The 125,318-nt window shown below is 40.6% G+C and overlaps 1 protein-coding gene across 1 annotated transcript; it reads right to left on the bottom strand.

Annotated features, from left to right (window-relative positions):
* Positions 1-21,565: 21,565 nt before the first annotated feature.
* Positions 21,566-111,688, bottom strand: ADAMTS18 (ADAM metallopeptidase with thrombospondin type 1 motif 18; the record flags this gene model as incomplete). The annotated part of the gene is made up of 23 exons (XM_081963101.1): positions 21,566-23,977; positions 26,994-27,141; positions 29,749-29,961; positions 31,672-31,863; positions 34,078-34,282; positions 40,482-40,608; positions 43,134-43,275; positions 54,823-55,067; positions 55,958-56,081; positions 56,935-57,065; positions 58,030-58,202; positions 64,959-65,107; positions 66,171-66,266; positions 67,776-67,929; positions 68,035-68,172; positions 75,766-75,871; positions 77,454-77,613; positions 79,920-80,003; positions 83,875-84,074; positions 86,341-86,623; positions 104,534-104,850; positions 111,056-111,140; positions 111,647-111,688. The coding sequence occupies 23 exons, from the start codon at positions 111,686-111,688 to the stop codon at positions 23,862-23,864; spliced, it is 3,630 nt and encodes a 1,209-aa protein (XP_081819227.1). The 3' UTR covers positions 21,566-23,861.
* Positions 111,689-125,318: the final 13,630 nt, after the last annotated feature.

Raw genomic sequence — 125,318 nt, 5'->3', positions numbered from 1 at the left:
TATTTGATATCCCAAATTTTTTAAAAAGCAAAAAAAAAAGCTAGTGTTATCCTTTCTCTCCCCCTCTCTTTTCCTGACTTTATTTTCTGGTACTAAAGAGTTTTCAATCTTCAGATAAGATCATTTATTAATAGTAATCCAAACAAGCAAAGTTGTTCACCATAACATATAGCCCAGGAAGGGTTATATGAAAGGGCAATAAATTAGTCTTTGATGAAAAAGTACCAAAAGAGCAACAAGAAAATCTTCACATTTAATAATCCAGCAGTTTTAGCACTTGAAATTTATATACCGACTTTGGGCAATAAAGCAAAGATAAAAGATTCGGTCTCCTCATTGACAATCCCTTTTGTAAAGATGCAAACAGGGAGAGTAGAGAAGAATGTACAGAAGAATAAAATGTATTGTTCGTTTTTCATATTTTCTTTTCTTCCTCCTTGAGACTAGGAAAACAGAGGACAGGAAGGCAGGCACAGAATGCCTTCTCAAAAACATACCCTTGATTTTAGGACTCATTATCCTTGCATTTGAATGTCCAAAACAGAACACACGCAAGATGTTTTTCTTGACAAGATGCACATGCTTGTAAAGAAAGAACAGTTGAACTTTTCTAATTTTTTTTCCTGTTGTTTCTAATTCCTCCAAAGCATTACAAATGTGGTCGTTATAATTGCCTTCATTCCTGAAGCTGAGAATGAGGCAGAGAGGGTGTCATGAACTAATTAGGAATTGTTTGAGAGAACTCTCTTGTTCTCTCTTTTCACTTGATGTGCTCAATCTCTGCTTTGGATTCTGGGAATGAGGAGATGGGTGCAACAACAGTTCATCTTCTTCCATGCACTTGGGTACAACTGTGTAAAGAGTTCAAAGATCATCAGCACCTTCAACAGGTAAAGGTAAAAATTCCCCTCGCCCATATGTGCTAGTCGTCCCTGACTCTAGCAGGTGGTGCTCATCTCCATTTCTAAACCGACGACGTAAAATAGATGTGGAGACTCTAGAAAGAGTGCAGAGAAGAGCAACAAAGAGCAACAAAGATGATTAAGAGACTGGAGGATAAAACATATGAAGAACGGTTGCCTATACAATACAATACAATACAATAGTAGAGTTGGAAGGGACCTTGGAGGTATTCTAGTCCAACCCCCTGCCTAGGCAGGAAACCCTATACCATTCCAGACAAATGGCTATCCAACATCTTCTTAAAGACTTCCAGTGTTGGGGCGTTCACAACTTCTCGAGGATGTCTAGTTTAGTGAAAAGAAGGACTAGGGGAGACATGATAACAGTGGTCCAATATCTCAGGGGTTTCCATAAAAAGAGGGAGTCAAGCTATTCCCCAAAGCACCTGAGGGCAGGACAAGAAGCAATGGGTGGAAACTAATCAAGGAGAGAAGCAGCTTAGAACTAAGTAGAAATTTCCTGACAGTGAGAACAATTAATCAGTGGAACAACTTGCCTCCAGAAGTTGTGAGTGCTCCAACACTGGAAGTTGTTAAGAAGATGTTAGATAACCATTTGTCTGAAATGGTATACGGCCGTGATGGCAAACCTATGGCACGAGTGCCACCATTGTCAGGGCATGCGAGGCGTTGCTCTGTCAGCTCCAGCACGCATGCGCATGCTGTCCAGCTAACTTCGGCCTTCTTTGGGGCCATTTTTTGCCCTCCAGAGGCTTCCTTGAAGCCCCCTTGTGGAGTACTGTGAAGCCGTTACCATGGCAACTCCACTGCACTGTACAGTAGAAGTCATTTTAGGGCAGTACAGTAGAAGCCATTTTGAAGCACAACAGATTGTATCTTAACAGAACACACACCCCGAGGGGTGTTAGGGGTGTCTTAACCCCCACACACACACACACACACAATATTTGTTTCCAGGAAGTAAGTCATCTGTGTACCAAGTTTGATTGAAATTTCTTGAGACATTCCAGAGTTATGCTAGAACACACACACACACACACAAAGAGCCGTTTTCATATATATATAAATAGATTTTACAATTTCATTGATTTTGGACTAGCATGCTGAGAAACCATCTATGACACAGATAGAAAGTTTTCATATCACTCATAGTACAGAAAAAGGAATCCGATTCATTATGCTTCACTTTTAGTGTTTCATTTCTGACATTTCATCTTTCTCTCTCTTTTTTTTAATTTTTATCCCCCTCCCTTCTTTTCTTTTCCACTTAGTTTTAGGCAGGCAAAGCCAAAAGTTGTCATTCTTTCGGCTAAGCTTCTCCCTCTCCCCTCCTCTCTCTCTCTCTGTCTCCCCCAGACAGACTCCTTTCAGCCTGGAGGGCAATGACACGTAGAGGAAGAAAGGACTCAATGAACTTAAGGACTCTGATGTAGAACTGCTTTGCTATTTCACTACAAGTCTTACAAGACAGAACCAAAAATAGTCTCCGGGAAAAGGAGCATTGTTTTGCACTGCCCTTGTTCCTTTATCTCCTCTAGCTGTTGTTCAGAGTCTTCTTCCAGGTGCAATTTTAAAAGAAAAAGAAGAAGAAAGATCCACAGTGTTATGACATTTAAGCTGGGAGAAAAAAATAACAATTACACCTTTGTTCCATCTCTCCCAAACATGATCTTGAGCAGAGTGTAGAAAAGGGTGCAGGCTGAAGATAAAAGATCAGAGTAGAGTTTCTCTTTTGTCTACCCATCCATTCATTTTATTGCTCCAGTCCATCTGTCTTTTAGTGGCTTCCTGATTGTATCAGATGTCACTTTAAGTGCTATTGCTAAATGCCAAAGGATCTTTCTGCATAGGACTCTGCTTGCCTTACATTGTTTTGCACTGACTTGTTAAAGGAGCTGGTGGATTTCAGTGTATTAAGACACAGCTCTAACGATATGAACAAAATAGTTCTGGGGGGAACCTAAGAAGTCTATTGTGTGGACATGTATAGATTGCCTTGCATGGCATATTTATTATATTTCTAAATACTTTAGAAAGGCACAAATCAATTTAGAAAGGCATGAAAGTGTGTGAATCAATTCAGTGATTACAGCTCAGGGTGCTGTGCAAACACACACAAAAAAAAACCCTGGATTAAATAAATCATAATTAAGTTAACCAGGAGCGCAAACATTACCCAATGAGAATCTCTTCTCTGAACCCATCCTTGCTCTTGAAGCAGAGCTGAAATCTTTCAAGAGAAGAGATTGCTCAAAACTGGTCAGATTCCAGTTTGCCAGAGGGTTGTAGTAGATCAATCTTCAGGAGATTGTCTGAGAAGACCCGTTGAATGTAGGAACACTGATCAGATATAGAAGAAGAATCTGAACTATCTCTATTCCATTCCATTCTATTCTGTTCTATTCTATTCTATTCTAATTGGATCTAATGCTCTAGCAGTTCTCATCTAATTTCATGGAAGAGAACCTGCTTTTGACATTTTCCCTTAGAGGTGATTTTTTTAGACATTCTCAAGTTATAAAAACTGAAAGTCACCACCCGTTTACCCTTCCTTTTGATTTATCTACCATCATCTCACTGCTCCCTGCAATCTGTTTTATGCTAAAAGAATCTTAATTTGCCTTTCTTATGTAAACAAATTAATCTCAGGAGTAGTCAATACATGCAGCTCAAGACTGCTGGATTATTGGTATCCTTGAGAGCTTGGCTATTTTTCTGAAGATGTTTTGTTACCAAGTTAAGTAACATGGCAAAGGTATTGTTGATGATGGTTCCCAACCTGGTAACTAAACATAGGCAGGAAAATAACCAAGGCCAGAGAATAATACCAAGAATATAATAGTGAATCAATTTCCTTAGCCTGGGCTTACAAACAATAAAATGTATTTAAGGCAAAGGTTCCCCTCACACGTATGTGCTAGTTGTTCCTGACTCTAGGAAGTGGTGCTAATTTCCATTTCAAAGCCAAAGAGCCAGCGCTGTCCAAAGACATCTCTGTGATCCTATAGCCGGCATGACTAAATGTTGAAGGCATACGAAACACTGTTACCTTCCCACCAAAGGTGGTTCCTATTTTTCTACTTGCATTTTTACATGCTTTTGAACTGCTAGGTTGGCAGAAGCTGGGACAAATAACGGGAGCTTACTCCATTACGTGGCGCTAGGGACTCGAACCACCGAACTGCCAACCTTTCTGATCAACAAGTTCAGCGTCTTAGCCACTGAGCCACCAAATTTTAGTCCCTCTAAAATTTATTTAGGACCGTACAAATGTCAGGAAAGATGTGGGTTAAGTGATCTATTAAATGAGATCTAAATATAAATAGGACCTCAGGGAAATGTATGAAAGATGTGTTATCCTATTGTTTGCACTGAAGCGCAATTCAAGTACTCATCCAAGTTCTATATAAGGATCGAAAAAGCATCATTTCCTCTTGGATTACTGAAGTATTACATTTCTAGCCTCCTCTTCCTCATGTCTCAACCTTACTTCCTTTGTAAGCAAGCGAAAGGAGTGGGGGAAATGCCTCTACTCTTCCATCAAGTGAATGTATGGCTCTTGCCAATGGTTTTGTGATTGCCATGCAGAATTGGTTATCCTTGCCTTGTGCTCCTCTAACAAAACCTTAAGAACAAGTTACTGATTAAGTTACAGTTTGGCACAAAAGCATTGAACAGATGGACACAGGTAGCTGGGGGCTGCATAGAGGGGTTGAATCAGGAATATGCATGAAGTTTGCATTGGGTTTGGAGGACTCGTTTCCCATATGAAAATGCCAGTGCATCTGTCTGGCTGTTGTGGGCTCGAGAAAGAAATGTCACCTGTAATCTAACTCTGATTTGCTTTCAGGAAAACAAAGTAAAATGGCATCTGCTATAACATAGGACAGGCTATTCATCCTCCTCCCCAAGCCAAGGACAGTGAATGGAATGAATAGAGAGAACGAAAGTTCCTAGCAAGATTAGGAGCTCGGAGCTTGATTGATTATGTGTAGAACAGAAACTGGGGAGTATTTTGAAGCTTTGGGGAAAGAGGCAAACACACTAAAAAGGAAGGCCAAGGCCAAGGCTGAGTATTTGCAATTATTACAATCCAGGAGTTACTTCAATATTTGGTCTTCATCACACCTTTATCTTTACCTTCATCATTCTTTGATCTAGAGCCATGATGATGAACCTATGGCACATGTGCTGGAAGTGGCACGCAGAGCCATCTCTCCGGGCACGCCAGCCATCGCCAGTTGCTCTTCCAGGTTCTGGCGCACCTGCCAGCTAGTCTTCATATGCATGGGAGCACCGGAAATTGGAAGAGCAGCCACCCGGTGTGCTGAGATGATGATATTCTGGTTTCTGGTGCATGCATGCATACAGGCCAGCTGGTATGTAAATGCACGCCAGAAACTGGAAAACAAGGTAGCCAGAGCACATGCACACGCCGGAAACTGGAGCATCATCTTCCCAACACACACATGTGCGCCAGATGGCTGCTCTTCTGGTTTCCGACCAATACTCCTGTGTTGGCATGCAGTGCCAAAAAGGTATGCCAACACTGATCTATGGTATCAAACACACAAAAGCAAACAAACAAACCAAAAAAATCAATTTTTGATGCAGAAAAACACTCTTTTCTGATGTTTGGCAGTAATGGTATTCTACTCTCTTCACTACCAGTTCGGTAGTGGGATCCCTGCCACGGCCATACACGAGGCCGACTAGACCACGACCGCCATGACCACACTCAGTCAGCAACCGGGCAGAGAACCCTTGATAAAATGTTTGAAGCCCACCCCTGCCAGAAATCCTTGACCTTCAAGCTAAAACATGCTCTTAAAGTTTATTCAAAACTTAACCTTTGATCCCCAAGGACATTTGATCTACGCACTTGAGCTGGACATCATGCATAGTTCTTGTCCCCTCTTAAAATTGTGCAACCTATTATAGACTTATTCCCTCAGGACTTATTTATTGGCTCTAAAAGTTGCAGAAGCTGCGTCTTTGGTTCTATAAATATCATGAAAGTCATACACGTACTTGGTAATCTCGAAGGGACGGCAGGCATTCTAAAAATACAAACATAAGGTTATGTCTCAAAGTACTCTAATCAGTGTGGAGAAAGTATGTGTTCTGTATATGAATTTAATGCTCAGTCATATGCCAGTGGTGGTTGGGTTAGAACCATCCTGCATGCAATTGGCCTACGAGCTTCTTACTTGATCTGCTTAGTTTGTTAATATATTAATTACTATATCTAAGGCAAAAAGGAGTTGCCTTTTTAAGTCTGGTGGTCAAGTTTGCAAGTATTATGGTATTATGCATTTGTACCCTAGGCAACCTGAAAAAATTGTCAGTAATTTTGAAACTTACGAAAGGAACGTGCGCAAATGTTTTTACTTCCGGTAAGCTGACTTGCAAATCAATAAGTATAACTAAATGGTTCTCTGGAACCTGTAGTCATTACTAAAGGGGTATTCTGTCATTAAGAAATTGTCAAAGAACTTTTTTTTCTGAGGAAAATGTCAATTTCTCTGCCCACAAATGTGAGAACCAATATGAGATATATTTTTCTGTCCTCTTCTAATTTGTTAGTAATCATAATTGTCCCAGGGGAGAGATAGGTGTGTCCTATGATTTTAAATTACATTTTCATCAATGAAGTCAAAAGTTCTAATCAAGGATGATACCTTGGCACTATTGAATTCTCCATATTCTTTTCAAATACAGCTACAGATGAAAATTCCTTGCTGTTATTCCTTAACGTGACCACACGATAGCAGCCTAGGAAAACCAATGACTTTTATCTTAAGGTGGAATGACAGTGAATGTTTTAACTTTTGTTTTTTCCAGTTATACGGTAGAGGGCAGCAAATGAATGGACTGGAAATAGGTACTATGCTCTCACGCAGGTAGTCTTGGACTTATGACCACAATTGAACGCAACTTTTCTGTTGCTAAGTGAGGCATGTGTTAAGTGAACTTGGTCCCCATTTTACGACCTTTCTTGCCCCAGTTCTTAAGTGAATACTGCAGTTATTAACTTAGCAACATGGTTGTTAAGTGGATCTGGCATTCCCATTGACTTGGCTTGTCAGAAGGTTGCAAAAAGTGGTCACATGACCATGGGACATTTATGCAACCGTCATAAATACATGCCAGTTGCCAAGCCTCTGACCATGGGGATGCTGCAACAGTCATTAAGTGTGAAAACGGTCATAAGTCACTTTTTTTAGTGCCATTGTGTAACTTTGAACTTTGAACATATGCTTATATATTGCTCTTTTACCTTAGCCAGCAAAGCAAAATATACAAAACTTTAGTATATAAGGATACAGATTTTATGACAGGGACATATGCAAGTTTATTTAAAAATCCGGAAGGAACAAATGCTGTTTCCTTGGATCCTTATTTTGGATGATTGTTCCACTCAATATACCTATTAATTCATTTATGAATCTCTTACGATGAGTTGCAAAAAATTCACTCCTGTTTCAAAATCTAAGCAAGGTCTTCTTACACTATCAGCAATTTAGATGGAATTCCCTAAGAATATTAATAATTGACTCAAATTATTCCTCCAGAGAATACAACTTTACAGTTGAAGTTAGGAACACTAAGCTGGCAGTCATGTATGGTCCCTCAGTGAATAGTGGACAGGGTTATAAGTAAGAAGACATGACCATTATATTAATTTAATTTAATTACTCCCTGAAGTCTCCTATAGAATTTTCAAAAGCTTTCTTCCTCTCTAAAGGTAAAGGTTCTCCTTCCACATACTCTATGTGCTAGTCATTCCCAACTCCAGAAAGCGATGCTCATCTCCAGTTCAAAGCCAAAGAGCCAGTGCTGTCTGAAGACGTCTCCGTGGTCATGTGGCCGGCATGACGAAACACCGAAGGCGCACAGAATGCTGTTACCTTCCCACCAAAGTTGGTCCTTATTTTGCTACTTGCATTGTTACATGCTTTCGAACTGCTAGTTTGGCAGAAGCTGGGACAAATAATGGGAGCTCACTCCATTATTTATTCAGCCATTATACCAATGATATGAAAATGTCATGATTGAGGAACAGATCATTCCTGGAAACTCCAGAATGTTCCTCTTCATTCTTTGGCCTGTGCCATTTTAAGACGATCTGCAGATTCTGGAAGTAAATCAATCTGAACATGTCAAACTACTTTCAGAACAGGATATTTTCTCACACAAACAAATCACCCCTGGTGTGGCATGGGCCAGAGTTGGGACACAATGTTCTATTCCTGAATTGCCAGATATTGCAAATAATATTAAACCACCGAACGGCTGACCTTTCTGATCAACAAGCTCAGCATCTTAGCCACTGAGCCACCGTGTCCTCTTTTCCTCTACCTTTTTCTCAGAGTATTTGAAAAGTTCCTTAGGAGCCCTTATTTGGCTGTTAAAGGTGATAAACAGCATTATTGGCAACTATGTTTTGTTAAATATTTTTACATCAGTCCAAAACTGTCTAGCTGCCCTCACCGAAAAATGCCGAAAGAAACTCTTTCCTTAAGTCTTTCTGTGGGATTTTAAACTTGGAAAACCAAGGAGGATGCAGTCAGCTGGAAAACAGGAATATAGTGAAATGTACTTCTGCATAACCCTGTTGAAAGTCACTACGTGAAAGAAAGAAAGAAAGAAAGAAAGAAAGAAAGAAAGAAAGAAAGAAAGAAAGAAAGAAAGAAAGAAAGAAAGAAAGAAAGAAAGAAAGAGAAAAAAAGAAAGAAAGAGGGAGGGAAGGATGGATTTAGGGAGGAAAGAAAGAGAGAGAGAGAAAGAGAGAAGAAAGAAAAAGAAAGAAAGAAAGAGAGAAGGAAGGAAGGAAGGAAGGAAGGAAGGAAAGAAAGAAAGAAAGAAAGAAAGAAAGAAAGAAAGAAAGAAAGAAAGAAAATAAAGTTCTCATATAAAATAATTTTCAAAATTAAATTCTCTTTTGTTAAATCAAATGAAAACCTATAAAAAAACATGTAGGATCATTTTTCTGCGGAGCATTGATATTGGCCATTGGCTTTAAAAAAAAATAAAAAGTTGCACCACTCAAAAAATACTGCTATTCTTGGCCCTAAAGCTGGTGAATTAATGTGAAAAATTAAGCCATGATACTGCAGTTGATTAAGCCTTCTGAGACATCACTTGAGGGAAATGTTTTCTCAGAGGAGTCCTAAGACTCAATCTTCCTCCTCCTTCATTAAAGATGACTGAAGAGCAGAGAGCAAAGCAAGCCTTACACAGAGCTTGAAGTTCAGAAGGTAGCGGCTAAATTGTTGTTTTTAAAGCTATGTATTTGGAAGCAGGAGACTTTGCCTGTCAAAGTGGATTAATGCAGGCTTGGGCGTAAAATCTTAAGAAAGAAAGAAAGAAAGAAAGAAAGAAAGAAAGAAAGAAAGAAAGAAAGAAAGAAAGAAAGAAAGAAAGAAAGAAAGAAAGAAAGAAAGAAAGAAAGGGGAATAAGAAAGAGAAGAGAGAGAGAGAGAGAGAGAGAGAGAGAGAGAGAGAGAGAGAGAGAGAGAGAGAAAGAAAGAAAGAAAGGGGAATAAGAAAGAGAAAGAAAGAGAGAGAAACAGGGAAAGAGAGAGAGAGAAAGAAAGAAAGAAAGAAAGAAAGAAAGAAAGAAAGAAAGAAAGAAAGAAAGAAAGAAAGAAAGAAAGAAAGAAAGAAAGAAAGAAAGAAAGAAGTCTCCGGAACAAGGCAAAGGGAATAAAGAGAGGAACCAAAAAAGAGAGCTCCACTATCTATTTAAAACATTTTCAGTGGAAAAATCTGGTTCTTAGGCTCAAGTGCATGGGATCATGAAAAATACTCTGCTCAAGGGAAGTTGATGCCTTTGCAAGTGTATCTTGTGGGGTAAAACAGTTTGAAAAGCCTGGCATGGTTCCAATCAAAATTTGGTTCAGGAAATTTCAAGACAAAAAAAAATCAAGAAAAGACATGTATGAAAACCAGTCTCAAGAATAACAAACTTCTTCAGCTACTCTCCAACCAAGTCAAGAAATGAGAAACGGTTACCATCTCAAAAGCAGGGAAAGCAGGGTAATTAAATAATTCCCGAAGAAGGAAAATATGGGATGTTATCAAAGAGATAAGAGCCTGGAATCTTAATTCTATCTTTTAAAAGAAAAACAATAGACTCATTTTAATGAGCCAAGAGTTTTGTACACCGCATTCCTGTGGAGGGTTGGATGTTGAGAGTTCGCAATCTTCCTTTCCTTTCCTTCTTTCCTTTCCTTTCCCCTCCTCTCACTCATCTTTTGGTTTTCCTTTTAACTTCCTTTCAGCATCAGGACCATAGTCTCTTTCTTGGGCAGGTGGATGCCCAGAGAAAGAGGCAACTTGGAATAGTGATTTCAAGAACAAGTTTAATTCCTGGGGATACCCTGTCTTTCTCTCTAACGTTCATCCAAGCTCCATTTGTATTCTGGTAGTCCAAATCCTCCACTGGAGACTGGAACAAAGAGGCTTTTAAGGGCAGATCGTCTCAGTCAATGGCAGACTCTGGGCTTGCAAGCTGCCGAAGAGAAAAACAGGAAAGACGGTGGCCAAGGAATCACCATAGGAATTGAATTCTAAACTGATTAGGACAGAGAAAAGGAAGTATTTTTACACAACACATAATTAAATCTTGGAATTCATAACCACAAGATATGGAGCTGGCTACCAGTCTAGCGGGCTTTGGGGGAAGGGTTGGGCCAATTCATGAAAGCCATGGGAGCCTGTGATATTGACATTGTGGTGGCCTCTGCAATGGTCATCTGTTCAGAGATTAGTAGGCTTCTTGTAAAGGTGGATGGCAACTGTGAAAAAGAAATGATAAGACTAGATGAACCTGTGGTGGGAACAGGGTCAGACAGTGAGGAGGTTAGGGAGGAACAGTCCTGGAGGCTGGGGAAGGCTCAGATGAAGGCTCTGTGTCAGAGGCAGAGATGGGACCAAGGCTGCCTGGCAATTCTCAGCCGCCTTCGGAACTGGACAGAAGTGAGGCAGAGGAACAGCTGGAGCCTGTTCCCATTGCGCGCATGCACAGAGCCGCCAGGAGAAAAGAATGGCTAAGAAATCAGGGTTGACTTGGGAGTAAAGCCACATGTGGATGGTGAATGGCCCCTCCCGTAGGAAATAAAAGAGGAGCGAAAGGGGAGTGGGCATTTGCAGGAAACAATTCGTTCGTTCGTTCGTTCGTTTCAGGAGCGTGAAGATCTGTCCATGAATCTCAGAGACTCTGTGCCAAGTCTTTCCTTGCACAGCACCTCATTTGGACAATATTTACATGGCAGCTTTCCAAGCTAGATAAGGTCTGAGGTCATGCATTTACCTTTGAAAGACTGTTTACCAGGCCTTTGTTGGATGTGAATAAGAGGAATTCACATTTGTTTAATAAAAAGGGTTTTGTCAGCACCAGGAATCTGCTTCGTGCTTTTGGGGCAAACCTAGGGCAGAACAGAACCAGGAGTCCAATCCAACAGATGTTCTTATGTTCTTATGACTGAGGTCCCACCCCTTCTGTTTGTCTGCCAATGCTAGAAAATACTTTAGAGTACAATGCTGTGACCACTACCTTGCTTGTTTTCTCATACACACAAAGAAACCTGCTGCTGCTTTTAAGGGGACTTAAGGTTTGTCTTACAAATTCCTGCCACCAGAAATGAAATGTATATTAGGCTTACATTAATATTCTACCCTCTGAATCATTTCAGGCTGGTTTATAGGATTTATTCAAAGAAGTAGATGAATAGATTGATTGGATTCACTGAACTGAATCAATTCAATCACCTTCTATATATCTGTGCATACATTTAATTACTGGAATGGATGGAACTGGAATAGAGGTGGAGAGATGGTCCAAATCAATTCAGACCTCTGGAGTCAGTTAATTGTATGAATCACCCTGAGCAGTCAAACTGGATAGAGCTTTCGTATTGATTTGAATCTTCAAACTGAATTATACCTCTGGAGATTTTCATACCTCTCATTTCTAAAATTATATTCTTTCTCCTTCATGAAGGGCAATTTAAAAAATTTTGTTGTTGTTAGTTGCGAAGCCATGTCCAACCCATCGTGAGTCCATGGACAATGTTCTTCCAGGTCTTCCTGTCCTCTACCATCTTCTGGAGTCCATTTAAGCTCACACCGACTGCTTCAATGACTCTCACAGCCATACATTGCAACTGGAAAAACCAGTTAAAAGTCTGTCAAATTATTATCAATATTCTGGAGGTGCAGGTAGATATCAAGAGGAGTTTTTGATAATCAAGGAGAGATCCAACCTAGAACGAAGGAGAAATTTCCTGACAATGAGAACAATTACCTGGTGGAACAGCTTGCCTCCAGAAGTTATGGGTACTCCATCATCATTAGTCTTGAAGAAGAGTCTGGACAGTCATTTGTCTGGAACAGCATAGGGTCTCCTGCTTGAGCAGGGAGTTGGACTAGAAGACCTTCAAGGTCTCTTCCAAGTCTGCTATTTTGCATCTAGAAAAAAATGACTGAAGAGAAATACAGATGACAAATTAAGAGAGTGACTTGGATAGTTTTATCCTACTGCATTTGTCAAAGAGGCTTGTTAAAACCTTAAAGAACTCTATGAGATGAGAGAAAGAAGAAATGAAGATAAATAAATCCTACAACAAATTTGAATGAAAGATGAAACAGTTGAAGAAAAAGTGATCTAGTCAAAAACATAAGACCTCTGCAAATGTTAAATATAACATACCACATTGATAGATGTGTAATTTTAGATTTTTTTTTCCCAGGGAAAAAAAAACCTCTAGTATTTTAGGAATTGACAGGGGGGAAGCCAGTTATAATAAAATGGGAAGAAGAACACTTTATGCACAACTATACTTAAGAAATCTGAGCTTCTAGGTGTGGTTTTGTGTACACCAGTTACACTTCCACTAAACATTGTTGGTTTTGATAATAAGGGCTGTGCTTTATTTTTAAGAATAAACTTGCATGGTTATTTGCTCCTTAAAGGACTGGTGACACTCCCTTCCATGTCTACACAGCATCAGCTGCAGAAAACAGAGCCACAAAGTAAGGTTTCACAATTTAAGGCAAGGCACGGTCCCTGCTTGTGGGATATATAATTACAGTGGTGTTCTTTGAATGGTCGCCTTGAAAGTTAAATGCCAATTAATGAATGCCAAATTGGAAGGGTGTGGCAGAGATGATAGAGGGGATTGAGGTTTTGCTGTTCAAGAAGCCAGAGACACAAATGAATACATCTTGATTTAGATTTAGATAGAATTAAGAAGACAATTTAGGCTCCCCTTCAGTACAGATTTTTATGAAAAACAAATGGAAAACAACCTGTATGTAGGAGCAGAAGAGAGGGTGACGTTAAGAGAGTTATCAGTTTGGAGTCAATATGCTCTCACAAACAATCCAAGCTCAGCTCCCCTTGAGTTCCATTGACTCTTATCTAGCATCGATTTAGTATAGGCTGTTATCTATCATCTATCTATCTATCTATCTATCATCTATCTATCTATCTATCTATCTATCTATCTATCTATCTATCATCTATCTATCTATCATCTATCTACCTACCTACCTACCTACCTACCTACCTACCTATCTATCTATCTATCTATCTATCTATCTATCTATCTATCATCTATCTAGCTACCTACATACCTATCTATCTATCTATCTATCTATCTATCTATCTATCTATCTATCTATCAATCATCTATCTATCTATCATCTATCTACCTACCTACATACCTATCTATCTATCATCTATCTATCTATCTATCTATCTATCTATCTATCTATCTATCTATCATCTATCTATCTATCATCTACCTACCTATCTATCTATCTATCTATCTATCTATCTATCTATCTATCTATCATCTACCTACCTACCTACATACCTACCTACCTACCTACCTACCTACCTACCTGCCTACCTACCTACCTACTTATCTATCTATCTATCTATCTATCTATCTATCTATCTATCATCTATCTATCTATCATCTACCTATCTATCTATCTATCTATCTATCTATCTATCTATCATCTATCTATCTATCATCTATCTATCTATCTATCTTCACAGCCACACAAAATCATTTTATCAATACTGAACAATTAACATTTTTAGTGGAAGAGACAGCTATTGTCTGTCTTTAATTTCAATCTCATTTGTTTGTTTGTTTTAAGTTGCATCTCAGCAGCTTGGCCCTGGAGGTTTGAGATTCCTTTGTTCCCAGAGGTTTCTTCTACCATGGTAGAAAAGGTAGGGCACTTTGGTGATGACACCATGTCTACATAGAAGATTCAGTGGGTTTTCAGCTGTGTATCAGAAAAATCAGGCAGATACAGAGAAGGTTCAGATACTTCACAAAGCTATTATGTGGTTTATTTGGTTTGGCTTTCTAAAAGGAAGCAAAATGTATAAGGCAGGGCCACATGCTGTCGTCCATTTGTAGCCCTATTATTGATTGCCATGTTCTTTTCACTCTATGAGATCTTGTGGCTAGACTGCTCGTTTCTCTGCCTAAGTTTGTGTCTTTAGGTCCATGTTGTCCCTTCATAGGATGTGGTTCTCCCCAAAAATGTTGCATTGCTTATCTTTGGATTTAAGGTGAAACCCCATGTTTTTCATGGGAAAAATTTAATGTCTGCATAGAGTAGAATAGAATAGGATTGTGTGATTGGGCACACAAGGAATTTGTCTTTGGTGCATATGCTCTCAGTGTACATAAAGAAAAATAAAATAGAATACATTCATCAAGAATCATAAGATACAACACTTAGTGATAGTCATAGGTTACTAATAAGCAATCAAATTATACTAGGAAACAAATAAAACAATATACATTTTAAAGATACAAGCAACATGGTTATAGTCATAAGTGGAAAGAGATAGGTACTAGGAAGGAAGAGAAGAATAATAGTAATACATTCTTAGTAAATTATTGACAGTGTTGTGATAATTAGTTGTTTAGCAGACTAATGGCATTCAGGGAAAAAGGGTTCTGGCGTCTAGTTGTTCTGGTGTGCAGTGCCCTATGGTGCTGTTTTGAGGGTAGAAGTTGAAACAATTTATGTCCAGGATGTGAGGGGTCTGTGGATATTTTCACAGTCCTCTTTTTGACTCATGGAGTATACAGGTCTTTGATGGAAGGCAGATTGGTAGCAATTGTTTTTCTCTGCAGATCTAATTATCCACTAAAGTCTGTGTTTGTCTTGTTTGGTTGCAGAGCCAAACCAGACAGTTATGGAGGTACAGTCGACAGACTCAATAATTCCTCTGTAGAACAGAACCAGCAGCTCTTTGGCCATATATTTGCCTTGAAAGAACAAAATTATTATCCTCCAAAAGAAGACATGGTAAGCAAAATAATATGATTTATTTGAGAGAAACCTCTGTCATTATTTCCCTCGTGTTAATACAATTTATTTAGTCGAAGTTATGGATTACAGCTTCTTCATAAACTTCAGAAGTTTCATTTATTAAGCCCGGAGCCAATGTTCTTGCTTCATCTATTATTTAAAAAGTTTGTTTAGAGTTTTGAAAATACATGTAGATTCATTGCTTCAAAGCAGTGTGCCAGTTTCCAATCTTATCTTCCTCCCCAAATATGCTATGGGCAGTTATCATTTAGTTCTTCCTTCAGAAGTACCATCAACTTTCCCACCCACCCAAAAGAGATAATGAGAGATAATCTGATAATGCTGGGGAGCAGTCTCAACAGTCTCATAGTAAATTTGAATGGTTACACCCAGCTTTCCAGCTCTTGGGTGAGAACACCTTTGTGTCCTCTGCAGCAAATAACAATCGCACTTAGACTTACGTATATACCACTTCACAGTCCTTTGCAGCCCTCTCTAAGCGGTTTACAGAGTCAGCATATTTTCCCCAACAATCTGGGTCCTCATTTTACTGACCTTGGAAGGATGGAAGGCTGAGTCAACTTTGAGCCACTCAGAATCGAACTCCTGGAGTGAGCAGTGAGTTAGCCTGCAGTATTGCATTTAAACCACTGCGCCACCACAACTCATACAAAACAGACCATTGGCTAATGCAAGTTTAATGCAATAGAATATGTTTCCGTAAAAAAAAATTGTGACCTAGAGTACTTTTTTTTGTACAATTTCATTATCTACTTTCATGAGCCATCTACTCATCCACATTTAGCTTCTGTTAATGGAACAGACGTGCTCTTTGTGGGTCATTTAAACAAGATAAAGGTAATGTTTCTCAGTTTTGTAGTTAACACTCTCCTTTTCCACTAATTGGTAGCCTGAAGTAGGTAATTCAGAGATCAAACAGGGATACTCTCTAAACAGGATGTTTAAACCATCCCTTTTTAATGAGTTTCTTACACTGAACGTATTTATTAAAGGCATAGGTTCCCAACTAAAAAAAATATGGCAAAGACACTCCAGAAGAACTAACTCACTGGCAGTTTGATTTATCACTAGCTTTCAAAATGATGGAGTAAGGGGGCATAATCTTGAATATGCTTTCCACACCTCCTGAGAGGTTTGATGAAGTTCATGAGTTGTTTTTTTTTTTTTTTTAATGAGCTGGCTTTACTAATTGGGTAGAAAATATAGGAACACTGATGAAACTTAAAAATGAATCGAAGAGAACATAAAAGGGTGGTTTGCGATGCTTATTGGAAGATGATTAGATGATTTTTGAGTCCTGCAGTCGTCTGAAAGGAAGGTAACCCTGAATTTTCCCTCCAAAATAAGAATAGGGAAAAAAAAGGAAAGTAAGAAACACCATTTTTTAAAAGAAATCCAAAGACATATCTATTACCTATGATTTATATTCCTTGCAGAATATCCTTGCAGTAATTGGAATGCTTGGAGGATTATCTGTGTCCTCAGGGTCACCTGTGTTAGATTGGGTAATGGATAGGCACACACAGGCTTAACGGTAACAACTGCTCTTTATTATAACACAACAAGTGAGAACAATCCAGCGAAGGTTGAGTCTGACAGCAGCTCTTTTATAGGGAGCTGTCAGACCCTTCGACCAATAGGATTAAACCTCTGTCCCCGCCGGAACAGAGGACCTTGGTGGAAACCACTGTAGTTGGTATGAGTATCTAACAACCTGAGTACTGCAGGAACTAGGAGCATCACTCAGATGACTCCAGGACACAGATAAACTTACAAGTGGCCTCAACGGCCCTCTAAAAGGATGCAAAAGACTAGCTGTCTGCAAGGAATATAAATCCTTCCATTCCCCACCATCCTGTCAGAGCTGAAGAAGCTTCTTGGATGAGAAGCGAAACGTCTTCAAGAAATAACAAGAAAGTCGAGTTGCCTCCTGAAAACACGCCTTTGGGTTATCAGTATGTAGATACCGACAATGCATTTACTCTTAGCTTCCTTCCAGGCAAAGCAGCTAAAAATAAGAGAGACGAATCAGGGGACAAATGGGGTAAGGTAAAGGGTACCTGCCTAGAGAAGAAAGTGGGGAGATTTTAAAAGGGGGGATAGAAATAAGACAAGAAAAGCAAAGAGTTAAATTCATAAGATGCATCTTATTCTAGGAAAAGGCTAATCTTGAGACTTATTAAAAGAAAGTCAGGTTTTTCAGCAGCCGTGGTGTTCGCAGTCAGTTGCATTTCTAGCCAATTACTTTGTTTTTAATTATTCATTTATTTATTCATTTTATTTTATTTATTGAGCTTGTCAAACATGTACAGGATAACAGGTATAAGTATAAACATGGACATGAACAAAGGAAATGAATACAAATAAATGGGGACAGCAGGACAAGGATGGTAGGCACGCTGCTGTTTGTTTGTTTGTTTGTTTGTTTGTTTGTTGGATTTATATGCCGCCCTTCTCCCAAAGGACTCAGGGCAGCATTTTAATGTACAACATTAAAAAAACAAATATTACAAAAATGGTGCACTTATGCATGCCCCCTTATGGAGTTCTTAGGAATGGGGTGAGGTCCACGGTAGACAGTTTAAGGTTGAAGCTGTGAGGGTTTGGAAAAGAAACCACAGAGTCAGGAAGAGAATTCCAGGTGTTGACCACTCTGTTGCTAAAGTCATATTTTCTGCAATAGAGTTTGGAGTGATTTACATTGAGTTTGTATCTATTATTTGCCATGTATTATTGAGGTTGAAGCTGAAGTAGTCGTTGACAGATAGGACATTGTAGCAGACAATTTTGAGTGCTAAGCTTAGGCCAGACCGTAGGTGGCGTAGTTCCAGGTTGTCCAAGCCCAAAGGTTCGAGCCTGGTAGCATAGGGAATTCTATTGAGGAGAGGAGTGGAAGACTCTTCTCATGAAATACTTCTGGACACGCTCAATTGTATTAATGTCTGATAAACAGTGTGGATTCCAGGCAGAAGAGCTGTATTCAAGAACTGGTCTGGCAAAGGTTTTGTATGCCCTAGTTTGTAGTGCAATGTTACCAGAGAAGAAGCTTCATAAAATTAGGTTAACAACTCTTAATGCCTTTTTTGGCAATGCTATTACAGTGAGCTCTGGGGCTTAAATCATTTGAGATGAGTACTCCTAGGTCCTTGACAGAGTGAGGGTCCTCTACGAGTTCGTATTTCTAAGGTAAAGGTTCTCCTCGAACATATGTGCTAATTGTTCCTGACTCTAGGGGGCAGTGCTCATTTCCGTTTCAAAGCCAAGAAGCCAGCGCTGTCCGAAGATGTCTCCGTGGTCATGTGGCCGGCATGACTAAATGCCGAAGGCACAGGGAATGCTGTTACCTTCCCACCAAAGGTGGTCCCTATTTTTCTACTTGCATTTTTATATGCTTTCGAACTGCTAGGTTGGCAGAAGCTGGGACAAGTAACAGGAGCTCAGTCCGTTACATGGCACTAGGGATTTGAACTGCCGACCTTTCTGATCTACAAGCTCAGTGTCTTAGCCACTGAGCCACCGCTCAGTATTTCTAGGAAGATCTAAAATTGACCCTCTCCCTCCCTCTCCCCAACTCCCCAATTTAAAGATAATTATTTGGGGAAACAACTCATTTATGCCCAATGGTGTCTTTTTAAAGAGCTGTTTACTTGAATCTACATTGGCTAAAGATTAAACTAAACAAGGCATTAACTGTGTGTATGTAATTATAACGTACCTTTTATATACATGAATCAATACAGCCACATACTATACATACTCCCGGCCAGAGAAATAAGTTAAGGGGAATTTAATGTTTCTTTTCTTTTCCTTCATTTTAACAGTCAACAAAAAGTTTCTGAAATTGCTATTCGTATTTTAAACAAAGCTTCCTTGACGCCTCTGGGAGTTTTCTGTGAAATGCAAACAGCAGTTTCAAATGAAAATTTTAATCAGGACAGTGAATGAGAAAAAAAGGGTGAACTTTCCATCTCCAGAGGTCTGCTGAGGTTCCACTCACAGAATAGCAGTTAACCTCCCACTGTGTTTGGCTTCAAAATTGTAATGTCAACCCAATGTGGAATTTCATCATTACCCCTTTAAACTTTAGATAGGATCTAAGAAATCAAGAGAGTTTTGATTTGCTCTGTGTGGTGATAATTGATTAACTGCACATGGTAAGGTTGATGGCTAAAAGTAGCAGTAAGTAACCCTGATTAGTAAAACTGGTTAAGTTTGTTTAGCACACTTTTTTTTTTCCCTTAAGCTAAATTATAACCTTTTTGGTGGCAAGTAATACATAGCTTTGTCGATAAACCAATATGGTTGGAGGCTAAATAAAGAAGGAAGGAAGGGCATGGCTTCCCCAGGATTGTGGTTTCCTGACCATGTTCTGAGGCCAAAACAAAAATGCAACTCATCATGAATAGTGGAACAACTATATCAGCAATGAACTAAAAAAAAAAATCAATGTGTGGAAATGAACTACTCTTTGGCTAGAGATCGATGGGGAAACTATTAAAGATCTCATCAAACTTTAAAAATGTGCTCACAACAGAGCAGGCTTTAATAGAAATAGTCCTCGTCTTATATCCAGAATTGAGACCAAAATTTGTTCAGTAAGCTTTACCCCATTTTACAAACTTTCTTGCCACGCTTAAGTGAATCACTGGAGTGGTTCAGTTAGTAACATGGTTGTTAAGTGAAGCTGGCTTCCCCATTGACTTTGCTTGTCAGAAGGTCGCAAAAGGTGATCACATGACCCTGGGACGCTGCAACCGTCGTAAATATGAGTCAGATGCCAGGCGTTCTGAATTCTGATCATGTGACCATGGGGATGCTACGATGGTCATAAGTGTGAAAACCGGTCATAAGTTCCTTTTTTGGGTGCCGTTGTAAATTCGAATGGTCACTAAACAAATTGTTGTAAATCAAGGACTAGCTGCACCGAAGTAGTGCCCCCAAAATTGGTCGAAACCTGACACAGAATAGGCTGGGCAGAGTTCCGATTAGTAAACTTGTTATTTTTTCACTGACTCACATTTTTCAATTCGGGTTGAATTATTAAACCGGGGGCCTTCATATCCTTTGATGATTTGGTAAGGCTTTTGACCTGAGAAAAATTGAAGCAAGTTGGAATGATCAAAGCCTTGGTGAAATTCAAAACTTTTCCCTATCGGTTCTGTGGGCATGGCTTAGTGGGCGTAGCGGTCATGTGACTGGGTGGGTGTGGCTTCGTGCAACAAGCAGGAACCTCACAGAGCCACAGAGAGCTCAAAAACAAACTATCCCACTTTGCACAAAAATAACACAAAAAGCTACACAACTGACCCGCACACAATCTCACACACATCAGCTGTAACAATCAGTGTGCTGCGCGATCGGGGGAACCTTTTTCAAATTTATTTTAAAGTAATTTTTACTACCAGTCCAGGCGAACCGGTAGCACTTTTAGTACCACTTTGGCTGAACCAACCCGAACCGTGTAACATTTCACTCCTGGATCAAACCAAGTGATGATCTGAATCAAACCGTTGGTCTCATCTGAATAGGTCTGAAACCAGCTTGCAAACCTTAGGAACGACTTTAAGAGGAGCGGGTGGGAAAGAAGACACGTACCTTAATTGATGGAATCGTGAAGGAATAAGATGTACTACAAGGAGTTAAATCAGGGTCTCTTTAACAGAAATTTGGTTGTCATTACAATAGTGAAGATGCTTGAACAAGCCACGCATTCTTCACTCACATTCATAATAAATGTGTTCTTGTTAACAGACTGAAATACAAAAAAAAAGTAGAAAAAAAGCACAATTACGGTAAAAAAAGACTACATTTAGATTTAGAAAAATACTAAAAAAAAAGTGCTTTCTAATGATACTTCCAATTGCTCCCTTCCATTTATATCACCAACCTCTCTAACCATTGTTTAAATATTTAAGCATTGCATTAAACATTAAGTTAACGATTGCTAGTTTCTATTCATGTCTTAGAAACCATTTTGCAGATATCTAAATCTGCCTTGCTCTGTGATATATTTTACCCAAGAGAGTCAATCCTGCTTCAATTTGGTTTTAAAAAAATAATCCGTTGTGGACATATACTATCAATTTTGCCATTGTAGCTTAGTCTCCAGTCTGATATAGTAGGTAAAGTATCTCTTTTACAACTGGTTTAAAATATGGGCCATTAATGGTGTGACGGGAGACTGAAAGATGAAAAAGTGCCATAATTTGATACTCCATGAAACAACCAGTAAGTCTGAAAAAGCACAAGATCACAGATATGCAAATACAATGAGTACAGCTTCCATAGTTTATTCAAAACTTAGGTACCAAAAACATAATGGAATAGAGTATTTTTATTACAACTTATAAAACAATTAAATAGTACATTTTATGCTTTAAGTTTGTTCATTTTTTTTCCTTTTACATTACAATCTATACTTCTATGCAACATTTCTTTGCATTGCCATCACTTACTTGGGAAGCCTTTGATAAAATTAAAAAGAAGGGAGAGCTATGCATTAATAAATTAATATTTTTACATCAAATAATAAAATATGACAGTTGTAGAACAAAAAAAATGGTCAACATCTTGTTGTAGAGAAAGATCTATCTCATTTTAAAATGTTCAAGGAGAGTCTACTTAGAACTCAAGATTTTTGGAATAACCATTTCTTAATGCACCATATTTCATGTTTTCCTTGCAAAAAAAGGAACTGCTAATTTTGACTGACCACTTTCTGGCATTAATGTTGACGTGTCTAATTTTAGATCAGAAATGATAGTTTAGAGAGCCATAAATCTGAACTACATTCATTCAGGGATGATGTGGGATTGGCTGGAGAGAAGACAAAAATGTCCACTATATCCTTGCCCCAGAAAATTACATGAAAATATAAGCTTCTTTAGCTGTATTGGTTTTAGCAAAGAGATCTCTTTGTACTCTGGTTTACCGTTTGAGCATTCAAAATCTATTCTTTCCATCTTGGATACGAGTTGTTTCTACTTATTCCACAAATGATGAATCCACTAATATCAGTTGTACTGCCAACCATGGGCTGTGACTGCATTGATGTGCCAATTGTCCTAGATCAAAGGGGGAAAATATTTTCCAGCAGAGAAACACAAGTGTACAGGACCATCAGTTTGACTAACCAACACAGAGCTCTTTTTCTGACTTACCATGGTACACTTAATAGCTGTATTTGCACAACGCTTAACCAGATGACTGTATGGTATGGTTAAGTTTTTGGTTTAACTTATTCCATGAAGTGGTTGGGTTTGTATTATATGGCAAATCATAAAAATAACACAAGACAAGGATAAAAGTAATCAGACGTAGCATGTTACTGTATCTAAATGCAGTTGGTAGATCTTTAAGTAACCTGTTCAAAATGTTATACAAAAATAGCCAGTGCATTTAATCCTTGAGCCTATAAATCTGTAACCGTATTTAGGGCACAACTGATTATATCTGGAACATAGAAAAATGGAGGTTTGTTTTCTGGCCCTGCTCATATAAATGTATCCATAAAGAAAGACATTTCTTTCAAATGGTTTGCAGATGGAAGGGATAAAAGAAAGAGAAAAATAACTATTTGTCTGCATAAAAGTTCAAGTAATCGCATTTTACATTTGTGTTTGAATTCAGCAAGAAGATCAGTCTGAAATGGTTAATGAATTTCATGCAATTCCTACTATTTTGGCCATAGTTGCAATTTCCTCCTCATTTCTTTTAATGTTTTAATAGAAAAAAAAATGTCTGGTTTTTACAAGGGACACCCAAGTCCTGGAACAGTCAGCAAAAATCAACTTCAATGTTTAATGTAAACAAGATGATGGTGGAATTTTCAACATGAGTGATAATAAGGCAAAGCCCGGATGTAAGAAGTGAAATTCGCACAGAATGAAATTCTACTTTGCTCATGCAACACAGAAATGCTATGTTTAAAAAATTTCAATGGGGTTTTGTTGGATGAGTATCCCAAGGCATGCCAGCCCATTCAAGTGGCTAGTAAACGATGACTGATTTAACACAACAAAGCAAGGCGTTCCATTTTGATATAACCCTTAGTTTCCCAGAAGCACCTGAAATAGAAAAGCACCTTTAGTCTTGACTGTGCAGCATAGCGTTTGTCTAGATACCACACCTCTGTTGTGTATAGCTATTCACAGTCTCAGCAGCCACTGTTGCAATAAGCCTAAGGGACAGTCTCCTTCTTATGAAGGACTCTGCTGACAAACACCACATTAGCTAACATGTCTCCATAAAATGTTTTATGCTCTATTTATGTTCTATTTTAGGCTCTCTGTATTGACTCTGTAGTGGATCACCATGCCAAATATGCCAATCCAGTGGGTTCGGGATCAGGTTTGGCCATGAAGTGGGAAGATTTCTTAGTCTTGTTCCATCCTATGTTCAAAATCCAGTCCATGAAGATTCACCATAAGGTTTACCACTGTGATTACTGCTCCATGTTACAAAGTTGCCGTTTTCCTTGACAATTCGGGTGACATTTGGTTCTGGAAAACCCAGTCTTGGCAAAACAGAATCAACCTGATGAAGCCTCAGCCCGACATGTTCAAGTCAGTTCTTCCAGGTGCATGATTTGCAGCACTGTTTGCCATAAAATTTGTGATTGCAGACACCGTGTTGAGGAACCAGGTGGCACCAAGCGAAGAAGTCCACGCAAGAAGGATCGTCTGTTTTGACGAAATCACAGACAGCATATTTAGTTTACAATTCAAATGAAACACAATTAACATTTCACTCCGTGTGTTGCATAGCCTTCACGTCCAATCAGATTTTTTTTTTAAAAAAACGATGAGAAGTGTTTGAGAATGTTTCAGGGACTTTGGATATACAACAAAGCCGCTTTCTGTGGATTTACCTGCTAGAAAGAAGGTGTCAGCTAACAGTTTGCGAAATTAGTATTTTGCATTATATAGTATTTAGCAGAATAGTGCTAAGCTAGTTGAGCAATGGAAAGAAAAGGACTTCCATATACAGTACACAAAAAGAATGCCCATAGATGGTATTTATTTTATGAACTATCCTTTCAGCTCAAATCAGTTGTTTTAAGATACTTCCCGGGCAAACAATTGATCTGTGGTTCCTGTTCTCTTCTTAAAGCTTGTAATCTTGTACTGTAGGTCCTATACAATAAAAAGCAAACTACATGAGCATTAATGTACTGAAATGGGTTAGGAAAAACTGCAGCAAACGTCAGCTATTTCTGAAATGAAAACCCACTTTACTCTTCATCGCCCAAAGCAAAAAGGCAGAGGAAAGTGCCAATATAATATCAGAACCTCTAGTTTAGTATTTTCTTCTGACTGAGAGACACCCTACAGCAGGGGTGCCCAAACTTGGCAACTTTAAGACTTGTGGACTTCAACTCCCAGAATTCTCCAGGGTTAAAGTTGCCAAGTTTGGACACCCCTACCCTACAGTTATGGGAATAAAAGAGCCCCAGGATGATGATGGATGATGACTATGATGATGATAATACCCTGTTTCCCCAAAAATAAGTTCCCCCTGGATAATAAGCCCAATCGGGCTTTTGAGCGCATGCGCTAAAGTAAGCACTCCCCCGAAAATAAGCCCTGCCCCAAAATATTGCCACAGAGCAGCAGCCATGAGGTGACCACGCTCGCTGCCACCTGCACCTCAAAAATAATAAGACTTCCCCGAAAATAATACCATTTGCTTATTTCGGGGGGTCAAAAGAAAATAAGATCCTGTCTTATTTTGGGGAAAATATGGTAGCAGTAGTAGTTAGTTTACTTCTCTCCTATCCTACACAGCCTTTTTTCCTGGGCATTTAGAATAGGTTTGACCATTTTCCTTCATAACTCTGATTTCATTAACTTCCAATTCTTCAAACGGTATTGATTTTTAGCCAAATGTACCCAAAAGTGTGGTATGGCTCCAAAAGAAGGACTGGTGGTGTGCTTTCCTGGGACCGCACGATGTCAATTTCTGCTCTCCAGTAACCAATCGCAACTTCCCAGAGTTGTAGATTTTTTTTAAAAAATCAACCTTCTCAAGACTGCCATTGGCCCTGGGGATTTTCGCAGGCAAAGCAGAGGTAACATAGTTGTATAACTTTCCACAGTCGGTCGTTTGGAGAAAGAGAAGAAAAACCCCTTGGCTGATACAGCTTCTCCAGGGGGAAAAATAAGCCTGATGTTCTGAATTCATTGCAACTCGTCTTCCACAAAGGAGCATCCTGTAGGACTGGAGAATTGAACCATTTTCTCACCCAAAACTATTTACTAATTTGTTCAATTTTGGAGGAGCAGCGATGAAACGTGAAGCTCGGTCACCTTCGTAAATAGCTCAGCCAGCCAACAGCATGCATGGTTTTCTTCCAAGAAAACTAAATTGACTTATAGTTTTGCAGTTTACAGGACATAACAAGATACTCAAGACAACCAATGGAGCAGATCAGCTTGTCTAGGGAAGCATGTTCATTCTCCCTTAAAAACCTCTTTTTCCCCCTTCCTCTTTTTTGCCCCCATCCTCTCTCGATGTTTCCCTGAGCAATGTGTTGGGTGAATGAAAGTGTTTGGCTTCGATGCCGTTCAAGCACAGCTGGCCGTGTTCGCTGGTGGAGACGGATTAAAACCACAGTGAGGAAATAATTGATCTCTAGAGTCCAGAGATCTAGTTGTGAGAAAGCAAAAAAAAAAAAAGAGGTTTCTGCAGCTGGGAAAGGAGAAAGCTAAACCAAAAATGAGTATCAGGATTCATTTAGAGGAGTTTCGTTTTCCTACTTTGCTTCCTTGTATGAGATAGAAATTGTTTCTGTGTGCATAGAGCAATGCTAAAATTGGGTAAAAGGAACCTCGTGAATTTACTGAAATAATACTTTTTCAAAGGTCCAGGCTTCCGTGCATATTCCAGAAAAGCTATGGTCTGGAAGAAATCAGGCAGAAGCTCTAGAAAGAAATATGTTCTGGAAGGAATAAGAAAGCCATGATCTTAGATAGAGAATCCTTCCTTCTTTCCTGCCTACGATGCAGAAAATATTGATAGCTTAGGGCTGTGATGGCGAACCTATGGAATGCGAACCGGAGGTGGCACACAGAACCCTCTCTGTGGGCATGCGTGCCATTGCCAGCTGCTCTTCTGGTTTCCGGTGCACACATACGTGCCGGACAGCTGGTCTTTGCAGGCACCAGAGCACCAGAAAACAGCCAAAAAAACATCTTATATACCGAATACAGTCGCTTTTGGCCTCTTGAAGCCCCACCCCTGCATCTCATTTTGGCAAAAATGGGTGAAAATGGGCCATTTTTCCCCAAAAAAGGAGGTGTTTTTCCCTTCCTCCAGCCGCCAGGAGCACTCGGCAGGCTTCCGCAGGGCATGGGGAAAGGAAAAATGCCCCCCATTTTTTCAAAAAACGGGTGAAAAATGGGCTTTTTCCCCAAAATGGAGGCATTTTCCCCTTCCTACAGCCCCCAGGAGCACTCTGTAAGCTTCAGTAAGGCTGGGGGAAGGGGAAAATTCCCCCATTTTTGCGAAAAAACGTCCCATTTTTTGCCCACTTTTTGCAAAATCGGGGGGATTTTCCCCTTCCCCCAGCCCTGCTGAAGCCTGCAGAGTGCTCCTGGGGGCCAGGGAGGACAAAAACCTTTTGTTTTTCTTACTTACCTCTTCGAAATCTGTTGAAAATCTCTGCCAGTGTTTTAGATTTTGTAAAACCGTTTTTACCTTTCTTCTCCGGAGCAAGGCAGAAATTAGTATTGCAGGCTCGTGACATTGCAGGCTTCTGATGAAGCAGACACCCAGTGGCTGGCTGGCCTTGAAGGAGACACTGCACAATCCGCGTTTGCACTCCCCCACCGCATGTCACTGTGCACTGTAGGTGGGATGCAGGAGTAAGAAATTAAATCTTCACACATTCCCCATTTTTTATACCCAGGCAGGTCCTCACTTAGGAGGACAAGGGAGTCCAACATTTCCATTGATAAGCCAGGAAGTTGTTAAGTGAGTTGTGCCCCCTTTTTACGACATTTTTTTTTGTCGCAGTTGTTGAACGAATCTCTGCAATTGTTAAATTAATCATGCAGTTGTTAAAGCAAATCTGGCCTTTCCCCCTGCCCCTTCCCCCGTTGACTCTGCTGGTCAAAAACCATCTGGGAAGATTATAAATGGCAATCACACGAACCCTGTGATAGTGTGATTGTCATTAATGCACACCAGTCGCCTGAATGTTGATCATGTGGCCATGAGGATGCTGCAACTGTCGTAACTGTGAAAAATGGTCCTAAATCACTTTTTTTTTAATAGTGCTATTGAAACTTTGAATGATCACGAAACAAATGCTTGCAAATTGAAGGCTGCCTGTAATCGTTATGCCTGAAGTTGCAAGTTTTAGCTGGATCTAATCAAATGCAATTTAAAGTTCCCTATACAGTAGTTGAAGTCCTAGGATGAATTTGTGTCATTTAGTTTCTCCGTGCTCCTAAACTCCATAGATTGGCTGTTATGAAAATAAAGCGAGAGGAAGACACGCTTACGTCATTTTGACCTTCTCCATGGAAAGGTACAATTGATACATAATTAATACTTTCATGAACTCTTCTCTTTTTAATGATCTCTTTATAAAGATTATGACCATCTCCAATGGTCTTAAAACAAATAATTGCCATAAAAGTTACTCTCCATTCCTATATCTATATGTGGTCGGTGATTTCAGTTTACATTAAAGTTAATTCCAGTTCATTAATAGTTTGTTTTAGGTTGTAGATGTTGTGCTCTATAATTGATATTTTTCAATGAACGTATGAAGTTATTTAGTAAGATATGCCTACTTTGGTATTAGTACCCAATTTTCTCCCCTTTAAGGGTTTAATCATTATAACTGAGATTAACTCATTTTTTCCCTAGTTAGCCTAGTTTCTAGTTAAGTAGACACTTCAATCTAGATTTTAGTAATCCAAGTCCAACACTATACTACACTTGCTCCCATTGGAACATGACTCCATCTAGAACATTCAACATAGAATAGGGTTAATAATAGGATTGCAAGAGACCTTGGAGGTCATCTATTCCAACCACCTGCTGAAGCAAGAAACCATATCATTCCAGACAAATAGCTGCCCAGTCTCTTCTTTAAAACTTCCAGAGATGGAGCAGCACAACTTCCAGAGTTAAGCCGTTTCATTGATTAATTGTTCTCGTTGATTTCTCCTTAGTTTTAGGTTAAAGTTCTTTTTCATGATCTTCCACCCTGTTACTTCTTGCCTGCCCTTCAGGTGCTTTGTAGAATAGGTCTGTGTTAGAGCCCCTCAAGCACTAGAGTTGCGTTCAGTCTGGTTCAATATTATCTTCTCTCTGGACATCAGAACTCCAAATACACAGAAGTACTCTAAGTGGCCTTTTAAAATATTTTTTACCTCGTTCATCTAGAGTCACTTGATAGCAGAGAAGAACCTTTTGTGGGCAAACTGTCTGGGGTCCCAAAACTTCTCATCTGCTTTTGCTCACTGCCAAATCTGAAAACCCATCAACTAGGCTGAACTTGCAGAGAAGTGCTGAGAGATAAGCACACTTTAAATTATTTCTTCTTTGCTTCTTTGTTGGAATTTATATTGCCATGGGCAGTTAGGAAATTTGAGGAACTTGCTCTGCTATTCTATGCGGGAACAAATAATGAGTTACTACAAGTCTACCTAGAAGAAATTCCCTGAAGCGCTGGTGATGTATGTGAATGTGTCTACCAACGTTGTGTCCACAAGACAAATACAATCACTTCCATCAGATTATTAAACCTGAGCATCCTCTTTTGGCCTGTCAAATGAATCTTAAGAGCCAGGTGACCCATGCAATGGAATATGTTCCAAAACACAGAAATGTGTTTGCAAGACAACACGCTAGTCCAGATATCACAGTAGTTAGGGAAATCCAGACCGCCTTTTGTTGGTCCTTGAAAACATGGATTGTGCCTGAAAACTTAAACGGTTCAAGTACAGTGCAAGTCTTTGAAGAAATGAGTTGGGGGAAAAAGCACAACATGCACAGGGTCACAACTGCAGGGATTTGTTGAACTAAGGGACACACTTCAACTGCAACAACTGACTTAGCTCCACTAGTTTAATTACAGCTAATCCACAAATTACAATTGTAATGGAGCGTGCCCACCATGGTCGTAAGTTGCGATGGTCGTAAAGCAGGACATCGTGAGACTGGCCTGGTTTTATTACCATTAGATGGAAGGTAAAAATGGTGGGAAAAAGTCTTGTCTCCAGATCTTATATGTTTTAAATCATTACTCCCTTCCTGGATAGGGAAGCACCCACAGGTCCTTTTCCGAAAGATTTACACACAACCCAAAATTTGCAATGAAGAAGTTGGCATAATTATAGGCATCTATATATGTTGGCCTTTGCACAATGGTGATACATTTAGCTCTTTATTCCTCAGTGAATTCGAGGCCCCTTAGTCTGCACCTGAACATCCTTACCTGCTGCCAAGGTGAAGAATACCACCCTGATATTCTATTGTACAGAGGATGCATAGGACATGGTCCTTGGTGGCATACTTCTTCCAAATCAATGCTTGGCTTTTTAAGGTTTCGACAGCGGCGCAATGGGAAAGTGATCAATTTGCCACCAATACTTTTCTCAATGCACTGCATTTCTCGCCTCCTAATACCCGGCCCACAGGTAGAAGAACACTGGGGACAATAAGAGACATACAGAGGTTCGTTTAAAGCTGGTTTGCAAAACATACAGCCCACCACCAGACACATTGCAGGCTATAGATCCTTTCAAAATTGGGATTTTTGTGGAGCTAAGTAGTAACATGAATTCTTTCAGAAGCTGGGAGAACCAATTTTATCCTTACAATCCCTACCCAGCCCTAATGAGGCGGGATTCAGCAAGTTCTGACCGGTTCTGGTGAACTGATAGCAGAAATTTTGAGTAGTTCAGAGAACCAGCAAATACCACCTCTGGCTGGCTCTGCCCCCATCTATTCGCTGCCTCCTGAGTCCCAGCTGATTGTGGGTGCGCTTCTTCTGGGGAAGCACAGGAAAATGGAGCTAGAAAGCAGGTTAGTGTGGTGGGGAGGGAATGGAGCTTTTGCAGTATCCTTCTTCTGCCATGCCCATCAAGCCACACCCACCAAGCCATGCCACGCCCACAGAACCAGTAATAAAAAAAATGAATCCCACCACTGGTTCTGGCCTCATTATTTTTTGGAATGTGGCTCTTGACATGTTAAATAAAGCCCACAATGGCTGTTCAGCTGCCCAATGCTGCATGTGTCTGATTACAAAGGTATGTCCACCTCTGGTGATTAAGACCACTGGATATTTTCAAATATCCAATGGTCTTAATCACATCAGGTCATACCAGAGGTGAAATCCAGCAGGTTCTAACAGGTTCTGGAGAACTAGTAGAGGAAATTTTGAGTAGTTCAGAGAACCGGCAAATACTACCTCTGGCTGGTCCCAGAATGGGGTGGGAAGGGAGATTTTGCAATATCTTTCCCCTGCCACGCCCACCAAGCCACAGAACCGGTAGGGAAATTTTTTGAATTTCACCACTGGGTCATACTATTGATCCAATCAGACCCATTTTGTCTACACAAACTCCATTCAAATGGCAATTTATTAAGTCAACCAGTATCACACCTCTAACAGTTCTGAAGATACATGCAGTAATCATGGCTTCTTTGGCCAATACTTGGGGTTTTTTTTCTCTCTCTTTCTCTAAAAAACAATGCTATGTTTGGATACTTCTGTAGATTAGCCTTGAAAGCTTGGACAAGATGCTCATGTATGTCAGTCTTGTCTTCTGGCAATTGACTGGGCAAGTCCCTGCAAGGCACTTTGCTGACATTTTCAGAAGTGGTTTGTCATTGCCTTCCTTGTAGGACTGAGACAGTATCACTGGTCCAAAGCTATCCAGGTGACTTCGGTACCCATGGCAGGACGAGGACTCACCAACGCAGTATTTTTAATCACTATCCCAAATGACTCTCTAACACATCCTACTTGATGTCTTTATGGATGATGATAGCAAGTTGCATTTTCCATGTTTTGCATTCATTCGCTTCAGCTCTTTATTCCCCTAAATTTAATGTCCCAAGTCTTTGTTAAATAGAGTGCTGCTTCCCTCTGCCCTTTATCTATTAGGTTGTGGGAAGCTTCTTGGTGAAAGAACAATGAGAAAGAGGAAAATAAACCCTGAGGCGTTTCTCAATAACTCCTAATATTGACAACGGACCAAGTCTTAATCCAGCATAGTTCCAAGATTCTTAAATCTATAGAAGGGTGGGTGGGACATTTTAAACAACAGATTATGTATCCTTGTAGATTTTTCATGTTGTGTTTTATAGACAGGCCTCATTACATGACTCAAAAGAAGCGTCGTTGCTTTACCTCACTCCATGCGGAGATCACCCATTGAAGACGCTCATTTTTAGGGCATCGTCCCAACACGCAGGTCTGTTGCATTTCTGGCTTGGTTTGGCTGTTGCACAAACTCTCTGGCACGATTTTTAAGATGGATGTTCCTACACTTTTGCAGGAAACCTCACGTTTCATTATGCCTCGTCCACAAGTTTTGGAACACTTTATGGGAGAAAGTCTGATGTTAGTGACCTTAAAACTGAGCCTGTTCTCCTGTCTTAGGACAATAAACCAATTTCATCCCATTCTGAGTCATAGGCTACATATATAATCTCCCATCTTCCCTCCAGGAGAAAATCCAAACATATTACATTCCTAGAAATATTTCCAGTGCAGCTATTTATTTATTTATTTAATTTCCACTCTACTTTTCTGCTTCTTCAATAGCTATAGTAGTTTAAAGTAAAGGTAAAGGTTCCCCTCCGACATATGTGTAAGTCGACTCTAGGGGATGGTGCTCATCTCCATTTCAAAGCCGAACAGCCAGAGCTGTCCGAAGACGTCTGTTTGGCATGACTCAATGCCAAAGGTGCACAGAGTACTGTTACCTTCCCACCAAAGATGGTCCCTATTTTTCTACTTGCATTTTTACATGCTTACAAACTGCTAGGTTGGCAGAAGCTGGGACAAGTAACGGGAGATCACTCCGTTATGTGGCACTAAGGATTCGAACCGCTGAACTGCTGACCTTCTGATTGACAAGCTCAGTGTCTTAGCCATTGAGACCCTTGTAGTAGTAATTTACAATGCCTTAAACCAGGAATCCCTTAACTTCATTGTGGATCTTAAAGCTATGCTCAGATTATATATTGAGTTATCTATCAGGCCAGAACAAATTATATATTCTTAGTCATCATTTTCTGGGCTTTTATTAACCAAGGAGAGTGTCCCCCATTCCCACCCCTCTCAATATACTCCAGCACTTAGACAGCTTTTGCGAGTATTTGTCGGGAATTAGCTACCAGTTAGATTCACCAACAGCCCTCCGATTCATCCACAAGCCCTCCGAAAGCTGATTGCATTTTGCAAAAAAAACCCACTCCATCTTCGTCCTGCAAATTCTACTGTATCCCAAACACCAAACATTTTTTTTTTGCTAGTCACTTCTAGCCTGTAACTCGGGCTAATGATAGATGAAGCGATGTGTTTCAGAAAAGTAAGATAATACTCTGCTGTCTTAAAGAATGTTCATTAAGAGGAAGAATTTGACAGGGGGTGCTTTCATAGCTGGGGCTCCCCCCACCTCTCTTTTTTTTTTCCAGAAGAGGCTGAAAGATTTTTGTGCAACAGCATATTCACTTAAATGAAATCTGGGATACGTCTGTCTTGGCAAAGGTACAAAACAGCAAGGCTTTGTTTCACTCCAGTGAAAAGGCTGCTAGACATTTCATATCTTTCAGAAAAGGGGTGTGTGTGTGTGTGTGTGTACATATTGGAATTTGCCTGAGGCCCTATGCTCCCAACTCTGCTTTTAAGAGCAGGTCTTTACTATATTATGATATTAGGTTGCTTGAAATGATATATTATCTAAAGGGGAGGGAAAAGAAACATCCTTCATTTTGCTGTGTGCTGCTGATCATCACTGAACGTTGAATGCCTACTTTGGAAAAAAGAATTTACATATCCTTAGTGAAGTAATCAATAATAGCTATCTCTACCTTACTTGTTTTTTTATTCCTTCTTAGTACTCCGCTACGGAAAGTTTAATTTTGCCCAGCTACGTGTCATTTTTCGCCTTTTCTGATCTGGGCTTCCCAAGAGCATGAAGCAAACTCCTTGTCCCGTTGGTTGAGCTCAGCATCTTAGCCACTGAGCCACTGCGTCCCGTAAATAAATGTAAATATATGTAAATAGCCCGATGGTATGTTTATAATTAAAATATTTTTTTTCTGCCCAAACCAAGCAAAAGACGTCTATGGAGATTCTTAGTCGTGCAGGTCATGGTTGTCCCAAAGATGTTTTTTTTTTCCAAGAGGCAACTGGACTTTCTGGTTTTTCTCTGAAGACATTTCACTCTTCGTCTTCTTGGATTAAAATCCATTTGCCACTTGGAAAAGCACCTTTGGGACAAATGGAGGACATACATATAGAATGATGTTCGCAATCAAAAATGGGCAGTCCAATTCTTCCTTGATTGCATGCTGATTGGCTCCCAACCGTTTTTCTTTAGGCTCCCATCTCAATAGGAGATTGTGGCAAAAAAAAAAATTAAAAGTATCTAACCACTTAACTATTTATGTACTTAAATATTTAAATATCGATTTATTTATGTATCTTTTATGTATTGACTGTACACCGCCCCGAGTCCCTTTTGGGAGAGGGGGCGGTCTATAAATATGAATAAAGTAAGTAAGTAAAGTAAGTAAAAAAAATTACCTGTGACCAAGGCCCAGGATTCCATTCCGGTGGGCAGTCCTGGTTATTACATGCCTGTATTTGTGCTGGAGTGGTTACTGGGCAGAGAGCATGAGCCACAACTTCTTCCTTATGAAAAGCCTTTTTCTGGACACATTGGATATGACGGCTTTGCTGTCCCCCACCACAGGACTGGCTGCAAATGCTCCATTCACCTGCTGACCAACTGAAAGATATATAGACATATATGACATATCCCCTTGTGATCCTTATCTCTCTCTATATATAAATGGCTGTTTGTGTGTGTGTGTGTATATATATATTCCAGCATAATTCTGGAATGCCTTGAGCAATTTCAACCAAGTACGGCACACAGATGAGCTACTCTCTGGAAAAAAAAATATTGTGGGGGGTAAGACGCCCCTAAAACACCTTGGGGTGTGTGTTCTGTTAAGTTACAGCCTGTTGTGCCTTAAAATGGCTTCTACTGTACTGCCATAAAATGGCTTCTACTGTACAGCACAGTGGAGTTGCCATGGTGACAGATTCACATTACTCCACAAGGGGACTCCCTCTGGTAAGGGGGAAAATCAAACATTAGAAATTATGTTTGGTACGGACATTTTCCGGGTATAAATAAATACCTGGGCAACGCTGGATTATCAGTTAGTTAGTAATATAAATCTTCCTCAATTGCAGGTCCCCCACCAGAGGCCTTGGAATTTGAGGGTTCTCAAATAGCTAGGGTTAGCTATTTCTAACACTGCACTCTTCTGGATAGAGTGTCCTGAGGTTCTTGGGTCTGTACTTCTCCAGATTCTCATATACCTTCTTCTGAAATAGCTGTCACTTGGTACCGTTACTTCTAGCACCACTGTTGTTGTTTTTTTTTTTTTGCTCCTTGTCTAGTACCACAATGTCTGGTTGAGATACATGCACACTGATTCTGAAGCAGAGGTTGAAGCTATAGATATCCTCTCCATATGGGCAATTTGTGGCCCTTGGTCTATTTTCTTGCAATTTTCTAAAGACCTGTGGAAGATGTGAAGGCAAAACTCTAGAAATAATTCTTTGTCCTTTTCTTTCAGATGACGGGGAGAACTAGAAAGGTGCTTAGCACAGATTGCTTAAGACTCATTTAAAATTATTCCTGGGCTATGTTTTTAATTAACAAATCATCCAATCAAAGAGACAAATAAAAGTACCTACATACAGTTTTGTCTAGTTTATATTCTATTTTATGTGCTCTATTCAAAAAGGAGGAGAAATCTATTGGGACAGGAAATGACAGGGGGGGAAAATACGCTATACCTTTAATTTAACAAGCCATTGGGGGGGGATGTCCATTAAGGCCAAATGTCTCTTCAATCTGAATGCATGTAATTAAAGCAGTGCATGACATTTGCATAATGACATGCTTGATGTTTTTACAGATTTGATGCCACTTGCATCAAATGAAATAATCTGATGAAAATTAGATAAAACCTCAATTATGTCATTACACAGATAAGATAATTGGTGCAAATGATGAAAACATCAATTAGCTCATTACAGGAATGATGTAAATAACATTAATTGTTTGGATAGACTTCAGCAACAAAGGACTTCATTATTTTGTGGGGGTAAATTTTAAATGCAAATGTGGCCTGTTGCATTCAAAGTCCATTAAAAGGAGGTCACTGAATGGAGGTTTTACTTGAAATGCATTTTCCCCCCACTTTAAATGCGACCATTGTGATCTTCAACTTTACTGCTTTAGAATTTTGCTCCCAGGAAAACATTTACTTGAATCGTATTAGATATACAAAGTAAAAATTGCCTATTTTAAAGATATGCAAACTGTTTCAAATTCAAACTACTTCCAATTGTAAATGGTTTGTATCTTTTTTTATAATTGTTGTAAAACACTCAATCGTTTGAGAAGAGGGCGGAGAACAAAGCAAATTAGGAGAACAAGCAATAAAGAATAAAGCAATTGCATAAAATGGGCTGTACAGATCCCACTCAAATTCATATTTGTGTTGTTTTACTTCACTGTCTCCCTTCTCATTTCATCCGGTTTGCATTAATTTTGATTCTTGCTAGAGATTCCATCTAGGACTGCTAATTTGGACAGTGACATTGATTGTTGCACATTAGTCTAAGGATTCTGATATGAATATTTTATGTCTGAATGCTGAAAATGTTACTTTTTTTTAATGTCAGTGCAAAACAAGAAAGTTAAGCCAATGAAAATTGAATCCTTACATTATTAACGCTGCTTATGCAGACCAAACCTGTATTCTTTGGAATTAAGGGACATTACTAAAAACCCTCTTGCCTTGGCAAAATACTTCCCAGACTTCAATTGATAGGTTCACTCTTGAAGGACTTCTTCAGTCCTATTACCAGCCATGACCCACAACCTTTCTCCTATCTACAGATGTATTATATCCTTGGAGGTTCTTTCTGCACCAACTCAGAAAGCTCAAACTGCCCAAAGAGCTGCTGATTCCTTATTCTACAGAGGAATTATTGAGTCTTTCATCTGCACCTCTATAACTCTCTGGTTTGGCTTTGCAATCCAACAAGACAGACACACTTAAGAGGAGAATCAGAACTGCAGAAAAAAAATGGCTACCAATCTGCCTTCCATTGAGGACTTGTACACTGCATGAGTCAAAAAGAAGGCTGTGAAAATATCTACAGATCCCTCACATCCTAGATATAAATTGTTTCAACTTCTACCCTCAAAACGACGCTATAGGGCACTGCACACCAGAACAACTAGGCACAAAGACAGTTTTTTCCCCAAATGCCATCACTCTGCTTAACAACTAATTTCCACAACACTGTCAAACTATTTACTAAGACTGTATTACTCTTATTCTTCTCTTCCTTCCTAATATCTATCACTTCCCACGTATGATTATAACCATGTTGCTTGTATCTTTCCATTTACATTGTTCGATTTGTCTACTAGTACAGTTTGATAGCTTATTATTAACCTTGACTATCACTGAGTGTTGTATGTTTTTATTCTTGATGAATGTATTTTATTCTCCTTATGTACACTGAGAGCATATACACCAAAGACAAATTCCTTGTGTGTCCAATCACACTTGGCCAATAAAGAATTCTAGTTTATTGAAACTGGGAAGAGAGCCTGCCTCCATGATGTGTTAACTACATGGAAGAAAATCAAATCATGGCCTGTACATGGCAGAGATGCAGAACATATAGTTGATGGATTTCAAAGGATGTAAAATAATTTAGTTCTAACTAAAGCCTTCTGTTGACCTGCTTCCCTTTCTGTGGCCAACTGAGCTGGACAAGCCAGCCTCGTTACCAAAACATCACAGTTATAAAATTGTATCTTCTAACGATACACATAAGATTCATCCACAAGCTGCAAAGTACAGCTTGTATTTGGCACCATAGCCAAGACATGCCACGATAGCTACTTGTGTGGTTCTTTCGCCAATTAAAATAAATGCTATGTTTTAGAAGCTTCCAGCCACAATTAAAAGGCAAAACACAAACATCTATAGGGAAGGCTGAAGGAAACTTAATGGAAGGCTTTTCTCTTTCGAGAGAGAGAAAGCAGAGCCCAGAGTAGAGGAATAAGCCTTTGGCAGAAGATTAGTCACACCCAAACAGAATCCTTGGCTAGGAAGATTATCTCAAATTAGTTGTCAGACAATGGCATGGCTCAAAGCAAGGCAATAAAATTGCTAAAACCATCACATGGTATATTACCCTAATTAAACCTTATCTCTGCCTTTTTGTGATTCTCCTACGGTTTCCTCTGCATCACCTGCAGTTTGTGGGTGTGGGTGTGGGTGTGTACGCATGCACATGTGTCAGCTCCAGACTCCTTATTACAGAGGAGCAGAAAGTAAGAATACCAATGAGCCCTGGGTTGGTGCCCCAGATATGGAAGTCATCAGGCTAACTTGTTTTAACATTGATGTTAAGCATTAACAATAATCTCCACCGCTCTTTGCACCTACTCTTACTTTCTTCTGATTGTTTTCGGAGGACACGCCCGCTCTGGAAAGACACTCAAAGGCCCAATATGAGTCAGAAAATGTGGATCAGGATGACGGGAAGCAGCATTGGGACCAGGAATTTGTGTGCAGTGTAGAAATGTCATCGGTGGAGACTCCCAAGTGACAATCATTGAAGGTGCACCACGGGGGCAAAACAATGACCACATAAAGGGCAAATCTCCACCTAGTGCGTCACTCTGTTTAGTGCTTGAGCAAAAGCATTCCTTCATACCAAAACTGTACAGTGACGCCGAATTTACAAATAGTAAAACAGAGCAGCTCCCCTGTTTCTCTTTGCTGGGTATCTTGAAGCATGGATCTTTCTGGTGGTTTCTCCAAAATCACCTTTAACTCTAGAACGGGGGTCCTCAAACTTTTTAAACAGGGGGCCCAATTCACAGTCCCTCAGACAGTTGGGGGGGAGGGCTGGACTGGCTGGGTGAGCGTGCCTAGATCTGTGTGTGACTGGGTGGACGTGGCCAATTTAGCAATCCAAACAATACACACAAATTAAACTTTAATTTGTTACGCTCCTGGGGGTGGAAAGCAGGTTAGTGAAGAGATGTGGTTACCTTGGGGGGGGTGTATGTGTGTGTGCGTGAGAGGGATTGTGTGTGTGTGTGTGTGTGTGTGTGTCTCCCTCCCTCCATGTCTCTCTTTCTCTCTCTCTCTGGAGACTGGGGAGGCCTCCATGCATCCCATTTTTGGCCTCTTCAGCCTCCAGTAGCACTCTGCCACCCAAAAACATAGCCACTTTTGGCCTCCTGGGGCCTCTGCGCATCCTGTTTTTGGCCTCCTCTGCCTCCAGAAGGTGGGGGGGCTGGCAGATAGGTGGAGCGATGTGGGTGGGGCAGCCTCGTGGTCCCATGTGGTCTTTGGCAGGCCAGATTAATGGCTTTGGCGGGCCATATCCAGCTTGCAGGCCGTAGTTTGAGGATCCCTGCTATAGGAGGACCTCTTTAAGAATTCAGAGAATTGTCAGTCTGGTCTGCAATTGTCCAAATTCACTGAAATCGATGTGCACAAGACGCTCATTATCTGGAGATGTAATCCTCAAAAAGATTTGTTCTCTCGATACAGTGGTTAACCGTATCAAGTTTCAACTGTGAATAAGACATGGCTTGATTTCTGCTGATTAGAACCTGTTTATTGTACAAGCTGAACATCTTATCAATCTCTTGCTCTTATCTAGACCAAAGATCCCCTTTCTAAATTACTATGGATTTAGGAATACTGAATTTCAAGAAAAGCACTACAGCTCTACTCAGTTTGCCTCTTGTTGCTTCCTCTGGCAGCAATTCTCTTAAAGCATTTTAAAGAAGAGGTTTTCTGCCAATATTGTTCCTGTGTCCCTATTTTGGATTGTACTTCCCCAAATTGGTAACTTTTCAAGGAGGGAGGGAGGAAAGAAAGACAGAAAGAAAGACAGAAAGAAAGAAAGAAAGAAAGAAAGAAAGAAAGAAAGAAAGAAAGAAAGAAAGAAAGAAGGAGAAAGAAGGAAAATGAAGGTATGTTGAGCAATTAGATCTCAGAGCAGATAACAATAGCCCTGTTTGCTTAGACATAATCATGATATCACTTGTGATGCTTTCACCCAACTCATAAAATTAAAAGAGTAAGTTCCCTCTCCAGCTAAAAAAAAGATTTTCTGCCCTGTCTTTAAAGTATACTAAGTTACAACCCTTTACAGAACACAGAATGCAGAGTAACAGAGTTGGAAAGGACCTTGGAGGTCTTCTAACCCAATTCCCTACTCTATCCCATTCTGAACAAATGGCAGCCCAATCTCTTCTTGAAAGCCCCCATGGATGGAGTGCCTACAACTTCTGAAGGCAAACTACTTCACTGGTTCATTGTTCTCACTGTCAAGAAATTTCTCTTTAGTTCTAGATGGGATCTCTCCTTGATAAATTTGCATCTGTTACTTCTTGTCCTGCCCTTAGAGAATAAGTCAACCTCCTCTTCTTTGCGAGAGTATCTCAGATATTGGAAGACTGCTATCATGTCACCCATAATCATTCTCTTCATTAGACTGGACAAACCCAGTTACTGCAACCCTTCATCAAAGTTTTACCCTCCAGATAAATGATCATCTTTGTTGCTCTTCTCTTCACTCTTTCTAGAGTCTCAACATCTTACTTGTATTGTGCTGTACATTGTATTGTACCTTCAGTATCTTCAATGTGGAGATACTGAGAATCTAGGAAAGGAAGGTTCCTCACACTACACCTACTGGGATTCAGCTGTTACAATCTGAATCAGAAATCAAACTTTTTTTGCTCCACTTCTCGTCTGTGCAAGGGGCACAGTGAAAATTTCAGAGTTATTCCACAATCAACCTTAACCTCTATCCAATTTGGGGGATTGTCCGCTAAAGCAAAAGTCTATACTTACTAGGCTGGGCAAGGATTTGCATTGCACATCATTGTTTCTGTTAAAGGTTTTGTCCTTGGGCCACAAAATGAAGAATTTACACGGGTTTGATGATCCTGTAAACACACAGCTTTGGCTATCAAATGCCCTGCAAGGAATTTTGTAAAAAAAAAAAAAAAAAGACAATTTAAAGGAAATACAGAAGATAGTAAATAATTCTCGCAAAAATATAAAGAGCGTTGATATTTGAGTTGATACCATTGGTCTAGTTCTTCATGTCTATTTTTTTCCCCACTCTCATTATTTAGATAGTGGTAGATAACATTGTCCTAATGCAGGAGTCGGCATCCTTAAACATTCAAACAGCCACAAAGGTCCTAACCGGAAGCCCCCCGCTCAATTCTGCAGCCAACAGGAAGTCCGGTTCCCCCACCATAGAGTCTCCTCCTAGCATGGCGTCCTTTTTCCTCTGCCTGTCCTAACCAAAAGCTCTATCAATTGTGGAGCCGGCTAGTGACAAAGAGCCACAGCAGTGGGATGAAATATATATGGTGGTTTACTGATTACCTGTTTAGAAACGTTATAAAGGTATGCTAGAGAGGCCACAAAAATTCTAACAGGGCTAGAGGAAACCCTGAGGAGCAATCTCATTAACTTGTCTTCTGGTAAATGTTGTAATTGGCCATATCCATCATGGATCAATTTTATGAAGAGGCAAACCCCCACATGATAACCATTTTTCTGAGAAGCACAACCTGACCTCACAATTGTATCCAATATCTAGCCATAAAAATGTTTCTCCCCATCACGTAGGAGGAAGAGTTGACGCATGCCTGCCTTTTCATTAAAATAATCTTTTAATAAAAGAAAAAAAGCAATAGAAAAGTTACATGGGGAACCAAGAGTGACAGAGCCAAAGATACAAAATGCCAATCTCCAGGTTAAAGACAATACTAGCAATCCCAGAAAGTTTTTTTTTAATGTGGTCTTTGGCTGTAAACCCAATGCCAACAGCTACGGGCTTTCTCACAGGGAACTGTTTTTAATATTACTAACAATGGACATTCTTGAAACTCCTGATTTTATGAGCTAACAGGAGGGGAGTTAACTGACGGAGGAAATCAGCTTTGTCAGAAGGAATTCAAAAACAGAAGACCAAGAGGCAGAAAGGGGAAAAAAAGAAGCAGTCTGCAAATTCCAACAACTAGAAATATAATTCCTCTGCTTTGATTAGATAGATGATAGATAGATAGATAGATAGATAGATAGATAGATAGATAGATAGATAGATAGATAGATAGATAGATAGATAGATAGATAGATCTAGCTTGGTCTCTAAAAAATACTTTCTCTAACACATTCAAATCTGCAGGGGTTTCTGAAGCAGCCAACACATCTGCTCCTTACAAAAAAAAGTAACAAATGCTTAATATACTTCCATTCAGATCTTTTTGGCAAATCATATTCTCTGGAAAAAAAATGTGAAATTTTCTGCCTCAATTTTAACAGATTAACCGAGTTGGATGAAACCTTATAGGTCATCTAGTCCAACTCACTGTTCAAGCAGGAGATCCTGAACCTTTTCTGACAAATGGCAGTCCAATCTCTTCTTGAAAGTCTCAAGTGATGAAGCTCCCACAACTTCTGAGGGCAACTTCTGTTCCATTGGTTAATTGTTCTCACTATCAGAAAGTTCCTCCTTATTTCTAGGTTGCATCTCTCTTTGGTCAGTTTCCATCCATTATTCCTTGTCTGGCCTTCAGGTGCTTTGGAAAATAGCTTAACCCCCTCCTCTCTGTGGCAGCCCCTCAAATATTGGAAGCACTGCAATCCTGTCTCCCCTGGTCCTTCTCTTCACTAGACTAGCCATGCCCAGTTCCTGTAACCGTTCTTCATCTGATTAGCCTCCAGTCCCCTGATCCTCCTGGTTGCTCTTCTCTGCACTTTTTCTCCACCTCGTTTTTATAGTATGGTAACCAAATCCGGATACAGTACTCTAGGTATGGTCTTACTAGGGCTTTATAGAGTGGTATTAGTACCTCACGTAATCTTGATTGTATCCCTCTGTTGATGCAATTTAGAATTGCATTAGCTTTTTTGGCTGCCGCTGCACATTGCTTTTTCAATCTATGAAAATTCTGAAGGCATCCTAGTGAAAGACCTTCTAGAGAATTTTGTCTCTTGGTCCATACTCAATGTCCTCTCATTCAGTGACCGTTATGACGGTGATGAACAAGCAGGACTTAGAAACAGTTCTCATTTTTTGCAGCCATTGCAATGTCCCCCATGGTTATGTGATCATGTTCAGTGTACAGTTCAGAATTAGGATGGTTGCACCATCTCACAATTGCAGAGTTACAATTTGCAACCTTCACTGCTGGCTTCCAACAAGCTAAGTCAAAGAGGAAACCTGTAGGAGGTTGGAAATGGTGATGTGACATTGCCCATAACAAGAGAGGAAACTGAAATAATTTTCCACAGGAAGAAAAAATATCAAAGTAATCCATTATTAGAAAACGTAGGATTTAACTGGAAAGAAATGAACTGAGGACCAGTAATTGAGTAAGTTAAAATTAATACACAGTGGATTTCAGTGTTAGATTCTGTGGTTTGGACAGTCCTAAATAAATAGAAAACAGGAAGACGTATTTTTGGCAAATTTGACATACTCACCCCCACCACAGGTCGCTGAGCAATCTGACTGCACCATCACCCATGAGTAGCTATGCCTTTTTGTGAATATCTTGTTCTCATTATTCGCCTTAGATAAGGTATACCTCCACAAAATGCCAGGGTTTTTCCCTTGTAACAGCACCTAATCATCATAAGAGGGGGGAAAAAATGATGGAGCACCCATAACTTCAGAAGGCAATTCATTCCACTGATTAGTTGTTCCCACTGATAGAACATTTCTTCTTAATTCTGTTTGGATCTCTCTTTAATCAGCTTTCACCTATTGTCTCTTCTCCTTCAGTTGGGTTCCTACTGCAGGAACTTTCATCCTAGGAATTTGGTACAAATGAAAAAGGAAACACAGCCTATTGGCAGGTTTTGGGCACTCAATCCCTGCTCATAAAGGCAGTATAACCTGCTCATTTTGTGGACTACCCACATCTATTTTTTTTCATAATGACCATGTAATTAGACAGGTGTCAATTATGAACATATTAGACAATTAATAGGAGGCAGGGTCTACCCATTTTCAGTTGTGGCTTTTCCTGGAGAGAGGCTCTGGCATCTGTAAAACTGCTTTGATTGCCTTCTGATTAGATTATAGCAGTCAACTATGGCATTTTCCTGTCAATGAAAATTGTGATCCCAGTCTTGATGTGTTACTGTAATTTCATTAAGAATATGGACTGTTATGCATCCCTGTTTTGGAGTGAGATCCCTTTTTATTCATCTCAGAAGAACTGGAGTAACAAGTTAAGATTTTGGTGATAATAAGTTTGAAATGTATGCATTAAGAATATTTAATGATGCAACAGGTTTTTTTAAAAAGCCACATAAAACATCAACATCAAAGGTTCTGCAAAATACATTTCTGACCATTTAGAACACAAATACAAACAATGGAAGAGTTTGTAAACACAATCACTTTAAATTAGGGACAAATTTCTCTTTCTCATCTTTCGCATATGTTCATTCATAATTCTTGCTTCCATTATTCATTCCATTAATTGACAAAAAAAATCCATTAAATCTTAGGTAAAGGTTCACATGTAAGTATAATTTATTTGCATTGTATTTTTCTTTTTAATTGTTTTTATAAAACCATAGGTTTTAGCTACTTCCTCAAGAAAAACAAAAGCTATAATATCAGTATTTTAATATTCAAGCCTCCCCATTTGATTAATCTATGCAAGGTTAAAGTGTGAATTCCAATTGTGTCTTTGTTTTGAAAATGGATATAATGGACAGAAACGTGGTAGACTGCCAATATCAACTGGACTAAATCTATGGAGGGATGTAGAATGTAAAAGAGAACTATTAAGGAAACGCTTTGTGGGAGAAAAAATAAAAATCAAGATTAATTAACATTTTTAAAGTCAAGACATGTGGAGATCACATGTGGGGAAAATGATCTAAAACAAAGTCAATTGTTACTCCCCAAAAGTGGGGGTGTCCACTGAACATATAACATCTGAGTAGTTTGCTATTGACTACTTGTACAGCAAATTGTGTGGTTTGGGATGGGAAAAGGAAAAAAGGAAAATTGGAAGAATGATATGTTTTCCAGTTCTATTAGCCAGTTTCTATTTCAGTCTATGAATTCTGGGAGAACTCCAACATGGATATTCATGACCTGCTCCAGCAGTATACTGCATATCCATTCAGAAAAAACTAATAGCTTGCTTTCTGATTTATTGCAAAGGCTCACAATTGAGAAATCAGGCAGATGTAATGTAACATACGTGTTTTTTTTTTAAATCATTATCATTAAAAAAAGGAATGCTTCTCATCCACATCCACCTTCTCGAGGGGCTAGCCTGTACGGCAATGCAGATTACAAAACATTCAAAATTGGTTGATTATTAATTACATTTCAAGATTGTGAAATATAGATAGATGATATAAAGATAGACGTCGATGTTGATTAAATATAAATATAAATATGAAGAGGAAGTTTGGTGCAGTGGTTAAGATACAATGCTAGAAACCTGGAGACTATGAGTTCTAGTCCCATTTTAGGTACAAAGTCAACTGGGAAACCTTAAGCCAGTGAAGGAGACAATGGCAAACCACTTCTGAAATCTTGCCAAAAAAACTGCTGGACTTGTTCAAGCAGGAGTCCACATTGTGATCAGAAAAAGATTGATAAATATAGCTAATTAGCATAGCATAGCATGAATAGAATAGAATAGAATTCTTTATTGGCCAAGTGTGATTGGACACACAAGGAATTTGTCTTTGGTGCAGATGCTCTCAGTGTACATAAAAAGACAAGATACATTCATCAAAAATCATAAGGTACAACACTTATATGATAGTCATAGGGTACAAATAAGCAATCAGGAAACAATCAATATCAATATAAATTGTAAGGATATAAGCAACAAAGTTATAGCCATGCAGTCGTAAGTGGGAGGAGATGGAGGATAAAAACGATGAGAAGACTAATAGTAATAGTAATGCAGCCTTAGTGAGTAGTTTTACAATAATTTAGCAGAGTGATGGCGTTCTAGAAAGAAACTGTTCTTGTGTCTAGTTGTCTTGGTGTGCAGTGCTCTATAGCGTCATTTTGAGGGTAGGAGCTGAAACAATTTATGTCCAGGATGCGAGGGGTCTGTAAATATTTTCACGGCCCTTTTTTTGACTCATGCAGTGTACAGGTCCTCAATAGAAGGCAGGTTGGTAACAATGGTTTTTTTCCCTGCAGTTCTAATTGTTCTCTGAAGTCTCTATCTGTCTTGTTGGGTTGCAGAGCCAAACCAGACAGTTATAGTGCAGACGACAGCACCTCTATAATGATTCAATAAGATAGTACTTGCTCAAGGCCATGCGCAAGGATGACACACAAATTCTTGAAGCATTCCATATTTTTTATAAAATAAAATAAAATAAGATAGTACTTAGTTTTTTTTTTATCAGAAGCACCCTGGATATCTCAGCGGCTTTTAATATAATCCATTTTTAAAGTGAAGGCTGGGGGGGGGGGGTTGATTCTGTCATGGATTTACTCCTATTACTCAAATAGTAGCATGCCTAAGGGCAGTAATCCTGGAGGACCACTTCAGTATCAAAGTTTGAATTGGACTAGAAGACCTCCAACTTTATTAGTCTATTATTCTATTATTTAATGTCTTGGTGTGACTGCTGGGAGCAACAGGAATTGTACAGGGCTGGGTGAAAACTTTATGTGGATGACGTTCAACTAGATTTCTCTTTCCATCTTCATCCAGAGTGTCTGTTTCCCCGATTGGCACCGCCCGATACTAGATTTCAATCTCAATGAAATCTAACCAATTAAAATTTAATCCAGACATCTAAGTATTTGGTGAAGGGAGTTCAGGATGTGAGATCCTGGACTGTTCCTGAACACTCAGAATAGGAGTGATGGCCAGGAACATTTATGAACATCTGTATTCCCAACTACACCCTGTCTCTAAAGGCTAACTCTTTTCCTTATATTGTTTACTCCCTGTTTAGATTTGTAGGAAACTCCACGTTGAGGTACCTTTAATTTGCAGTGGGTTCAAAAGGTGTCAGGAAAACCTCTGGCGGGGGTCTCCTTGTAGGAGTAGCTAACATTTAATTTGGCTAGCAAATGCATCAGGAAATCTATAGAATTTTCTTTGGGTTCTGATGTATTTGCTGATTCTATTGTGTAAGGGATTTCCTTCAAGTTCAGAGTGCGGGAATATAATTGAGCAAAATGAAGTCACAGCAGTTTAAAAAAATAGAAAATTAACTTGAAGATTGCCACAGAAGCACATTACCAGGCCCTTCTAAACCCACTCCCCACTTTTTTTAGTCTTCAAGGTTCTGCAAGAAGACATAGGAAAGGCCAGTTGCAGCTATGAAAAGTTTGCATGGCTATGAAACAAATACCCTGGCTTTATCCTAAATGACCATGAAATTGCAAAACACATCATATTCATGTTCCTTTATTAAGACAAAACTACCATCTAGCTTGAGGGACGCAGTGGCTCAGTGGCTAAGATGCTGAGCTTGTTGATCAGAAAGGTCAGCAGTTCAGCGGTTCGAATTCCTAGCGCTGCGTAACGGAATGAGCTCCCGTTACTTGTCCCAGCTTCTGCCCACCTAGCAGTTCGAAAGCACGTAAAAATGCAAGTAGAAAAATAAGAACCACCTTTGGTGGGAAGGTAACAGTGTTCTGTGCACCTTCAGCATTTAGTCATGCCAGCCACATGACCACGTAAATGTCTCCGTACAGCACTGGCTCTTCGGCTTTGAAACAGAGATGAGCACCGCCCCCCAGAGTCTGGAACGAGTAGCACATATGTGCAAGGAGAACCTTTACCTTTACATCAAGCTGCCTTCTATACAGGAGCAAGTTCCTACAGAATATTTCAAACTAACGCTGGGCATACATCTTGCATGTTGCCATCCGTGGCGACACAAGCACGTTTTCTTTTAAAATATTTACTGAAGGAGAAGTGAATTTCAGTGAAATTTTCGGGGTTGGAACATAGTGTTCTTGTATTTATGTACTGACCAAGTGCCCAAAGGCGAGAAAGGAAAATAGCCTGCCTTTCATTATGCAAGCATCTCTCCAGGGTTCTGAATCCTCTCCATGGCTTCCCAGGAATCCATTAAACCCCAAAAGGGAAGCCATTCACAGAAATCTACTTTTTTTTTCAGATTCCGAATTGTGGGTGATCTGAGATATTTCAGAGGGAAGACGCGTCCCAGAAAAAAAACAAAAAACATTCCAACAGCAACCCTTCACGGCAAAGCAGCTTCCAGAGAGAGAGAGAAAAAAGGGCCAAAAGAAATGCAAAAGAGAATTATTCCAAATTAGTAGAAGAAAGTTTAGAAACAGAAGCCTCTTTCTCAGCAGCAGCAGCAGCAGCAGGAGGAGGAGGAGGAGGAGGAGGAGGAGGAGGAGGAGGAGGAGGAGGAGGAGAAGAAGAAGAAGAAGAAGAAGAAGAAGAAGAAGAAGAAGAAGAAGAAGAAGAAGAAGAAGAAGAAGAAGAAGAAGAAGAAGAAGAAGAAGAAGAAGAAGAAAGCTTCTGTTGATTTGCAAGGTTGATTTCATCACAGCATTAGATAAAACAGCTCCGGCTACAAAGTGTGAAGTGTTCAAGTTGCAAAACAATCCCTTTTCTGGTAATACAATACCCAAGGTTAGCAAGTACCGCTGTGTGACGAAATACGACAATTTTGGAAAGGCTTCCAAACACTTCCATCTACTTACCTGGAGAGATTCCAGGTAGAAGCATCCCAGCCAACTGGCATTAGTTCTTAAATTTACAGCTGGCAAACAACCTCCTTAAACATTTCCAGGTTTTCTCCATAACTGTTTAAGGTCTACCTTTAATACACCAGCCACCTGACTTCAGGCACAATGCTCAACAGCTCTGACCACAGGGCTTTCTACGTTCAAAACCACAGGCTTAGCAGAATAAGAATTTCCCAAACATGTTCCTAAGAATACATCTTTTGCTCAGGGCTTCCGGAAGCTTAGACAACGGGCAAACTAAAATCTCTTACCAATAGAATATTTGTAGCTCAGAGCTGAACTGTGGGGTCCTTGATGATCTCTAAGCTCTCCAAAATCTCTTAATTAAATACTTCCCTCCCTTTTTTCCTCCAATTTTGATTCGATTTAAGACTTCACGCCATAAATATCCTTGACCAAATAGGTATCTATTTCTTTCCTCTTCCTCAGTATTTTGTTGTTAGTAGCAAAGTCGTGCCCCACCCATTGCGACTCCATGGACAATGTTCTTCCAAGCCTTCCTGTCCTCTACCATCCTGGAGTCCATTTAAGCTCACGGCGACTGCTTCGGTGACTCCATCAAGCCACCTCATTCTCTGTCGTCCCCTTCTTCTTTGGCCCTCAGTCTTTCCCAGCATTAGGCTCTTCTCCAGTGAGTCCTTCCTTCTCATTAGGTGGCCAAAGGATTTGAGTTTCATCTTCAGGATCTGGCCTTCTGAAGAGCAGTCAGGGTTGATCTCCTCTAGGACTGACCGGTTTGATCACCTTGCAGTCCAAGGGACTCGCAGGAGTATTTACCAAGTATTTACTCAGTAAATACTCAGGCGTATTTACTCAGTATTTACGAAGGTACAAATAGTCATGTACATTGGCAACTCAGTTGAGCAATTCTTTTAATACGTATGTCAACACTTCCTTTAGTATGTCAACCTCTTATAGAGATTTTACTGAGAATTGTGCAGCTGGATCTCAGCTGCCAGTCATTTCATTGAAGATACATTCTGAATCTATGTTCTGAGATTTGCTGCACCAGCAAATACAGAATTAAACTACAGAGCAATTATGGGCATGAAGAATGGTTTTTCACATCCCACAAACAAAGCCACTGAATGAGAGAATAGGAGAACTATTAGACAGGTCGGGACACAGTTAAGGAAGGAAGAAAAGAAGGAAGGAAGCTGAAACCACTGAACATGTTAGGAGTTTTGCCCAAACTGATTTGGGTGCCGTTTCTGAACAATTCAAAGTAGGAGAATCGGTTAGCAAAGTGAGTAGAGAAAGGTCTAATATGCATCCATAAGGAACTCAGGCCTCATCAAAGAGAGTGAAACATAGATTCTCGGAGTTGTATTATGAGGCTGAACCCCTACATGTTCATTTAAAAAAAAACAGTTTTCCTCTAATGCAGTGTTGGCAAACTTTTTTGGCACCAAGTGCCAAAACGGGAGCGCTTACATGGGTGGAGGAGTGCCAGAAACTGGAAGAGCAGTTATCCAGTGTGCATGTGTGCGCCGGGAAGCTAACCTTCCAGTTTCCAGCACTCGCATGCGCTCTGGTCACCTGCTCTTCCAGTTTCAGGTGCTCCCACAGACTTGAAGACCAGCTGACCAGCGTGCATGTGCACACCGGAACCTGGGAGAGCAATGGGTGATGTCTGGCATTCCCAGAGAGATGCCTCTGTGTGCCACTTCCGGCACACATGCCATAGATTCGCCATCGCTGTTCTAAGGCATACCTAGGTTAGTCAAGGGTAAGGGAGCTACATAAAAAATATACATGGGCGTGCAAAGTTGAAATTAGACATATGCACTCTTCCTTACTGGTGGCTGGTGGGACAGAAGGTTTTGTATCTCATCTGGAACATGCAAGAAGCATCACATAGCAAGTATACCATAGTATTTAATGCTTTGGATGGGGGTCACCTGCTCCCTTTCCTGGGTGGTCTAGTGCTGTTTATATTTCACAGCTGGGATGGCCGTCAAATGCTGCATTTAAAATAGCTTCTAATGTCCTAGGTAATACTACAACAGATCCAGGTCAAACAGTCAAAATGACAGGTCCTTCACCCCATCCCTCTGTGACAGAAAAAAAAAGAAAAGAAAACATTTTGGAGGAGGATGGTTTCCAGAAGTCAAGACAGCACTATTGTCAGCTTCCTGGGGTTCCTGGGGAAGAGGTGGTTAATTTTGTTATGTTAACTTTTATGTTATTCTCTTTTCAGGAAACATTTTTCTTCTGAGGAGAGGCCGCCTGTCAGGCCTGCAGTTATATTCCTTTTTAGGATCTTTGGCCTGCCACACTCTCTATTATTTCATTATGCTGTTTCATTAGTGTAGTAATTAGGAGGGGGAATAGGAGTAGAATTGTGGAATGTGTTGTTGTCATTCCTTTCTAGAAGCCCAAGGTCATCTTTTGTCTCCGCACCTCTGCACCTGACCGGAACCGGCTGGGTGGAGATGCCAGCGTGGCCGAAGAAGATTGGACCATGTGATGGATTTATGGGTGTGGGGATAAGATCATGAACTTTCACCTGGGTGGAATCCCAGGAAGCTTTTAGATTTGGGATTCCACAGATGTACCAACATGTCTGTCTTATTAAATTGGAACTTTAAGGATAGCTCTGCCTTGGACTCTGATTTAATTCTGCATGATACTTGGAACTCTGACAACTATAATGAAATTTGCCAAGAACCTTTCTGAACCTGCATATTAGGTAGCAAACAGGATGTCGGGATCAGCTTTTATCTTGCTTTTATTCATTGAATTTGAATCAAAGATAAAACTTGCCAAGAAAGTTGAATTGTTTCCAGGGCAGAATGGGAGATCAGGGAACCAGAAGCAAAAAGAAAAAAGAAAGAAAGAAAGAAAGAAAGAAAGAAAGAAAGAAAGAAAGAAAGAAAGAAAGAAAGAAAGAAAGAAAGAAAGAAAGAAAGAAAGAAAGAAAGAAAGAAAAAGAGGTACAATATTTCCCTACAATCTTTACGGAATATCTTCTATGAAACCAGTTTCAGGCACCTTAAAGGATTTTCACACAAAAAATGATTTCTGGAAATCTTTTAAAGTAAAAAGGGGTTACACGCTCCTTATTTTGTTGGGAAGACTTTTCATTGCAAACTTTAAAAATAATATGAACAACTCAGAATTCACCCAACCCTGCATTAACAGATTAAGAGAGTTGGAAGGGATCTTATAGGTCATCCAGTCCAACCCCCCGCTCAAGCAGGAGACCCTACTGCATTTCTGACAAATGGCAGTCCAATCTCTTCTTGAAAGTCTCAAGTGATGAAGCTCCCACAACTTCTGAAGGCAACTTCTGTTCCATTGGTGGATTGTTCTCACTGTCAGTTCCTCCTTATTTCTAGGTTGAATCTCTCCTTGATCAGTTTCCATCCATTATTCCTTGTCTGGCCTTCAGGTGCCTTGAAAAATAGCTTGACCCCCTCCTCTCGGTGGCAGCCCCTCAAAAATTGGAAGACTGCTATCATGTCTCCCCTGGTCCTTCTCTTCACTAGACTAGCCATGCCCAGTTCCTTCTTCATATGTTTTAGTCTCCGGTCCCCTATAATGTATTATCCCTGTACAATGCATTAGGAAAAAAAGTAACTTTTTACAAATTTCTTCCTTTTTTAAAGATTTCTCATTTTTATTTCTCATGAAATATATTTCTCACCCTGCCTTCCTTTATAAGCACCATGTGGTAAATAGACTTGCTTAAAGTATGGAGCACTGAATCAGAACATTTTTATCCTTTACAATGAATTTATATCCGTGTCTCATAAATTGGCTTCTACTCTGACCAAAACACATCCTCTTTAGGGGAAATCAAAACTAATTTGTCAACCAGTAGCTAACAATAAAAGTAGAGTTTAGAAAGCCCCCATTGCAGTTTACTCAGTAATTGCTAAACTATCAAAAACGTCCTTTTACCAGGTTTCCTTCTTCCCTGTTGACAAGATGAGTAGCCATCGGAAAGATTTATTGATTTTAATTACCCAAACCTTTCCCAGTTTGAAAGTAAATTCTTCTTCTGTTGAATGATTGCCACTTTAAGCATTCCATCCATCTCTTACGGTTTACAGTAGAGAACACACTTATTTTACAGTGGGTTTTGTAATTTACTTGTTCAATGGTGGAAAGGCTTTTGAAGCTGTGATGCACATATTAATTCTGTGAGATGTCATAATCTTTTTTTAAAAAAAAAACTTGGTAGCAACATCCGAAAAGATAGAAACAGATGGTTTGATTAAATCAGCCTTATTCTTACCTCTACAGTGGCTGCAGAAACTGAGTAGTCAGTATAAAGATATATGATATAGGACAGTAATACCATATGGCTCAAAAGAGACTCTGACATAAATTTCATTTCCATAATTTTTTTTCTCTGATTGTATTTCTCATCTAAAGCAGGGTGCGACAGTCTGCTCCATTGAGTTGCCTTATTATCTTTTCTTCTTTTTAAGATGTTAATTTTGAAGGCTGGATTGTAATAAAAACAGTAATAACTTCCTGTCCAGCCAGCCTCTAGCCCACAATTTTTAGAACAAGTACTAAAAATTAAAACCAAATGACCTTAAATTACCTTCACCAGAATCCTCCCCCCAACCCAGAAAAACCACTTAACTGGATTGCAATAATAATAAAAATATTTCGCATGTCTTCACTTAAGAAGACACAACTATATTACCAAAACCATATGCCAAAGACTGGTATTACTTACACGGCCAGATTATAGCTACTCTAATTTAGCACATATCCATAACACGACTTCCATTTTCTCCTCCAGTCATAATCATGGATTTTGGAGTTTTAGAAAGAAGCTATATATCAGTTTCCCATCTTTAGTAAACTCATATTGTCTGCAGGCTTGCATCTTTAGGAATGATGGCCAAGGAAATTGTTTCCTTGATTGTATTTACATCCAAATTTTCCTCTGTGAGATTAAGGTGGCTATGGAAGTCTCTCCTATTTTTTCTCCTTGCACAACAACCCTGGGAGGGTTTTTGCAGTCTTGGATGCTTCCCAGGTCTCCTAAACTTTGATTAATCCCACAGCAAAATATCACAGGAGAAGCTCTTCCATTAGCCTTTTTCTATTAGCAAACTACAGCAGCCAAGGAGGTCTTAGGATGTGAAAGACAGAAAGCTACACCCAAATGGCTCTCGGTGACATGCAACTAGGGGGTGAAATTCAGCAGGTTGCGACAGGTTCTGGAGAACCGGTAGAGGAAATTTTGAGTAGTTCGGAGAACCGGCAAATGCCAGAGTGGGGCGAGAAGGGAGATTTTGCAGTATCCTTCCCCTGGAGTGGGAAGGGAATGGGGATTTTGCAGTATCCTTCCCATGGTGTGGGGAGGGAATGGGGATTTTGCAGTATCCTTCCCCTGGAGTGGGGAGGGAATGGGGATTTTGCAGTATCCTTCCCCTGGAGTGGGGAGGGAATGGGGATTTTGCAGTATCCTTCCCCTGGAGTGGGGAGGGAATGGGGATTTTGCAGTATCCTTCCCCTGCCACACCCACTAAGTCACGGCCACCAAGCCACGCCCACAGAACTAGTAGTAAAAAAAAATGAATTTCACTACCGCATGCAGCGTATGAAAATTCTCAGACAAGTAAAAAGGAATTAATAGATCGCAACAGCAATAGCAATTCATGTTTATTATTTCAATAGAAGGAGCAAGAAACAAAATCTCAGGGTCAGATCGGGTTCAGAAAGCTCCTTGACCCAAATTGTAGGAGTTTTTTTTCATCTGGTAACCAAAAGATATCAACCCCCTTTTTGAAGATTAATTGATATCTCTGAAATGTCTGCAAGCCCAGAGATTTCAGATACATCAGTTAAGAAAACAGAGTTTGCCCATTGGCATGGGTGTGGTGGGTGTGGCCTAGTTGGCCTCCTGCACCACAGTGGGGGCAACATATTTTTGCCCTCCCTGGACTCTGGAGGCTTTTCATGAGCCTCCGGGAGGGCAAAAACGGCCTTCCCAGGCTCCAGAGGCCCTCTGGAGGCCAGAAACTGGTCCATTTTAAGCCTTCCCGAACTTCTGATAGGTCCGGTTTTTGCCCTCTCCAAGCCTCCATGCACCTCCTGCACTTACCTGCATCCAAAACAGGCCACGTAGGAACTCTTGGGAGGGGAGGGACAGGGCCAGCCAGAACTGGGATTTGGGGGGGGGGGTCTCTGAACTGCACGGAATCTTAGCTAGAGGTTCTTATGAACCCCTGCAAACCCTCAGCAGCCCACCCCTGGCTCTAGCATAAATCCAAAGGTTTTGAAAACTAAACTTCTGCTCCTGGTGACTGACCAGGATTCAATCCTGCAACATTATTCTGGGACAGGCATATATTCGTTTTCATTCATGACAATTGACTCTGGTGGACAATTGCTACACCAAACGAGATTTTGCCAGGATATTTCTAAAACAAACTTCAGGAAGAAAAGAAAGAGTAGCACACTTACTTCAAAGGTGAGTGTCTCATTCGTTGGGCCAGATGCGGACAGCTTCTCTGGATGGCTAAAAGGCCGCTGATAATCAAACATCGTTCCGGCAAAGTAAAATCTTCCAGGCCAGTCAACTGTCCAGTCCTTGGTTAGGTAATATTTCTTATTCAAATTGTGGACTGCAAGATAGCTGTTAGAGATGAGCAATTCTTGGATTTCAATACTACGAGCTCCTGCAGGAATTGTTACAATGGGATAATAATCTAGAAACAGAAAAAAGATCAGTTGGTTATAGCCAGTAGTGGGATTCAAATAATTTAACAACCGGTTGTCTGCCCTAATGATTTCTTCCAACAACCAGTTCACTAAACTATTCAGAAAGTTAACAACTGATTCTCTCAAAGTGGTGCGAACTGGCTGGATCCCATCACTGGTTACAGCTGTGTCTGAAACATTACCAGACTGTTGGGGGCAATATGCTGACTCTGTAAACCGCTTAAAGAGGGCTGTAAAGCCCTATGAAGTGGTATAGAAGTCTAAGTTATATTACTAGTTCAACAGTGGAATGTCTGTAGAGATTCTCAGTCATCCAGGTCATGGTTGTCCCAAAGGTGCTTTTTTCAGGAGGCAACTGGACTTTCTTGTTTTATTTCTTTGGAAGACGTTTAGCTTCTTATCCAGAGAAATAGAGCTGAAGAAGCTTCTTGGATGAGAAATGAAATGTCTTTCGAAGAAAAAAAAAAACAAGAAAGTCAACAGTGGAATCCATTTCCCAAGAACTGGTGAGTTACCCTTTGCTGGATATTGTCTAGAAGAAGAATGGCCAAACAGCATTAGTCAGAGATGTGTTAAACTGATGTCTTCAGGGACTGCATGGTTAAACAGTTCTTCCAGCTTTAGGATTCTATCATTGTAAGACCTCCAACTGCACGTGCAAAGGGTTTTTTTTTTCCAGCAAGCATCTACAATACTCATTGGGGCAACAATGACTTGTTCTGCAGGATATCTGGGATGGTAGCTACTATATCAGTCTGCCCCCCAGCTTGGGTTTTCCAAATAAATATTTAGTGGAAAGCATATAAAGATAGTAATGCAAGGGGAAAACAATTATGAAAAGCATTGACTTAACGACACAGGGATATTATTTTCTTACTGTTAGTTTTATGCTGGGTTAAATAATGGCCTGAATAGAATGTACATGAAGAATTGTCTCCTTTGCAAACTCCACAAGCATCCAAAGCAGCTTTGGATCCAAGGCGATGATCACACCCCACTTGCTACAACAACAACAACAGAGAATGAGTGAAAGAACAACAGGTAGAAGAAAGCTGTTGCCTGTCTTTCTATGCATCTGTCTGTCCATCCATTTATGAAAAGTCTGCTGCTCCTTTATTTGAAAAAGAAACTAGTGGATTCATTCAACATCTAAGCAGCCTAAACAGTGGCTGTTTAAAGCTTACCTAATATATACTGCCTCCAAAACACATATGATATTATGACTTGGTTCACACAACTTGTTAAGATGTTGGCTGAGGTTTATATGCTGATTCTTAAACTACCTAACCTTGTTTTAGGTGAGTCTACTGTGCAGGGCATGCCTGTTCTGCTAATCCATCAGAAGCAGCTCTACAAGATGTTCAACAGAGAATTGTTTAACTTAGAGGTCAGCAACAATTGCAACAGACACAAGGTGATGTTGCAAGCAAAGTATATATGCTTTACAGCTGAGCTAAAAGGTTTATACTGAACTAGCCGATAACCGGGTGTTGCCCGGGTATTTATTTATAGGGGAAAAATGTCTGGACCAAATGTAATTTCTAATGTTGGATTTTCCCCCTTACCAGAGGGAGGCCCCTTGTGGAGTACTGTGAAGCCATTACCATGGAAATTCCACTGTGTTGTACAGTAGAAGCCATTTTAAGGCACAACGGGCTGTATCTTAACAGAACACACACCCCAAGGGGTTTTAGGGGTGTCTTACCCCCACAGTATTTGTTTCCAGAGAGTAAGTCATCTGTGTACCAAATTGAAATTGCTCAAGGCGTTCCAGAGTTATGCTGGAACATACACACACATACACCCACACAGTTGTTTTTATATAGATAGCTAGAATGCTAAGTTTCATCTTACTTCACAAACTCCATCAATGCACACATCTTCTTTATACAGTGAGCAGGGGGTGCCATCCTTTACTCGGTTCGACATGGCGAAGAAAAAGTCAAAATCTTCTGCTGTACAGTAGAGTTTGCAGCGATCTTCCTCTGAAAAGAGACCAAAATGTCCAATACAATATTCTGACCTGAAGACTTGCTGACCAGACAGCAATACAATGGCAGAAGCAAAACGCCTATGCTGTATTCATACACCTTTGAACTACTTGGTAGTCTGCAATATCTTTTAACATGGGTTGAAGCAGCTTTTCTGATTTCCACTTCCACCAAATCTGCACATTTGATTTATTAATCCCTTCCTAGATTGTAACTGAATAGCTGGGGTCATCTTTTTCAGGGTAAGTTCTTAGATGAAGATCACTTGTGCAAGGCTGCCATCTTACAAAGTTGGGCGGTAAGCATGCAATTATCAAGGACAGATTGTTTTCTATCAAGCTATTCATTGTACAAAATCATCAATGAGTGTCAGCCCTAATTTTTAAACACCTTTTTGAAGCGGTGCATATTTTCAAGGAGGTGCATTGGTTTGAAGGGCTCGTGTTCCATCACCTGAAAAGCTGCTTCATAAAGAAATACAAAGAAAATGTCAAGCTGGACTAGAAAACCTCCAAGCTCCCATTATGGCGAATCTATGACACACGTGCCAGAGGTGGCACGCAGAGCCCTCTCTGCTGGCATGCATGCCATTGCCCTAGGTCAGATCTCTGTGGCATTTCTTTCGTGAGCTTCTGTTTCTCTGCAAACAATGAGACAGAAGCTCACGAAAGAAAAAGATCTTACTTCTTGTTGTGCTGCCAGTGTTGGGATGCCCCACCTCCCGCCAGCCAGCTGGTCTTTGGGTCTCTGGTGGGCATGTCTGCATGTTTATGCACGTGTACATTCGCGCACAGACACACCTTTCTGTTTGGACATGCGCATGTGCGCAGTTTGGGCACTCAGTGTCTAAAATTACTGGTCTATTCTATTCTATTCTATTCTATTCTATTCCATTCCATTCCATTCCACTCCACTCCACTCCATTCTCCAAAATAGATCCTTATTTTAACTGGTTCACCTTCTACTTTGGTGTAGGGTTTCCATTTATAGTACCATCCACGGAAAGGTTTGCTATTATACTCAGCACATTGCTGGGCTCGGAAGTCCGGACTGTTTGATGCACAGAGCTGACTGTTGCAAAGCTGATAAATGCGACTTGAGCCTTGGCAAAACTTGCCACCATGCTGAGGCCTGCAAAAAGAAAAAGAAAACCCGTTTGCAATAACAAATATGGAATAAATAATTAACTGCTGGATGCATTAGCATCATACCAGTTTCTATTATTTAATATAAATTTAAAAAGTAAAAAAAAAAACCAAATAATTTAAATCTACGGTGACCTGCATGAAATTGCGGGTTTTGTTTCGTTTGTCTAAACAATGAATCTAGTATAGTTTAAGTTCAGGGGGGAAAAAAATACCCAAGAACAATCTGCTATTCAATACCTGATTGCTTGCTAAATAAAATTGCTGATCAACCAGAAAAATTCTCATGTATTAGGCATGTATACATAGGGCTAATTTATCTTATCTTCTGTGTCTGCGATACAAAGGGACCATTGAATGCATGCAAGCATATGAATCAAATCAAAATTTGCTAAACCAGTCTCAGATCTCTCAATCAATCTCTTCTTTCCTTTCCTTCCCTTCCCTTTTAACTTAAAAGTATTACTGGGTGGGAGGTCTCCATTTGACCTGGGCTTACAATGAGGTCCTGGTCTATCATGTCTTCCATCAAAAATTCACCGAAGCTGCCTTGCTAGGCAGGACATCCTATCTTTGACCTGTTGTGGAAAAACTATGTTTTTTTAAACTGGGATATAGTTTAGTTCAGATGGAGAAACTGTTCACAATTCCAGAGTCATCCTGTAGCAACATCTGGAATATGGCTGTTGTGGCCCGCCAGCGGCCGGCAGAGCTAGCAGCAGATTCAGACAGTGAGGAAGTTGGGGAGGAACATGGGCCAGTCCTGGAGTCTGGGGAAGGCTCTGACGAGTGCTCTGTGTCAGAAGCAGAGATGGGGCCAGGGCCATCCAACAGTTATCAGCTGCCTTCAGAATCAGACATCAGTGAGGCAGACAAACAGCTGGAGCCTGTTCCCAGTGTGTGCATGTGCAGAGTTGCCAGATGAAGGGAACAGCTGAGGAACAAGGGTCGACTTGGGAGTAAGGCCACAGGTGGAAGGTGAATGGCCCCTCCCATAGGGAATAAAAGAGGAGTGAAAGGGGAGGAGTGTTTGCAGGAGACAATTACTTCATTTCTGCATTCTTGCCAAGTATTGCGGCGTCTGAAAGATATCGGCCTGGCCACTCTCCAAGCCTGATAAAGGTCGGTAATTGTGAACTATCTTGAAAGGCTGTGGGAGAGGAAAGACTTTGCTGGGGAGGAATTCACTGTAAATTAAATAAAAGGGGTTGATCGGGACGAGAACTCAGCTTCGTGCTGCCTAGGTCAGAACAATGATTGTGCCAGAACTGTTTTAGATTCCTTCCCCCCAACACAAACATATTTTTCTCCCCTGGGATGTTTTTCTACTTGTTGTCACAGTAGTCGATGACTGCTTCTGAATTTATCTTGTTGCTACTTTTCTTAATGGAGATGATGGGAGCTGCTACTACAGGCATAGTCTTGCCATGCTGAAACCTTCTCGGGTGCTTAGATTTCCAAATCAGAAAAGGCCCCATGGGGGAAATCTCCTTCCTGATATCATCTCTTGAGTAGTTGTTGTTGTTGAATCAAGGAGAATGTAGACTAATAGCAATATGACTAATATAATGCTGCACAGGATGGTCCCCCATGCCTCTTGGCTACCTACTGGTGAAAATACATGGAAAAAACAGCACACTCCACCCGTAAGCATTTCAGTGGATTCCTTTTCGTCTTTGAAAGAAATTTCAGAAGTGGTTTCTCTTCCAACACAATAAACCTTTATAATGGGGGAGCATTTTTTGATGCAAAAATTTTTGACAGTAGCCTGGAAAATGTCCAGGGTCGGCAGCTCTTTTAGGAAAGGGGGCTATAAAAGCCTGTTGAGCCACGGTGGCGCAGTGGTTAGAGTGCAGGACTGCAGGCTACTCCTGCTGACTGCCGGCTGACTGCAGTTTGGCAGTTCAAATCTCGCCAGGCTGCAGGTTGACTCAGCCTTCCATCCTCCCAAGGTGGGTAAAATGAGGAGCCAGGTTGTTGGAGGCAAGAGGCTGACTCTGTAAACCACTTAGAGAGGGATGTAAAGCACTGTGAAGCTGTATATAAGTCTAAGTGCTAATGCTGTTGCCCTTCCTTCCATCCTTCCATCCTTCCATCCATCCATCCATCCATGATGAGCAGTGGTTAGAATGCAGTATTGCAGGCTAACTCTGCTGACTGCCAGCAGTTCGATTCTCACGGCTCAAGGTTGACTCAGCCTACCATCCTTCCGAGGTTGGTAAAATGAGATTGTTGGGGGCAAGAGGCTGACTCTGTAAACCCCTTAGAGTGGGATGTAAAGCACTATAATGCGGTATATAAGCGAGAGTGCTTTCTTGTATCAGTTTTTGTTTTTTACAAAGCATTGTAAAATCTGATGTTTTGCTGCAATTTTGAGATATATATTGGCTTAACTAGTTACACTAGTTACCTCAACTTGCAACTGTAACGGGACCAGAATTTTGATGGTTAAGTAAGGTAAGTTTGCAATTTTATGACCTTTTTTTTGTTATGGCTGTTAAACAGATCGCTACACTTGTTAAGTGAGTCGCACAGGTTGTTAAAGGAATCCAGTTCCCCCCTCATTGACTTTGCTTGTTGGAACCCAGCTGGATGACTCCGGACGCTGCGACCATTGGAAATACATGCCGATTGACAAGCATTCAAATTCTGATCCCATGAGGATGCTATGATGATCGTAAGTGTGAGGATCAGCCTTAAGTCACTTTTTTATTTCAAACATTCACTAAACAAATGTGTCATCCCTGAAGCCATTTTTGGAGCATCTTCAGGGCTGCCACAGCGAGGCCGGTTGGAGCTGTGGGAAGGGGAGGCGGGAGGTAAAGATAACTGGGGGGTGGAGAGATGTGTAGCCAAAATAACATTCTTTCCCGTGGGAGCCAAAGATGCTCCATCAGGTGTTGGAGAGGTGTGGGTCAAAGCCCGCTGAAGATGGGACTGCGACCTGATTGGACCCATATGATGGACGTGGGACACGGGAGCAAGAACTTTGAGTTTTTATTTGGGTGGGGAAAACCTCGGGCCCTTCGGAGTTGGGTTTTCCCCAGCTGTGCCAATATGACAGTCCTAATAAATGGATACTTTGAGGAACCACCAGGACTCACGAGTCTTAAATTGCCTTGGATCTGTTACTTGGAACCCTGACAAAATGATAATAAGGCAAGGGCTACCTACAGTATATTGAATTTCTACTTGTGACCTAAGCAGTGATGGGCTGCTGCTGGTTCAGACCCGGACCGGTAGTTCCAAGCACTGGTTGCCCCCCTCCTCACTACCCCGACACTATCTGGTCATAGATATATCACTTTCTGGCTCGCTCGCCCCGCCCTGCAGCCAAGCTGATTTGTGTGCCTCTCCTACTCTACTAACTGTGGCTCTAACAGGTGCACAAGAAGCCACCTCTATCGAAAAAGCCTTGTTTTGGGTGTTGCACACAAGTGCAGAAGGCGTGCGCTCACATTTTAGGTGAACCGGTTGTTAAAGTATGTGCAGCCCACCTCTGGACATAGGTGGCTCTAGATTGACCAAAACTGAGTTAAGGTTAATGGCTCCCTATCACTGATCACTGATGGTTTTTCCAGTTGCAATGTTTGGCTGTGAAAGTTGGACCATAAGAAAGGTTGAACACCAAAGAATGGAGGCATTTGAACTCTGGTGCTGGAGAAGACTCCTGTGAGTCCCTTGGACTGCAAGATGATCAAACCAGTCAGTCCCAGAGGAGATCAACCCTGACTACGCCTTAGAAGGCCAGATCCTGAAGAGGAAACTCAAATACTTTGGCCACCTAATGAGAAAGAAGGACTCACTGGAGAAGAGCCTCATGCTGGGAAAGATGGAGGGCAAAGAAGAAGGGGATGGCAGAGAATGAGGTGGTTGGATGGAGTCACTGAAGCAGTAGGTTTGAGCTTAAATGGACTCCAGGGGATGGTAGAGGACAGGAAGGCCTGGAGGAATATTGTCCATGGGGTCATGATGGGTTGGACACGACTTCGCAACTAACAACAAAAAATAACTGATCACTTATTCAGTAAATAAACATTGTCCAGTTTTTAGAGCTATGCCATTTTTCACCTGCACACAACTCCTAAATATACATGCCATGAAGTTACCCCTGGGCTAGATTTGGTTGAGTTGATCCAGGTTTTCTTTCCTTGCATAAAATTGCACGGATACATTAGGAAGAAATGTTCAGATCAACACATAATATTTATCTGAGAAATGATGCCTAAATCCTTATATTGTTAGTCATCACTAGAAGCTAAGCCTATTACAAACCACTTGCCATCATCTCACAATATGCTATTCAGTTAAATCCATCATGGAAAGAACTTGCTAACATATGCAAGATAGGAGCCCAGGTGCCATTTGCACAATCTAAGACTCATCTATTTGCAAAACAAGATGGAACTTGTTGCCCGGGTTTCCAGGAGTTTAATGCTATAACACCGATTTGTTGAAGAGGAAAGAAACTTTCTTCCTTTTGCTAAAGAATTTGAGAAAATATGCGCTCCCCTAAACAAGTGATCTGAAACAATGCATTTCCTTTTTGGATAGAAATTGTGAACTCTTTCGGAACACAGCAACCTTCAACTGAATAGTCCAGTCTTAAACTGCGTGGTGGCTCAGTAGCTAAGACACTGAGCTTGTTGATCAGAAAGATCGGCAGTTCTGCAGTTCGCATCTCTAGCGCCGCGTAATGGAGTAAGCTCCCGTTACTTGTCCCAGCTTCTGCCAGTTCGAAAGCAAGTAGAAAATGCAAGTAGAAAAAGAGGAACCACCTTTGGTGGGAAGGTAACAGAGTCCCGTGCACCTTCGGCATTTAGTCATGCTTTCCACATGACCACAGAGACGTCTTCGGACAGCGCTGGCTCTTCGGCTTTGAAACAGAGATGAGCACCGCCCCCCTAGAGTCAGGAACAACTAGCACATACATGCAAGAAGAACCTTTACCTTTAGACAAGTGATCTGAAACAATGAATTTCATTTTTGGATAGAAATTGTGAACTCTTTGGGAACACAGCAACCTTCAACTGAATAGTCCAGTCTTAAAACTCCTTTGACAAGTTAATTGTAGCTAGTATTCAAAAAGGTTTACTCTACTTTTCCCGAACATATCTTTCTGTAATAAATCTACTGTATGTCCTAAAAGACACTGTATAGATGAGAAATGTGCAAGAAGGGACAGAATTTAAGGCTGTTTAAGTTACAGTGAAGTAAAGTGAAGATTTAGAAGTATTTTTATACAGTTACAAAAATATTAGAAATAGGGCATTCTCCGGTTTCTAATGCACTCAATGAAGAAAGTTTCAGGACAGATAAAGGGAAACACATAAGATTAAGATTAAGATGTGAATTCAATGCCTTTAAATGTGGTATCAGAGAAGAAGGAGAACACACAAGAAGAAGGAGAAAGAGAATCAGAATTGGCTATAAATCTTAATTAGTTTTTGAGGTCTGTCCAACTGCCTCCTGAATCATGGCCAGGATATTTTACATATCAGCCATAGGAGAAGAGGAGCGAAATAAAAACAGCTGTGAACTTTGCAAATGCACCTGGCTGACCACAGTGGATGAAAATGATAAGCATGACCTGAGGTAGCCTCAGGACCCTTTTTGTGATTATATATATATAAAGATGCCACAGGGCATACTAGCTTTTTCAGCAGCGGATGACACAGTTATTTTTCAGATAATTTATGAAGGGCAGATTTGCTCAATGATTATTATCCAGGTTACAGGATGCTACTGAGCACAAAGTTTTGCAAGTAATCTAAGTGAAAGCCACAGGTTTCCTGCATTGCTTGTGGACTTCCCAAGAACATTTAACTGCTGCATGAAACAGGTGGTAGAACTAAACCGAGCTGAAGTAAAACGTAAGCATACTATAAGCAAGAAATTTAAATCAAAGCCAACTGTAGAAAAGTACAAATATAAATTTATACAAGATTGCATTAATATTACTTTTAACGTGCTACCACTAATGCATTTATTAAAAATGAGGTTTAAAAATGCAATGCTTAGAGGAACGTAGCTATTAAAAGGGATGATTAATTTTTAATAAAATTCTTTGTATTCAGTGTATATCTGTGTATGTGTCATGTGTGTATAAAACATTAATATATATATTAAAGAATATGGAATTCTTTAATATATAAAATATTATGTATATTCGGATGGAGGGATGGAGGGATGGAGGGAGGGAGGGATGGATGGATGGATGGATAGATAGATAGATAGATAGATAGATAGATAGATGATAGATAGATAGATAGATAGATGATGATAGATAGATAGATAGATAGATAGATAGATAGATAGATAGATAGATAGATAGATGATAGATAGAGACAGACAGACAGAGAGAGAGACAGACAGATGATGGAAGGAGGGAGGGAGGGAGGGAGGGAGGATGGATGGATGGATGGATGGATGGATGGATGGATAGATAGATAGATAGATAATAGATAGATAGATGATAGATAGATAGATAGATAGATAGATAGATAGATAGATAGATAGATAGACAGACAGACAGACAGACGGACGATGGAAGGGAGGGAGGGAGGGAGGATGGATGGATGGATGGATGGATAGAGGGATAGAGGGATAGAGGGATAGATGATAGATAGATAGATAGATAGATAGATAGATAGATAGATATTAAAAAAAGAATGCTATTGTCACGTACCAGAATTACAGATAAAGAACAGAAACATGAGATCTTTTCATAGCAGGGCCTTACTTGGGATTGTTGCAATGTCTCTCTTGGTATGTGACTCCTCCCCCACAAGTCCGAGAACAGTCTGACCACCTGGACCACGCTGACCACTGGCCATTCACAGGTTTGGGACCATGGTCTCCAAATAGTACACACTGGCCCCTTCGACACCACTGAAGGAAAGAGGAATAGAGCAAACATGTTTTGTTAGGATGATTGATTATAGCTATCAATGAATCAAAGTATGAGTTAGAAGCAAACGTACCTTTCAGGGGAAGGGAAGGTGAGGGTTGGAATCAGGGGTGGTATTCAGCAGGTTCTGACCAGTTCTGGAGAACCGGTAGTGGAAATTTTGAGTAGTTACAAGAACCAGCCAAATACCACCTCTGACTGGCCCCGCCCCCATCTATTCTCTGCCTCCTGAGTCCCAGGGAGGGAATGGGGATTTTGCGGTAACCTTCCCCTGGAGTGGGGTGGGAATGGAAATTTTACAGTATCCTTCCCCTGCCATCCCAAGTCACACGCACCAAGCCATGCCATGCCCACCAAGCCACAGAACTGGTAGTAAAAAAAATTAAATCCCACCACTGGTTGGAATAGGTGGAAAAGACAAGTGATGTGTGATAAAAATAAGTAATGGAAATTAAGGATGAGGAGAAAAGTGGCACAGTAGTAAATTGCAGGGTTTCATTATCTCTACTCATTCTCCATATGATGGAGGAGGAGGAGGAGGAGGAGGAGGAGGAGGAGGAGGAGGAGGAGGAGGAGGAGGAGGAGGAGGAGGAGGAGGAGGAGGAGGAGGAGGAGGAGGAGGAGGAAGAGGAGGAGGAGGAGGATCTGCTTATCAGCTCTGATTTTAAACATAAATACTTAAGTATGAGCACTTTCACATTACAGATATACATAAATCATAACATCACAAAGGAGTTCACTACTTCTGTAAGTGAATGGCAGAGTTTGTCTATAAGCATAACTATGAACATACTAACTATGATACTGATGCTGGGACTGCTTGTTCTGCCCCATCGGATGTGTCTCCCACATCCACCAAGCAGGATCTGGAACCTGGATTTTGATCCCGAGATGCAAATGCATTCCTTAAAAGTGTCCAAGACAAATCTAGGGCATAGCATTCTATTAGATTCCATGTTCAAAACGAGTAACTACCTACTACCCCAAAAACCTGCATTCCAGCCTTGAAGAGGTGTGCATTCTATTGCAGTTTCTGTAACTTACCATGTTTATTCCACACAGTGTCCCTTCTGCAGCAGGCATAAACTTTGTCTCGCATCGATGGCCAACTTTATGGCACCAGAGTGATTTGCATATATCCTGAGTGTGTGCGTGTGTGTGCGTGTGTGTGTGCGTGTGTGTGTGTGTGTGTGTGTGTGTGAGAGAGAGAGAGAGAGAGAGAGAGAGAGAGAGAGAGAGAGAGAGAGAGAGAGAGATGTTATCACTTTTAGTTCTCATATTCAAAGTAAACCAGAATTTTCATTCCAAGAGTTTTGTTCTTTTAGAAACAGTATGATCTACGCAATATATATCGTCAATCGTTTTACTGTTTCTACAGTTTTATTCTTCGGTTTTTAATAGATTGTAAGGTTATATCTTTTCCCAAGGGCTCAGCAGGTGGAAGCACCTAGCTGACCTTGGCTGATTTCGGAACCTGAACAGGATCAAACCTCATTAGCCCTTGGATGAGAAACTTCCTGAGAAACAATTCGTCAGCTAGACCAAGAGTTGAGACAAACATCTGTAATTTTGTTAAGAAAGCTACCCAAATGCCCTGACCAGGAGTCGAGCTGGATTGAATAGATTTTCATCTTGACCTCCCTCCAATTTGTATCTTCATATCCTAAAAATTGAGCTTAATTCCCATGATTGATAGATACCATCAATGAATTGGGAAACTGAGGCATTCCTATTCCCTGACTCTCATCTTCCTCCACAACATGAGGACACACAGTCAATGCATACTCTCTGTTGTGACCCGCCAGAGCTGGCAGATGATTCAAACAGTGGGGAGGTTGGGTTAGAGTCCTGGAGTCTGGGGAAGGCTCTGATGAGGGCTCTGCATCGGAGGCAGAGAGGGGGGCAGAGCCGTATGCCAATTATCTGCTGCCTTCAGAATCAGACATCAGTGAGACAGACGAACAGCTGGAGCCTGTTCCCAGCGTGCGCATGCACAGAGTTGCCAGACGAAGGAGGATGCTAAAGAACAGGGCCGACTTGGGAGTAAGGCCACAGGTGGACGATGAATGGCTCCTCCAAGAGGAAATAAAAGAGGAGCGAAAGGGGAGTGAAGTTTGAAGCAGACAATTAATTTGCTTAATTGGTTCGTGACTCTCCAAGATTCCTTGCCAAGTTCTGCAGATATGAGCCTGGCAGCTCTCCAAGCCAGATAAGGTCTGTGACTGTAAATCCTCCCTTGAAAGACTTTGCTGGATGTGAATGAGCAGAATTCACAGTGAATTAATAAAAGGAGCTTTTGTCGGGACAAGGAGTTTGCTTCATGCTCTTGGGCAGCCTAGGTCAGAACACTCTCTACAATTACAATTTTCTTCCTTCCAATCCTTTTCCTGCAGTTCCTGTGGGGCCCTTCGACTTCCAACCGAAGCATTTCCCTTCAAAGCAAGCCATGGCTTTGCCCAACCATTTGAAGATTTAGAAACCATGGAGACCCTGGAGCTGCTTGGAAGCCCTCCATTCATTCATTCATTCATTCATTCATTCATAAACTTCTTGCTAAATCTCATTGTTCTTCTGCAGTGCAAGTTCTAACACTGTCAGGAAATTGCAATTAAAAAAAAGAAAGAAACAGCAACCCACATTGAAAAGTACCTTCACGAAACTCAAGTTGCAGAGTTTTGCTTTTGCTCCAAACTGCCACTTGCATTGTGTATCAGCATCATAGATCTGCCCTGGGAGTTTATCGGGATACTTGTATTGTCCACCTTGTTTGGGCTCATCTATCAGACAAGCTGCCTGAGCAGTGCTGTGGGAAGAAAAAAGCAGCAACCACCTAAAAGCTTTGCTCTTCCACAAAAACTGGTTCCAGATTTGAAAAAAACAAAATGTAATTCTCTAGCCTTGAACTTACTTGAGAAACTTGTTAAGGTACTGCCGGCTACACACCGACCATGAAAACACTCCATTGTTGCCTATGAGAGTGGGAGACATGATGTTACCTTCAGCTTTTCGACAAGGGTTTCCTTCTCCGTCGTGAATCATGCCAAAACTGGGCACCCCAGCAGGGGGGGGGGAAAGAAAAGAAATCAATTTATTACAGCACCAAGACCAGATACAATAGAATATTTCATAGTAGAATTGCTGCCTACTTGTAATATATGTGCAATAGAAAGACAGATGAACAAATTAACAGAGTTGGAAGGGGACCTTATGGGTCATCTAGTCCAAGCCCCTGCTCAAGCAGGAGACCCTACACCATTTCTGACAAATGGCAGTCCAATCTCTTCTTGACTTTAACTTTTAACTTTTAATTAATTTATAAACCGCGCCCTCTCCCAGAAGGGACTCGGGGCGGTGTACAGTCATATTAAAAACACAATATAAATACATACAGATATAGTTAAGTATACATAAATATAAATATAGAAAGGCTCAAGTGATGGAGCTCCCACAACTTCTGAAGACAACTTCTGTTCCATTGGTTGATTGTTCTTACTGTAAGAAAATTTCTCCTTATTCCCAGGTTGAATCTCTCCTTGGTCAGTTTCCATCCATTATTCCTTGTCTGGCTTTCAGGTGCCTTAGAAAATAGCTTGACCCCCTCCTCTCTGTGGCAGCCCCTCAAATATTGGAACACTGCTATCCTGTCTCCCCTGGTCCTTCTCTTCACTAGATTAGGCATGCCCACTTCCTGCAACCGTTCATCGTATGTTTTAGCCTTCGGTCCCTTAATCCTCCTGGTTGCTCTTCTCTGCACTCTTTCTAGAGTCTCAACATCTTTTTTATAGTGTAGTGACCAAAACTGGATGCAGTACTCTAGGTGTGATCTTACTAGGGCTTTTCTTGAATGGTATTAGTACCTCACTTGATCTTGATTATATCCCTCTGTTAATGCAACTTAGTACTGCATTGGCTTTTTTGGCTGCTGCTGCACACTCCTGGCTCATATTTAGCTGGTTGTCCACTAAGACTCCAAGATTCCTCTCATAGTCACTGCTATTAAGCCTGGTTTACCCAGTTTATAGGTGTACTTTTGATTTTTCTTACCTAAGTGTAGTACTTTACTTTTCTCTACATTGAATTTCAAAGACAAATATAGTCAGTTCTAAAAAAGTAATTAAGAACAGATGTAATGAAATAAAACTGTAAGACGTTTTGAACTTAATGGTACAGTGCACTGTAGGGATGGTAGCACAAAACTGGGAAACTTGGAAGAAGTTAGCACTCACTAGATAAGACAATCTACAACTGGAATAAAAACTTAATATAATTATGATACCAAGTCATCATCATTACTGAGAATTCTGGAAACTGAACTCTGGCATATCCGGAGGGCACTGTCTTATGGAAGCTTCTCTGGGTGATCTAAGATCACAATGTTTTAAGACCAGAATTCTGCCTTGTGAACTAACCTATTGACTTAAAATACCAGACTGATCTATTAGTTGTGCCTTTGAAATGGTTGTGGGAAACTGAAGTTCAACCCAACCATACTTGATATTTCAAAAATAACGGTGGGGGTAGTGCAGGCCATAGAGGAATTCCTTGGAAGAAGAGTGATGTGTGAAACTAAATAAATTCTTAGTTGAAGACTATAAGCATACATTTCTCTTTAAATGCCCCCATATTATTTTGCAAAGCCGGTGGTGATTATTGACACAAAACAGCCATCGCGGTGATGGAATCTGGATTTTAGCATTTCTCTTCAGAGAAGATTTGCTTGCCCCATTAATCATTTGCCATCTAAAGCCATTAACAGGGCAAGACCTTATTATTGCAAAAGGTATTTGGGACAGAGATCAATTGGCTTATGCTCATGTACAGCATTAGATTCCTACTGTTGTTAGTGCAATACTCACATTGGTTTAGTGCTATTCTATATATTCTCCTTTCTCCCAACCAGCCTTGTCAAATGAATGGGCTTTGAATTTTTTTAAAAAAAATCATGTGCCTTCTTCTGTTGCTACATCTATTGATCTCAGTAAATGCTAAATACGAGGACACAAAAATTGTGCTCAGATGACACACTGTTTGATTAATGATGCAAGATTTTTTTATGGAGAAAAAAATAAATAATTTTTTTTCTTATATAAAAAATGGTTGAGGTTGAGAATCACTGATCTAAGGGGAGGAAGGGTGGCCTCGTTCCTACAAATGGCGCAACCGTTTCTTCCATTTCCTAAGAGAATAAATCATTTTAATTATGGAATCTCCATCAATATTATCCACCCCCACAAGTTGGATAGAGAATTCGGGGATATTACCGATGCTCCCCTCCAGTTTTTTAAGCCTCTGGCTTCCATAATTGTGCCAACCTGGTGATATTATATATATGCTGGTTTTGTTGTATTCGGGTCTTTTCCCATGTAGGATTGAGATTTTAAGAAAATTTTAAGGCTTAAAATTTTAAATTATATATATATAATACAAATGTGTTTTTATACATTTTCTTTACTATAATTTTTCTGGTAAAATCCCCAGCAAAAATATTTTAGGTTTTAAGTCAATATGTTGTTGTATCAATTTTTCCAGCCACGTATATGTTTTAGTCCAATATTTTTTTTTGCTTCTGTGCAGGTCCACCACATGTGAAAGTAGGAGCCCGGTGTCTGGTGGCATTTCCAATATTTAGCTGATTCATCTTTAAACATCTTCCCCAGTCTTGCCATTTCCAAATATGGATGTTCTATTAAAACTTATAAGATTTATTTTTTTAAAAAAAGTACCTATCATTGTTTCAAAGGTTCTCTCCCCTTCATAATTACTATCTGACTGCTAATAGCCTCATTAGGCAGCACTTCTAAAGGATTGTATGCCTCGAGGCATGTGTAGACCATTGCTGCCAATTTCCCATATTATTCAGCTGGAAAGGTGCATGCTTGGACAAATGACAGTGGGGGAATTTCCTAGCAGTTATTGGCAAATGAATGAACATCAGTCTTTCCAAGATGCTTTTTTTTTTTTTTGGAAGGCATTTCTTAAATCCTTCCTGTCCGGATATCAACAATGATATGAAAGAGAAAGTTAGGAAAAGGAGCAAAAGGAGAAGAAAAATCTCAGAAGGAATGTCATCTGTCTCCTGAAACTCTCATTAATTTTAATAAGGGTGTTGGAGGATGATAACATAATATTCTTATGTCAAAATGTCACCTCCTGGATGGTTTTGGACCAGTGATTCTCTCTCAGCCAAGGGAAAAATGGAGAAGGGTATACGATGTACATTTGACTTGATCTTCTGGAGAAAAGCTAGAGGAAGCTTTTAAATCTTTTAAATAGAGTAGAATACAAGTGTGATTGGACACACAAGGAATTTGTCTTTGGTCCATAAGCTCTCAGTGTACATAAAAAGACAAGATACATTCATCAAGAATCATAAGGTACACTTAATGATAATCATAGAATACAAATAAGCAATCAAATCATACTAGGAAACAATCAATATAAACCGTAAGGATTCAAGCAACGAAGTTATAGTCATGCAGTCATAAGTGAGAGGGGATGGTGATAGGAATGATGAGAAGATTAGTTGTAATGCAGATTTAGTGAATGACAGTGTTGGAGGGAATTATTTGTTCAGCAGAGTGATGTAACTGAAGTAAGCCAGCATACTTCAGTGTTGGGGACAAAATAACACACCATTCTGTACACAGAATTGAATGATGTGAAAAATAGGCAATCATTAACAGTATGTCTCCCCCCCCCCCAAAAAAAAGATCACTGAGAAGCAAAGAGATATAATCCTTCCATTCCCCCACCCCCATCCAGTCAGAACTGATGAAACTTCTTGGATGAGAAGCGAAACATCTTCTTCCTCAAGGAAAAAATACATTGTCTAGTTGCCTTCTGAAAAAGAATCTTTGAGACAACCATCAGCTGGATGACTGAGCATCTCCCGAGACATCTTCTAACAAGGTGGATATCCATATAACTTTATCTGGCCATTCAATCCACTATTAACATAAGCTATGGAAATGTTATTATCGCCATACAGCAAAACCATCTCAAAAACAGCCAACCATCTATTATAATCGTATCGCCAAAGCATACAAACCAACCCAGGCCCTCCAAAACATCTTAAGCAAACCAAAAGAGACAGTAGCTGCAGAAGTAAAAAGCAGGAGTCATCTAAAACATCTAGCATAAAGACTATAAAAGCATTAATAGGCAGAAGACTAAGCAGAGCACATCCATGAACACCAGCTAACAGTCAGAAGACAACTCCTTAATTTCACAGCACATGGACAGATTTAAGCATAGTTTCAAACTGAGAGCATCCTACTAATTTTTTTTTTTAAAACAACAACAACACTAGGAAAGTCCTGGAAGCCTGTGCAGAGAAATCAACCATCTACAGGCACGTAGAAATATAGGAAGTTAAAACCTACTCTCCTAGAAATATTTTAGGAAATATTAAAAAAGGCAGAATATTTCCCCTAAAAGAGAAGTAGAAACTCAGGAAAGCAGAAACTCGGCCCCCACTTTGTCAATGGGCCATTAAGGCCTGAGCCAGAGAAACATGTTTTTAGGCAGAAAACAGACTCACTCTTAATAGCTCTCCCCACCTTTGTCAATGGGCCATTAAGGCCTGAGCCAGCCTATTCTACATAACCAAGATCTACCCCACCTCATTGCACTTCGTTGCACCACCAACCAAGTTTCAACCAAACTTAGCACACAACCTACAAAGCTAGCTATGACGCCTGACAACAACCAATCAGAATACATTTCTTACACAGGAACAGGAAACAGAGGTGGGGCCCCAGAGAGGGCATAAAACCAAGGACTCTCAGCATCTGAGCCCTTTTCTGCTCAGGAACTCAAGGCATGTGATCCTGTCCACCATTAAACCATCTTTCCAAACAGCCTCCATGTTTCCAGTGTCCCAGAAGGACATTTCTTCCAACAGAAATAAACAACATTTACATAACATTCAAAATAGACAACAAATAATCTAAAAAGAAAACAAAAAGACCAGAACACTGCCTCTCCAGCAATTCACACCTGAATAAGCAGAGATTAACACCAGACAAACAATGAAGGAGTAAACAATCGCCTAATCAAGGAACCACTAAGGAGAAAACAACATCCCACCAGTTCTGTTAGGGCAGGTTACTGTATATAAATAAGCCTTGTTATGCCACAGGCATTCAATTCCTAACCTTTCTGGTATGTACTACAAGTGTATAAAAGCTGTATCTCAATCAAACTATAAAGAAGGGAATATGTGTTAAAGAAAAACGACATATAAAAATGTCCTGGCCTCATTGCTAAGTAGGTCATTCCTTTAATAGCATACAAATTGGATACATAAAGAAATACATGGCTGAATCTCTGGATAATCCCTGTTTTTTCTGACCTGGCCTCTGGATTAACATCTCTCTTCACTTTCCCTCACCCTGTGATTGTGTCTCATGGTTGTGGCCTATCAGTTTGTTTTGCCACTTATCTACTGGTGATCTGATCCAGAGGCCATGAAGGGAACCAACCAATCACTGTTATCATAACATGACTCTGAGAAAAAAGAAGGGTAGAATTATATCACAACAGGATTAACCAATCTGTGCTGATTAAGCAGACTTTTGAAACGGGGGAAAAAAGTCGATTCTGAGAAGAAGGTTGTGGGCATGTCTCAATTGTAATGAGTGTGTGTGTCTCCCATAGTTCTTTCCCTCCCCTCCCCCAACTCACAAAACCATGCACAACTCAATTCAAAAGGTCCAAGGACTGAATTCCGACACTCATTTTTTATGGTTCGCCTCCCACCCGCCCACCGAAACAACGCCTGGCAAAAAATTAGCACTGGGTTCGGATTAGTCTTTTAATTCCTCATTTCCTTTCAGATGAAGAGGAATCAGTCAAAGGGCCACTCATGCAGACATGAGGTCAGAGCCCGTTTTTTCACTGTGTGTTTACAGAGTCAGGACTGAATAGCTTGGAACAGCTCATGCAGAATTGGGGATTCACCTAGCATGTGAAGACTGCAGTTTGGCTGTTGATGAATTTTTTAAAAAAAGAATGAGCTTAATGGAGCTGTCAACCAACAAAGGAGAGCTTCTGTGTGGGAGACATTTCCACAGAGCCTCCTCACAAAGGGACATTTGGGTTTAATCTTGATACCATGCTCAAAGCCATGATTAGATGCTACAGAACCCATGGGAATGCAGGGGTATGAAGGACCTTCTCTCTTGTTTCAATATGTCCCTTGCTGGTCCTTATTAGAAACGATAAGTGGAAAACACTAGATGTTAAAAATCTCAAATGTGTAATAAAATGCAATCTAAATAGCTGTGTGAATGAAAGGACTGCAACACAACTCTTCCAATGTAGGAAGATAAATGATCTTAATGAAACAAGGAAGTACCTATTTAACCCAGCATCTTTGTTAAATCTTCATTAAATAGGTTTCAATCAACTCCAGCCATCAAGGGATATTTTTTTTTAAAAAAATAGCCTAGGTCTATGCAGACAAACCTTTTAGAAAAACAAACAAACATTCCAATATTCGGAATAATATAACAAATCTTTCAATAAACATGTATGTTGCAGTGGTGGGTTTCCATTATTTTTACTACTGGTTTGCCCGTGCGCACACCTGAGCTTGTGCGTGCGCCTGATGTTTCTGTACATGCGCAGAAGCGTCCAGGCAGGTAGGTGGAGCCTCCTGACAACTCCAGTACCAGTTCACCCAATCCAGGCCGAACCAGCAAAAACCCATGTCTTGGTATGTTGTAAACCAAAGGTATCTGATAATCAAGTCTATAATTCACAGTTATATTCTTGGCAAAGTTAAGATAATTCATATCAAATGCATCTTCTATGTTGCTAGAGAGTCAAATTCATAATGCAAATACCAAGCCATTGCATTTGTGAGAAAGGAGTCCCAACTGACTTTTCTTTCAAATTGGGGGACCGGTGCCCATATTTTTCCAAATGTTGATGCCTCCCCCAAAGTCATATCAATGTTTGGAGGCAAAATGTCTCTTTGGGGCGTCTCCCACTTAAATATTAAGCTAGACTTTCATACATCAGTTTTGAATTTTAACTATCCTCTCACGTTTCTCTGTAACCTTTGGTGATTAAAGATATTGCATTCTCCTTCTCTTATAATGCCACTGTAAAGGTTCCCCTCGCACATATGTGCTAATTGTTCCCGACTCTAGGGGGAAGTACTCATCTCCATTTCAAAGCCAAAGAGCCAGCGCTGTCCGAAGAGACGTCTCCATAGTCATGTGGCCGGCATGACTAAATGCCAAAGTTGCATGGAATGCTGTTACCTTCCCACCAAAGGTGGTTCCTATTTTTCTACTTGCATTTTTACATGCTTTCGAACTGGTAGGTTGGCAGAAGCTGGGACAAGTAATGGAAGCTCACTCCGTTACGTGGCGCTAGGGGTTCGAACTGCCGAACTGCCGACCTTTCTGATCAACAAGCTCAGGGTCTTAGCCACTGAGCCACCACATCCCTTTGTAGTTATATTGCTACTATAAGAGGCAATAAAACCCTACGACCAGATCTCCAAAAACAAAATGTATATCAAACTGGGCATTAATAGCCCAAAGCACCATATTAAGATTACAATGAATTAAAAGCATTTATCTTTGCTGCATTTGGTTAGGATAAAAATGCATGAGAAATTGCTTACTTGTGTCCGGATTCATGGGCAATAGTAAATGCCAAACCAAGGCCAGTATCTTCATTGATGGTGCAACTACGGTATTTGCTGCACATTCCACTGATTGGAGCAAAGCCTGCCAGGAAATTATAAGAAATAGGAAGCATCGTGGAGGCAAAGAATGAAATTATGAAAAGAATTGCATTCTGCTGCCTAGCTTTGTGGAAATTGAGGCCACGTTTTAGAGGCTTTAACATTCACAGCATATTTTGTTTCCTTGTGTAAAAGGAAAAGACAGACACATGGAAATAATGGGGTCAATCCAAGATAAATGCATCTTGTCTGCAACAGCTGGCCTGCAAAACTAACACGAGCTCATTTTCTCTGCTGACTCAACATCAGTCTAGGTCAGCTGGGAAAATGGTTTTAAAAAGAGATGCCAATTCTTTTCTGAAAGTCAGCCAGCAGGAATTAAGAATGGTTGGTTAGCGATATTTCCAAAATCTAAAACAACAGAACTGGGAAGCTTCCTAAAGCACAGTGGCCATTAAAAAGGGAAGTTTCTCTCGCCCAGATAAACCTTCTTTGGGGGTGCCATTTACATTGTACCAAAGTCTGCTGTTAATATTGAAGGAATAAGTAAAAGATAGAGATCAATATGATTTTTCATAATCTGTATTTTCCTATTGGTATGCCTTGGAGTTACAATTACACATGCGTAGAGAGGTTTAATATTTCCTCACACTACTCTGTGAATGTGTGTGTATGTATTTCCATCTCATGTAGTCCTGAGCCTAATACTCTTGATTTGATTTTATTGATTTTGATTTTATTAAATTTATAAACCGCTCCCTCTCCCCGAAGGGACTCGGGGCGGTGTACAGTCAAAAGTTAAAACACCACATATATACATAAATATACATAGAGGAGGCATCAAAAGCCCGTAAAACGGGTTACATAAAAAACTGTACAATCATAATAAAATTAAAGCCACATTAAAACTACCCCAGAATTTAAAATAACTGCCAGGAGGATTGAAGAATAAAACTATAATTGAGCCAGGCCAGCTAGTTGGAACAGGTGGGTCTTGAGTTTCTTGCAGAAGAAACTTCTCCTCTCTATATTCAGAGTATTTAAAAATATTGAAACAATAGATGAACTTTAATATTAAAGTTAATAATAATAATAAAATAAACATTAACATCAATAAAACATTAACATTACTACCATATATAGCTTTGAACATGATCTTGAGACTATCTATAGGAGCATAGATGTAAAGGATTGTCCAGAATAGATGGAGAGAAAGTAATCCTTAGTACCAACTAAACCAATCATATTTCTCCTTCTTCAAACTATTTGCATGCTTGGTATTGATTGGCTAATAGCTACAGCAACTCCTGTTAATCTACCAATTACACTTCAGTGTTCAGTAAAAGAAGGTTTAGCTGATGAATTCTGTAGACAATTGATTACGTTATTTATGACACATCATTTTGAGATCCTTGGTGTTTTCTGAGCCTGGTGGCTTCCTTGCAGACGTTTCATTGCCAAACTAGATAATATCATCAATGTAGTAATTCAGTAATGAAATGTCTTCAGGAAAACCACCAAGCTCAGGAAGCACTAAGGATCCCACAGTTGAACCGTGAGCTACAAATATTCCCTTCTGCCAATAGATCATTTGACATCCGTGTTCCCACGTTTCTCTGTCTTACCTAAAGTGTCACAAGGCTCATTCTTCCAGGAGCAAATATCAAATCCAGTAAGCAAGATAGCATGGTCGTGCCTTTTCCCATTCTTCCCAACCAGAGCTGATTGCCATTGGCAAAAGCTGTTCAGTGACTGGTCTGCATGGTGGTTGATCACTAGTCCCCCCTATAGAAAAATTACAGATGATCATACAGCTCAATCACCAGCAACAAAAAGAACAAAGATCTAGGGAGGCAATAAAAAGTAGATGGAGAACAACTTGAAATTTGCATTTGCTTTTCGTTGTTAAGAACAATGCCATTTAGGATTCAGCGTTCTGAAGGCCACCTTTTAGAACAGCAGTCACCAACGGGTGGTCCACGAGAAAATTTTGGTGGTCCGCAGAAAAATTATTTGCATTTTTTTATATTGCACTAAATCAGGGGTCCTCAAACTACAGCCCCTGGGCGGGATATGTGCAATGAACACTTGTATTGCCCCAGAGAGTCTTCCCCTTTGGGGTCTTTTTGTGTGGGTCGGAGGGGGGAATAAATTCTGACTTGGGGTCTGTTTCAGCCTCCTGGTGCAGGGCTTTGGGCGAAGGCTGGAGGAAAGCGCCGCTGATGGCAAAAAGCCAGTGGGACTGCATCATGATATGGAACTGGCTGACCATCTCAGCCTGCTGAGCCTCCAGGTGCCGGTATCAGGCCTTGCACTCCCGCAGGTCTTCCCTCTGCTTGGAAAGCCTCTGCTCGTAGTCTTCATTGAGGTGCTTCTGTTGAGCCTCCTATTCGGTCAGATCCAATTTGAAGTGAGTCAGCTGTTTTGCCAACTCTTTCTCGTGGTGGCTGCTTAGCTCCAACATAACCAATTTCGTTGTCTTTAACTACAAAGATTATACTTATACTTATTTGCTTCCTATGGGGGCCCTAAGGAGCCGAGGTGGGCAGGCAAGGAGTGGCTGGGAGGGGAGGGGAGGGGCGAGTAGAGGCCAGTGAGGTGTTCCTCGACGTGAGTGACATCAAGTTGGCCATGCCCACCCAGTCACATGACCACCTAGCCACGCCCACCCCGACAGTCATTGGGCAAATCATATTAGTGGTCCGCGGGATTTAAAATTATGAATTTAATTTATGAATTTATGCCCTTCCCTGAGGTCCAAAAGGTTGGGGACTCCTGTTTTAGAACATAGAATCATAAGGCTGGAAGGGATCGCAAGTCTTCTAGTCCAACCCCTTGCTCATGGCAGGATACTTTACATCATTGTCCAATCTCTTCTTGAAAACCTCCAGCAATGGAGCACCCACAAATCCAGGAGGCAAATTGTTCCATTGATTAATTGTTCTTAATGTCAGGAAACTTCTCCTTACTTTTTGGTTGGATTTCTCTTTAACATGCTTCTACCCATTATTCCGTGCCCTGCCCTCTGGTGCTTTGGAGAATACCATAAGTCAGTCACGTTTTCTCTTTCCATTTGTTTACATTTAGCTTATACCTTGCCTTAGTTCCTTATCTAACAAAAACCATTTCGAAATATACTTGAAAGGCTGCCAAATTAATTATCAACTGTTATCTCCGTCACCTATTATGATAGTCAAATGCAATTATATGTATACAATACCAAGGCAGGCAGCCAGAACATACATGCATCTCTCTAGTATAAAATTAAACAGAAAAAGAGCTTGCTACTTTAGCATTCTGATGAAAAATCTTTCCTGTCTAGTATTTTTAGTATGAGTTTAAGAACCTGATGAAAATATAGCAGAAACCAGTAGCAGTTCTTAGACAATAGAGCAACATCACAGAAATATTTTTTTTTTCTTTCTCATTTTTCAAGACACCATGTGTGTTAAACTGAGTCCCAGTTTCAGTACTTTTACTTTTCTGGAGCCCTTTATTGATTTGATTTTGAGGAAGACCAGAAGTACCATTAGTCTATCATCCTTAGCACAATATAACGCCACTCACCTTTTTCATATTCCATTTGAGGAATAAAACCAAGGGAAATTGAAAGTAAGGAAAAGGAGCAACAACAAGGATGACAAAGGACATTTGCAAACATCACAGAAGAAGACACATAACTATTCCTTTCCATTTCTACGTAGGGAAACAATGTCTCCCTTAAAGCAAGGTAGCATTAGAAAGAGAATTAAAAAGGCCCCACTTTAGTGTACTCCTGATAAAGGTTGAATTAAAATATGTACAATCCAGTTTCCCAAGATTCTATAACCTTATCCTTGCATTTTTTTTTCCCCTTGTAACAATTCTGGCTAAGCAAAACTCTGAGAAACTACTTTTCTGGGTTACTGTTATGGATTTGACACTCATTATGTTATTGTATATGGTTCATAATAAACACAAGAGAATCGCCACAAAAATACATTATTCAGAGCAATTTCTTACATAACAGGCTAGTTTGAGAGCCTCAATGCCCCAACCCATAGCTCTATGTAAAACCCATACTGAGCAAAAATGATGGCAAATCAACTCACAGGCTCTTGCTCCAAAAGAAGAAGGCTCACAACGACAATATTGATGTCACTTCCAATTGTCCCATCCTTGAAAAGACTTGAGACCTGCAAAAGGATTACCATGGCAAAGAAGATAAGGAAGAAAGAACAACTGGTTGGCACGTAAAACCAATAGGAAGATGAAATTCACTCCTGACACAACTATGAAATTAAAACAGAAATGGACAACTGAAGGCTTGAGGGACACATGGAACACATCTTCTCTTGGTTTGAGCCTCACCAAAAATTGTGCAGGAAAAATTGTGGGGTAAACCAGTATATTTCAAAGACTTTAGCAATGTCCTGCTGGAGCAGGGGGTTGGACTAGATGACCTCCAGGTCTCTTCCAGCCCTGGATTGCTGTGCTCTTTCAAAGTATACTTTGAAGCTACATCTAGTGCCAGGTTTGTGATCCTTCCTCCCTCTCCTTTTTCCCTCCCTCCCTCCCTCTTTCTTTTTCTTTCTTTCTCCATTCCCTCCCTTTTTTCTCCCATGCCTCTTCCTTCCTTCCTTCCTTCCTTCCTTCCTTCCTTCCTTCCTTCCTTCCTTCCTTTCTTACCCCCCCCCCCATTTTTGGCCTAGCAGGCCTCAGGGAAGCCTCCTGGGAACAAAACCAGACCCCAAATACTAAAAGGTTTTAAAAAGTTCCTACCATCACGCAGCACAGCTGATTGTTGGAACTTTTTTTTTACTTTGTTAAGCATTTTTTTACTACCCGTTCAGGCGAATGGTAGCATTTTTTACTACCGGTTCGGGTGAACCGCCCCAAACCGGTAGCATTTCACCCCTGAAATGATGGCTTAATAGAGCAGTATGGCAAAACACCATTTCTGAATCTTAGAAAGCCACTGCAAAAGGAGGAATCGAGTGCAGAAAATGTTCAGAAGAAGGTCTTGAATAGGCAAGCAAGACAGCCATCCTTCAGAAGTCAGCAAGAGTATTTTAGCCTGAAACCAAATCTTTAAATTCCTTCTGCGGGGAAATAATATATCTTGCTATCTCCTGTGTCCTGAACTTCAGGCTCTGTGCACCCTCCTCATTAATGAAGGGTTCAAGTAGCTGTGTCTACTGCCAAAGCAGCAGCAAAAATGTACTCCCACTCCTGCTAACGCAAGCGCGGAGAAAGGTCAGGAGGGGAAAGAGGGAGCAAGTTCATAACCTCATTTCCTTCCTCACTTTGAAGCAAAGCGTAAACACTAAAGCAAGGCCACAGTGCTGATGGCATTGTGCTACTTAATCTAACGTGACAATGTGGCTTGTTTGTTATCAGTGCTGGGCATGGGCCCAGTCGAATCCTGTGGCAGAAAGAAATGGCTCATGAAAACGCTCCCTGCAGTATCTTCTATCTGTCTTTGTCGCTGCAAGACCATCAGGCAAATACTAAACTGAGCCTCTTTCAAAGGATCTTCCCTGCTTGAATACTAGTACATTGGGAACAGAATACGTAGATGAATAAATGTTCTTACTACTACTACTAATAATAATAATATTCATAGGTGCCTTGTGTCCTAGGCACCTTCCAGATAGTTCACTGTAACACCATTGGCTGAACACTTTATTCAGAAGCTTCAGCTGCTACAAAATGTAGTAGCAGGAGCAAGTTATGTATGCTTCAAGATTGACATGTATTACACCTCTGCTTCACAAGCTGCGTTTTTTTCCCAGGTTGCTTCTGGATCCATGTCAATGACTTTTAAAGATCTATATGGCATGGGAGGTTTCTTGAGGGACCACCTCTCCCCAGTCACATCTACCCATCCCATCAGGTCCAGCAGAAGAGGTGTCACCCTGGGAGTTTCATCAGGAGAATTCTAAGAGGAAAACCTTCCTGCTGTAACCTCTGGAATATCATTGTTCCAGAGGTGAAGCTGGCCCAACCCTGTTAGCCTTCCAGAAATGAGCTTCAGGATATCATGATAGAGTGGAGCATGTTGGATGGTTATATGATCACTCACTGATGCATTCTCTGTATGCTTACTACCACTTTGTCTTTTTATTCTGTTTTATGTATTTTGTTTTAGGTTTACCACCCATAGTCACTATGTTGGTGGGTGGGTGTTTGGGTGGGTGGATGGATGGATAGGCAGACAACATTATCAAACTATTATCATTCTCAGCATCCCTTTGTTGAGTGTTCTGAAGTTATTTGTGCATAGTTTCTTGAGTCCTATCATCAGTTTTATCCTCATTTGCAATTTATATATGCATAAATATATAAAACCTATGATGAATGGTTGTAGGAACTGGGCATGGCTAATCTAGTGAAGAGGAAGACCAGGGGAGACATGACAATAGTGTGCCAATATTTGAGGGGCTGCCACAGAGAGGAAGGGGTCAAGCTATTTTCCAAGGTACCTGAAAGCCAGACAAGGAATAATGGAAGGAAACTGATCAAGGAGAGATTCAACCTAGAAATAAGGATCAATTTTCTGACAGTGATAATAATCAACCAATGGAACAGAAGTTGCCTTCGGAAGTTATGATAGCTTCATCACTGGAGGCTTTCAATAAGAGACTGGATTGCCATTTGACAGAAATGGTGTAGGGTCTCCTGCTTGGGCGGGGTGGGCTTGGACTAGATGACCTACAAGGTCCCTTCCAACACTGTTAATCTAATCTAAATATACATCTCCTTGTGAGCTTCTATTAGGAAATACTGGATCACCATAATACTAGATGAGATAAGTCTTGGGCCAAGCCAGATTGGCTCTAACCTGTTCAGATGGGCAGAGCTGTGTTGATTCTCTTGATCAATAATGCAAGTTGCAAACCATTTTTCTGGCTGCACATCTCAAACTGCAAGTACATTGTGATGTGCAAGGCAGCTGTGGTTCCTCTCAGCAGGATGCTTTGTGCCATAAAATGACATCATTCTCCTGATTGAGGCACAGAGGCAACTCAATTTGCTTCACTGAAGTGCTTGGCTTCAAAGTAATGGTACTTTCATTAGCTGGAAGAGATTTTAACCATGAAATATTCAGCAACAGAAAATCTCTTCCAGTTCCTGAAAGTGTTGAACGGTTGAATCTATGGATTATATCTTGGAAAAGCTTACTTTCATACTATTCTCTTTTTTTATATTTTGCCATCAGTGGTATGGAGGGCCGATTTCAGAAAATTTACAGAGAAAGAAATTGCCCTTGTCAGTCTGGGAATAGTGAATCATTGACCCACATAGAGATACTCATAGTAAGCTGCTAACGCCCCTCATTAGGCCATTCTGTCAAAGACCAGATTAATTTTACATGAAGCTTCTCTTGGCAGACAAAGAGTCTAAAACAACACTTGCTAAGGCTGAATTTGCATTTGTATCTTACAGAATTCTGGCTTTGTTAACCATAAATTAGCGTGGGACCGATTACTACTTCCATCAAGTGGGGTACCAAGTTTTCATATTGTTCTTATATCACTTTACTATATTTCATTGGACTTTACATTGATACGCATGATAGTCTGGGGCTGGTTATAAAATAAGAAAGAAATACTGGATGAAGCATTTAAGTCTGAGCAACCAGAAGCAACCTAAGACAGATATTCCATTTTGTTTCTAGAAGCAGAAGGGTCCATACAGATGTGGACTGGCATTTCCTATGAAACTTTCCCCAAAGCAAAGAATTCTCTTGAAATGCTGAACAACTTAGTGTGCATCTTTAAACCAGCATAGCCATAATTCAAATGCATTGCATGTCGAAATGTACACTGCATTTCCCTGCGATCCAGATGCTAAGCTGAACTTCACCACTGCTCTGGGTCCTCATTTTACCCACTTTGGAAGGATGGAAGTCTGAGTCAACCATGAGTCTGGTGAGATTCGATCTACCAAACTGCTGGCAGCCGGTGATCAGTAGAAGTAGCCTGCAGTTCTGCACTCTAACCACTGCACCACCTTGAACCCACTCCAAGAGCCACGGTTTATTTGTCAAACATCTTGCCTTACCATGTTCATCACCGTTAAGATATAGGTGGTAACGTTCTCCTTGCTGTGCTTCTCCAGCATTTTCCTATCTGCCACCACCAGCGTTTCAACATTCAAACTTCCACCCTTCTGGTTTTTAACGGGGGATCTTTTCAACCTCGCTTGGCTCCCATATTCGTCGGATAAGATGAATGTATCTTCAGTGGGTGGCTTAGGACTATCTGAAATGAAACAGAGCAGAGATTTGGAAAAGACTCAGGACTGAATTTGTTGTAGTTGTTATTGTTGTTGTTCTGTCCTACAGGGTCAAGGGGCTGGAAACCTGAATAAATCTAGGAGATTACAAAAAAGGCTAAATTCCAATCAAAAGTTATCTTCAGAGTTCTTTTCAAGATATGTTTGCTCAGTTTTTGGAAGTGGGTGCGCTATGATTTTTTTTTTAATTTGCCTACAGGAAACACACATTTATCAACCTCCAATAATTTCCTTCCCTTTTGTTTACAGCAGTGCTTTTCAATCTCAGGAAGTTGAAGGTGTGTGGACTTCAACTTCCAAAATTCCCTAGCTGGGATACTGGGAACTGAAGTCCACACAACTTAAAGTTCCTTAGGTTGAGAAACACTGTTCTACTGTATCTAAAAACCAATTCAATTGTTGGTGCTGTGCACTTGTCCAGTCCTTTTCTTCTCAGTTGGGTTTCAGTGCCACTGTGTTTTTTGTTTGCCAGCTGTCCTTAAACTCCAAGACATACGGTAGACTTATCTAACCCTTATCACTAAGCTCACTACACATGTCCACATTTTTTCATTAATTTTTTTTTGTTCGCCTGCCAAGAAGGTAGGCAGGAACGCTGCCTAAATGTAATCATTAGCTAGTAAGTTTTGTTTTCATTTTCTTTACAATAAAATGTGTTTCTTAGAATATATCTCAGGTTTATTTTTCTTAATTTTGAAGTATACTTCAAGGAAAAACCACGGTTCATCCCTCATTAAATACCAGGAGGGGAACAGGGCTGGAATTCCACCCTGACATTCAGGCCAACCTGAGAAGCAAAAACTCCAAAACAGAGATTCGGTACTGAGGGACAGTAGAGAATTGCGTTAAGAAATAATACTGCAAGAAAATAAAGGTTTAGGAGGTTTAGGAGAATAAGGCTGGAAACATATTTGCTACAAAATAAAACCCATCTGGGCCAAATGAATCGAAGCAAAGCATTCATGGAAATGGAACTCATGTTCTAGAGGCAGGTTGTGCAATGCTCCATCCAACATAATATTTAAAAATTAGCATCAAAACCACCCACAATGCAGGACAAAACTCCAGTAAACTGTGTATTTTTCTAAAAAGAATTGATCAGGTTCCAGGGCTGGACCAACAAAACATCTGATTATTGCAGTCAGATCATGCTTTAGCACAACTAGAATTACACAACTTGCAAGTTACCGCTGAAGGGCATGGGGGGAGGACTAGAAACATTTGTGTGTTATAGGGAATTTAGCACAATCTTACAAGAATGAAACAGAAAAGATACTACTTCAAAAATATTTAAACTGTTATGATATTGGTTGTGATAACGCCATCAACATTTGAAGCGTTCTTCAGCACACATATCTCCATATGTCTAGAATTAGCTTTTGTAACTTGAAATCTTCTATAGGAGCGGGACTATAACTTTCACCTTTGACCATTCTGGATGAAACATGGTGGAAGTTGTAATCCAACAGGTGCAAAGGATATCAGTTGGGAAGTCTGATATAGTATCTATTATGATTGTATGGAGTCGTTAGCATCCTAAAAAACAAAGACTAAATTGTTTCATTCTTCATGTGCTCACTAGATGCTTACATGTATCTGTTGTAGCACTTGATCCTACTTAAAAGATATTCTGATAATTCTGCTCTTAAGATGGCCATACTGCATATAACAGAAATGACTGGCTCCCAAAACAGACCATTTCAGATGGCCCATGTTGGGTTTGGAGTGCTTCAGGTTTAGATCATTTCTGAAGTTCTTGGAATAGTCAATTCCAAGCAGGGGTGAGCTGTTAAGGGTTCGGCCGGGTTTGGGAGAACCCATAGAGAACATAATGGCTGGTTCGGAGAACCTCCAAATCTCATCCCTGGCTGGCTCCACCTGCCCCACCCCGGCCCACCCCCTCCCAGGAGTCTCCATGTGGCCCGTTTTGGATGTGAGGTAAGCGAAGGGGCACATGTGGAGGCTCAGGGAGGGGGAAAACGCCTTACCCAGCAACCATGCAAGAGAACCCATTGCTGAAATTTTTGAAGCCCACCCCTGATTCCAAAACAGAAAATTCTGGGACAGACTCTTTGGATGCTTCCACATCTGAATCAAGCCTGCAAACACTTGAGCACAACAATAAGAAGCTAATATTCTTAGGTCTATTGTGTCAGAGAGAGAGAGAGAGAGAGAGAGAGAGAGAGAGAAAGAAACAAGAGACAGAAAGAAAGAGAAAGTTTCCTTACATACATTTCTTGCGCCGTCCACAAAAATGCTGCTTTTGAAACCTTCCATGGTGGTAATCGTTAGCTGGGATGTGATACTTGTGGGCAGTGAGATTGCTGTGACGGTCAGGGGGAAAGTGGTAAAGATTTGGATCTACTTTGTGCCGGTGGACTTTCTCTTCAGCTGTCCGTTTATACAATACATGAGGGTGATGTCCAGCAGGTGGAATATAGTGAAGTTCCTGTGCTAGATGTTGAGGTAATGGTGATATAAGGAAGTCGTTCTCCTGTGTCCTTATCAAACCTGACTAAAGACAGAAATATAAAGGAAAGTCATGGTTATAAACAGATTCACTAAAAAAAATAAGGTTTCTCAAATGCAGTCACAAATGACCAGCTTAGGTCCTTCTTTGAGGTCCACATCTATCCATGTGGATGATCCAGCCATCCTCTAATATCGCTAAACACCCCTACTAGTGTCAGTGTATGCTCTACAACTTTGTAGTGCTGGGTTTTTCCAATAGCTACCCAAACATACTCTAGATGAGAACACTTTCCCATACATGGACCTATCAGTCCAATGACGCACGCACCTTCAAAATCAAAACAAGTGGGTATCATTCAAGACTTTCCTTGGAGGAAGATCTGGAAAGGCTCCAACATTTTTTCAGAAGAAAACTCCAAAGGAATGCCAAAAGAAGCAAGTAAGTTTAAAGATAAACTTATTTCCTCCTTCCCCTCCTCTTCCTCATCCTTCTCCTCCTCTTCAGATCCCAATCTAGAAAAGTTTCATCCATCAAAAGTTCATGAAATAGAAATCTTTTCGCACGAGGAATTCTGTCTTTATTCTCCTAATCTACCACTGCTTCATTCAAGCTAACTCACCCTCAATCCGCTTTTGTTCTAGAGCAGTGCAAATACTTCATTAGGATGAAGCTTCAAACAAAGCATCCTTTCAAACAATGAAAGCTAGGATTCCAACAATGGAATCCTAGCTTCTGAGCCTGAAGATGGTATCCATGTTGTATTACTTCAATCTTCATAATGCTTTCTCCTGCAGAGCCTGTGCTATCACACAAGGTTGAGAGACCTGCCCTGCAATCTTGGCTGAAAAGTATTACATCCATGTGGCTCCATACAGATCTTCGGGAAACCATTGAAATATTTGCTGGAGGGACTTCTTGGAGAAATACTATAAAATACTGTAAAAACTATACTAAAAAGACTTCCAAGTTAGGGTGGCCACAGGGAATTTCAAAGCACTCCTGGAAGGCATTCTAAAATCTAGAACCACCTTAATGTAGGTTGTGGATGACACTAAAGGTTCCAACTTAGAGTTATAGGTACCAAGTTACAGAACGACTCCCAAGCTGACTACCTTCATTACAGACTGTAAGTTTATTTCAAGCCACATTACTAAAAAGCTTTTCAACCAGCAGCACAGAACGTTAGTAGAAGCCTTCCATCACAACGTTGGCAAGGAGCAATAAGATGAACAAACTGAAACATATCTATGTTACTATGTCCTTCGTGGATGGTAGTTTAAACTCTGTTTCAGAACCTAGAGAACAAGATATCTAGATTCTTCCATCTGGGGCCATCTAGTATCTCCCAGACCAATAGATCTGATTAAGACCCTGTTCCTGTTATGAAGTCTCATCTGCCAAACCACAGCTAAAGGCCAGTTTGGGAGACACTGCATCCACCAACATAAATGTTTAATTATACGTTAAGAAATGCTTCAGTTACGTTCTGCATCTGCATTTAAACTAAACTGCCTGGGATAGAAAATCAATGGAACCATATTTGAACCTCTGCCCAAACTAAGGCAGGCTAAAATAATTTAGTGCATGCTAGTACATCTCAGCGTGCAGCCACTAGTAGAGTCTACATTTTTAAAAAATGTTGCACGCAAGCAACGATACGTATTCCTCCTTTCATTTCAAGGAGGCCCGAAGTCTTTGCTTTTGTTTTTTTTTTAAGTAGGAAACCCCACTTTTGTGCATTCAATTACAAGACCTTAGAGGAAAGGAAAGTCAGTTGCATAAAACCATAAATGAAGGCAGCTGTCAGCCAAACTGGCCTTTTCAAACTCCTCTCCATTCTTTCCATACAACATGGCAAGGAAGTCTTATCAGATATCTTTAACCAATTTCTTGGGGTAAAACTAAGGAGACTCGTACTGGCTGGGGAATTCTTGGAGTTGAAGTTAAAGTTGCCAAGGTTGAGAGATACTGGTCTAGTTTCTAAAGATCTACTTTTAGACCATACATCAAAGACATAAGGGAAGATCAGAAGAGAGGCAGGAACTAAAGGAGATGCATGCATTTGGGTCTGGGAATAACAAAGCTAACAGGCTTAGCCTCTCTGCCAATAAATCCCAAATAATGAACATAATCAGTCCCAGTTTTGGTAAATGAGCGTGCCAAAGTCTGACCCACAAATTTTCAATGCTAATAATTTGATTTCTGCTTTATAGTTGGTTCTGTTTTTCTCACAGCTAAACTAAATATTCTGCCAGACCTGTTTATTTTACAAGAAGAATACTGATCTTGTGCAGTTCCATGTATTAAACTCATGCTACAGCCATCATGACTAATACACCGCCCCGAGTCCCTTCGGGGAGAGGGGGCGGTCTATAAATTTAATAAATAAATAAAATAAAATAAATAAAATAATGTGGTACCATGCAATTTCCTCCCCCCACCCCCCAATACAGAAATTTACTGATTTTCTAATTTATTCTCAGGATGATGCAGAACTGTTTTCATCTTTCTCTTAGCTTTTCTTTATTAGTCAATTTGAGATATTTGCTGATAATAGTTGCATGAGATGTGTAATTTTACTACTGAGCTGTGATTGAAACTATTTTCTAGTAGGCATTTTCCATCATTCTGAACCCTCACTGGTTAGAATAAAATAGAATAGAATTCTTTATTAGCCAAGTATGATCAGACACACAAAGAATTTGTCTTTGGTGCATATCAGAGGTGGCACTCAGCAGGTTCTGATGAATTCTGGAGAAACGGGAGCAGAAATTTTGAGTAGTTCGGAGAACCAGTAAATAACCTCTCTGACTGGCCCTACCCTCATCTATTCTCTGCGTCCAAGACCCAGCTGATCCAGAGGAAATGGGGATTTTGCAGTATCCACCAAGCCACGCCCACCAAGCCATGCCATGTCCATCAAGCCACGCCCACAGAACCAGTAGTAAAAAAAAATTGAATCCCACCCTTGGTTCATATGCTCTCAATGTACATAAAAGAAAAGATACATTCATCACGAATCATAAGGTACAACACTTAATGTCATAGGTTACAAATAAGCAGTCAAGTGGTTGTCTTACTTTCCAATTTTAAAGAACTCAAATGACAGTTCTGTGAGATTTAATCAAAGCTATAAATATTTATTGACTATGTTTATGAAGATCTGCACATCTTAGCTGGATCTTCCAAGATGATTCTTGGCAGGAACAAAAGAAGCAAAGAAACATATTCTCCGTGCTCGAAAATCTGGACATCTTGAAGAGATAGTATGTTCTCCTAGTTTGTTTTAAATAACCCAACTGAAAAATTGTGGAAAGTGGAATTAGCTCTGCCCCTCTCCTATAATGCTACCAATACAAGAAACTTTGACAGTCACAGATGTCATCAATAGATCTGCCTGCAGGAACAAACTGGCCCTCTAAAGCCCCCATTTCAAGCAAAAGAGGTGAAATTCCTCTCTGTCAATGGAGGGGACCACTGCTCCATCCAACTCTGGTTTGGAAAATATATATTCTCTTAAATATAGAGTTTGGGGGTTCCAGAAGAACTGTTTGGGATCTAGTTTCACAAAACACAAACATTCATTATGCAGCTGTAAAAATTCTCTGGTATGAACCTTCCCTCTCTCTTTCTCTTTCTCTTTCTCTCTCTCTCTCTCTTCCTCCCTCTCTTGTGTGCACATACACACGCAACACATGCACACAAACACACAGAGCTATGTCCTTACTGGTATTAGTATATCCAGTTTCCTCAACTTCAAAGAGCTGACATGATCTTTATCAAGGTCAACACCATCACAATTTCTGTTCATCACTTATCAGCTTCTGTGGTTTGCAATTCTGCTGTTTCATTCAAACCAGATGTGTGAAGAAGATCCAGGTTTTGTGCTAAACATTTCCAATAGGGAGGGAGGGAGAGAGGAAGAAAGAAAGAAAGAAAGAAAGAAAGAAAGAAAGAAAGAAAGAAAGAAAAAGAAAGGAAGGAAGGAAGGAAAGAAAGAAGGGTGGGAAGAAAGAAGGGTGGGAAGGATGGAGGGAGGGTGTCAAACTGTACAATACTGGACTCTATAAACTACTGATCTGATTCAACAAAAAGTAGCAAGATGTGTTTATATAGATATTATGCAGATGTAGATTCTTGGCCAACAACAACACCCTTCTTGTGGGCTTTTCTGCAGCATCGAGCAGCGCTATTTGGAATAGGGTAAAGGATTAAATGGCCTCCCAATCTCATCCAAAGGGCAATCTTTACATTTTTAAATGAGCAACGGTGTGATAGCTACAGTCAGAATTTGCATCAGCATCCAGTGTTCTTGGGCAACGGTCCAGACCTCAGTGCCCTGAATGAACCTACTGTTGATGCTTAACCTGAGTCTTCCTTCATTTATTTTTGCTAGCTTGTATTTCAAGGAGACTCTGCTGTTATCTAGCAACCTTCCAATTAAACACCATCCTTCTGAAGCAGATGGCTGTGGAATTGTGTGTGTGTGGGGGGGGGGGAAATTAGACAGACACATTCCCTCTGTGGCTGAGTCACGCAAGCTTAACAGGGATCCCTGACAATAAAGACTTGGCCATTGTGGGTATGCAGTGTGTGTGTGTGTGTGTGTGTGTACGCGCACGCATTCATGTATGCTATTATTATAGCTGCATTGATTAGCCTATAGACCATATCAAAGCACAAGGTTCAAACACATATCGCCAATAAAATCCTATACAAACAATTTAAAATAAAAGTATGGTAAAATACAATATTTGTAGGATGAGATACAATATAATTTAATACATAAATATGTAAAATAGAATAAAATGACATAAAGCTATATTTCGGTGTCACCCCAATCAGTCCCATGTATGCAGATCTCAACCGAATCATTTTGTTTCAAGTACTGTGTTATTTTCAGGTTCTAGCAGCACATAAAGTAGTTGTTTTGATATGGGGATCATACCAAGGGCGTAAGAGACAAGGTACCTTGGTCCATATACCAAACGAATGACCCATTGGGACCCCCATATCAAAACAACTTACTTTATGTGTGGCCAAAATCTGAAAATAACACTTAATGCAGCACAGTACTTAAATTAAATGGTTCAGTTGAGATCTGCATACATGGGATTGATTGGGGTAGATTGAAATATAATTTTATGTCGTTTTATTCTATTTTATATATTTACATATTAAATTACATTGTATCTTATCCTATAACTATTGTATTTTACCCTACTCTTATATAGGATTTTATTGGCGATATGTGTTTGAAGCTTGTGCTTTGATATGGCCTACGGGCTACTCAATAAAGCTATCATCATATTTCTTTAATGAAATCCAAACAAATACATTTTCTTTTTTTAGAAGAACTCAAAACAAACCTCGCAACCACATTTTATTTTTATCCCATATTAATTATGTTACCTCAAGTGACATGGTCAACAACTTTCTTGCTCAAATGAACAATTAGCTCCCCTAATTGTTCTATTGAACTAACTAACGGTAACTATTGAATATACCAAATAGTGTTTGAACCACCAGTATTTTACAGTAGAGTCAGACAAGAGATATCTCCATAGATGGAGAGAAAAAATACATTAGTATTTATGATTTAAGTCATCAGGAAAAGATGACACCATCATAAGCAGTTACGGGGAATCTCACCCTGGTATCCAGTATTTTGCAATAACAGCTCATTTACTGATTTGCCTATCACTTAATGAAGGAAAGGGGGAAAATTAGAGAGAAAGAAACAAGAAAAGAGTAAATCTGTTTTAGATTTTTCCATTTAAAGGATTTCCAACATCTGAAATTATTCCTACAGGATTCATTTCATAACTGATTTGAACCATATGGAAAAGAACGGCCCGAGTCTTCTTTTTTTTAAAAAAAAAAACCCAGTCCATAGTGGACCCAAAACCATAATTTTGCTATTGCAAAGTCATATTGGTAGGCAAAGATTTTCAGAAATGTATTACGAAAATTGTCCTGGGTTGACTAGCAATTAAAAAAAAAACCATTTAGGTGATTTATAGGTAAAGGTTAAGATTCCCCTTGCTAGTTGTTCCTGACTCTAGGGGGCGGTGCTCATCTCCGTTTCAAAAGCCGCAGAGCCAGCGCTATACGAAGACATCTCCGTGGTCATGTGGCCGGCATGACTAAATGCCGAAGGTGCACGGAATGCTGTTACCTTCCCACCAAAGGTGGTCCCTATTTTTCTACTTGCATTCTTTACATGCTTTCGAACTGCTAGGTTGGCAGAAGCTGGGACTGCCTACATGAGCATATAATAGGGGTGTGTCTTATTGGAGTATGTAATATTCGAAGTCAGCTGAGGAATTCACATCTCAATTACTTAAAAATAACTTGCCCATGTTGCACTGAAAAAGGAAATATTTTCTCCTCTCCCTATTACACTATGTACGCATGAATTTCATTCCTGTGAACCTTAGTTTCGTGATACATTCATGAAATTATGAGGAATAGCTCATCAAAATACACTTAGGACTGAGAACAGAAACGGTCAATCCGGATGCAAATCCTGAATTACAATTTGGAGCAAGATGAAATTCCATACTCAGTATAGAAGAAGACAATCAGACCAATGGTGTGGGCTCTAGACTAAACAAATCAAGATAATTAGCTTTGAGTTCTAGCAAGGAATCTATCCTAAACTGCATTAAATGCCAACTTAAGAGAGGCCAATAACGAAACCAACAAACATGAGGGAAGATAATTAGAACTGCAGAAATAATTAGAACTGCAGAAGAAATAATTGCAACCAAACTGCCTTCCATTGAGGACCTGTACACTGCACGAGTCAAAAAAAGGGCTGTGAAAATATCTACAGATCCGTCATATCCTGGACATAAATTGTTTCATCTTCTACCCTCAAAACACCAGAACTACACACAAGGACATTTTTCCCCGAATGCCATCACTCTTCTTAACAACTAATTCCCATAACACTGTCAATAATTTACTAAGAATGTATTACTATTATTCTTCTCTTCCTTCCTAGTGTCTATCTCTCCCTACTTATGACTATAACCATGTTGCTTGTACCTTTCAATTTATATTGCTTTTACTTGTTTCCTAGTACGATTTGATAGCTTATTAGTAACCTTGACTATCACTAAGCGTTGTATCTTTTTATTCTTGATGAATGTATCTTATTCTCTTATGTACACTGAGAGCATATGCACCAAAGACAAATTCCTTGTGTGTCCTATCACACTTGGCCAATAAAGAATTCTATTCTATTCTATTCTGCATTGGGCCATCAAATCTACGTTCCAAGTCAAGCAAGATTTCTGCAAGTTCAGGATAACAGCCTAAATACTTTATTCACAGTGACAGTTCCACCCAGCATTGCAAAGCAAACGGGAAGCCACAGGATTAGGAGAGGAATTCCCTAATGCTCCGCTTGTTTTACCATGAAAGAAGGCAGCACTGTTTGAACTGCAACTCATGCGCCAACAAGTAGCTGATGAAAGGTTAAAATATAGGTGAGTGATAGGAAAATTTTGTCAGGAGTGGAAGAGGGATAGTCACACATAGAAAAATCAAACGGCTAATCAAGTCATTTGCGAAATAAATGTGAAGTTAGTGCAAATAGCAGGAAATCTCTTTAATCATTAATATTATTTTCTCAAACAATACAGACAGATGGTAAGGCTGATAGACATAGACCTACTTTGTTGAGTAATAAGAGGAATTGCTTGGGGAAATTACCATTTGCAGAAATCTCCTCTTCCTCCTTTCTTTCTCTCTCTCTCTCTCTCTCTCTCTCTCTCTCTCCTTTCCTTTCCTTTCTTTTCTTTTTTTCTCCTCTCTTTCTCTCCCTCCCTCTCTCTCTCTCTTTCTTTCATACACACACACACACACACACACACACACACACACACAGAGGGAGGGAGGGAGGTAAACAGAAAACAGAAAGGGTAGTAGTGCTCAAGAAAATTAACCTCAACAACAACAAAAAACAATAAATACTTCCATAAGAGTATTACTTTCTGTTTTGCTACTAGTTCAGAGCATTCAACGAACTTCATTTCCCACATGTGAAGAATGGCATTAGTCATGAGTTACCAAGTTCTGAGAACCTACTAAGAGGGCTACCAAATCAGGCACTAAGGTCTTATACAAGACGGGCAGAATGACACAAGGCTATCCTGTCTCCATTTTACCATAAAGAGCCATTTCTTTTCTCTTCTTCATCATGCCTTGCAAATGATGGAAATGGTGAACTCCGTGGTCACCATTGTTTAATCCACCATTGTTTAATCTCTACCCAGATCTTCAGATCAACAGCAGCAAATCAGAAGCAAAGGGCATTCCTAGTCTGAAATCTGCTGCCCCATGGTTTCCATAGACAAATGGTGATCTCTATTGTTCCTTATAACGTTAGAAAAGTAAAGGTAAAGGTTCCCCTCACACATATACGCTAGTCATTCCCGACTCTAGGGGGAGGTGCTCATCTCCATTTCAAAGCCAAAGAGCCAGCACTGTCCAAAGATGCCTCCATGTTAATGTGGTGGCATGATTAAACACCAAAGGCGCATGGAGCCTTGTTACCATCTCATCAAAGGTAGTCCCTATTTTTTTACTTACATTTTTTACATGCTTCCAAACTGCTAGGTTGGCAGAAGCTGGGACAAGTAACAGGAACTCATCCCATTACACAGTGCTATGGATTCGAACTGCCGAACTGCCGACCTTTTGATCGACAAGCTCAGCATTTTAGCCACTAAGCCACCATGTCCCCTTATAACCTTATAATTCCCCCAAAAGTATTTATTGCATTTTTTAAAAAGTGGAGACATTTATAGCATCTCTTCTTCACCTTCACCCAATTCTTTGAAAGTAAATCTGTTAGGCATGTCTGTGGGAGTCAGCACGGGAAGAGATAGAAATGTCATCCTTTACCATCAACTACCCATTTAGGAAATTCTTGGGCCCATCTGAATCCCATTCTGATATAAAAGGTGATGAAGTGTTCAGTTTAATTCTTCCTTGGCTACAATTCAAGTTATGTTAACTCTGAATTCCAGAAGAGCTGTAAACATCCAGGTTTCCCTTTTATCACAAACTTTTGTCCCCTCACTACATTGAGAAGTCTATGGTATTAATAAAAGAACCGGATGATGCCTCTGTCAACAAATCAAGGAGAATCCAAAGCCTATTGAGAAGTGGCTGGTCAGCAGAAATACTAACTAGGCTATTCTAGACAAACAAAATTACTTCCTCTGACCTCATGAATGATCTCAAGTTGTAAACAACAAAATGTGGGAGATTTGGGAGAAGAGGTAGAACCTGGGGATGGAGTCAAGAGAGGACTCAGTCTAGAATCATTACTGTCCAGAAATGCTCCAAGTTCAGCCTCCCTTGTATTCCGTTGACTCTTATTTAGCATCAATTTTATGCTGGTCATTTTAATACTGGCCGTTAGTTGACTAGATTCTTTTTTTGTTTTAAACAACGTTTTATTGGTTTTTTAAAAGTTTTACAAGGAAAAGGGTAGTGGATAGGTACAAATTTTGACGGTTGCAATGTGCGGTAGGTGTCCCCTCCCTCCATACTCAAGGTATACATTTGCAAAAAAATTCATTATTACATAGTTACATATAGTCAGCATGTAAATTCAATTGATAGGTTCGGTCAACTTATGTCAAGCAAGTTTTCTTGTTCATTTTTGTGATCTGAGTTTTCTCAGTGTCGCTCCATCTCCCCCCTCTGGCAGAGCTCCGGCCCCTCCCGTGTCCTGTGTATCTGGTGTAGGGTCATCTGGTTTTTCTAAGAGAGCTTTGTTTTTGTCCATAAAGGCCTGTGCCTCTATGGGTGTATTGATTCTAACTCTTGTGTCCTCCCAGAATACTAGCATACCTTCAGGCATCTGCCATCTGAACCACACCCCCTTCTGGTATAGTTTCTTCGCTAACTGCGAGTAACTTTTTCTTTTTTCCCTCACTTTCTTGGGGATCTGTTTCAGAATGGTTATATGCCTGTCCTGGTATTTCAATTCTTGCCCCCTTTGTGCACTCAGAATCTCATCTCTTGTACTTTTTCTGAGAAATTTAATATGTACCTCCCTGGGCACATTGTGTGTTCTTGTTGACTAGATTCTTGTCTGTAGGCTTGAGCAATAAATCTTCTTAACTGCAACTTAATGCACGTTCTTGATTCTTCACGATTGACATAGCATCTGTGGTTCTACCACTTGTAGATGCTTTCTCTCAATTCCATGTGGGGTAAAATCTCTTGTGAACAGTGTTGGAAAAAATACATTCTCCACCTATTCCTGGGCATTTCTATCTGGTGCTGACAATACAGGAGGTTCCTCTGAATGTGTTTTTCCATTATCTGAGCGCCCCTTCTTTAAGCATCGCAAGCCCTTTTTTTCCAAAAGAAAAATGCTCCCTTCAGCACCGCACGTGATGTGCTTCCAATTCCAGCATCCCCTATAAAATCAACTACATGCTGTGACTTTTCAGGCACATGCATCTGGTGGAGGAAGGCTGTCTTGCAAACTGCTCGCTGCGTGGAGATCATTTGTCATCTGCAAAACAGATCCAACATTGGCTGCCTGGCAGAAACTTAAAGACTGCAATCGTAGAGGAAATTAAAAGAGTTACATGGGAACTAGGAAGCACTCCCATCTCTAACTCCCCCTCCCAAATACTTTTTTTTTCAGATGTTTATAAACAAGTCTGAACTGGGAAGTCAAAGGAAAGGCAAAGAGAACGAAGATCATTCACATTTTCGTGCCATATGGCAGGCATGTATTCGATTTTACTTGTTTGGTTTCAAGCTTGTGAATATCATTTCTTGATGAAAACCTTCGCAGAATGGAAGATGTCCAAAGTTTGCTGCCTAGAACAGCATGTTCCCCTCAAAAAAATGGTCTCAAGGACCACCAATAAACTGGCATGTTCTTTGATTAGCCTAGAGAAGATCATGGCACCAAGAAGAGTCACTTAAGGATGATCCGAGTATTTTTCCAATTTATAAATTTAAATTCATGACAGATTTAAGCTATAAATTACAACTCTAAATTGTAAGGAGTGGGACTTCCTTGGCTCCAATGGCAAACTGCTTCTTAGTTTTGGTCACTGGAGAAGGAGAATTTCATCTTAACCAGACCTTCAACTATGATGAGGATGTGCAAAGATGCCTTAGAATATGGGATATATGCAGGGATGGGATTCAGCTGGTTCGGACTGGTTTGGGAGAACCAGTAACTCCGGCGATCAGCTGGGGAGCAAACCGGTTTGCTCCAATGTTCAGCTGGGCCGGCTCGCCCACCCCTGTGCTTTATCTACCTATAACCTCTCAGCTGATTCACACGCAGAGCGGATTGCTGTGCCTCAGCTGTGTTACTCCCCAGAAGTAACATGGAAGTACGTTTTGTTAAAACTGCTCCTACGCGCAAAGCACGCGATCGCCCAACTGGTTGTTAAACCGGAAGGATCCCACCTCTGGATGTACTGCATGGGAATAGAATTTATAACGAAGCATGAGGTCAAAAGTTAACTTAGTCCAGTGTTCTGGGACAAAGAGTGGTCAACCAGATGTATCTGAGACCCACACTACTGTTATTTCGTGCAATTCAGACATGTAGTAAAACACAAATACTATAAATCAGAAATAGAGACAAAGGAATCCATCCCAAATTTACATTTAGATAAATGTATGGACTCGAATGTAATCTGGAAGAAATATTTGTATACCACCAATAAAGTGCACAATAAGAGACCCCTCACATCCTTGACATAGATTGTTTCAACTCCTACCCTCAAAATGACACTATAGGACACTGCACACCAGAACAACTAGACACAGGACAGTTTTTTCCCTAAAACACCATCACTCTGCTAAACAAATATTTCCCTCAACATTGTCAAACCATTCACTAAGTCTGCATTACTATTAATCTTCTCATCGTTCGTATCACCCATCTCCTCCCATTTATGACTGTATAACTATAACTTTGCTGCTTATATCCCTACAAGCAACAAAATCCCACCCCTGGGAGGAAAAGTCTACAAAGTCTACAAAGATTTTAAACAATAAGATGTCAAAACATCTTAGAGAAGGTAGGTACCAAAGAATGTCACTGCCTAGAGCATCCTTTTTGTCAAATGCCACACTGTTTTCTTATCTAACAATTCAGCAATAAGATTGTCCTAGCTATTTCTTTTATATTATATTATTATTTTATATTATTATAAATCAGTCAATTCCTGCAAGAAAATAATTGACTGAAGACACCAGATGGATGTGCCATGTGTGCAACATCTGGATGTTTGGGTATGTTGGTTCTGACCTTCCACCTATATTCTACATTTGATGAAAATGATTTTATTGCCAAATGGTCATGAAATTATTTTGTCTACTCTAGCATCTTCAAGCTGCTTCCTATTGGTAATTGAATCGAATTGAATTGAAACGAAGGCGCATTAGAAATCTATGTTCAGTAAGATTCGTATTATTATTACATAAGAATGACTTCACTGGATCAAACTAGCAGCTGATATGATCCAGCCTTCTGTTCCTCCACAGCAGATAATTAATTGGCATCTTTTTAATAGCAACCATGTTCTTGAGCCCACAAAGTCTCCTAGCAATCCTAAAAAGTAAATGGATAAAAACAAGGGTCATATCTTATGGAAGATCCATCATTTGATGAAAGGTCATGTCCCCCACCATAGCTAATCAAGGGAATAGTCCCAGAATATTTCTTCAATAAAATCTAGTGGGAAGTTTGAAATCCATACTTCTATTTGCATAGACCTGATGACACTTATTCTTCAGCAGGATTTACTCCACCTGAATACAAGAATTTCCTAATTCTCTTTCTAGTAGTAATATGGGACATTCACGGTGGCACAAAGATCATTTCATCAGGTCAGATAAGGAGTTAATGGCTACATTTGTACAGGAGGGACTCTAGTAAGGCTCCATTCATAGGCTAAGAACCATTTTCTAAAAACCATTGGTGAAAAGTGCCAGCACTTCTCCCAGACATACAAGCTGCTGTAATGATATATCAAAAAGAATCATTTCAAACACAAACAAACCAGCAACTTGACCTTCCAAGATTGTTCCCGTCGGTTGGATTTTGTGGTAGTTTAGACAGTTTTCATATTCACACTTCCTTAATTATGATTTATTTTTGGCAGTATAAAATATGGCTTTTAAGGGTGTTTGAAATTACATAATTTCACCAGTTTGGAGATGATAGATGATAGAGAGATGGAAGGAGGAGGGAGAGAGACAGAGAATAGCAACTTTTACTCACATTGGACATATTGTAACAAGTAAGTAAACACATCTACATCTTGATGAAAACATCAAAACTTTGCAATATAACAGTCAAGGACAACAAAATATAATGCAACTTTTAGAAACTTTATTTAAAGATTCCACAGTCAACACCCCGAAGTGTTACACAAGTATTTCTGACCTCTGCGAGATGATAGACAAACATTTAGGCTTCAGCTGGGAGATTCACACCATAAATCACAGGATCTGTTTTATAAGCCATAGTTCAATTTTAAATAGTTCCAACCCAGCAGGATTGAAAAGGCAAGATGTTAAATTGTCCAACTTCCTAACACAACAGCCCAGGAAAATATCTCCCTACATTTTCCATTCTCTGTTTAAAAAAAAAAAAACTTATACTTTGCCAACTATTTTGTGACCTATTTTGCCCTGTTATCTTCACCTTTCCACCAAAAGAAATGCATTCATTTAGTTATTTATTGTATGACATGGATAATAGTAGTAAAAATGCATAAAAGGAACATATAATACAATGGTACATGTATGATGGAAATATGTAGTCAATTTTGTAAGGTATGATGAATTCAAGAAGTTATAGATATTCTATATATCTACACGTCTCTCTCCCTCCCTCTCTCTCTCTCTCTTTCATATGTATCTATGTATGGATATATATATCTTTGGTATATAAGTTATAGGTTATATTGTGAAGTATGTTGGTTCATGAGAATGGAATAAGTGTTTTATGTATTAATATCATGGTCATTTATTAAGCGCAGTATTGGTTAGTTGGAGAAAATCTGCTTTTCTTCCTGTAAAAGGTAAAGGTTCCCCTCGTACATATGTACTAGTCGTTCCCAACTCTAGGGGACGGTGCTCATCTCCATTTCAAACCCGAACAGCCAGCGCTGTCCAAAGACCTCTCTGTGGTCAAGCGGCCAGCATGACTAAATGCCGAAGGTGCACAAAACGCTGTTACCTTCCCACCAAATGTGGTCCTTATTTTTTCTACTTGCATTTTTACATGCTTTCAAACTTCTAGGTTGGCAAAAGCTGGGACAAGTAAAGGGAGCTCAGTGTGTTACACAGCGCTTGGGATTCGAACCGTCGAACTGCCGACCTTTCTGATCGACAAGCTCAGCATCGTATTATTAACTTTAAACAGTTCCTGCTATTTGGACTAGGCTAATTGAAAGCATATGCCATGGGAAATAACATTCCATACAGCTGCCTCCTTTGAAAGTAGGGAAAAGTGCCTGGCTGTACAGTCCAATGAAAGCTCCACTGTTTCAAACATGTGTTCAAAGATGCACAACAAACTTTTCACCATCCCCTACATCATTGTCTAATAAGCCACACATCTTACACCATGATGTTGTGCAGTGACTCTGAAGAAGCTACTTGGATGAGAAGTGAAATGATTTCGGGGAGGGGGGGAACCCCCAAAAAATCCAGTTGCTTTTTGGAAAAGCACCTTTGGGACAATTGATACTTTAGAACGCAGGTGGATTTCAAGGGAATCTTACTGCGCTCCAAAAATGCACAGCATTTTTGAGCCCTCGACAAAATCTTTCTCAAGATGATGAAGTTAAGACAGGCAAATGCTGTCTAATGGCATTGATTTTTAGCACTGATAGCCTACTAAACTCCAAATATTCATAGCAGTTTTGAGCACTTGTCAAAATCCTCGGCCACATAATGAACATAAGACAGATTAGTGCTCTCAAACGGTACTGATATTTAGCACTGATATCACCTAGACAAGTAACATAAGGGCAGAAAATATATGTTCTCCCCCCCCCCCCCCAGCATGTCTTAAAAGATAATGAACAGTTGCAAGTACTCAGCATGGCTAATCTAATGAAGAGAAGGACCAGGGGAGACAGGATAGCAGTGTTCCAATATTTGAGGGGCTGCCACAAAGAGGAGGGAGTTGAGCCATTTTCCAAAGCACCCAAAGGCCAGACAAGGAACAATGGATGGAAACTGATCAAGGACAGCTTCAACCTATGAATAAGGAGCAATTATCTGACAGTGACAAGAATCAACTTATGGAATAGAAGTTGCCTTCAGAAGCTGTGGGAGCTTCATCACTGGAAGCTTTCAAGAAGAGGCTGGACTGTCATTTGTCAGAAACAGGGTAGGGTCTCCTGCTTGGGCGGAGGGTTGGACTAGAAGACCTACAAGGTCCCTTCCAACTCTGTTCATCTGTAATCAGTGAAAGTCTACTATTTGTTGTTGTCGGCTGAAACCCCAAATGCAATCCCCACTTGACTAGTTCTACATCCATATGACTTCCACATATGACACATGCAGCATACTTAAAAGACGTACCCTACTGCTTAAAACCCAAACTAATTTTGCTTTCAGCAGCCCTGGTCAAATCAAGGTCAGGATTATCTGCAAACTTTGTCTGCCCTGCACTTCAAACCTTCAGTAGGCCTGCCAAAAAAAGAATTTGGCAAGAAAGAAGCAAGACCCCCTTTTCCACACTGAAAGGCAGACAGTAATATAATCAGTAAATTTCTTATCCAAGAATTCTCTAACTAGGTCATATCTATACAATTGTTACTTCATTTGCACCCAAACCACGCTGCTAGTTAGCCAAGGGCTTTCGTTATGTTGACACAGCAGCCTTGGACTAGGTCTGTAGCAGGGGAGTAATGAGGCAACAAAACTCCCCAAATGGGAGGCTAAGATATTGCTGACCAATTAAATAATGCAGGTTTCTAAGTCTAAATTCTTGAAGTCTTCCAACACCATATTTTCATCTTTATTATGAGGTCTTTCTTGATGGCAATAGGAATTTCCTTTAGAATCACCAATGGCGCTCATAACATTTGCCTTTAGGTAATAACTGAAGATATCCCTATTCACTCAGGCAGCTAATAGATAACGATCCCAGGACCAGATAAATATCTTTGATTGGCAAATAAAAGTGTGTATGTATGTACGGTATATATGTACATGCATAAAGCAAATGAGTATACATTTTATTTTTGTATGTATTATTTAAAATGCATGCAAAAATAAATACCCCAGTCCTAGAGGAGATCAACCCTGATTGCTCTTTAGAAGGCCAGATCCTGAAGATGAAACTCAAATACTTTGGCCACCTAATGAGAAGGAAGGATTCACTGGAGAAGAGCCTCATGCTGGGAAAGATTGAGGGCAAAAGAAGAAGGGGACGACAGAGAATGAGGTTATTTTATTAATTTATTAATTTACTACGAGTTCTGCTTATTCACATCCAGCAAAGTCTTTGAAGAGAGGATTTACAGTCACAGGCCTTATCTGGCTTGGAGAGCTGACAGGCCGATATCTGCAATACTTGGCAAGGAGTTTCAGAGAGTCAGGAACCAACTAAGCGAACTAATTGTCTCCTGAAAACTCCACTCCCCTTTTGCTCCTCTTTTGTTTCCTCTGGGAGGGGCCATTCATCATTCACCTGTGGCCTTACTCCCAAGTCAACCCCTGTTCATTGTCTGGCAACTTTGCTCATGCCCACACTGGGAACAGGCTCTAGCTGACTCTGAATGCAGCTGATAACTGTCAGACGGCCCTGGCCCCCTCTCTGCCTCCGACACAGAGCCCTCATCAGAGCCTTCCCCAGACTCCAGGACTGGCCCAGGTTCCTCCCCAACCTCCTCACTGTCCAAATCTACTGCCAGCTCTGTTGGCTGCTGGCGGAGCACAGCAAAAGCAGCAGCTGAGGGAAAAGGTTTTTCTGAACTGCTCACACATAGACTCCAGAGCAAGCTTCAAAGGATCCCTGCCGTCTATTAAAACACAATTGCTTCCAAATCCCAACGTGACGCTTTGGGCTTGAAAGAACAGGCCACTGCACTTGCATTGTGGGGAAGCTACTGCTAATGAAACGAACAACAGGTTGATTAGGGCCGCCAACCATGCAAAGCAATGCAACTGTTTGTTTAATTGCCAGGACTAAAATGAATAGGGCAAACTAATTGCGGAAAAGGGAGGAGGAGGTATGGATGGTGGAAGTTACAAGCACCACATTGATACCAGAGGTTGGCTTCGCACATCACATCAAGATACAGTTCATTTGGTTACTAAGCAATGACTGACTGGATACATACAATTCAAAACCCTTGCACATAAGGTAAAGGCTCCCCTCGAACTTATGTGCTAGTCGTTCCCGACTCTAGGGGGCAGTGTTCATCTCTATTTCAAAGCTGAAGAGCCAGCGCTATCCAAAGACATCTCCGTAGTCATGTGACCCGCATGACTAAACGCCAAAGGAGCACAGAAGAGATAAAGAAGAGTCGGAATATTATGAAATTTGGAACAATTGGTACAAATGGCTGCAAAAGAAGAAAATTAATTAAGCCGAAAAACATATATAAATACACATAGAACTGTGTATAAAGTTGTGTAAATATAGAAGCGAAATATTATATACATGTGCAGATATGATGACATAACAATGTTGATATAATGACTGTAATGTGTTGTAGAAGGGAAATAATAATTTTAAAAAATCTAAAAAAAGAAAGAAAGCCCAGTTGCCTTTTGAGAAAGCACCTTGGGGACTTAGTAGCATAGGTACGAAGCAACAGCTGTAGGCAGTGGCAGGCAACTTTAAATCAGCCTTAAGCTAACAGGAGAGAACAAGTGGAGTAGAAGTCTGAAAACTGAGCAGCAACACATAACACTTACCAAACCTGTGCACGTGGATATGGCAACGGAAGAAGAACTGTAGTTCCTTATAAATCCCTGATAGAAACACTGTTCAATGTCACGAACCTGAGAATCTTCAATGCCATCTTTTCCAAGCACCTGGACAGTCACATTATGGCTCAGAAAGTCCGAGGGCTTCAGCTCGAGATGCAGTTCCTGTCCAAAGGCTGAAAACCTATAGTGCAAGGAAGCTTTTGAGCTCACGGTGGATCTCTTCCTCCGGGCGCTGTGCCAAATGTCATGCGAGAGGTAGGATCCGCTGGAGTCCACCTCGACCGGAACGACAAAGATGTAATCTGGAAGAAGGTTGAGAACGGGGTTAACCGCCAGGCTTCATCCCCCATAAGCATTTTGGAAGGGAGGTGGGTCTTTCTCGGTCTTATGGATTCCTCGTTGGAAGAAAAATCCATCTGGTTCAGTTCCAAGCTGGGAGAAAGACACTGGAAACATGGAGGCTGATGGGAAAGATGGTTTATTGGTGAACAGAATCACCAGCAGCTGACCAATTGGTTTGACAAGTGCATGGATTTTTATACAGTTCGTTCTACAGCATTTTGTAATTTAGAGACTTGTTTTGTGCATTTTCTTATTTGATTTTAATTAGTGTGTCTTGCAAAGGCCGGCAATGAGTCTAAAGGGCTGGCTTCCTTGGATTTGAAATCTTGTTTAACAAATATACCATATTTTTTGGACTATAAGACGCACCAGAGCGTAAGACACACCTTAGTTTTTGGGGAGGAAAATAAGAAAATAAAATTCTGCCTCTGCCTACCAGCATCCATGGTATTCATCTGGCTAGCATCCTGTCAGTGTGTGAGAGAGTTGAGAGCTGTTTGGAAACAAACAGTATTTGCTGTGTGAGCAACAAGGAAGGAGACAGCAAAGAGCCTGGGCATGGCTTGTTCTGTACTAAAGCTGCAGGCTGTGCTGATATCTGAAACTAAAACTGAAAGTGAAACTTCTCTGCTGAACTACCACATTGGAAAACCTGCTTAATGTATTACATTATATATAAGGAGAAGTTATTGAATCTTGCTGAATCAGTTACTTGTGTGTGCTTTCTGAATGTGATTGCTGCTGCAAACTCTGGCACGCCCTTGCAGCAAACAGCCAGGTAAGCTTCAACACATTATTGCAGCCTGATTCAGCATGAGCAGCTGATTGGTGGGTGGATCGGCCTCCCAGAATACCCCCAATCAGCTGTTCCAGGCTGCAAGGATTGCCACAGACCATCGTCTTCTCCATGCCTCACATTTTTGGCTACTTTCAGTGTATAAGTTGCACCCATATTTTCACCCTCTTTTGGGAAGGAGAAGTGCGTCTTATACCCCGGAAAATATGGTAATTAATCCTAGATGCTGATTTCTTTGAGGTTTTAATCCTGTCTTGAATGGATTACCAAATCAGCATTTTTAAAAGATGGCCTCCTCAGTTTCTTAGGGGGAGGGAGACCGAGTCTACTTTTCTGGCTTTTAAGAGCATGTTTCTCTATTTCTCATTCAGGGCAATAGAATATTCTGCATTTTTAATATTTCTCCAAAATATTTCATTCTTCTAGGAGGGGTGCTTCCCACACTCTGAAAGTTAACTTTCCTGAGATGCATCAATGGAGACAAACAATTAGAGGAACAAGGATGCCACTACCATTCCTTGGGTTCAAAAGGGTAGTCTTTCATTTATCAATGCAGCCACGGATGCCCCAAATTCTTTTGAAACATGAGCTTGGAGGCTGATGGCTGTTCCTGGGAGCACAGTCCTTTTAGGTTGCAATTGGTTTTAATATGGCACTACGTTTGTATTACCTTATAAGCCACTTACAGTCATGTTTGAATTAGAGCCGCTTATAATTGAAGCCAGTAAAATAAATTGTTTGGGGCCAAGCTCCCCACCCCCTCCCAGGGCAATTGCAGTCTAGTTGGAACAATTCTGCCATGAAAGACAGAATACTGCAACTGCAAACTTTCCTGATCATTCTTGAATCATTCATTTGTCATTTATTTGCTGTCAAAGGATCACCCTTATTGGAAACCAATGATATAACTATGCTAGACAATCTTCTTAGCTTAGCCCTTCCCCCACCCAATGGGGTCTAGGGGGAAATTCTTGAGTACATCAACAGTATGCCCTGTTGAGCTCCTGTAGGAACTCATAATAAGATTACCCCTAGGTAGAGGCAGACATTTTTCTCCCTCTGGGCACACTGGGAATATATCTGCAGAACAAAGCTCTGCATTGGTGAAACGAAGGGCATCCGGCCATTGAAACACTCTACTAGCTCCATTCAGGTGCCCAGACTCCATCCCACAAGAGATTATGGGGTCAATTACCCTTCGCACTTTGGGCTTCGAGATTTTCAGTCGCAGTGTCCTTTGCTGGCTCTTCTGTCCTGCCATCAGGCTATAAAAACCTCATTCAGTATCATATAAATATGCAACAGAAAGTTGCTCCTCTCTTCCCCTTCATTTCCCCAAATCCCCCACATTATTATCCAATCAAGGGCATTGTGGGAAGTTACCAAGATGGCAGATCCATCTGTCTTGCGCTAGGTCAGGGGCCAGCAACCTGTGGCTCTGGAGCTGCATGTGGCTCTTCCATCCCTCTGCTGCGGCTCCCTGTCGCCAGTCGGCACCACAATTTTGAGAGGAGCTTCCGGTTTGGAGGGTAGCAGGGTGTGCCTGGAAGAGACTCTATGGCAGGGGTGTCCAAACTTGAGAACTTTAAGACTTGTGGACTTCAACTCCCAGAATTCCCCAGCCAGCATGGCTGGCTGGGGAATTCTGGGAATTGAAGTCCACAAGTCTTAACGTTCCCAAGTTTGGACACCCCTGCTCTATGGCAAGGGGTGGGTTTTCCGGTCAGCTCCAGAATTGAACAGGGGACTTCCGGTTTGTGCCTCTTTGAGTGTTAAAGGTTGCCAACGCCTCTGCTAGGTAGAATAAAGAAAGGGCAGGATAGGCTTGCCCTGAGTAAATAGCCAAGGATACCAAGAGTTGTTTCTGGTTCTGGATTCCTTGCAGAAGGAATCCTATTGAAAATCATTGGTGTGGAAGAATCTCAAAGATTGTCAAACTATGCAGATTATAGGATAGCAAGTGCCAAGTACACCTAAGGAGCAGGATGAGGTTTTATGTTTGTTTTTTTATGTTGTGGAGTTTTAATGTCGTAAACCACCCAGAGTGACTGATGCATGAGCTGGGCAGCCATAGAAATTTGTTCAATAAATAGATTTATTCTGACTGCAGAACTCAAAAGGACTTTGAAAGTGCCATAGCTACATTGGTTGTGTGTCATCAACAACGACAGCATTTGAGAAGCAGTGTCCAAAACAAACAAAAAAAGATAACAGAATAACAGAGTTGGAAGGCATCTTGGAGGTCTTCTAGTCCAACCCCCTGCTCACAAAGGAGATAAGCATGGTGTCACATCTTTTAAATTCTAGATTCCAGCTTCCAAAGCACAGTAGGTCTGACTGGAGCACTCAGCTGAACTGCTAGTTTTCTGATCTCTGATAACAGCTTGTATTTTAAGTTTGTAAGCTTCTTATAGGGGTTTAAGTTGGCTATTTTTAGGAGATCGTTATCAGATTCTTTTGGGTTTTCATTGGGGTTTTGTTTCATTCGATATGGTCACAAGGCTAATAAACTATCCATCTATTCTTCATTGGCATTTATTAATAATGAATTTTAAATTCCTCCTTGCGTGGGACTTCTTCTTTTTTTTTTCTTAAATCTGGAAAAGAAATCGAAGGAACCAATGCAAGCAACCAAACTATGCTGCTTTTCTCCATTTCCGTAAGCTCGGGAAGAAAATCTACTCTTTCCTTCCAGCCCAGCCCTCCCCACTTTGGGTGGAGAAACAAAGTTATTTTTCAATGGAGTTTTTATTATCTCCTCATCTTCACAAGCTTGCAAATGGAGGCATCCTTGCTTGCTTTTCCCCGTAGAGAGAGGGGAAATGTTCTGTCGAGAGCATCTCACTTTTCACCAGCAGCGCTAAATCGGAATTTTCAGGATGCTAAGCAAGGCCAGTAGCCAAAAATACAAGCAGCTGCATGAGGAGGGAATTCCCCTCGGTGAGCAAAGGCTCCAACACTCCAGAGGAAACACTCCGTACAACAGCATGCTTTTTTTTTGGCCACGAAACGAGGCTCATTAGCATGCTAGTGAAGATATCCTACTTCTTCCTGAGCTAACTGGGGTATCCGCAATCCTGCAAGGATCTCTTCAAGCAGCGTATAATGCTACCGGTTTAAAAACATTTTCCTTGCAGCCTGCACAGGAATTCAACAAGCACTGGGTGAAAGTACTTGGAAGCCTCTTGTCTGTTTTTCTTTCTTCTTTTCTTTAATGTGAGATGAACTTTCAATCAAGGATGCCTCTCCGTCTCCAGCTCTCTTTGAAATCTAGGAATCCTTCTTTGCCTGTTCACACATGTTTTCCTAGAGTGCGACTTCTCACTAGCTTCCCATCCCCCTCGCCATTCTCGCCCTGCGCAAAGAGTTAGAAAGGCTGGATTTTCAAGTAATTCTTTCTGGTGGCTATGCTTTTAACTTTTTCTTTTTTTAAAGTGAGATTAACCTTTTTTCTTTCTCCCTCTTTTTTTAAAGTATTCCTCTGTAACTTTTTTTTCTACACGCGTGTTTTATGAGGCTGGATTGAGAAAGAATTTGCCCTAGTATTGATCTAGAATTATTTCCCCCCTGCCTCTTGTTTCTACGGGGGTACATTTTTCCCTGAATAAGTCTTGCAATAAGAGCAGTTGCAATCTTGGATGACGATTCGGGAAGCCTGGGTTCGAATCTACTCTTAAGAGAAGTAGCCCAGTGTCTTCTCTTAGCCCAATCTACCTATTGAGGAAACACCAGAAAAGGGAGTGTTATGCCCATCCCCTTAAGCTCCAGGAAGAAAGTTTAATCAAGAATTAAGTACACTTGTTTCAAACCGATCTCCGAAACTCATGGGGGAAACAAATGGACCCATTCAAGGTGGTCCAGATAGGAAGCACAGCTATGAGTGCTAACTCTATGTTTATTGTAAAGATTCATTAACACAATCTTGCAAGCCTAAAAGTATTTCTCCCTTCTTTTCCTTGTACTCTTTGGAAAACTAGCTGCTTCCCAGTCTCTTCTCTTTTGTGGGCTCAGCTATATTCTACCTGATGTTTGTCTGGTCTGAGGCTCTTCCTCCTGTCTCCCAAGGGCATTCTCACATGTCATTTCACCTAACTTTCATTCACAGCTACATACAGTAAATCTGCGGTGCGAGTACAAGTTTGCAGTTCTTGTGGTCTTTTCCCCATTAGAATTAAGAGTAAAACATTTATGTTTCCAAAAACAACAAACTATTCACTAAGGCTGCAATACTATTACTATTAGTCTTCTCATTGTTCCTATCACCCATCTCCTCCCACTTATGACTGTAATTTTATTGCTTGTATCCTTACAATTTATATTGATATTGATGGTTTCCTGATTGCTTATTTGTATCCTATGACTATCATTAAGTGTTGTACCTTATGATTCTTGACAAATGCATCTTGTCTTTTCATGTACACTGACAGCATATGCACCAAAAACAAATTCCTTGTGTGCCCAATCACCCTTGGCCAATAAAGAATTCTACTCTACTCTATTCTATTCTATTCTAACATCCTGAGTCCAACTAGAGAAGCACACAAGTAGAATAATGCTCATTACTCAAAGCATCTATAGAGATTCTCAATCATCCAGATTATTGTTGTCCCAAATGTGCTTTTTTCTCTCTCCCCCCCCCTCCGCCCCTCAAAAGGAAACTGGACTTTCCAAGACAAAAAGCACCTTCGGGGCATTACTCAAAGGGTATCATCAGTGCACTTCCAATTGACAGAATAAAGAGAATTATTTACACCCCAGGGAGCTTACAACAGAGGAAGGAAGCACAAGCAGAGGGCAAAACTTGAGTACATTGTCCTTTCATTTACATGTCTTTAGATTTTGTTCCAGGAAGGAAAGGCAGGGGGATTAAGGGATTGTGCCAGCAGACAAGACCAGCCTCCCAACCCTGGCTAAACCTCAGCATCTGATATAACCTGAAGTAGGGACACGCCATAAGCCAATAATACACCAAAGATCTACCCATGCACTGCAACATTTTTAACACACCTGGTCTGCAAAATTTAGCCTGGGCACTTTTAGAAGTGGATCTTCCCCATTTCAGCACTTCAAGGCTGGGGAAAAAACCCCTTTTGCTTTTTAGATGAGCTATACCTGGAAACTTAAGCCAGGGCACACATGTCAGACTAGAAGACCGCCAAGCTCCCTTCCAATCACTGCCATTCTGTATTCTGTCGATTTCCAGCAAAACAACCTTTGCGTGTAAAAAATGAAAGGCTTCCAAGCCAAATTTGACTCTCCTGCCATTCCCCCTTTGCCTCCCCCCCCCCACGCCCCCACAGCAAGACCAAAAGGAGGATTCCTTTGGGATGCCCTGTCCAAAATGTGGAGAGCTCAAGGAAAATACCAACCCTGGTTGAAGGCGCCGAGGCCACCGCTGTCACCGGGTAACACTGCCACCACGACACCGCAACCGAGGCAGCACAACTGGAGAATCTGCAGAGAGAAAGAGAAAGAGAAAGAAAGAAGGAGAAAAGCATGCCTAACGTCCCTGTCCTACTGTCCCCATTTTCTATATTCTTATTCGTGTTTATTCTTATTCCTGTTATCCTGTACATGAGTGACAAACTAACTAACTAACTAGACAAATAAATAGAGAGACAGACAGACAGACACAGAGAGAGAGAGAGAGAGAGAGAGAGAGAGAGAGAGAGAGAGAGAGAGAGAGAGAGAGAGAGAGAGAGAAAGAAAGAAAGAAAGAAAGAAAGAAAGAAAGAAAGAAAGAAAGAAAGAAAGAAAGAAAGAAAGAAAGAAAGAAAGAAAGACAGGAGGGAAAACACAAAAAAGAAAAACCCCAGGCAGAAATTTAGAAAAAAAGAAAGAAAAAAAGAGAAAATTTCGAGGAGGGTTTGCTCTGCTCGCCAGGGACAACGGGGAGACCCCGGCCGGGTCTCCCACCCATCCCACCTCCCCACCCTGACAAGCGGAGGCGCCCCGCTTACCTTCGCAACGCTGCCCAGCCAGAGGAGGGTGAGCGCGTGCATGGAGGGGCTCTAGCCAACCGCCACGGGCAAAAGCCGACGGGGAGAGCTGGAAGCAACGCCTGGGTGTCTCCGCGGGACATCGGGGTGGAGTGTGGAGGGCGTGGGGGGGGGGGAAGGACGGCTCTACCTGCCGCCGCCGCCGCCTCCGTCACCGCCACCGGCAGCAACAGCAGCAGCAGCCGAGCCGTGCGGCGGCAGCTCCCCTCCCCACCACATGTTTTACAGCGCCGGGGGCAGCCCGCCTTGGCATTCCCCCCGCTGCACCGCCCCCAGCGGCGGGCACCGGCGCGGGGCAGCCCATCCCGAGAGACGCCCGGCGCGGGGGGCAAGCCCTCTTCCCCACGCCTCCGCCCCGCGCGCCCGAGGAAAAAGGCGCAGGAGGGGAAGCGCCAGGCGCAGCTGCCCAAATGGCTGCGCGGCGAGAGCGGAGGGCTCCCCTCGTGGGGGGGGGGAGGGAGGGGGCGCGAGACACGGGTGGGGAGGGGAGGGGAGGCGGCGGAGTCGCCAATCAGGAAGCGCGCGCGCAAGCAAGCAAGCAAGCAAGCAAGCAAGGGATGGACACTTTTCTCTCAGGTGGGGCGAAAGGGCGCAATTCCAGCACTTCCGCCCGGCCAGTAAAGCCGCCTTCCCCCCCCCCCCAGCCTGTCCGGAGCTATCAGCAGAGCTCCTTCCTCCCCCCCTCCCCCTCAGGCAATCCAAAAGTCGCCCCAGCCAATCCACGGGGGGCGGCAGGTGCGATGGACAGGAAGCGGCTCTTCCTAGTACCTGTCTCTTCCCACTCATGATTATAATCCGGTTGCTTGGCTCTTTACAATTTATATCGTTTCATTTGTTTCCTAGTGTGATTTGATTGCTTATTACTAACCTATGACTATCACTAAGTGTTGTATCTTATGCTTCTTGATGAATGTATTTTATTTTTCTTTCACACTGAGAGCATTGGCACCAAAGACAAATTCCTTGTGAGTCCAATCACACTTGGCCAATAAAGAATTCCATTTTTTCTATTCTATTATATTCTATTCTACTCTATTGTATCCTTTTTTCTATTCTATTCTATCTTTTATTCTATTCTATTCTATTCTTTTTTCTATTCTATCCTTTTTTCTATTCTATTCTTTTTTCTATTCTATTCTACCCTTTGTTCTATTCTATTCTATCCTTTGTTCTATTTTATTCTTTTTTCTATTATATTCTATCCTTTTTTTCTATTATATTCTTTCCTTTATTCTATTCTTTTTTCTATTATAGTCTATTCTTTATTCTATTATATTCTTTTTTCTATTCTATTCTATTCTTTATTCTATTCTATTATATTCTTTTTTCTATTATATTCTATCCTTTTTTTCTATTCTATACTTTTTTCTATTCTATTCTTTCCTTTATTCTATTCTATTCTATTCTATTCTATACTTTTTTCTATTCTATTCTTTCCTTTATTCTATTCTATTCTATTCTATTCTATCCTTTTTTCTATTCTATCCTTTTTTTTTTCTATTCTATCATTCTATTCCAAAGAGGGCGAGCTCCCAGGTGGTCAATCAGGGATGGAGACTAAGTCAGCAACTCTGAAAGCACTCTCAGGCTTTTTTTTTGGCTGAGGCTTTTTGGTTCAAGGGAAGCAGAGAATAAAAAGAAAAGAGCAGAAATCCCATTTCACTTTTACTGTTTCCCTTGTTACCTTCTGGGAGGAAGAGGAGGAGGAGGAGGAGGCTTCCTGGTATCCAGAGCAGAACATCGAGATTCGGTGGCCGTTTTGTTCCATAGAGCATCCAACCTTGTGAACTCTCCAATTTCCTCTTTCCGCTACGTATTCCAAATGGACAGTCATTCATAAAGTCCCGGTATATATTTATGTATGTATATACAGCACGTGTATATGGGTGTTATGTATGTGTTTGGGTAGATATCCACTTTGTCTTGAGAGCAGGCAAAAGGATTTCATTTTTAATGGTGGGCCAGGCTGCTCACCGTAAAGAAAAAAGAAAAAAGGACAATAAAAGTTACGTCATCCCATCCCTTCGCTTCACATCCCATCCCATTCCACCCCACCCCATCTCAATCCCTTCCCATCCCAATCCCTTCCCATTCCATCCCATCCCACCCCACCCCACCCCAATCCCTTCCCATCCCTTCAATTCCCTTCCCTGCCCATCCCATCCCATCCTTCTCTAACCTACCCTATTCCATCTTATCTTACTGGAAGGACGGCAGAAGGAAATCCAAGTGCTAATTGTAGCCTGCTTACATATTAGGTTTTTACATGTAGGCACTCGATTTTTGCAGACTACTGTAGACTAAAACAAAATGCAGAATAACACAGGTCGTCCTCCGTTCGTTTTGCGACTGATTGAATTTACAGAGGCACTGAGAAAAGTGACTTATGACTGTTTTTCACGCTTAACGACCGCTGCAACATCTCCATGGTCATGTGATTGCAATTCAGATGCTTGGTAACTGGCTCATATCTATGACAGTTGCAGTGTGCCGAGACCATATCATCACCTTTTCTGACCTGGCAAGCACATTCAATGGGGAAGCCAGAGTCACTTAACAGCCATGTTACTAACTTAACAACGGCAGTGATCCATTTAACAACAACTGTGGCAAGAAAGGTCGTAAAATGAGGCAAAACTCACATAACAAATGTCTCACTTAGCAACAGAAATTGTGGGTTGAGTTCTGGTCATAAGTTAAGGACTACCTGTAATTGGCTCTTACAAAGCGCCCTCCCTCCCTCTCTTTCTTATTAATATTAGGCTTGGAATTATCCAATTCAAGAAGATATGAACTCCTTTCTTCTTATCTATCTATTGCCATTTCCTTCAGTGGGTCAAAACTTGACTTGGTTTTGCCTAGTGGTTAAAGCAGCAGGCTAGAAACCAAGAGACTGTGAGTTCTAGTCCTGCATTAGCAATGAAAGCCAACAAGGTGACTTTGGACCAGTCACTCTGTCAGCCCAAACCATCCTACTGGATTATTTATTCTGGGGAAAATTGGAGGAGAAAAGGAGTATATTCTCTGCCTTGAGTTATTTTAAAAACAATAAAGGTGGGATAAAACCAAGTAAAAGTAAATATATAAATATAAAAAGTAAATAAAAACAATATAAAGAAGTGATACAATCTCCAATATTTATGACACTGAATTATAACCGAAATCCCCAGATTACAAACCCTCCCATGCAATAGAAGCTCCAATTGGGTATAAATCATAATTTGTGTCATTGGTTTATTGTAAAAACACAATGGATGGGGTCAAACAGGAACCAAAGTCATAAATCTAAGACAAAATTAAATTAGCCACCTTGGATTTTATATGTATAGAAGCCAGGGCAGTCCTTCTCCAACAATTATGATTCTTTTTTAAAAAAAATCCTGGCTTAAATCATAGGTCAGTGATGGCTAACCTTTTCGGCATTGATGCATGTCCCCCCCCCTTGCACTCCCCCATGCCCCCTGTGCATGTGCACGCAACTCTTCTGTGCCCCATTTTGGGCCTAGTAGTTTCCTGCAGCCTCCTGGGACCAAAAAAGAGCCACTGGGGGACACCAACCTGTCTGCCCCCCTACGCATGCACATGTGTTTCTCACATGTACCCCGCCACCCACGCATGCGTGGCAGAGACCCCAAAGTCAGCTAGCCAGTGGGAGGCGCATGCGTGGTGAAGCTGAGCTGGGGCGACGGCTTGTGTGCCATAGATTCACAATCATGGTCATAGGTGAACCAAGAACATTCTCCAGTTATTTTATCTCCCCCCTCCTCCTATGCAAACAGTCCTGTGTCCTTTCCCACTGTTTTGTATCTCTGCTGAATTTCACCATGTGCTCGTTCAAAGGAGAAAAAGTTAGAAATGTGGTCTCAAAGGTGTTTGCATCAGGCTTCTAAATGGAGTGATGCCCATGCGAAGAAGTGGAGGTGCACACTATTTTTTACCCTGTGGGCATTTTTGCATCCACCCGTGAACCACAGACCCAGTTTACCTGAAATACAATTCCTTGACCAGCATGCCTATTGCTTCCCAACACAGTTGTCGATTTGGAACAATGCCTTCTAAGATTCGTCCTCCTTGCTTAGAAAATGTCTCTTTGATCCTTCTGTCAAAAAGTGTTTTGTGCTTCTCATAAATATGAGAAGTCCTTGTCAGCATTACCACTGAGGTGAGCCTAATTCTCGCTGAGGTGCTAAACAATGTATCTCAGCCATCATGCTTGGACAACTTGCAGATGCTGTAGTCCTAGAGTCAATAAAGAAAGGACGTTTTCAATCCATGTTTGTTTACCATAAAAGATCCCCTTGATAAAGAAAACATTTTTTTAAAAAAAAATCAGATACAGGTAAATGATTGTTTTTTTAAAAACTTAAATGTTCCTCGCACAAACAAAAATGAGCAGGCTCACACAAACAGCTACAAAAAATTTAGATTAGTTTAGTTTAGTTTACTTTATTGCCATTGCACATTATACAACGAAATTAAATGCCATCTTCAGTGTACATTATAACTCTAAAAACACAAACACACATCCTTCATATACTATATAATTGAAACTGAAAACCTGATATTGCAATAATATTACACTATACAGTAGAATTTAGTATTGTTACTGCCCTGGTATAGAAGCTCTTTGTCAGCCTATTTGTCCTTGTTTTTATTGTCCTGTATGGTCTGCCAGATGGAAACAGTTAAAAGAAAAAGGGTGCCCAGGATGAGATGGATCTTTAAAAATGTTTTGAACTTTCTTAAGGCAGTGGGAGCTATAAAGCTCTTCCAAAGAGGGGAGAGGACAACCAATGACGTTGACCCTCTGGAGCAGGTTATTTCCTGACAATCAGTAATCATCAGAAATAAAGAAACAGATCATCCTATAACATCCCCTTAAACTCGCAGGTATTTATGTGGGTACAAATCTAGAAATGATTACTTAGATTTAAAATGAAGTCCAAACACGAATGAATTTACACAGTTATAGCTGCCCACTGTATGCTAAGCCATAAATGATGGTGTAAATGGTGGTGAATCTACTCACAATGGGTAGATTCACACGGCGTAGCAAATCTCAGGATGGCTTAGGATGATGTTTGTATTCAACAACATCTTCCCATAATGAGGAAAGACTATAGGGAGGTGCTCTGTCCATAAGCATCCCAAACAATTATTTCTCCAACTTTTGCTGAAACACTGCTAGCCTCCTTCCTCCCACCCACCACCCACCCCAGATCTAACTTTTAAACTGTTCCTATTGTGTATCCTAAATTTCCTCCTAGGAGAGCACACATCATTTGCTGGAAATGAATGAGTACTGCCAAAATCTTTCATGGATGGATGGGTGGATGGATGGATGGATGGATGGATGGATGGATGGATGGACGGACGGATCGATCTGTGAAATGCATCTGATAGCGTTTGACTGAAAGTAGTTCAAACCTTTGTTGAGTCTCCTTTTTGGGTTGACTTTAGGAAAGATCTGATATCCTTTATTGTGGTGTATAGCTTGAATTTGGAAATTTTCAAGGGCAACGTCCTTCATCTAATCATTTTGGCATAGAGAAAAGTTGGGAACTTTGGCAACAGTGGAGACAGACTTTTCCACTCACTAGAAGGTTATGGAAGAGCGGGGAGGTGAGCAAATTTTGCCAGCAACTCTGCGTAGATGTGGAGGAAGAAAAACCTCATGGAGTCAAAATCCATGCCCATTTGCCGTTGATCTGAAATTGGTTTACAGTGGGAAATTACAGACACAAATCAAGCAAATTTAGTCAGTCTACCCTGTTTCCTGACCATAAACATTTAGTAAATTCTTGTGGGGGAAAGGTCATTTCTCTTTGTAGATCCTTTAGAAGAGATCTATTTGAGATAAGATGGCCAGGTAGGGGATGTTTGTGTGTGTGTGTGTGTGTGTGTGTGTGTGTGTGTTTGTGTGTGTGTGTGTTTGTGTGTGTGTTTGTGTATGAGGGGGAGAGGGAGAGGGAAGCAAATATATCAGCAAAGCAGGATACAAATTTACAGTTTTTGCAAACTCTCAACAGGTTTGGTCTCTTGTTCTATTTGTGATTTAATTTAGGGACTCTGAACCTAAGCATCAAATAAATAGGTACGTAGGCAAAGAAGAAATGAAGTAACCTCCATCAATATCTCCTAGGCATCCTTGTCAAATCTTTACCTGTTATCTGGTAAGACGTGATGCTTAAAGTTGGAGAACTAGCATCTAGATTTGATCATATTATTAACTTTTATTTAGGGGTAAATCAAACAGGGCGGATTCCAGCAGTGTGGGATTGAATTGCCTTTTAAGACAACTCCAATATCCTTCAACCGGGGCCTGATTCAAAAGATGGTGTATTTAGAACTGGTAATTCTGAATTCAGGAAAGTACTTAGTATCTCCATTCGTTTAATGGGCTATTTTAAATGAAAGGAGATCATAGCCTGCTTTGCTTTAGCAATATAATTTAGGGTATTGGGAAGCTACTACTGTTATTACAAAAAAAGGAGACAGAAATTCTTCCATATCTATCATAGGTTGTTGAGAGATCTGCCATAAAATTATACCTATTCTCTGTTTGTGTCTAATATACAACTTTGACAGATGCTGTTTTTGTTGGCCTATATAAAGTGAATGAAAGGCTGAGTTTACACGTGTATGTTTATTGTTCAGGAGCCACAGCTTCATCTGATGACATGCCAGTGAGAAATAGCAGACTAAGATCAAATACTGTGGGAGAAGCAACTACCAAAACAAACCAGGATGGAGGAGACAAATGATAGGTCAGTTTGGTCTTTTTCTTGGTTTATGTTATAATTTTAACCCACCGACCACCCCAAGGGGCCTACAGCAGTGATATCATCAGCATTGATTAGAACGAATCATTTAGCTTCTAGGTGTATTGCCTGTTCATTGCGCTCAATGCACCAAAGATGCATTCAGATGTATCTAATTTAAGATTAATTAGGGGAGTCAGTTTGTTGTAGTGGTTAAGGTACTGGGAGACCTTGACTCCTACTTTCATCTTAGGCAAAAAAAAAAGCCTGATGGGGGACTTTGGCTCAGTCCTTCTCTGTCAGTGAAGAAAACTGCAGGGACTAGTCTAGGCAGGTGCTAGGACTCAAGATAGGAAAGAAGGGAGGGAGGGGGGAAGGGGAAGGAAGGAAGGAAGGAGGGAGGGAAGGAAGGAAGGAGGAGGGAGGGGAAAGGGAAGGGAAAGAAGATTAAAAGGGAAAGGAAGGAAGGGAAAGGAAGGAAGGAAAAGAAAGGAAGTTAAAAAGAGAAAGAGAAAGGAAGGGAAAGGAAGGAAGGAAAGGAAAAGAAGATAAAAAGAGAAAGGGAAAGGAAGGAAGGAAGGAAAAGAAAGGGAGAAGGGAACAGAGGGAAAGGAAGATAAAAGAGAAAGAGAAGGGAAGGGGAAGGGAGAAAGGAAAGGAAGGAAGGAAGGGGAAGGAAGATAAAAAGGGAAGGGGAAGGAAGGAAGAAAGAAAGGAAAGGAAAGGAAGATAAAAAGAGAAAGGGAAAGGAAAGGGGAATGGAATGGAATGGAAGGAAAGGAAAGGAAGGTAAAAGGGAAATGGAAGGGAAGGGAAAGGAAGGAAGGAAAGAAAAGGGAAAGTAAAGGAGAGGAGAGGAAAGGAAAGGAAAGGAAAGGAAAGAAGGAAAGGAAAGGAAGAATGTTAAAAGATGATCATCAAACTATTCTCATTTTACCAGTGGATTTTAGTGGCATTGGTAGAAACTTTAGCTTAGAAGAGATGGTGCTTATTAAAATTAGAATGCTAGGAAATAACTTATGGATCTGTGTTTCGCTCACTTATTGGAGATGCTGGAGGTGGCAGTTCCTGGTCTACTTCTAGGGCTACATTAGAAAGGGAAAACGTGATGTAGAGCACAGCAACAGCAGCAGAATCCCAGGAAAAGACAACTTTGATTTAAGGAGCTGCTGATGGGCAAAATTTGCACACCCACGGAAGTTCCAAATCAGCTTTTTCCTCTTGAATCCAGACGGCTGCAGAATCCTGGTTATTTTTTTTTTCTCCCTTTATATATTTTCCAATGATTCTGAAGCCTCCCAGGTTGCTTGTATTTTTTTTTAAAGACCCTTGGGAGGAGTTTCCTCTTCATATCTTACTTTGGGATTTAATGGAAATGTGTTACAGACCCCTGGAAAGAATATTGTGTTTTAAAAGATAAGGAGGTTTTTTTAAAAAAAAATTCCTTGAGACCCCTTAGGATCTACAAAAAATGTAAGAAGACCGTGATTCTCTTGTGAGAATTTCACTATTCTCTTCTTTGAAAGAAATGGACTGGAATTTAGAGCAAGAGTTTGCAAATGCTTGATTCATGCCTTCAGATCAGGGGTGAGGGGTGAACTGCTACGGGTTTGGCCAGGTTCAAGAGAACCCATATCTAATGTTATGGCTGGTTCGGAGAACCTCCAAATCCCACCCTTGGCTGGCCCCACCCCTCCCCTCCCCGGAATAATGACATGGCCCATTTTGGATGCAAGATAAGTGCAGGGCCTTTGCAGAGACTCAATGGGCCTCCCAGAAGCTCCGGAAACACCCCTGTTTTTCCTCTGGAGCCCAGGAGAGACAGTTTTCACCCTCCCAGAGGCTTGAGGAAAGCCTCCAGAGCCTGGGCAAAAATGCTCCCCTCCCTCATGCCATGATGTAGGAGGCTGACTACGCCATGTCCACCCTTACCACGCCCAACCAGGAGAGATAACCCGTTGCTGAAATTTTTGAAGCCCACCCTTGCTTCAGATCTATATAGAAGAATGTGTTATTTGGTCAGGTGTGAGTAAACACACAATGAATTTGTCTCCTGTACAGAAACCCTCAATTGCAAAGCAACAGAGAAATGATAATAAGACATTACTCTCCCTAAGGGTGATTCTCCCTAACCCTGGGGACAGCTAAATGATAAATTGGTGCAGAGAATTAGGACGACGAATAGCAATAGCACTTAGACTTGTATACCACTTCACGGTGCTTTACAGCCCTCTCCGCGTCTCTGCTTTTGATTACTGATGTTTAAATAGCAATGTTCTGCTTATATGATTTTTACAATGCCATTCTAATTTGATTAGACTTACTCTCTAGATATTCTTTAATATCCCTCTCTCTTGGGTACCACAAAATAAAGTTCCTCCTGACATTCCTGTCCACCACAAGCAGCGAGAGTCACTTGGGAGTAGTCTCAAGCAGAAGCTTTATTGCTAGACACTTGTGTTACAAGAATCTCACCAGATTGAATGCATCCCCTGGGGAATGGTCAGATAAGGCGTCAGGGATTCTGGGAGTGGAGAGGCCTGTGCTGCTTTCCCCCGCTTAACAACTTCCTTCAATCTAACTAGAGATTCCACCACATCACTATATTTTATTGTGTTATGTTGCGTTGTGTTGTAGAATAGAACAGAACAGAAAACAGAACAGAACAATACAATACAATACAATACAATAGTAGAGTTGGAAGGGACCTTAGAGGTCTTCTAGTCCAACCCCCTGCCTAGGCAGGAAACCCTATACCATTTCAAACAAATAGCTATCCAACATCTTCTTAAAGACTTCCAGTGTTGGTGGAAGAACAGAACAGAACAGAACAGAACAGAATAGAATAGAATAGAATAGAATAGAATTCTTTATTGGCCAAGTGTGATTGGACACACAAGGAATTTGTCTTTGGTTCATATGCTTTCAGTGTACAGAAGAAAAATAAAATACATTCATCAAGAATCATAAGATACAACACTTAGTGATAGTCATAGGTTACTAATAAGCAATCAAATTATACTAGGACACAAATAAAACAATTCAAATTTTAAAGATACAAGCCACATGGTTATACTCATAAGAGGGAAGAGATAGGTACTAGGAAGGAAGAGAAGAATAATAGTAATACAGTCTTAGTAGATAATGTGACAGTGTTGTGGGAATTATTTGTTTAGCAGAGTGATGGCATTCGGGAAAAAACTGTTCTTGTGTCTAGTTGTGTTGGTGTGCAGTGCTCTATAGCGTCGTTCTGAGGGTAGAAGCTGAAACAATTTATGTCCAGGATGTGAGAGGTCTGTAGATATTTTCACAGTCCTCTTTTTGACTCGTGCAGTGGACAGGTCCTCAATGGAAGGCCGGTTGGTAGCTATTGTTTTTTCTGCAGTTCTGATTATCCTCTGAAATCTGTGTCTGCCTTGTTGGGTTGCAGAACCAAACCAGACAGATATAGAGGTGCAGATGACAGACTCAATAATTCCCCTACAGAACAGAATCGGCAGCTCTTTTGGCAGTTTGAACTACTGCATTGTATTGCATTCTATCCAATTGTACTTTTATTTCATTCTCCTTGGCTGCCTAATCTAGATTTCAAGACAGAAACAAAAGCTGCATTTCCATGCCGAGTGCTTTAGAACCCATATTCTGTGTCTTGAAAACATTTTCAATCTGTCTTTGCTATAAAAAAAACAACTTAATGCTTGGATTTGAAAATAAAAAAGATTAACAGACCTTTTTTCCCCTCTAGCGTCACCAATAAGGCATTAAAGAAATTGCAAAAGAAAACAACTAGAAAGGGGAATTCCAAGTACGGAAACCAAAGCAGAATACCTTTAACATGCACAAATACATACAATGTTTCTGGACCGCTTCCAAATGTCATGATCTTCTGTTATCATGCACCAGAAAAATGAGAAGCTGTGACAGACTTCTGCCTTCTGTCCACAACAGAAAAATTAATAATGATGAGTATCATGATAAAATTCCCATTATTTAGAAGATAAATATGGGGAAGGGAGTTTGACAGTGGGTGGTCAAATTTATATTTTTAAAGGGTTATATTTTATAAGTGTTTCCTGGAAGCTTGCCACAATTTTTTTTTTAAATAGATAACTCTGAATTTGTAAAAGCCACCTCTATTTCACTGCCTCTTTTTTAAAAAAAAAAAACCATGTTGCTAGAATCACACACCTTGAATTGTGTTCACAGATTAGAATTTTACTTCTACACAGAAATGCCTGTAGTTTTCCAATTAAGACTTCTGGAATCAACAAACGAATAAATATAATTTATTGAATCTTTTTTTATTTTTAAATCCTCTTTTTAAGTTGAAAAAGTATTTAGAATAGCTAAGATATACTGTAGGCAGCCATTTCTGACATGCAAATGTCTCTTTTTTTCCCCCGCAAATGGGACTAAATAGCCCCCATGTATGATGTTCTTTGATGCATGCGGTTATATAGCAATAGCCCTTAGACTTATATACCACTTCACTGTGCTTTACAGCCCTCTCTAAGCAGTTTACGGAGTCAACATATTGGCCCCAACAATCTGGATCCTCATTTCACCCACCTTGGAAGACTAGACGGCTGGTGAGATTCGATCTGTCAAACTGCTGGCAGCCACCAGTCAGCAGAAGTAATCTGTAGTACTGCACTCTACCCATTGCACCACTGTGGTTCCTCTTGATGCCTTCCAGATGATTTCAAATTTAACTCCCCTCTATGACAACCAGTAAGGCTTTAAATCCATGTTAATTTAAAATCTTTAAAAACCATTCTAGCAGACTTTCATCATTACAGCTGTTGGGATCAAATTGCGCGTTTCCTACATGGAAAAAGTATTTCCTTCCTTCAGCTGGTCCTGAATCTTTCTGCATTGAGATCCAGTGACTGACTTTCAATTTTGAGATCAGGATTTGTGAGGCAGGGAGAACACCTTTCTGTAACATGCTATCTATGCCACGTTGGGGTGGGATTCATTGGTTTGCACCGCTTCGGGCAAACCAAATGTTAATTTTACATCCGGTTCATCGAACCGGTAATTGCAAGCACTGGCTGGCCCTGCCCATCCCACCCCACCCCTCCCAGGAGTCTCCACGCAGCCCATTCATCATGTCAGGTAAGCACAGGGTCCGCGTGGAGGCTCTGGGAGGGCGAAAAACGGACCTCCCGGAAGTCTGGAAACAGGCCCATTTCCGGCCTCTGGAGCTTAGGGAGGGTGAAAATTCCCCCCATTGCCATGATGCAGGAAGGCAAGTAGGCCACGCCCCTCCATGGTCACACTCCCCCCCCCCAGCAACCAGGCACAGAACCAATTGCTAACATTTTACAATCCTACCCCTGGCCATGTGTGAAGTAATGGCTTGATTGTCTCTCTCCTTAGCCTCCTTCATTCCTCACAAAATGATTACTACAGACTTTCTTTGTACTCAAGGGAGTAGAGAATCAGATGGCAATAGTGTATCACAATGTACTCATGACGTTCCTTCTGCAAGCTTAGAGAGCACCAAGGACTCCACCATTTAACCCCGAACTACAGATGTTCTCCTCTGTTAGAGGATCAACTCTGCTAGTCATTTCTCCCATGATTGCAACAAGTTGGAAATGCTGTCAGTAAACGACAGTTAAGGGAGAGGAGAAACCATATGAAACCTTCCTCTGCTTTACAATAATATACATATTATTCCATAGAGGATAACATAACGATTTACAAATGCATTTTAAATCCTATTTGCAAATCTTGGTTGCAATACCATTGAATGCAGCTGGAAAACTGATGTTGATCCCTGCGTTGGAAGAATCAGCCATTTTCAGAACAAGAACATAATTTCATTTCCTGATTGAATTTTGGCTCTTGTGAAATTTCAAATCTCCCAGTTGTTGAGGTACGCAAACCCAAACACATTCCACCGAATGCAGACACAATAAGAAATTAAATAAGTGCTGTTGCAGCAGCCTCTAAAAACAATGGTTTATAAAATAACTAGAGCATCTTCAGCATGGCAAAAGGTTTCACTCTGTAATTGTATACAGTAGGCTCAATTGTCAGTTTTGTGGCAGACCAAGAATTTTATTTCGAAACAGGGAAAACAATGTGGTTAATTGACAAATCAAGAATTGAAAATTAGAAACAGACACTATGCATTACAAGGTAAGATTGTATATTTCACTGCAGTTTAGTTTGGATAACTAAAGGATAACACTACTGAAGATGCAGCGAGCTATATTATGAAAGTTATAGAACTTAATTGCTCGTTCATTTCCTTTATACATCTGGTTTAAAACAATGCTTAACATGATGCCACTGCCGCTGTGGTATGGGTAGAGCTAAATTCAAAACACTGACATAGCAGTGAGATGAGTGGCAAATATAATTAATAAATAAACAAATAGTTCTAATATGAAAAATTGGAAATAATGCCATGAAATGAGCAAGATGTAAATTTGACAATTAGTTTCCTGCAGCCAACGTCTTATGCTACCAAAGTCTTTTCAATAGGAAAAATTACATACAAAAACAAACTGTATCAAGATTTTTCATAAATTTCATAAGATGCACCTTTTTCCCCCCAAAAAGAAGGTGAAAATCTGAGTGCGTCTTATACACTGAATGCAGCATTTTTGGCCTACTGAAACCCTGCCCCCTTTGCAAAAAAGGACGTCCAGAGGGTTTGGGAGGCTTGAAAAGTGCTCCTGGGAGCTGGGGAGGGCAAAAATGAGCAAAAAACAGGCCATTTTTGGTTGTTTTTGCCCCGCAGCCCCCAGGAACACTCCCCAAGCCTCCCCAAGCCTCTCCATGCCTCCCCCCCCCTTCTTTTTTCAAAAAACAAGGCATGGAGAGTGTTTGGGAGGCCTGCAGAGTGCAAAAACTTT

The sequence above is a fragment of the Natrix helvetica genome, assembly GCF_964273705.1.
Source record: "Natrix helvetica genome assembly, chromosome: 10".
Classification (NCBI taxonomy): Eukaryota; Metazoa; Chordata; class Lepidosauria; order Squamata; family Natricidae; genus Natrix; species Natrix helvetica.
Note: the sequence above shows the minus strand (reverse complement) of the source record. Positions and strands in the feature narration are given on the sequence as shown.